Source organism: Taurulus bubalis (assembly GCF_910589615.1).
Source record: "Taurulus bubalis genome assembly, chromosome: 15".
Taxonomy (NCBI): domain Eukaryota; kingdom Metazoa; phylum Chordata; class Actinopteri; order Perciformes; family Cottidae; genus Taurulus; species Taurulus bubalis.
Window position 1 is genome coordinate 23,393,147 of NC_136603.1, and position 144,179 is coordinate 23,537,325.

General features: G+C 43.6%; 2 protein-coding genes across 2 annotated transcripts; one reads left to right on the top strand and one right to left on the bottom strand.

The window, feature by feature from the left end:
- Positions 1-9,902: 9,902 nt before the first annotated feature.
- Positions 9,903-14,480, top strand: LOC306747886 (sterile alpha motif domain-containing protein 9-like; the record flags this gene model as incomplete). The annotated part of the gene is made up of 2 exons (XM_079230986.1): positions 9,903-9,926; positions 10,026-14,480. 2 exons carry the CDS (start codon positions 9,903-9,905, stop codon positions 14,478-14,480), a joined length of 4,479 nt encoding a protein of 1,492 aa, XP_079087112.1.
- Positions 14,481-32,616: 18,136 nt separating this feature from the next.
- Positions 32,617-94,481, bottom strand: gli2a (GLI family zinc finger 2a; the record flags this gene model as incomplete). The annotated part of the gene is made up of 13 exons (XM_079231293.1): positions 32,617-34,889; positions 35,479-35,845; positions 36,950-37,231; positions 37,455-37,619; positions 39,335-39,484; positions 41,469-41,609; positions 42,094-42,204; positions 44,409-44,604; positions 45,305-45,506; positions 52,984-53,178; positions 57,166-57,365; positions 65,827-65,932; positions 94,367-94,481. The coding sequence occupies 13 exons, from the start codon at positions 94,479-94,481 to the stop codon at positions 32,617-32,619; spliced, it is 4,503 nt and encodes a 1,500-aa protein (XP_079087419.1).
- Between the last annotated feature and the right edge of the window lie 49,698 nt (positions 94,482-144,179).

Consider the following 144,179-nt stretch of genomic DNA (forward strand, 5'->3'; position numbering starts at 1 on the left):
GAACGGAAGTGTTTATTTTGTGTATATGTAACCCACTAGACTATAGACATACATTTAACAGAGTACATGTTTGTATATTATTAGAGTCCTATGTATTGTTCTTAATTATAACGGCTACTGCAAGACATACAGTTGACAGAACGAAGACGTGAACTGTCTTCTCGTTCAGGGTTCCCACAAGACTTAAATAGTTTGAATTTTGTCAACTCAAAGGGCAAAAGGAAATATGTTGTAAAATGATTTATCAGGAGTTTTTAATATGCCCACTATGTGAGGTCATGGGATCTTTACATGTGTTGTGAGTGTAGGAGCCCTGGTTTAAAGGCACTGATGGTGCTGCATCTCACAGGTATCACATGTAGCTCAGTGTCTCGTTGTCTTCAGCGATATATGTATGTATACTTGTCTTGGTACATCAAAATTCTCAACTCAGTAAGAGCCAGACATCTTATTATTAGTTGATAAAACTAAAACCATGGAAGTCATCCAATAGTTGTTGAGATATTTCAGTCCGGACCAAAGCCGTGAACCGACCACAGACCACCGTTGCTGTTCATGAACCTGTCCAATAGCTTCCTTTGAGTCCTGTTACTACTGCTGCATGTCCTTCCTCCTAACGGTTCAGTCTCTGCTCACCTCCAGGTGTATACAGCCCCGCCTCACCGTCTATGTGTGTCAGCAGCACACCAGTCACCAACCTGCCATCAAGCCATGTGCTGGAGATAGTAGGTGTACATACTTTATGATTCTTATATTCTCTCATGTCTACTTTATTCGACTTCTCCTTAAAGGATGTTATTACATATTTGAGGGATATATGTTTTGGACTGGGAAAGCAGAGATAAAACTCGCAACTTAAAAAAAAAAAGAATAATGGGATCTAATGTTGTCATGGAATTGTTTGTGCCTCGTTTGTCTTCCCTGCAGTCTATCAAGCTCTGTACCTGGAGGAGCTGACACTGTTGGACCTCTCGGAAAAGATCTCTATGCTGTACAGCATCACTCCGCAGCAAATTACACACATCTACCGACAAAAACCCAGCGGGATCCACGTCTTAGTCTCTGACAAGGTATCCGTACGTCTCCTCCATCAACCACTAACTCCTCACACCTTGAACTGTTAAGGGCCCAGGCCGGGTGAGCACAGCTAAGCTCTTACAGATGTTGTTCAGGCAGGATTGTGATTCATACATGATGATGGAGATTTTCTCGTGTTTGATATGCAGCACTTCAATGATCTGTGTTAACATCGGCCGATCTGTTTGTTTCAGATGGTGCAGAACTTCAAGGAGGAAACCAGCTTCATCCTCAGCATTATTAGAGGTAACTATTTACTATACTGTTAACATCCAGTATTCCTCCTGTGCAGCTTGATTATTGGTATTTCTTAATGTTATTTTACTGGATTGTTTTCTGTTCCCCAGATGAAAACATTGATGGCTACCACGTTGTGCTGAAATGACCAGTTGGTACTCAGGATGGATTCAACGTTTCCTCCCAGAATCAGTGGAATTGTACAGCTTGTATATACGTCCTTCTAGCCTACGATATGTAACATTTACTAAGATTTACAGTACTTGAAAATGCTGAGAAACTTTCAGTTTGCTGTTGATTTTGGGCTTTTGTTGAATTTTCATTCATTTTTTTCTGTTTAATTTTGTTGTTAAGTGACTGATTTATGCTGCATATGCCTTATAATTAGTGGTAAACACTGCTGTATTACTGCGTCTCATGTGCGTTAATTTTTTGACTTAAACACCTATAAATGCAAGTAAATTACTTTCATGGTTATAAAGTAGAATAAATGTCACATCATCAAGCCGATAATAATAATAAGCCGTTTAATGTGGTTGACATTACTGGTTTTAATCTATAATATATTAAACATTTTGAATTCCAATTCCAAATATTCACATTTTGAATATGCATATTTGGAGAATGCAAGAGCTGCAGCTTGCTGCTGGAGGTATAAAATGTCTTCCATTCAAATCCTAATATTATGCTCTGATCGTGCTGTGATACAAGCCTTCAAATCATAAGCAAGAGGCTGAGGAAGTGAATCACATGAAGGATCTCAAAGGCTAGAATACACGGTGCTAAAGAAACAACTATTTATCCTGGTCTACGGATTTAAGCAACAATCAACAATGTATATAAATGTATAATAATATAATACATTCCCTTGTATAATATTTGAAGATGTATGAGGGAGGAGGGTGTTGCTAATAGTGGGAGGGGGTGATTAACACTGTATATATACATGTATACCCTTATGTATTTGTATGTTATGTGTATCTTTATGTGCATGTATTGTGCACATCTTTTCTTTATATACATATCTAGAAAATCAATAAAAATGTGATCACAAAAAAAAGGATCTCAAAGGACATGCAGCAAGGATTGATTTATACCACAGTAAAAACATAAATTACGTGTAAATGAAAGATAATAATACGGAACTCAATCCATGTCATTCCTTGACATGACGACTGTCATGATGTTGGTTTGTTTGGTGTCCTGTCTTACTGTGAAGTCCTTGTCTTGTGTGTCCTCTGTGTTCCTGCACTTCCTCCCTTGTGATCGGCCGTGATTGTCTGTCTGCCCTGTTCCCTGATTGTGTATTCCTTTCACCTGTGCTGCTCTCGTTTGTTTCCACCTGTTCCTCGTTACCTTCCTCTTGTATTTAAACCCTGTCTGTCTCCTGGCCCCTTGTCGGATTGTACTGGTTTTCCCCTGTCTGCCGTCCAGTGAGAAGTTTTGTGTCGTCCCTGTTTTTTGGCGTCTAGTTTTGTTTGTGCCTTGACCTGTTTTTGAAGCCTGATTTAAGTTTTGTTTTGTGAATTAAATTTTCTTTTCAACTGTTGCAACAGCATTTGGGTCCTCTCCTTCCCCCACACCTGACAACAACTTGGCACTAACATATGCACATGTTCCTAGTGGCCCATATGAAAGAGGAATACTGCAAATAGTGGAAGAAAGCATGACAGAAGAGAAGAAGGGAGTAAGGAAAGGAGACATCATTTGCACTTGTTAGTCGGGTGCTTCTGAATTCTGAGGTGTAATTGCAAAATACGTTTTCAATTATTAATGTGATGTAGAGGTGGATGGCCCAAATATAGATACTAAAATATATATATATATATATATATATATATATATATATATATATATATATATATACTCTATAATGTATAATCCATTTCTCAGAATGTCCTCAAACTAAATGTGTTAACAGTAACTTTGTTTTGGTCAGACTTTTATCTGTTTAACCTGTTAGTGATCACATAGATGATGATGATTCACACAGGACTGTCAGTGACGTACATGACAATATGTAGGGCTCTATGCATGCGTCTCATCCCATCTCCTCCTCATCGGGGAGTTCACTGGTAACAAGGGCTTGAAGGGTTAATCGAGGACACGCCTGCATAAAGTCATAAAGATATCTTTGTCATAAAGGCATACACTTTGCATGACTGCGTGTCCTGGCCCGAATGTTGGCTCGTGTATCGTTTCTTTGGTTTCTTTGGTTTCGTTTCAGCAGAAGTGCCTCCCTCGTAGAGGTTGCCTGTGTTCCGCATCAGTCGGCTCTGATCTCTTATTCCTCTCTGCGAACCAGCTCAGAAAGATGTCTTTTACTTCGCAATAAAGTCTGTCACACAAACTGCGTTTGAAGAAAGGACGCGATCTTTAATTCAACAGCGAGGACAGCCGGCCAGCGGGGATCCACTGGGACGGTGAGTGTTTTACACGCGTGGAAACAAACACTTTAAAATGTTTAAAGCAATGTTTCATCAGTTGTGATGCAGTCTATCGGTAGCTACTTCCTGTATCCCAGTAGCAGGTTCTAGGTTTGTGTGGTTTAGAATCTTTTGAGAATATATCTTTTTGTTTTCCACTGTTACGTCCCCTTTCCCGTCTAGGGGATAAGGGGGGAACGAACACAGGTCAGTCCAAAGAATAAAGGAAACAAAGTCAGAAAATAGGAGTAACGAAGAAACAATATGTATTCGACACGGGCGGTTCACAACACACAAAGAAAAGGTTCTGTCACGTGGGAGAGATTGGGGACAACTTGTGGTTGTGCCAAACAAACAGATCAAGAAAACAAACAAAAAAAGTTTGCTCACATGTTGCAGGACCAATCTCATCAATGCAGTCATCCATTAGGGGTAACGGATGTGCATCTGGGACAGTTACAGCATTTACCTTGCGGAAGTCAGTACAAAACCTGGGGCTCCCATCAGACTGTGGGGGAAAACAAGAGGGGAGGGGAGAACACAACACTAACATGTAACATCCACTTTTACATCCTATCAAACCCAATAATATCATTGTCACATAATCTATTGAAAAAATATATTAGGATAATTCGTTTGATTAAAGTACAGTGGTATTGTGTGACAGTTTCAAAGTTACAGTGTCTTCCTGGTGTTATGCTTGAACCATATTTGACAACATCAATGACAAAATCATGAAATCATGATTAATATACATATAGGATTGTTTCATTCCTTAGAGCAGGCACGGCTTTACAGATATGATGAGGACCAGGCCAACACCAATGTGAGGCCCTTTATTTAGCTGGAAGTCATCGTAACTATCTTCATCACATTTTTTCTTTATTCCACACCATGTATTATATAAGAATGACTCAGTGGATACCCTAAAATGTAAAACATTGATGAAATATTCCCTTCCATTATCCAAACTGCTGGTGAAGGCCAGGTTCACTCTGGACAGGTCCCCAGTTTATCTCAGGGCACGTATAGAGACACCATTCACGCTCACATTCACACCACAATATGGGTTATAGTCTTCACTTAACCTGAGCTGCATGTCTTTGGACTGTGGGGGGAAGCCGGAGAACCCGAAAGGGAACCCACGCTGTCATGGGGAGAACGTGCAAACTCCACACAGAGGGGGAACGCTATATATATATATATATATATATATATATATATATATATATATATATATTCATTCATTCATTCACATTCTATTGATGTAATGGAATTTTTATTATGATTTTATTATGATGAAATGACAGTGAGGCTGAGGCACAGCTACATTTCCCTCAAAAGACATGGCCTGTAGCTTTGACAAGATGGCCTGTTTTAGTGTGTGTTTGCTCTGCGTCTCAGAGATAGCTCTGACTTCCTTCCCAACCCTTTAAGCACAAAGGGCAAGCAGTGCCCCCGCGCCTATTATCGGACAACAAAATAATAATCGTTTTGTTTTATTAGTTATCTCCAGAACCACATGGTTGTTTAACTTCATTTAAATTGCTACAATACCGCAACCCTAGTGATAAGATATTATTTGTGTAAAACATAATTATAGCAACTGTTACGTTTAAGTACGTCGACTCTACGCGTACTTAGAGTTCGTCAGCTTGCCGCGGCTGTAAGGTTTCACCAAATCCTTGATAAGTACCCTTACAACAGGGGAGTCAAACTCATTTTCACCCTGGGCCACATCAGCATTATGGTCGCCCTCAAAGGGACGGTTGTAACACTGTATAAACTACTGACTAACATATTGTTAAATAACTGTCTTTGCATTTGATTATTGTTTATTCAAGTGTAAAAATATTGGACATGCATATTTCTAAAAGTAAAAATAAAAGTAAGCAAATGTCTCTGTTATTACAACATAACTCCATTTAATGTAGTGTTAAGAAACCCACATTACTCTATCAAAGATCAAAATGAAAAATAAAGACAAACATCAAACGCACGTTATTACATTAACTTTTAATGTAATATATAATTGGTCAAACAACTTATTGTGAGCAGTAAGAACATGTGGGCAGGTGTGGTCTGGGGCTTACCTGCTCACATACCTGCATGGGGCTTACTTGCTAACATACCTGCATGGGGCTTACCTGCTCACATACCTGCATGTGGCATGGGCCACACCTTGGACAACTGTGTTTTTCAACATGCATTGTGGCAGATGTAGTCTATGGTGACTATACACTGTAAAGCAGCATATACTTTCATTTTAAGACTATCATATGCCTTTCAAGCCATCGTGCCTCTCCTGCAGCAAAAGTAGTCGACAGCTTCTTGTTGTTCCCTGACTCTCCTCCACTGCTTCCTCAACAACCTGGCTTGAGTAGACAATGACATAGGAATAGAAATTACGATTAATTGGAGGGGTTATTATGCACAATTTTTAATTCAGATCCAGAAATGTTGGAATTCCCTGACAAAGACAATTTAATCTATACCATACTGGTAATGATCAAATATTTAGTGCCTGGAGCTGTTCCATCGTATTTCATTGGATACTAACAAACTCTTCCGTTCATACAGATTTCAAGTATCACGGACAGACAGGCGGACATACTACATAGTGGTACCTCACAGTACTACAAAGTAATACCTCACAGTATTAGTGACTCCACCTGTGCTTTTATAAACAATAGAATAAAGAGCATTGCAATCCCTTTCAAGTAAACCAGATCACTCCATCAGACAAAAAAAAGAAAAGTGCTATCACTATGTTAGACAAATGAAAATAAAGTTAAATAAAAAAATAACTAATATTGAGTTACTAGTAATTATCTTATTGTGGAATACAATTAGCTATTTTGTAACTTTTAAGCACAAGGCGCGGAGTCACAGCTCATCAATAGGTTCGTTGGAGATGAGCCAGTTCTGATCAGAATCGGTCGGCGGTGATCGGCGCGCAATGCATGCTGGTTATTTGTGTCCGACTTGGTCCCAACTTGCTCTGATGTCATGCACACGTGGTCAACGATACTCTCACGAGATCAAGGCGGCCGTCGATTTTAGAGCCAGGCGCCACAGTAGCCCTCCACCGACTGCCTGGCCCAGTGCATGATGGGAAACGCCTGGCTGTCGCCACATCAGAGCTGATTGGCTCTTGGATCTGACAGCAAACACCACGTGTTGTAGAAAATCCTTATTTTATGTGTAGTTGTAATATTTAACGCTGGATTGTTGACTATTCGTCTCATGTTTAATCTTAAAACATATCTTGTGTGGTTGTTAATACAAAATCTTATTTATACAACACACATCAACACCAGTAGTAATGTATTTCGCAGGCAGATATAAAAGCTAACGAACGAGCCGTGTCACTGCGGTTGCGCACGCAGCCCCGCTCCAGAGGCGCCCCGGGCTGTTTTGCCAAGGCGTTTTTGAAGCGGCTGCACTTTTAAAAGTCGCGTCTGGTGTGATCGCGCTGATAGCTTGAACTAGTGATAGCTTAAACTAGTGATAGCTTAAAGCAGCAAATCCCATTGTGAAAAGCACGCAACATACTCTCTCTCTCTCTCTCACCTGTCGCGCAGCGCATCGGGGCAGAACTCCGCCGTGCGCGACACAGAGCAGAGAAGTAGACGCGACCATGTAGAGACATAAATGACAAGCTGTCGTGTAGATACGATCAATAACATACGGCCGTTTAGTAACAGAACAAGGTGTAGACCTGTTCTATAGGAAAGAGAATCTTAAATAACTTCTGTTATCTGGCCGTATAGAAAAAATTACAGGGGGGCGGCGGGTTTTTTCAGCACATTTCATGAATATGACAGAAATTATTCATATAATGAGTAGTAGGCATGGACCATGATCCAGATGACCACGATCCATGAAGCAGAAGGAGGTAGAGAGGAGGGGGGGGGGGCATCAGCAGGGCCATGGCAGCAGGCCTGACTGTTTCCAGGCCGGTTCCATCAGCAGGGCCATGGCAGCAGGCAGGACCGATTTCAGGCAGCCATGAATCCAGTAGAGTTAGTAGTGTGCATTGAAGATGCAATAATTTATCCAGAAGGAGAGAAAGATGAGGAGAAGATGAGTGAAAGAGGAAGAGAGGACGAGAAGAAGAGAAGAGGTGCTCAGTGTATCTTAAGATGCCCCCAGCAGTCTCGGCCTATAGCAGCATATCTAGTTAAGGCTTTGTAGGTAAGGAGAAGGATTTTAAATATGATTCTCGATCTTACAGGAAGCCAGTGGATCCAGTCTTGAAGTAACAAATGCGTGGATCAACGTTTCTGCATCGCTTTGAGACAGGATGTGCCGGATCTTTGAGATGTTCCGTAGGTGAAAAAAGGCAGTCCTTGAGATCTGTTTCACGTGGGAGTCAAAGGACAGGTCCTGGTCAAACATAACTCCGAGATTCCTTACGGTGGTGGTAGATGCCAGAGCGATGCCATCCAGAGAAACCATATCATCAGATACTTGATTTCTGAGGTGTTCTGGTCAGAGTAACATAACTTCAGTCTTGTCCGAGTTCAGCAGCAGGAAGTTGCAGGTCATCCAGGTTTTGATGTCTTTAAGACACGCTTGAAGTTTGGCGACCTGGTGGTTTTCATCTGGCTTGATCGACAGATATAGTTGAGTATCATCGGCATAACAGTGAAAGTTTATGGAGTGTTTTCTGATAATATTGCCTAAAGGAAGCATATATAAAGGTGAATAAAATTGGTCCAAGCACAGAACCCTGTGGAACTCCATGGCGAACGGCAGTGGTAACCGAGGCCTCATCGTTTACAAATACAAACTGAGATCGATCTGATAAATATGACTTAAACCAGCTTAGTGCTGTACCTTTAATACCAATCAACTGGTCTAGTCTCTGTAATAAGATGTCATGGTCAATGGTGTCAAATGCTGCACTAAGGTCTAACAAGACCAGTACAGAGACAAGTCCCCTATCTGATGCAACTAGAAGGTCATTAGTAATTGTCACTAGTGTCTCTGTGCTATGATGCTTTCTAAATCCTGACTGAAACTCCTCAAATAAGCTATTGTTATGTAAAAAGTCACACAACTGGTTTGCGACTACCTTCTCCAGTATCTTAGAGAGGAAGGGAAGGTTAGAGATAGGTCTGTAGTTAGCCAACACCTCTGGATCCAGAGTGGGCTTCTTAAGAAGAGGTTTAATTACAGCTAATTTAAAAGACTGTGGTACATGACCCGCTAGTAAAGACCCATTGATAATATCTAGTAGAGAGGCACTAACTAAAGGTAAAACTTCCTTAAACAGCTTCGTCGGAACAGGGTCCAGGAGACAGGTAGACGATTTAGAAGTAGAAACCATTGAAAACAATTGGTTGAGGTTGATGGTCAGAAATCTATCCAGACACACAACAGGGCCCACAGCCTCCTCCATGGCCATCCCACCTGAGGATGGACCGGCAGTAGTCGAGGGCAGGAGATGACCGATCCTGTCTCCAATAGCCAGAATCTTACCATTGAAGAAGTTCATAAAGTCATTACTACTGTGGTCTATAGGAATACACAAATCCACCGAGCTATGACTCTCAGCCAGCCTGGCCAGCCTGCCAAACATGCAGACATTTCACCATTATTTAGTATGTAAAGCAGGGAAAGGGATCAATATCATAGTACAGTGCAAGCTATGTGTATTTAAGCTGTGAAAATAGTTTCATTATCCAAGTACTGGAATCATGGTCAGCCCTATCTTTCTACATTGAGTTTGCAAATGTTACATTTCATAATTTATAGGCTATTTATTTGGAGATGGTAAAAATGGTTAAAAAGTATGTGCCCAACTGTCACTAATAGTTACATTAAAAGTGCATGTAAATATGACTATCACCAGATAATGTAATTACTGATGTTAGTAACATTTGTGACTATGTCCTAAATATGCTCAGACATCTGTTTTTACATCAATATATTCATATTTATACTTTTTTTGCAGCGTTATTGGTCAAGATTTTTGGCAAAGTGAGCTAGCTATCTTGGATGATCAGGAGAAATAAAGGTAAAGCTGAAATCTATGACATTTTGTGTTTTATGTGCTACCACTACATTGCCTAGTCCTCCAGTGTGAATTTCTCTTTTCAAATTGTTTCTTTAGCATCAGTGATCTATGTTTGAGAAGGAGGAACGAACACTGTCATGGCAGAGCGAGGTGAAAGGAAGGTAAATAACAGTTAAAACAACACTAAATAATGGTCAATTAATAGATGTGCAGTATATTGAGTTGAAAATGAGGAAAAATAACGACACTTTGTATTTTAGAGTCAGGAGGAGGATCTGCCGCCTGACATCAAGGATTGGAGTAAACATCAAGTGAGAGAATGGACTCTCAAGTTGGATGATGTAGATGACAGTGTTGCAGAGATACTGTTACAGCAGGATGTTAATGGGCCTAGTCTTTTGCTTTTAGATACAGATGACTTTAAAAAAATCGGTGTCACTTTTGGGCCAGCAAAACTTATCATTCATGGCAGAGATGAGGTCGTGAAATTGAAGAAAGAGCTTGTTGGCTCAAAACATCTGCCAAGAGGACCATGTAAGCCCTATCCCTTCTGTAAGTACAACGATACGTACAGATACATGGAAAGTGACATTCTTGATATTACGGAATCAGGCGCCTCAGACTTAATTGAACCCTGCCACGAGTATAAAGCATTTAACAATACAACAGATGAATCTACAATGACCAGGTTAACTGAAGAGGTTATCCGCTTTGCAGCTGCCTGCATGAACAGCCGCACCAATGGCACCATTCATTTTGGAATAGGAGACGAACCACACGGTCAAGTGTTAGGAGTTGTTGTTCAGGACAGAGAGGCTTATGCAAAGAAAATATACTCTGCCATTGATTACTTTGAGCATAAACACGCTGCTCGTAGTTGCATCAAACCTCCCAGATTTGTTGGGGTTCTCAATCGGAATGACACATTATCTGACAAATGTGTGATAGAAGTGGACATAGTCCCTGACTCTACGATGTGTGAAGAAAACATCTACCACACCAACATGTACACCAAAAAAGCCAATAAAAAAGCAAAAGGTAAAGAAACAAAACAATTCTTTGTCCGAGACGGTGGTAGCAGCAGGAATCTCCTCGCACCAACCACATTTGCCAAACCGCTGGTAGAGTACAACCAGTTTGTTGCCGGTGATGCACAGCGAGCACAACTCCGAAAACAAGCTGAAGAGAAGCACCTCAATGTGATAAAAAGCAGTACTCAGGGCTCCAGATTGAGTCAGATGATAACTGGTGGATCCTTCTCTTTAGATAAGTCACACTTTGAGCGGTATGTGATAGTAACTAACAAATCACATCCAATCCACTTGGACTCATTTGGATTTCTTGTGGAGCTCAACCCAATAGCTGTTTTGGACTTTGATCCAGAATCAGCTAAAAATGGGTTACAATGTCACTTTGAACAACAGAGCCCAGTCAATTGCCATTTACCAGCACAGTATAAAATCACAGAAGGAGTTGAGGACATTGCAAAGAAGTTGAAATTAACTCGAACCACCAGCTGGGTATTCTGCAATGGAGGGATTGAGAATGAGGCACCCTCAGATATAGACGAGTGGTTGATGGACAAGGGGTCCTCCATTCGAGATGTGGTTTCTTTTTTGTGTCGGAAAGATGTCCTTCCAAACAAGAGATTCCTCGTCATTTTCTTACTTTGGTCAACAGTGAGTGAGGTGATGGACCCTCTTGTTGAGACTTTCAGTACGTTCTATCAGGAGCTCAGAGGCCCAGAGCAGATCCTTTGTATATGCGACAATAACAAAGCATTTACCTCCTGGACGAACCTAGTTGATGCTCGGTGTAGAATCAACATTGCTCATAGATGCATATATGAGCTCAGTTTTACTGAAGTCAACGGCACTATCCTTAGTCTTTTGTCAAAAAAACGTCGATCCAGCCATTTCCTACCATGTGGCGGGGGAAGTAATGTGCTTCTTGAGAAGAAAGTGGAGCGTTCCCTGAATACCTTGAAGGTACTATGTGTGAACCAATGTGAAGGCGGAAACCAAGACCAAATTGTCATCGAGGAGAACTTCTACAGAGGAGGACAAGTGTCATGGTGGAATTTCTACTTTTCTGAACAGCCTGGATCTTCACCATTTATCAAACGAGACAAGTTTGACTTCATCATAAACACAGTCATACCAGATTTGGGATCCCTGGGGAAAGCCTGCGTGTTGTTCAACCTTATGCATTTACCCGGGTGTGGTGGGACAACTTTGGCCATGCATACTTTATGGGCTCTCCGGGACAAATTCCGCTGTGCTGTCCTCAGAGACATCAACGCTGACCTTGCTGAAGTCGCTAATCAAGTCATCAAACTTTTAATGTATGGCTATGAGGAGCAATTACCACACGTCCCTGTTTTGCTGATGATAGATGACCTTCCTGATAAGGATGAAGTGTTTGACTTGCAGCGGACCATTGATGAAGAATGTACGAAGAAAAACATTCAGTCCAAGTCTGCACAGGTAATTCTACTGAACTGTATGAGGTCAGAGTCCTCTGAAAAGACTGAACAAACTGAGGAGACAGTATTCATTGGAAACACTCTCTCTGAGATGGAACAGAAACAGTTTGAGGAAAAACTTGTTGAAATAGAGAAAACACACAAGAATGCAGACACGTTCTATGGATTCATGATCATGAAAAAGAACTTTAAGCCAGAGTATGTTGAGGGTGTGGCCCGCAACACTCTGAAGAGCTTCAACATAGATCTGAAACATGCACAACTCCTGGCTGCTTTAGTTCTGTTGAATGTATACTGCAAGGGCGCCTCTCTCTCCGTCTCTCTGTGTGAAGAATTTCTTGATCTTCAACCAAAACCAGTCTGTGGAACCATCAAAGTCGAAGAAAGATTTGGGAAATTTTCCACTTTGATTGCCACCTGCTCAGTTGAGGGTAAAGTAGTTTTCAAAGCTGTGAAAATGATCCATTCAAGTATTGCAATTCACTGTTTGCAGGAACTTACCACAACACACAATGTGAGCAAAGCTGACATTACTGACCTTCTGCTGATCACAGACAAGTTTTATGAGAGCACACAAGGCAAAGACCAACTCCTGCAAGACGTGCACTACATTTTGGTGAAGAGACAATATTCTGAGGATGAATGTCAGTTTTCTCCACTAATTCAACACATCGCAAGTGAAACCCCAGGACTGGAAGAGATCGTGCTACAAAATGCATCAAAAAGATTTGAGAAAGATGCAGTTGTCTTTCAGTTACTAGCCAGGTACTATTACCTAAAAAAGAAGGATTTCTCAGAAGCAGAACATTGGGCATTGAAAGCAAGAGCTCTTTCCAAAGACAGCTCATATTTCGCCGACACCTCAGCACAAGTTGTCAAGCATGAGCTCAAGAATGCCATTGCAAACGACAAGGAAGAACCTGTAAGTCCTGAAAAATTGGACATGTTTCTCAAAATGGCTCAGTCAGCGATAGATGCATTCCAGGAAACACAGAGCCTTGCAAAGAAGGAGTCAAGTCAGCGAGTACGCCCTTTTAATACAGCAGGGTGCCTAGGAGAAATTCAGGTTGGAGTACTTGTCATTGAAGTGCTGGCCAGAACCCCCGTATTTTCTTCTGAAAATGTCCGCCATGACATAATGAGTGAGGTTCTCTCTGGAGATATGAAACTTCAGGTTGTAGAGACAAATGATAAACGGCGCAACAAACACACACGATACTACAAAATCCTCAAACAGTTTGAGGATGTACTCTGCAACCTCAGATGTAGGATGAAGATGAACTTTGACTTCCTTGACAATTTTTACGTGAACTTGGGCTCCAGATCTGGAATGAAAGACAGTCGTGAGGAAATAATGCAAAATCAGCTTTTCAGATGCTTCATGGAGTATGCAAAGCTTTTCTGCAAGACCGATTCTGCAGCTCTCTTGAGGAATAAAACCATGAACCACATGCTGGAACTACACGAGGCAAGACAGTTCCTGGAGATGAAAAAAGCTGATACCTATTTTGGTATTCTGAATTGTCTCTCAAATCGCACCTCACCTGAAATAATGAATAAGATCGCCAGACTCTCTGCTTTTGTTTGTGCACCTGGACATAAGCCGACTGTGAAGGAGAGAATCAACTTCATCTATGTCAATGTTGTGTTAAGCTGTATCAAACTGGCATCAAAACACATTGAGCCCTACCCAAAACTAATTCATCTCCTTTACCAAGTTCTGCGTGAGCAAATCCCATTAAATGAGAACTTGCCACTGCACTTCATTGCAGTTGTGCTGTTGTGGCCACAGCAGCACACGGATGGGCTTCCATCTGATTGTCTGCGGATTCACATCTCACAGATGAGGACCTCTTATGACATGGTGATGAAGGAAGTGTACAATGGCAAAAGGCCCATTGTCCATTTCATCCTGGGGAAGAAGCAGGGCTATGAGCGACTGGTACACTTAGGGGAAATCAAAAGGTGCATCATGACTGGGCAGGAAGACTTCACCTTAATGTGGGAAAATGGAAAAATATGGAAGGAGAAGAAGGTGGGCGAGCGCCTTTTTAGGGTCACTGGCCGGGTGATGAACAAGTTCATTCTGGCAGATACATGTGTCCAAGGTCTGAAGTTGGAAATCACCCCAATGTTTCAAAGTCAGCTTAGTGGGCATGCCCAGGAGTCTAAAGTGTCATTCTTTATCGGTTTCTCGATCAAAGGCCCTGTTGCACTCGACATTCAGTGAACTTTGAAAGCAGCCTGTTCCAACATACTGTAGCTTTTAGCTACGCATTGTGGCTCCATCGGTGTGATACACACTTGTGTACTTTAAAAAGCGATGAAGTTGTGTAAATAGTTAATGTAACGCAATGTTATGTTTCTGTGTGGATCCCTGCATGATATTATTGATACTGTGTGCATGTGAGTGTGCCTCACTGGCTAGCTAGCTCATGCTCTCTGCACTGCTCTTATACTGCATGGACATCCTAAAACAACATGGAATACTTTGTCAAGGCCATCCTTAACACAGAGGCTCTGGCCGCATGTTCATCTACAACTTCACGGCCCAAAACTTCATCCCATCCCTCTGGTCCTGTCGCAACCGCACTTCCTCGTTACGTCATCACAACAAACAACACGTGAATCTGTCCAATCTCCGTCCCCTTCCTCAGTCCTCACAGCCTATCACAACGCAACATCACCTGGAACCGGCCTGCTCAACACCCGCTCACTCAACTATAAAAGCCTCATTCTGAATGAATTCATAACGGACAGTAACCTTGATTTCCTCTGCCTAACTGAAACATGGCATAAACCCCTGGACTATTTTTCACTTACCAGAGCACTCCCACAGGATTCACATACATAGATAAACCCTGTCCTGAGGGCCGGGGAGGTGGTGTTGCTATCTACAGGGAGGACATTAAAACAACCACCATTCCCATTCCTGCCATTCATTCTTTTGAACATCTTGCCTTCAAACTCTCTGGTCCCACTCCTCTTGCTGTTATCTACCGCCACCCCCCAAGCCAAACCCCAACTTCCACACTCACAGCCGAGGTCATATCCTGGATTTGGTCTGCTCCACTGGTCTCACAATACCTCAGCTCTCCAGCCTCAACCTCAATATCTCCGACCATCTAGCTATCACCATGAACATTGACATCCCTATCTCAATCCCCTTCCCCGCTGTTTGATAATCCCTCCGATCTTGTAAACCACTACAACAACAAACTCTCCTCCTGTCTTGATCAGCTGGCTCCCATTAAAACCAAAACAGTCTCATTTACACACTCAGCTCCCTGGTATACTCCTGAACTCCACCACATGAAATCCCGCAAGCGGCAGCTTGAAAGACTCTGCAAGAAAACAGGTTTAACAGTCCATCTCCAAGCCCACTCTGACTACCTTCAACAGTACAATGACGCTCTCATCTCAGCCCGTTCCACCTACTACTTACACCTCATACACTCTGGCTCCTCTAACCTGAAGGCTCTCTTCTCTATAATAAACAAGCTTATCAAACCTAGGGACAACACCTCCAAATCCTTGAGCAATTTCCGGCCCATCTCAAATCTTCCCTTTCTGTCAAAAATACTGGAACGCGTCGTCGCTGCACAAATCAAGGCCCACCTCATTTCCAACGATCTGTTCGAGCCTTTTCAATCCGGTTTCTGCTCACAGCACAGCACTGAAACAGCCCTTCTGAAAGTCACCAATGACTTCCTCCTCTCCTCAGACTGTGGCCACCTCAACATTCTCATTCTCCTCGATCTCACTGCAGCCTTCAACACCATCAACCACAGCATCCTTCTCTCCCGCCTCGAATCATCCCTCAACATCACTGGAACTGCCCTCTCCTGGCTCACATCATATCTAACAAACGGACAACAATTCATCAGCATCAACAGCTGCACATCCTCCTCCGCTCCTCTGCCTCAAGTCGTCTCCCAGGGTTCGGTGCTTGGTCCCCTTCTGTTCATCCTCTACCTGCTCCCTCTTGGTAACATTATACGCCAACATGGTCTCCTCTTCCACTGTTACGCCGATGATGTCTAGCTCTACATCTCCACAAAGGTCATCACCACTGCTACTCACTCCACTCTGACCGACTGCCTCACTGACATTAAATCATGGATGCAAACCAATTTTCTTAAACTCAACTGTGATAAATATGATATGATCATCATCGGTCCCAAATCTCTCACCAAAACCAGTCATAACTTCTCCCTCACCATCGACAACTCCACTCTGTCTCCCTCCCCACACATCCACAACCTCGGAGTCAGGTTTGACAGCAACCTCTCCTTCGAATGCAGTGCCGGCCCAGCTGTTAAACAGCTGATCTAGACTATGACTCACTGAAGGCGCAGGTAGAAAATCCACGGCGCTTTTCATAATACTCAAAGTCACTTTACACAAGTGACTTTGAGTATTATGAAAAACGCTATATAAATTAAATGCATTATTATGATTATTATTACGGCGCAGACAGCTCGTAACACCCGCCCTCCCTCAGTTAAGCAGTTAGCTCTGTCAGCACTCTCTCCGGTGTTTACATTGCTATTCAGTTTATTTTATATAGCCCAACATCACAAATACAAGTTTGCCTCGGAGGGCTTTACAATCTGTACACATGACATCCCTGTCCGGGATGCGACAGAAATCTTGTTAATCTCTTATATAGAACCAAATACAAATTTAGATTCTACTAAAATATATGAACTACTTTTACTTTTTGTCATGTCCTCTGCATCATACATTTTAACATTTACTTTTGAATAAAAATGGTGTGCTTCAACAACTATGCAAGAATGTACTTTAAATAACCTTTGAAACAATGTTTTGCTTACACAAAAATGCTTCTCTTGTATTTAAGTCATCTTTTTTAAATGAATATTGAATATTGAAATGTATTTTTTTTATTGTGTTTGTCCTAAACTGATGTTTGACATAGAATAGTTTATACCCTTTATCATTATGTGTTATGATGTGATGATCATGTGTTGTTCAAACAGCTTTTTTTTGCATACCATGAAAAACGATGATGAACATTGATTTTTGCAATACCTTTTTAATAAAGATGAACTGTAACATGACCACGTAAGAAGTTATTTAAATTACACTGCACCATGTGCTTAGTTATAAAAATACCACAAACAAATGAATATACAGTATAATACAGTACTTAATTGTGTCAAGTTTATTGTCCTGTTAAGGAGGTATATACCTGCATCACACACAAGAGGGCGCCCCAACCTCAGAGATGATAAAACCATTGTGTTTTAGAGAGTGCCCATCATACAATTTAAGCAAAACAATAGTTGCTTCAGACCAACAGACAAGATGAGGATACCTTGGGGAAAAAATCCATTTCAATCTAGCCTAAATTAATTTAGTATTTTGTTTCCCTATTGCTTAAAAGGTATCCCTGCATTAAGGGAACAAAATAGGAAAACACTATTCTTATGCAACTTATTTACATGTATGGCATATGAAGACCAACATGTATGTTCAGACCAAAGCGGAGATGCAAAAAACAGTTCACAGTTTAAGGTCATAGCAACAATAGACAGATGGTCAGAGGTGAACTCGAGGGTGGAGGAAGAGGATGGAGTGTCCCTGTGGCAGGCGATGGAGTCGCGGGGTCTTCAAACAGGAGATCTCGCACCTCCCTGGCTGATGGACAGTCTGACTTGCTGGGTCATCTGAGGTTTGAATGGTATTAAAGGGGCATTTTTTGTTTCTCACTCATTTCTATGGACAGGCTAGCCTGCACGAGCTCTTGCAGGGTTGCTGCAGATGCCGTGTTGCCATGTGGGTCGTGGTGATTAGCAAGGTGTGGAGCCTGTTACTGAATATGTATGTTGCTTTCTGGCCTTTGTGAGCGCAGGTTCTCCGCCTCAGGAGACGGGCCTATCTGTGTCACATTGATGTCAGAGCAGCAGATGGCTCAACAAGTGACACACATGTGCACGAGATCGTATGCCTACATCCGAGGAGAGAAAGCATCTGTTCAGTTGTAATATCTTTTGTCACATCGAATTCCATGATATACGGCATGTTAGGATAATGGAGATACGATTACACCTGAAAGCAGTATTATTGCCCAGGAACCTCCATGCTGTTTCATTTGTGAAGCCGTAGCTTAGCAGGTTTACAAAATGGCAATAAAACAAGCTAATTTGGTCATTAGTATGCAGTGTTTCTGTCTCTCCTGTGTCAGTCAAGATGAGCTGAGTCAGAGTATATATGTGGCACTGCAACACATGGCTGAAAGCAATCTTCTGAGGGTCATTTTCTGGGGGTCAAAGGTCATTCCGGTGTTAAGTGTGTCCTTCCTATAGCATATTGCAGTGAAAGGGAGCTGTGGATACCAAACAGGTGTCAGGAGAAGACAGGGATGCCATTTGATGAAGGCCGAACACCTGAGCAGCTTATGAATGTACCGGATCGGACATTCCGTCACACATTCTGTGATTGGCTTTGGTCAGTGAACAGTGTCACTGCGACTTGCTGCCACCCACACAACCTGAAACCTGCACCTCTGCCATACAGGGTCAACAAGGTCCAAGTGGCCGAGTGAAACTTGATGCACCTGCTTATCCCTGTCAGAGAGCGCAGGAATACTACAACTTCATTATGTACGGGTTGGTAAAGTGAAGCGAGCATGTTATCCTGCTGTGTGTCTGCGGAGGCTACATTCTCTTTGGAGAACGTGTTAGAGAAGAAAGTGAACGTTAAGAAATAAGTGAAAGTTTTGGGAATATAAAATCCAGTCACTGCAAAGTAGAAGTACAGTAAAATGAAAAGAGTTCTGCTTTGTTATTTGGCCTGCAGAGAGCGCATCAGAGCCGTGTACCAGCGATCTCAGTCAGGCTGACTAAGCCCTTTGTTGCGGGAAGAAATAAAAATGATCTTCACTCTCTCTCTCTCTCTCTCTCTCTCTCACTTTCGACGAACTGAAAAAGCACGTGTGTTCCTTCAATGCTCAGTGGGGATGAACATGATCCTGATCATCTTGCGTCATCCTGCCATGAAGTGCAGCTGTTCAACCAACATTCACACATCTGTGAAAAGCTGAGCCGGCTGAAAATTGGAAGAAAAAGTTACAGTCAGCTATGCCGTCAGAGGTTTTGACACAAACATAGTTCCCACTGCGATAATGCATCCCATTCATGGTACATTTCTGCTGGGATCGTGGGCTCAACTTAGCAGAGTGGAATAAACATGTCTGTAATAAGTTCAATGTTATACTTGATTTTATGAAATCAAGTATGAATATATATGTGCTTTTTCAGCGTGGTCGTAGTAATCAAAACGTTTAATAAATGGATCTGTCGGACAGTTTCCCACAACCCCCTGGGCAGTGGTTCTCATAAAGCCTAAAATACATGACCCTGTTGACCTTCCTCCCAAAAGTCGACTACCACCCAACCCAACCTCCCGACTCTGTCTGCTAGCTTTGAATTATAACCTTTGCACACTGGCGGGAGCACAATGTGACGATTGTGATTGTATTTTAATTCTGATGGTGGAGTGAAAAAAGATAGCTTCCTCTGAGAATGGACTAGATTTATGGGCCTGTCCTGGCCGCCGGCCCCACATCCTCTCTGATCTGCTTTTACTCCGACGACCCCTCGACCCTCGGGGGTCATTAGAGAGGCCCCGAATGGTCCGGCTGGCCACCAGCCCACCTCACGCTGCTTGTTTTCCAATCAAATCACTATATTTACCGGGGACACGAGCCCAGGGCCAAGTCCAAACAGACATCTGTTTGAAATTGTTCCTCGCAATTATTTCACACAGAAGTTCCTCCTCCGCACCCCTTCCGCTCCACTCGCCCCCACTTTGCTCTTTTGTTTGTTGTTGTTTTTGTTTTTTCAGCAAAACCTCCCCCTCTGGATTGCTAATGGACAGAAATGAGCGGGTGAGAGGGGCTTCGGAGTTGAAAAGTGTGTTGGTGGCAAGGGTCTGGCTGGATCCGCTGTCACGGAGATGCGCAGCCAGGAGGAGAATAGGAAAACCAGCGGAGAGCTTTTTGGTTCAACACAAAGCTGAACGCGGACCAGCTTTTACACCCAGGGGCCGCGTGCTGCTGCCAGCTCAGGATGCCTGCATCCAGACCCTCTGCCATGTCTTTCACACCATAGATTCATCAACAAGGCTTAAGCGAAAGGGGGACATTCACCTATTATTGTGATTATTGGTTAAGTTTGTTTCACTTTTTTGGAAAGGATAAGACACATAAGAGGACTGTTAGTTGATCCTGGTCTTCTAGGAAGTCCTTACAAAGATATTGTGTTTTGTATGACTGAAAAACATGCATTGCATTCTTATGCATTTAAAGGACTATCATCCTTATTATCCTGGATTACTGGTTTAGGACCAAAAGGCCTCGCTCCTCTGAGACTTTGTTCAAACAGTGGACTTAGAGGAAAAGGCCGTCGTCCACTCATTAGGCTGCTTTGTGGCTGTAGAACCAGTTGAGGCCACAATAAGTGTTTTAAAAGGTCAGAGAATCTACAGCTAGTAAAGCTTTACCAAGCTAACTTTTTAGCACTCTATCATGCTCACGATGACAACACTGATGTCATCCTGGATCTCATAGTGAAAAGGTAACAAGTCCCAGGCGAAAAAAATACATATTTAATCTTAGTATATAATCTTGAAGCCCTACTAATCATAAGTATACTTAAAGTGTGCAATTTTGGAACAACTTATTTTGTACTTAATATATTTAAGTTGTATTTAAATACTATTTACTTGAAGTATATTAAGTATATTTGTTTGTGCTAAATTGGAACAACTTAAAGTATACTTAGTGCAATTTAAGTATATTACTGTGTATGTGCTAATATACATGCCGAAAGCTCACTTAAATGATTTTTTGTGTTTTAAGTATATTTGAAAGGTTCGTTAAAGTACCTCCTGAAGTAACTGCTCCAAGTTTCGTTCAAAATCGTTTTTTAGAAAAGTAAAAGCTTCTTTCTGGCTGGCGAGAAGTAACAAACACGCATGAACAGCTTGAGATGGTGGCCAGAGTGGGAAAATGTTTTTGTGAAAATCAATCGTTCACTCGTGTTTTTTTTCATTACAGTTCTGTCAGGTCTGCTTGATACAGAGTTTGTTGGTATTGTGAAGTACTTTAAGTACAATAGTGAAACAGAAGTGGTCAGTTGGTCAATACACATATAGTACAATATATAACAGTAAACTTTGTTCCACACAACTTGCACTTTAAGAAGTAACGTTTTTTGTCAGAATGATTACAAGCTGATGACTGTGACCTCTAAACATGAGACCCTCTAATCCAAAATATAATGTCTGGTTTCAAGGCGGGATACATGGAACAACGTTATGTAATTAGGAAACAAATAAGGTAACTGTATTCTGTTATAGTTACATAAAGAAAAATGTACTGATACATTTAATCCAAATTATTTGCAGGATTACAACCTTAAAATACATTTTTAAATAAAGAGCAATATTACCCATAGACGTATTACTGACCTGGCCAATGTTACCCAAAGAGACACAAACCATCTCCCAACCAAGAGACTCACAAATAAACATATAACAAAAACGACTCAAAAAGATGCAACATAGCTGCAAAGAGACTCACAACGACTATAAAAAGGGCAAAACAACCACAGAGAGACACAAATCACCTGAAGCTAACAGTTAGCTAGCCAAGCTAACCTGTCAACACCACTAATACAGAACAATAATGTTAGACTGTTGGTGGTTATGCAGGGGACCAATATGCTGTACTAAGTATTGAGGTAACTAAATGTTACGTTAATATTATGATGCTTAGATGAAGTTACTTTTTAAATGTTGTTTAGCAGATAGGCCTGATTAGTGTTTGTATTAAAACACATTCATGAAGTAGGTCTCACCCTTCCAACCCTGCTGGTTTCCTGGATATATAATGATTATATAACAGAATGATCATGATGGGTTTTCCATAAGTAGACAGCTAAATGTTTCTGCAGTATTGTTTCATACTTAAATCATGGTTCATCTCTACATCTGTTGTGATTATAGCTACCCAGCTGTGTGGGCATGTCGGCAAATATATGAGCTTAGAGCAGAGTGCTGTCAGTCAAGTGGATGCTCTTAGTCACCACCACCCATGCAGCCGCAGATTAGATGTGTGATAATGCATTGTCACCTAAAATGGGACGTTTTGACACTTTGGGGTGCTAAAAGCAGGAATATCAGCGAGGACTTTAGCACTGTAACTGAGTCGCACTAAAAGCCAAGTAGTGAGTGGTTTCCCTTCAGTCATCTGTAAGGATGCTGCACAGAACAGGATACATGTACGCTACTCATCCAGGGAGGATAACACCATTTATACATTAGTGTTTTATCATTGGATTCAATGAGTATATTTTGTGGCACAAAGATGCCAAAAAGCTCTTGTGCTACAATTATGTCTTAACTGTATGCACATGGATATCAAATGTGCATCAGAAAGGCATCTAATTATTATCTTCATCTTATTATTATCACATTTATTTTTAACCCAATTACAGCAACAGATTATGGAGGTTCCACATTTTATTGAGTTGACCACACAATCCAGTTACATCATATTATATTAAATAAATTGTTGCTCTATATATACTCCTCATAAAAACAAGCAAAAATAAATAATTTTTGATTATTATTGTTATTAATATTATTAATAATACTGCAGCTCCAGGCATTACTTCCATTAATTTCTGTCAAAATCAATGATCAGATTCTTGAAACTCTTGACTTGTCCATCCATCCTCGTGACGGTCATGTACCCGTTCATATCTCAGTGTTGCATTAATGTGCCTTCAGTGCAGTTGTGTTTGAAACCTTTACCTCACAGTCTTATCACACCCATCACTGTTTTGTCTATTGTATTTTCTGTTGTGAAGCATCTCTTCACAGACAACACAGCGGTCATCGGCCTCATCAGAGCCGGCGATGAGTCTGCGTACAGACGGGAGGTGGAACAGCTGACCCTCTGGTGTGGTCAGAACCACCTACAGCTGAACAAGCTCAAGACTGTGGAAACGACAGTGGAGCCATCCTTTAGTGTGTGAGAGGCCTTTACTATGCTATCATCATAACTTAGCTATCAGGCAATAGTTAAGACCTTTGAGTAGACAGTAATGAGCAACTTTCTATGCATTTTCAGATGTAGTTTGACCAGAATCCAGGGGTTCAAATTGATATAAGGAGATGACAGAGAATAAAAGAGGGAAGCAGTAGTTCCTCACGTGCTGGCATTGTCCAGAATGTATGCAGCTCTCATTCCTTCCTTCTAGCAGCGCCACAGTGGTTTCACATTCTACATAGACCTGCTGTGTTTGCTAAAAAGAGGTACTTTATTTGGCAAGTGGACCATTGTGCATTGTATGGAAGGAAACAATCTGTGTTTTGTCTGGGCTGATGCTTTTTGTTGCATCAGACCACCTTTCCTGCCTCCAGCCCTTGGGGGGAAGAAGGGTGAATATATGATACATGTGAGATGGTCGGGCCTCACGTTAAACCAGCTGGAACTCTAGCTGCCGTTACAAGTAACTGACCCCAGAGCCCAACGTGCTGTGGTTAGTTTCTTTAAAATGCTGTATGGCACCAGCATCCTCCTTGTTCCATTGATTGATGGTGGTATGAGGATTATTTCAGTGCTGAATGCTTCTCTAGGATTGCAGGCCTGTATGATTAAGGAAAACAAACACACTCAAATATCTGTTTGCAATCTCTCTCTCTCTTTTTTTAAAGCCTGGTCATTCCACCGTCTCTCAGATGTACTCAGCTACTCAAACTGTAGTTCAGTTGGCATTTCTACGACATAATTACAGTGTTATGGATGTGAAAACACGAGTTCATCCACAGCAGCTTTTATGTAGCAGCATCGGCCTCAGCCCAGGTCTCCCAACCCTGTTCCAGGTCAAGGGTTCGGGTTTAGGGTGGGAAACCTCCTTTGGCCTATTAGAGGCTGTGCTCCCGAAGCAGAAATGCTACGGTGAGTGTTTTCACAGTGTTGGGGAGGTGCTTGGGTCAATGTGGCTCGGAGAAATATGTGAGCCAAACCAAAGGAACATTAGCAAAAACGAAACTGCCCATACTGCCTGTGGTCTAAAGCCAGTGCATTTTTCTTTGCCACTGTATCAGTTCTATCTTTATTTTTTTAATGCATCTCGGAATATCAACACTTTTTTTAATGTTTTATTCCAATAGTATTGTATTCAGCAGACAAAAAGTAAATTACGCGTCAACAGAAATGGCTTTGGGAGCACGGTTACACCATTCGTGTCAAAGGGAAAGAGCAGCGGTTGAGGGAGATGAGTGGGTGGACATTCTGCCAGTTACAACAGGAAAAGGAAAAGTCTCAAAAGCATTAAATAGAAGCTCAAAACGTTGCTGACAAAGAGCAAAGAGGAGGTCATCCCCTCACAACACTCACTCTCACTCACATAAGCCTTTAATCAGAAGATCCCTCTGACTTCAATCAAATGATGGCATTCCTCAACGGCCTACTCATGACGGAGCTCTCAGAGCATCTGACCTCCAGCCTGGCTGGCACTGGAGGATAACCTAGGAGAGGTCATCATCCGGGTTAGGGACTGACCCTGGACTCTCACTCCCCCGAGGAAGGCCACAATGCTGGCCTTCATCACAAACATCCCTGAGGCTCTGTGCGGGTTGGTCATAATTCTTGCACTTCCAAATTTTAGCGGGGCACGCTCTGCCCCTGGGCCAGCAGCAGGATGGGCAAACACTCTGTTGGAGCAGTAGGTAACCCCGACTCAGACACGGGTCACGGCCCTCAGATCTCGGTAGGCACAGAGCTCGATGCAGGAAGCCTTTGATGAGAAACTGAGCCGAGCCTGGGGAGAAAGGCACAACAGACCCAGCCAGTGAATAGCTTTATTATGATGACCCGACCTCAAAGGTCAAAGAGCAAAATGCGACACACTCCGATTCTTCTTCAGATACCCTCCGATACATTGAGGATACATTTCAAACTGAATTTTGGCCCATTTTAATACAGTAAAAAAAAGGTATGGTTCATTTCCACAACGGAAAAGATTTGAGAAGTGCCAATAGCAGCTGGTCTAATCAAACAATGAACTACTGTTCACACACCGCTGGCAACTGGTGAGCTGCTAGGAAACTAAAGTCTCTCTTCAGTGGTGAGGAATACTTTGGGGACCTGGTGGATCTGAGTGATTAAAGAAATTTATGAACAAATGTTACATATAAACGAGAAAGAAAACCGCTGAGGCTGATGGGGATGTCATTTGTCAGTTATGTTAGCATTTTTATTCTTACACTAAAGTTTTGGACAAGTTGAAGGTTTGACCCGATGATGGCACATGATGAAAAGTAAGTGGATCACCAAAGCTATTACAATTCATCTTTTGGCAAACATGAATGTCTGAAAAGACAGGCCCCCACCAAAGTTGTTATAATGCATCATCTGGGAACCATGAATGTCTGAACAGGATTATGTACCAAATCCATCCAGTGGATGTCCAGATATCTCACAGGATCAGATACAAATGCAAATGATACTAAAGAGTCAGAGGATCGCCAAAGTAATTAGAATTCATTCTTGAGGGATCTCGAAATTCCATGCAAAACTTCTTGGAAATCCATCCAATGTGGGAATAACGCTCCAACAGAAACGTCTGGAGCTGAAATATGAAGAATGTGGAAGTGAGGACAACTGCAGCTCATCGAATAGCCGAAGGGATCCAAAAGAAATCCCAATAGAAACATGTCAAAATGCCCAACTTTACAACAGAAATGTCTGGTACAGAAAGGTTTTTGTTCTCTATGGCTAATATTTTTTTAAATAATTATTTTAAGTCTTATTAAAATGATGCATAATAAAGGGCATGGCCACTTCGAGTGACCGATTGGTGCCTTAGCTGTTTGCTACGGTCACCTCGGTTATTTCAAGTCATTGAGCTTGACCTCTCGTCATGTATTTGTGGGTTTGCTGCCTTTTAGAGAACTGTTCATGCAATATCGGACATAATGTGGCTTGCTGTTCGATTAGTTGTACGCAGGGCATCTTGCTGGCCAATGTGCGGGTGTTGAATGATGGTCTGCATGATCTTCATGTCCGCATCAGTTTCCAACAGGCTATCATGAACTGCACCATCCTTATTTCACTGAAACTAAAAATCCGTGAATAACTTTACAGTGCCATTCGACTCTATTCCAACTTATTGTATATCGATCTGAAATAACTCTGGATTGCATTTCACTGGAGTTGTGCCTTCTACAATTTCTTATGACAAATACATGATTGATTAATTCAACACGTCTGTGCTCCAGTTGTTTAGCCGAGGGAAATTCTAGTATTATTTAATTTATACAACGTTACGGCACTAAAAAGTATTGTGCTCACCATACCTGGCTTCGTAGCTGAGCTCTAAAAGATATTAAGGAGTCGGCTGTCCATTTTTTTCTGGAAGGTCCATTACAAAAAAGCTGTTAGCTGATGACTTTAGTGTTCGTTATGCTAATGAGACCCGCCTCCACAGAGCCTTGCTCTTTCCCAGCTCCACCCTCTTGTCTAAATATGGTCACTTCTGGTTTACAGAAAACAATGTGCCGACAGCCAGAGCCAACTACTTTAGCTTCACCTTGGGTTCACCTACAGGCGAAGTCACTGTGACTACGTCCATATTGTATACGGTCAATGGATCCAGCCAACATTGCACCCCACCCCCCAGCGTGTCCCTTGAGGTGAGGAAGGAACTGATGAGGATCAAGGTGAGGAAGGCCACAGGTCCAGACGACATCAGCTTAAGGCTCCTCAAGTCCTGCGCAGACCAGCTGTGCGGGATAGTGAAGCACATGTTCAACTTGAGCTTGAGGCTGGGGGAAGTACCACAGCTATGGAAGACATCCTGCGTGGTACAAGTACCAAAGACGCCGCAGCCCAATGGCCTCAACAGCTTCAGGCCGGTGGCGATGACATCCCACCTGATGAAGACCCTGGATAGGTTGGTCCTTCGTCCCACCTGATGAAGACCCTGGAGAGGTTGGTTCTTCATCCCACCTGATGAAGACCCTGGAGAGGTTGGTCCTTGTCCATCTCCGCCCTCTAGTGAGTTCATCCCTGGACCCGCTTCAGTTTGCCTACTAGTCATACCTACCTATCTACCTGGCATCAGGGTGGATGACTCCGTCATCTTCCTGCTGCAGAGATCCTCTCTCATCTGGAAAAGGCTGAAGCACTGTGAGAGTCATGTTTTTTTCGACTTCATCTCCGCCGATAATGACAGGGAATACAGAGAACTGAACCAGGACTTTTTAGGATGGTGCCAGCGGAACCGCCTCCACATCAACTCCAGTAAGACCAAGGAGCTGGTGGTGGACTTCCGCCGGGGTAAACGCTCTTCTCCGGTACCAGTGAGCATCCAGGGACTGGACATTGAGATTGTGAAGTCTTACAAGTACCTGGGTGTTCACTTGAACAACAAACTGGACTGGTCTGACCACACACACACTTTATAAAAAGGGACAGAGCAGACTCTTTCTGCTGAGGTCTTTTGGGGTGCAGGAAGCACTCCTGAAGACCTTCTTTGACTGGCATCAGCCATCTTTTATGGAGTGGTCTTCTGGAGCAGCAGCATCACGGCAGCTGACAGGAAGAGACTGAACAAACTGGTAAAGAAGGCCAGCAGCGTGCTGGACGTCCTCTGGATACTGTTGAGGTGGTGGGGGACAGGAGGATGATGACGAAGCTCTCGTCCATGATGAACCACACCTCCCACCCCATGCAGGACGCTCTGGCAGCGCTGCACAGCTCCTTCAGTCACCGGCTGATTCACCCCCGGTGTGTGAAGGAGAGAAACCGCAAATCCTTCCTTCCTGCTGAAGTCAGACTGCACAACCAAAATCACTTCAATCACGTTTTGGTCACTTTAACCACTGGTGCAGTAAATACATTTTTTAAATACTTGTTTATTCTGTCTGTACATATAATAGGGCTATTGTGGATTATGTTTACTGTTTACTTATATTTTTTAGTTGTTTCTTATTTTACTACTATCTCTTGCTTCTGTAATCCTCTAATTTCCCCACTGAGGGACTAATAAAGGATTATCTTATCTTATCTAGAGTCATGCAGCTAGTGTAAAGAGAGACAAATAAGATGATCAAAGCAGAGATCCATCACATACAACAGTAGTGAGGAGGCATTTTTAATCATACTTTAATACAAAGTTATTTTAGATATTACTTCATTGCAGGATTGTAAACTAGCAATTTTCTTCCAGAAAAGTCATTGCTGCTCATCAATAACCTTTTTGAGACTGCAGATTGTCTGGCCCATGGATCCTACTCCTTTCACTCTCAAGCTATGAGCGCATTACTGTTTATGAAAATCTATTTTAAAGCTTTGTAGCTTGCATTTGCTCCATTGTGGGTCAGTTGAGGATGGCAGTCTTTCAGCATGTTGTTTTGTCTGGTGCAGGGTGCGAATATCCCTAACAACAGCTGACAGAATGCCTGCTACTTACCGGACAGCAGCCCTGCAGTGAGATGTTTGCCAACAGCTGATCCAATAGAAAAGGATTCCTCAGATAGAGATTGGATGTTTCCCTTCATCCCGCCTCTCAACATTTTCTTTATTTGTTCTGACCGTAACCAAGTTGTGTTGCCTAAACCTAGGCCATCCACAACGTTAACCTTGTGTCATTGTGCTTTTCTTTAAGCGTGATACGAGGCTGATATAAAACCTCTTATGAAACACATTTTTGGGACATAAACCTAGACTTTCATTGCATCCCATGGTTTACAGTCAACATGGTGGCTTGGTGGAGCTTTTAGCAGCTAAAGAGACAGAGATTTTTCTCGGAAGTTGATGGACAACAAAAACCTGCGAATATTGGGTTTCGATTCATCAAGTTGCTAAAAACACACTTCCAAATATTCTGCTAGACGCATGAACGGCAATTATTTACTTACTTGTTAACAATACCATGTATTACGGCCATAGCATGTTGCTTGTAGCAAAACATAATAATTGCTTGAGCACACAGAGAGGAGCCACCTCATTACCTACATTACTGCACACAATCTGTACTTGTTTGCTGCCATAAACATGGTCTATGTCCCGTGTGTAGAACTTTTAAAGTCCACATTGTGTGTTCAGCATTGTGATTGCATATACACTGCACCGTATGCCTGTTCCCTGTTTACAGTATGAAGCCGTGCGCCTCAGAGCCCACCATCTCTCCTCATCTGTGTGCTTTGTCTAATCATCCATTTCTGCCTCACTAACCTCTTGTTCTCTCCTCTGGAGAGACTCCTTACCCTGGGGCTATTTTTCTCCCATCCTCTCTCTAAGAGAATAAGGAATTCCAGTGGCAAAAGCAATCAGTGGGCTCCACTTCCAACCGGTCCCCAGCTGCATTTGCTGTCAAATTAAAAGGGATTTGTTCTCTTTCTTTTAGCGCTCTAGCATCTTTTCTGTTACCCATATCCTCTTCCCTTATCTCTAGTCTCTCTGCCGCTACTCGCTTTGCTCTGTTCAACTTGACAGTAGCTTTCTCTTTCTCAGATATTTTCTCTCCTTTCCCTTTTTCTCGCGCCACCTCTTCTCCTCTCTCTTCTTTCCTGTTTTATGTTGCTCTCAGACCTATTTCTTCAGGGTCCACTGTTCATTTTGGACAACATGCCATCTAACTTTAGAAACTGCTCTGTATGCATTTTGTGTCTTAGGAGTGTCCTTTTCACCTGGGTTGTTGTTTCTTTTTGCCCTCGTATGCAGAATGAAGAATCAAGTGAAAAGCACAGCTCGTACGTTATCTTTTCAATAGCAGAGCATCAAGAAAGATACGCAGATGTCTGCGGAGGCGAGACAGGGCTCAAAGCATATGACTGTTTGCCAGATAACATGTCTAACATGTCCTTAAAAGCCTGCTTATTTTAGTAATACTAATAATAATGTATTACATTACATTAACTGCCGCTTGTAACTTACAGAACTGTGACGGTTGTTAAAGGGGTCGCTCCTCAGAACCATTAGCTGGCATTAGCCTCCACAGAGCCTCTCATCATCAGAGACCTGCTGGTGAACACCTGGAGCGTCTACAGCTAACGGAGGATTACCCTTTGGTAGAGACCAGAGCAAAGAGAGGCTTTTACTTTTATCAGCTGGCTAGAACACGACTCAAAGGAATAATAATGTTGCCCCATTGCTGGTAATAATAACAAGTTTGCCATTTAAATTGAGTTATATGTCAATGTTGTGTGCGCAGCTATTGACGATTTAAAGATGTTTAATGACAACGCCAAACCAATAAGTGCAAGTTATTGATGACACATAAGCCACAATTACTAGTCACCAAAGTGCTAGAATATGAACAATAATAATAATACTTCTTCCGTATGGATTGGTTTGTGCAGCCAAGAATCAGAAGCTCAGAATGCTCTTCATGTGTTCATACATATGGCTGAGTGAGTACATGGGAGTTTTCCCTCACAGCTGTACTCACACTGGTCCCAATGCCATTCCCCATGTAGCACACTATACTGCCATGCCTTATCAAAGAAGACACAACACAGGGATTTAAACAGAAAAAAAGGAGATAGTTTATTTGAAATGTACAAAAGCTATATACACACACACACTCACACAAACCACACACACAGAGCATAGTAAAAGTGAATGGTAGCATACGCACCAACATTTTAAAGGCTACTTAGAAATTCAGCAAACATAATAAAACAGGGATTTGCAGGGCGGGTTTGCCAATCCAGTCCGGAACAGGATTTCTTTATCAAAGTCTGCGTCCCTTCCTGGACTCTGTGCAGTTCACTCAGAGCCCAGGGGATGTATGCGGTGCTATGAATGTGTTAATTAGGATTGGATCACTACTGAGAACACACAGAGGTACTTGTATATTCTTTTAGAGAATACTCTTCAGACACAGGGGTTCATAGGCCCTGATAGACTCACACACAGACACATCCTTGTCCTGTTCAATCATTTACCCTTGTGAGATGGGACCATAGGGAGTCGATGCCTCTGATCCAGAGGGCAAAGAAGAAATCTGATGTTACAGTGCCATCCCCAAGAGCTCAGAGCATGATCAAGAAGCACTTAATATGTGTGGATCATAATGTTGTACAACCATGTGTTCAAACTAAGGCTGTCAAATGCTTATTTTTGTGACTCACAATTAGTCCTTACTTCCTAGTTGAAGGGTATAAATTACGTATTGAATTTCATGAAATGTCATTTAAAATGTTTAATGAAAGCAAAATTTGCTCAGAATCGCACACAACCTTTATTTCAAACTCTATGTGTAATGTAGACTCAGCAATACAAAGACAGGTCACTGCTATGGCGCTGCTTTGCTGATTTGTTCTTCTGCAAGATTGAATTAAGTGCATACATACATGTATGTATCAACTTCTACATGCATATGTTCTTTACGGGTGCTGACTGCTCATAACCTCAGTGCTTTAAGGACCCGCATGTATGCTGGTGAAGTGAAAAGCTTAATAAACTGTCAGTCCGGGATCATTTACCTGCATACAAATCACATGAATTGTAATGTTTGTCCTCCTGAGCCATGTGATAGTTATAAACCTTGTCACACAAAAGATTCAGCTTTCTCATTCATTTTCACAACACTTTGTGTTTTTTACAGGTTACTGCAAACTCTTCACTTTTCTCACATATCGTGACAAACTATAGTTCAATCTTGTGAGAATACTGTTTTTGCAATCCACGTGGTTAGCACAAATTAAAAAAACTGATGTCATAAAAAAGAAAAATCTAGTTACAAATTCATTAATTTTTCATTGTGAATATATAGTAGGAGTCCATATGTTACTTTACCTTTGACAGCCCTAGTTTAAACATCATAAGTATAAAGCATAACTTAAAGCAAGTACCATACAGTATAATCTATACACAAGTCTTCATGAGAAAATATGATCTGTTATCTACATGTCCATTGTGTAACAGATGTAACTCTGTTGTCATGTCGTACTCAGATGTTGATGTGAACTGCTTCCAGTGCACCGCTTTGTAAAGGGCTATTACACCAGCAAATACTGAATGGCAATGGTTTGTAAATGCATTTATATACCTATATATTTGTAGGTAAAATGTATGGCTTGTAACACATAATGATAGAAATTGTCCTAAAGCCTAGCTATACTTACTATTATTTTGTCAAAGTAACATATTATATTCTGGAGCAAATATTACAAGACAAGCATATTACTATGGACAATGAAGAAACAATTAATGAAATAGCCAGTATTGCATTATTCAATCAGTGCTTTGTGTAGTCCGTATATTCCTGATGTCGAAAGAGTTAAGACTGGATGGATGATGAGGTGTTTGATTGCTCTCAGCTGATCATGTTGAGGAACTTGCTTTCTTCAGCCAAGGCTGTGAGCATAGAGTTCATGTCACCGATGGCCATGTTGCCAATCCCTGTCGGTACGGACGCGAGGGTGACGGAGTTGCGGGGCGTGGTGAGACGGGAGGAGCTCTGAGAGAGGAGGCCGGGGCTCAGGGTGCCCGACATCAGGCTGGAGTGGTCCCCGTCATCCAGCATGGTGTCAAAGTCAATCTGGGCATGCTCCGTGCCACCAGATCCGCTAGTGGAAGAATCCACAGTACTGCTGGAAACGTGGTTGACTCCTGGCGAGGCCATGTTGGCTGCAGCAGTGCTGTTGCTGGCAGGAGCCTGACTAGCACTGGGGGGCATGGGGGCATCAAAGCTGGCGGAAGTTGTCTCAAACATGTGAATCTGACCCGTGTAGAGCGCAGCAGAGTTGGGATTTGCAGCTGCTGAGCCACTGGGCCTCTTTGGGCTCGCCTCGGATGTGTCAGTTCCACAACTGGGGTTAAAATCAGATGGCTTGGGTATTCGGCTTGGTTGCATCATGCTAGACCCAGTCTGTTGTCTGGCAAAAGACTTGGGTTCTATGGGAGGCCTGGGTTGTAACATCCCTCGGCCTCCATTATGGATATTGTGCTGCTGAGAGGCAACACTGTAGTTTTGCTGCTGATCCACTTGGTTCACATGGGAATACCCATCAGCCTGTGTCCTTGCTCTGCAACTTTGCAGTTCTGGAACTGGCATACTGTTCCGGGTAGGCCTCACGCTAGTGCTCCCAGATATAGAATTTGGGATTGCCTCTTGGCCAAACCCTTGCTGAGGACTCATTTGCTCACTAAAGTTTGCAGTGTTACATTGCCTCTGTTGCTGATGCTGCTGGTGGGAGATGTTCATCGGCCTCTGGCTGTTGTGGTTCGCATACCCCTGCATGGACATATTCTGACTCATAGGCACTACCTGCTGATTGCTGCCCAGGCCCTGACCTTGTCCCTGGAGGGAACCAAAATTATGCCTCTGCTGAACAGCTAGGTTCCCTCTCAGAGGATGCTGTTGCTGTTTGGAGAGCTTGTTTGTGGTATCCACAGTGCCTGAGCTCACTTCGTTCCATTGCACCGGCATGTTATTCTTGTTCATATTGCTGGGTGGTGCTGAGAAGGACTGATGGGGGCCACCGGGTCCCATCTGGCAGGATTGCATGTCCTGGCCAGACGGAGTCATGGTGGCATCCACCATGGCCATCCTCCTCTGAGCATAAAAGGATGCTGGTGGAGGCATGCTCGTCTGATAGCCCTTAGTCTGATTGTTGGAATGGTAGTCAACTTGCCCCAAATTGTGACCTGAAGGGCCAGAATTCTGGGACCGAAGGTACTGCACCACATCATCCGGCAGCACCATGTCCTCCTCTCCACCCTGCTCCCCCCCGATCATCATGCCATCCACTACCATGTTTTCCATGGCTACATTCTCAGAAATGCTGGGTGGTCTGGGGGCAAATGGGTAGCGTTGCAGGCTGCCGTCTGAGCGAGTGTAGCCCTGCATAGCCAGAGCTTGGTGGCGTTCAGCTGATGGAACATTCACGGGGTTCATGCTGTTCGTGCTGTTGTAGCGCTGAACCCTTGGAAAGGACAGAGGGTCCAGAGTGGGGCGACGCACTGGATCACTGGCACGCCGTGGAAGGCTGCTGGGTACCTCGTGGGGCATCATGCTCCGTGTGCCGTATCCCACATCGCTGCATCGCCGAGGCACGGTTCCAGGGTGCGGCTGATGGAATGGGAGCGACATGCCTTCCTGGGAGTCACTGTAGAGCGCCATGCGTGTCCTCAGGCTCATTCGATCCATATTGGGGAGAGGAGTAGGTGGAGCTCCACCAATGGCAGCGGCATACTTTGCCTTAAGTCGATAATGCTGAGCCGGTGTCAGACTAAGGACGCTGGGGAGACCTCCTCCACTGACTCCTCCACAGTGGCTGGCCTCGCTGGAGCGGCGAGACAGGTCAGTGGAGATTGGGTCATAGGAGTCAGCCGAACTGATATTGTTGTGACGGCTACCACCAAACTGGGACGCCTCACTGGAGCGGCGGCTGGAGTAGCACGGTGAAATACCGGAGGAGCGGCGACTCATGGTGTAAGCTGAGCTCATGGTGCTGGTGGTGCTGTCGCGGCGCTCATTCAGCTGGTTCAGCAGAGTTATTTCACACGAGGACAGGTCGCCCATGCGTTGGCCAGGGTACGGACCGCTCAAGTTGCTGATCACATTGGAGTTCTCCAGCAGGGAACCTGGCAGATACAAAGGGCAACAATACATTGACCATTGTTCAACATTACAACATTTTATAGACTGAGCATTACGGTGTATGGTTATTAGACTCACTCTACATCTTGCACCCTCACAGGGTTCATACACATTCTGACCAATGCATTTCCATGACTTTAAACCAAATTTCCATGAGCAAACATTTAGTGAAATCTGGGTGTAAACAGTAAAAAGTGAGTAAACGTAGTATTTAAACTAACAATGAGAATACAAAGCATACAGTAAATCTTAAATGACTCAAATGAATGAGACAATAGTTTGATTAAAAGAATAAACATTTATATAGATGCCTGTATGTATGCCTGCTTATATTTTGAGCGTCTTTCTTTTAAAAGCATATTCATTATTTCAAACTCAGTGTAAATGAACGTCATGAACACATGAATATACTTTTTCAAAACTTTAGGATTTTATTTTTTCCAAGGACTTTTCCAGGCCTGGAAATAGCAATTTTAAGATTCGATGACTTTTCCAGGTTTTCCATGACCGTAACAACCCTGCCCTCATCACACTGTCAAGGACTTGAAATACGAACATATTTCCCACACTCACCGACTGCAGGTATGGGAGGCAGCTTCATGCTGTTGCGTTGGCCCTGCGGTGGCTGCGGTGCAGAGTTGCCCCAGGGGCAGGAGTCCCTCACTGTCTTCAGCCTTTCCTTTTTGATGTTCTCCAGCTTGATGGTGACCCCGCCACCGTGACCCACAGCTTTCCTCAGCTGTAGCCCCACCCCGGCCTGCTGCCCCCCAGCGGTGACAGTGGAGTCCACCATGGGGCCGTCGTCCTGCGCGCTGAGGTCCCCGAAGCTGCCCCCGCTGTGCAGGGCCATCTCTACTCCACTGTCGTTGTTGTTGGTGCTGCTGAGAGGCGACGGCTCGCTGCTACATGACGAGTGGCCACCAGGACTGGACTGATATGTCTGATGGAGGATACCAGGGAGGAATTAGATGTAAGTGGAACAAATCAAACTATAGGAGCTGCAGTATATTGTAAATTACATAGCTACATTGTTAAATGTTTAACTAGTGAATAAGTCATGTTCTGACAAACTTTTGGTAACACTGATAATGATTTAAATTTAAAAATAGAAAGTGAAATAATTAATTATATTGTGACATGCCAAGTTCAGAGAACTCCATTATGTATTCTTCAATATTAAATAATCACCACATTTAAGAAATTCTGATTGTAATGGTTTCAATAACTAATATTGGTCTATCATTCCATAACTCATTAATCATATATGCATTTTATTTATTTACAACATGAAAACAAGTGGATAAAATATGAGTTCTGAGAGCAACAAACCAGCAGTGACAGAAATTCAAACTGGACTAAAATGAAGTAGTCTTGATCACAGCTTGATGCTGGCACTATTTGTTCAACACACATGCTGAAACAGTCCCAGCCTCTGCATATTAATGTGACAATGGCTTTTATCATTGGCCGACCACAGAGGCTACTGCCAGAAATCTTGTGGGCAGAAAAATATAGTTTTATGGTAATGTGTGTGTCTCCAGACATGCATATGTGGGCATCCCATATACAAAGGGGCATGTTTTACATTTGTGGAACATGGATAATCATGCAAAAAGAACATTTTAAATCATGTAAGGATGCATCGATGTAGCACGAAACATTCACACATCTTCCCATGCTGAGGTGCGACCAGTCAGAGACAGTTTGAGTGCTCACCTCAGTGAAGTCTGTCCATTAGAAAGGTTAACTTGAGAGCAGCAAGTTCAAGCAACAACCAGAGAGGTGAGTTAGGAAGGATGCAGGCAGTACCGAGCGGTAAACATTGAACCTCAGAGCAATGTTAGTGGGTTAGGTTAATGGAAGTGGAAAACAGGAAAATAATTGTGTCCAACAGGTGACACTGATCATTTGGTGAGCACAAAGTGGAACACTTGCTTCACAAGTCTGAATAAAAACAATCAATGTCCCGCATACAAATATATTCATGAATTAATAGAGGGATTTGTATGGGATGGATTTCGTAATTCATGTGATCAGGACCCACCATAGAGTTCTCGGTCTTGATAGATTTGACTTGTAGGCAGTCTTCCACTCCTCGAGAGGTGCTGTTGGCCTCAATCCTGCCGTCCGCGCCTCTCGCACCGATCTTGGAATTCGCCTCGTTCTCGCCGTTGCCTTTGGGCAGCTGCGGCCTCGGCGGCACGTCGTTCCGTTGTTTCTTGGTGACGTGGGCGTCGGGCCCGTGAACGGTCTTAACGTGCTTCCTGAGAGAGCTGGGGTCCGTGTAGCGCTTGGTACAGCCCGGGATCTTACACACGTATGGTTTCTGCCAAAAAAAAAGGGCTTAAATAAATGATATTTTCACTTGGTCTGTTACAGCACACACATACCTTTGTCCTCCTTTGAGAAATAAATACAAAAGCATAACAAAATGTGGGTTTCATGATGGCACCCCATAGTTTTGCATAATTTCCACTAGACTAAGCACTAAGCAGACTGTATGCATGACACTCCACTGAGTAAGTCAGCTGATGTGTGCGTGAACATACCTCGTTGGAGTGTGTGCGGTTCTGATGTTTGGCCCGGTCCGAGGCGTTGGAGAAGGCCTTGTTGCAGCTCTCGTGTTCACACACATACGGCTTCTCCCCGGTGTGAGACCTGAGGTGGGTCTTGAGGTTCTCCAGGCGGGAGTAAGCCTTCGCGCAGCCCTCAAACTGCAAAGAGACGGTGATAGAGGGCAGACAGTGAGACGGGACGCCTGAGTGCTGTGCTGTTTTGTCAGCAGCTGGCTGGAGGAATAAACCCCCAAAAAGCTCTGTGTGTTTCAGTTTTTAAATGTAATCTACTCTTGGACTGGCGCCCGCCTACTGTGGCATGCCACACAAAAGCAAAGCAGTGCTACAGTGCGGTCGAGCTCTTTGGCTGGTGTGCTTTGTTGAGACAAAGAGAAGTCTGTGTTTGTGTTCACTTGTGCTGTACATGCTATCATTTGGTATTCATTCTGAGCAGTCATTGTGAACATAATTGGCTTTGAAATTAAAAGAGAATCAAACAAGACTAGCTCAGAAATGCGATATGAAAGTCAGAAGCTTCTCCGTTAAAAGACTAAAGCAGAGTTAGAGTGTTGTGAGAAGATGCACAGCCTAGTCTTATGAATAAGAACCACGGCCCCCTGCTTGTCTGCAGATTTTAATTACACGCCCACGCTGTCAATCAGCTTTCTTCACTCTCTCCTTCACAAGTCATCTGTTTTAATGCATTCACAAGAGCAAGCTTTGAAGCCCAGCAAACATGCCCTCAATTTGATCTTCACACAGCAAATGAAGGCTTCAAAAAACCGCTCATGATTTGGAAAATATTACTGATTCTAAAGCACAAAGAAAATCACATGAACATGTTCTTTGGGCAAAGCCCAAGTGAGCAAAACCCAAGTTCTAGTCCCAGTTAACCAGACGGTTAACCGTCATGCATGGGTGTTTTTTCAAACAATCCTGCATACCTCAGGTCTCTAATGACCCGGCATTCACAGGGTTCACACACATTCTGACCAACGAATCTCCATGATTGTTCCATGACTTTAAACCAAATTTCCATGACCAAACATTTAGTGAAATCTGGGTGTAAACAGTAAAAAGTGAGTAAATGTAGTATTTAAACTAACAATGAGAATACAAAGCATACAGTAAACCTTAAATGACACAAATGAATGAGACAATAGTTTGATTAAAAGAATAAACATTTATATAGATGCCTGTATGTATGCCTGCTTATATTTTGAGTCTTTCTTTTAAAAGCATACTAATTATTTCAAACTCAGCGTAAATGAACGACATGAACACATTTACATGACTTTTACTAAACCTTTGGGATTTAATTTTTTTCAAGGACTTTTCCAGGCCTGGAAATAACTATTTTATAATTCCATGACTTTTCCAGGTTTTCCGTGACCATAAGAATCCTGATTTATATATATATATTTTTTAAAGTACTTCTAAAAAGCCATATTTTTGTCAGAGACTTTTGCACTCAGTCAATAAAGACAGTTGTATAATGTATATTGTTGCACTGGAGGAGCTTTATCAAGTCTGGACAAAATAACCCTCATGATGTCATTGTGATGTCATCAGCTTGGGCTGCATTATAAAGGGAGGGTGTGGGATTTGAACGACAGGGAAGTTTTGGGAGGGAGGTTGTATCTCAAGATGCAATTGTTGCATTCTGGGAAATGCAGGATGCAGTGCTTTTGAATAAAAGTTAGGATATTTCAGCCTCAGCTGCTTTGATTTTGACAATTCTTTTATAGAATTGTCAAAGAAAAGTTCATATTAAATGCTAGAGAACCTTAAATGCAGCAGCCAATCAGTGAGTCAGGTTGCCAGCTACATTAAACCTTTCACCACGGTGTTTTGCAGCAGTGTGAGGTTCTTACGGTGCATTTGTGTGGCTTCTCCCCCGTGTGCCGCCTCATGTGGACCACCAGCATGTACTGAGCCTTGAAGGGCTTCTGCTCCCGGGAACACTCCTCCCAGCGGCACACAAACTCCTTCTTCTCGCCGTGGATGTGGTCGTTGTTGATGTGCTGAGGAGGCAATTTAAATTCAAGTAAATCATCACAGTGATACAGACGTCGACATAAGTTGTCAAAATGGTGACAGGACACCAAGTGTGTGTCTGTGCGTGTTAATTTAAACGAGTCAGCAAATTCTTGTCTTTTTCCCACCAGAAGAGTCTCGCTCTTTCACTTGTCCAATGCGCTTCTGTATCCGCAGGCGCACACACACACACACACACACACACACACACACACACACACACACACACTCACACTCACACTCACACTCACACACACACTCACACTCACAGTGGGTGAAGATGCCATCCATTATGGCTGACAGTTATTATGCATCTGTCAACAGGAAACAAAAACTATAAAAGCTTGTTTTGTTTTTTCAGGCTCTGTTTGTCTCTCTGTGTGTGTGTGTGTGCGTGTGTGTGTGTGTGTGTGTGTGTGTGTGTGGAACTTCCTCAGATCCCAGTAAAAGTGATCAGGAAGAGGATAACTGACTTGTTTTTATCTTCCATCCTCCTTACTTTTAATGGATCAGGAAGTCAGTGAGGGAGTTTCCTGTGCGATGCTTCAACTTAAAACCTTCGGACCAGCTAGTGAAGTAGTTTCAGATGCAAACCTTGCAGAATTGTGAAATCTCAGGGAATTCTCTTTTAAATGTTTCATCTACACTGCAAAATTACACACCTTTCTTTTGGTGTTTTTAAAATATATAATCTGCACTGCTGGAGAAGAAGTTACTGCAATGTGGTGACATACTCGAGAAAAACACAAGTACCTTCACAATTATCTTCCTAATTATGCCCTCAGACACAACAGGGTTTTATCAAACTCAAAAGACTCACATTGCAGATGAGCCACTGTTACACTGCACTACACACACGGTTCTGAACCACACGCAAATATCCACACACCCAGAGGAACCACTTCATTTCCTGAGGACATCCAGGCCCACAACGCTCCACTTATGTGGCCACTTCTCCAGCAGCGCAGAGGCTCAGTGGCTGTCCATTCTGCTGAGATCTATTTTGGGTGAAGGAGGAGGAATGGAGGCCTCTATTTTCAGGTTACACACTGCTGTGAATCCATCATTTGTGGCTCCTGACAGGATTGCTTTGGTTAAGCAGAAGCCAGAACAACCCGCAGGTGTATGTGTGGTTTTTGTTTCTGATATTAACCTTGTGTGAAACCCTGGGTGCGCTTAGGGTGATGCTGTGAGGAGATTTCAGTTTTTTTTGTTTTTTTTAAGTTGATAGAAAGCAGAGGCCTTTAAAAAAAAAACATTGTCCTGCGAGGATTAAAAACTGTGTTGGCCTCACATTGTCCAAGGTCAAACCGGGGATCCTCTGCTAGCCTCCTCACTAGTCCTGGCATGCGCTCACACAGCTTTGGCTCAGGAGCCGGAGTCGGGGCAAAAGTTCTGAAAGGTAACTCTGGTCCTGACTTGCAGTCGCCCATGACAACACTGTGGACCTGACACATGGCCGCTCTGACGGGACTGGAGAAGAGGGTCCATAACTCCAGAGCTTCTGGCGTGACGATGGATTTACGGCCGGCCCTCTGGACTTCGGGGGTGGAGGTGTGTGGGGTGCGGCTCGGATGGAGCGGTCAGGGGTCAGGGATCGTGGGGCTGAGGGTTTGGCGGGTGGGACGTGGGGGCACAGCTGCAGGGGTGGGGCTTAAATGTGGCGAGAGCCGGCAGCCTCATTAACGTTGCGCGTGTCAACACAACAGGAAAGGATCAGTTACCGGACAGAGGCTCGATCGCCATGGATTTAATGAGCAGCAGCAGAGTGTTTGAACTCTCCACTCTTTACACACACAAAACGCGACGTTTCTGATGGCACAGTTTACTTTCACTACGGAAACTCAGAACGCCGATGACGGCACCAAGAACAGCGCGATGAAACATGTCTGTGAAAGACTCGGCATTGGACCGTTTTCACAGTCGACCTCTCGCTGTTCAGTTCAAAACAGTGTCGTTCAAAGCACTCACATGAACAAGTTGGTCCTGGGTGTCGTACTCCTTGGTACAGCCCTCCCAGTGGCAGTTGGTCTCGTATATGGCCTCGGGCTCCTGTTTGCACTCGTCTTTATCCAGATCCTCACTCAAGTCCAAGATCCCCCCGCAGTGGTCCTGGAGAGAGAGGACAGCGCTTTGTCAGTGTGTGCATCCAGTATGAATGACTACACATAAAAAGATACAGACGCCGTCTGCAACTTTCACCTGAAACTGTGTTCGATATGTCACAGAAGCATTCGACACTGCTTTGCATCTCTCTTATCTTATCTGGTACTTGATCCTAATGAGTTGGTGCCTGATCTCGATGCGTGACACCGTTAGTCATTGATTAAAGCTGCATTCTTATTCGCTACCCATAATCAATAAGAGCCAAATTGCAGTTAAGGAGGTGACTATTTGTGTCACTGTAAATGGCTGAAGCTGTGATAGAGATAGCTGAGGTACTAAAAAAAATAATCTATGCATATCAAGGTCATGAAGTAAATTCTCAAGGAAAAGGAAGTCATGGTTTGGAATGTGCAACCTGGAAAAGTTATACTTAAGATGCAATCGATTTTAGTTTTCACATTTCTTTCCCACTATTGTTTGATTGTCATACCTGAGAGGACGGCGAGATGGGCAGCGGACCCTCTGCCTCGGTCTTGACCTTTGACCTCTTGGTGGTCAATGGGTTGACTGTGCTGCTCACTGCTGGGTCTCCACTGGCATTCTGAAGGAGCGACAAGAAGAGAGACAGGGTTTACTTTTGTTTTTTACTGTTTTTTGAAGCCGGAGAGGAGGCAGAATAACATTGTTTTCCTTTTGTCATTCTGGAAATAAATGGAAGGAAACCAACAACAACCAATCACAGACGCAACAACTCACTCATTCATAGTCTCTCAGTGAATTATTCCATTAATCGTAACCCATTCCAACCTTCTTTCAATGCATCCATTAGCCCGCCCACTCATTCTCCTATTCATTTGATCACTGCATTAAATCAACTATCTCCACACAGTCACCAGCGGCAGATGAGAATCAGATAACAGAATCAACAAGATACCACGCAATTGTTTTTTTTTGGCTCGCTAGCCCGCCACAATGAGATGTGTGGAGTCCTTGTTGCACGAGACACAGCGGTTCATAAGTCAGACTGGGACCCGCCGCCGAGACTAAACAGTTTAGACTGCTTTATGATCGCCAAAGCCACAAGGAAATATGAAAGAAGAGGAGTTATTGCCCTCGGTACAGAGGGGGAAGGCGGCAGGGTCGGGGATTGTGGGGTGAGGGCTTTGATCTACCAACAGATTCTCAGACAACAACACACACAGCCCGTTAAAGCTCTAATGGACACGAAAAGAAAGGAAAGTTATCAAATGTAAAGCAGCTGATAAATGATTCTGCGTGTGTGTATGTATTAAGGTTCATTGGAGGGGGTCCAATACAAACGGGGGTCTCCTAATCCCACCCAGACGCTGCAGTGCAGTTCGGCATTTCTGGGGGTCTCCATGATTCATTCAGTTGGCTGAAAACCAAGAGGGAAATATGGTTCTGATCATTGCTGAAACAGAGCTGAATGTGTGTGTGCATGTGTGTGTGTGCGTGTGTGTATGTGTGCGTGTGTGTGAGAGTACGCAACGAGGTGCAAACATACACTCTCCGATAGTCTTGTGTGTGTCAGTAGACAGCGTGCTGATAGCAGTGTGAGGCGGAGTGATTCACTGAGTGGGAAGTTTACATTACGTTACGCTGTGGTGTAAACAGAGGGCTGATGAAGAGACCGGGAGACAGTAGGAAGTAAGACAGATGGCACTGGGTGGGAGCCGCATACATATTTCTGACTTGAGACAATTTCCAAAGAATACTTCATTCATGACTACTTGTACATGTAGGCTGCATATAATACAGTGCTGGCCTTCGTCCTCACTTCTAAATGAGTGTGAGGACAATTGGTCGATTTGTTGATTGACATCAAATTAACCGTCAAAACCTTTGACCGCCATTTGATTACCAAGTCATAAGCCCAACACGCCCGATAGAAGTCAGTTCAATATATAGTTTTCAGGCCTATTTGTTGGAGGAAAGTATTTATTCAAAGATGTCACCCGTTGGCTCTGTGAGCTTGTGATGGCCATTTTCTAAAGAACAAAATATACTATTTTTCCCCATTGTTGTTCAACAAGGAGAGGTCATGGTCTCATTATTTTCCATTGCAAACTTAGCCAAGCTTGTCAAATCCTCCTCTGTTGCTCTCCCTCAGGTTTCTTCGCCTTTTTTCCCTGTGAAAAGGTTTTTATTATCTTTATTGGGGGAGTTTTTTCCTGATCCCATGTGAGGTCCCGGGATAGGGATGTCATGTGTACAGATTGTAAAGCCCTCCGAGGCAAACTTGTATTTGTGATGTTGGGCTATATAAAATAAACTAAATTTAATTGAATTGTATAATACTAGCATTTTAGCCTCCGATACTAGAATGCTGGATCAAGTATTGACGAGTACTTGAGTCTGTGCTACCTGCTACCTGCTAGCTGCCCCGATTGCTATTGCACATGAGACGTTCTCACCAAAGATGAGAAAGAAGCAAGATACCTCACTCCTTAGCTACTTTCATCATCGATTTTGACCGCAACAATCATTTTTGTTCAGCTAACAATAGAGCTATCTTGCTTCTTCCCCATATCTGTTGAGGGATGCACACGTGGTACTCGGTATCGGCCCAATGCAAGTTCAGGTGTCGGAAAGCGTATAAGGAACATACCCATTCCTAACACTGATCAGAAATTTGATCTGTTCAATGAAAGCCTCAATCTAACGTTGACATTACTCATCCATATAAATGGACTCCAATGTGAGAAAGATTGAAAGTAGATGCCCTTGAATCTGTGCACATTCTACAAGTGTAACAGCCAAAGATTCAAACGCTCCCATTCCTACCTGGTTTGCTTCAGAGTTGGAGCTGTTGTGGGAGGTGGTCATTGGCGAAGCAGTGAGGGGATGTTGGCGGGCAGAGAAAGAGGACGGCGGTTGAATGAGAGGAGGCGTGTGGCCGAAGGCGTTGAGACTCCTCTGCTGGGACAACAGTTGCTGGTATGCAAGAGGGTTGATGGGATGAGGGAAGCTGAACGAGGGACTGAGCAAGAGAAAGAGAAGAAGTTATCCTGTGGTAAATATGATGGATCATTTTGTCTTGTGGCTAATAGGCTAAGATCAGATTTGAAATAATTCCAACATGTGCAAGGCTACCAGCATGCTGATTGGCTGCCAATAGGATGCTTGTAGCTTGTAGTATCACCTAGCAGTGTAAGCTGCTAGCATACTCATTTTTATACTGTTATTTAACAAATGCCACTAAAAGACCAACAAGTTCTGTCTTCTCAGTACTTTCGGATTCTCCTACTCCGGACTCGTAGTTTATTCGGCCATTGTTAAAAAACAAGCCAACAAAACTTCCAGAGAAGAAGATAATTATTCTGCCTCCACTTACTCTCCACCCACAAAAATACATCATCATGTCGACTAACAACTGAGCCTGTCCCCTTAAGGGTTTCCCTTTACTGGATACAGTAAAATACACATAGGGTAGTACTTCACAAAGTACAACTTGTTAAAGAACTACTAATTATTGTCAGTGGTAAGTCTGCATCTTTGGATTCCAGTAAACACAGTTATAAAAGCTAGATATCGAGTATATTTGCTGAATTGAATACTATGAACCAATAATAAAAAGCATTTTTTTTACCGATATCTATGATGGAAATGGTACATCCCTGTAACTGTGCGTATATGCATGTTGGAGAATGATCTAGATGCATGCACATGCGTCTGAATACCTGATCCCTCCGACTGAAAGATGCCCATACGAGCTGCTGGCGGCCGAGCTGGAGCGGGAGTTGTTGATGTAGGCCACCAGAGAGTTGGGCGAGGTGCGGATCATGGTCTGCAGGTCAATGCTGGCGTCCGACAGCGGGGAGATGGACAGAGCCCTCTTCCTGCTCAGCCGGGGCGTCAGCCGGGGGCTGGAGAACCGGGAAACTGGACACAGACGCAAGGAGACACAACAGAGACAAGGTCAGCCATCTTGGCATCGCTACCTCGATGGACGACTTCATGATGTGGACCACATGCTGTCTACCATGCAGACAGGGCTCACAGTCACCTGGCTGGAGAGCGTGTACATTCCTCGTACTTGCACTAAACCTCTGTCTGGCCTCAATAGAGACCAGCGGTTACCCTGGACCATGTTAGAAGGAACATTCTCAAGCTTTCTAGTAGAGGTCACAGACATGCTAAGCCACACTCCATCTCCTGCATCTCTCTCACACACACACACACACACACACACACACACACACACACACACACACACACACACACACACACACACACACACACACACACACACACACACACACACACGGCTCCCCTATTTAACATTCGCGTCCTCTTTTGCATAATGAATCGCCCCCAATCATTCTCAGTAATTGCCGCGATAGCGATCTCTTTCAAACCGCTGTACTTGGGCAAGTTAAATGGAGGCAATTTAAACAAATTGATCTCGGAATACCATTAAAGAATAAAACAACAAGGCTGACTCACATAGGTAGCGTTCACGGCCTTCCGCTGGACCTGGCGGCTGAACTATTTTCTCATTCTCATAGAGAAAGGGCACAAGAAACTACTTTCCCATGAACTTGAAGAGAAGGCTATTTGTTTTTCCATTCATACTGATCGTCCATAATTCATGTGTATTTATTTCTTTTGCATTTCTGGGGAATACGTCTCCCACTCCCATGGACACAGAGACAGATCTCTTGCTTGGGACCAACAGGTGCTGTTTGAAAGCAGGCATGTGGTTCTTTGTGTGCACGTTTAATTAGGTCCTACAGCGGACATAATCAGAGGCGCGAGAGGCAGGAAACTCATAATGGGCCCATCACAATTCACCTACCACACATTTGCTGCACGTCGGCGTCGCCGCTGTCAATGTGTAGCCCACACCCGGCTCTGCGCTGGTGGAGCTCACAGACCCTCGAGCAAAATGAGTCCAGGCAGCGCCATAATCACCGCGCCAGACCTACAGCCATAAACCAAGATCTTACTTCCAAAACTATTATGTTTGGAGGTGGCGAGTCGTAAAGCAGAGGCATATGCACTTAGTTAAAAAGGCCCCCGGGACGACAGACGGCGGACGACAGTAGTTTGGGGCCTGAAAAAAGAAGGAAAAAAGGCCTGGTGGAGATGATAGGGACGCGTATGAAAGAGTTGGCAGAAACAACAAACGCTCCTCAGGAATGTGCCTCTTTAGGGCTAGTAAATAAATGAGCCATCTTTGTTTAGCTACGTAGAGGAGTAAAGATGGAGTAAAGGAGGGAAACGGGAGGGGAGGAACAGAGGCGGGCGATCCTCCACTCGGCCCGTCTGATGAGCTGTGCATTGCATACGTGCAGCAGCAAGGAGTTGCCTCTTTTTTTTTTACAGTGAGGCACGCTTGCCGTCTTGCCAACAGATTTAATGGGAGATACGTGTATTAATATTCCCCCTTTATTAAGCAGGAAACAGGCCTCTCCGCCTGGTGGCCTGGCAGCCTGGCGCCTGCCTCACGCTTCTGGGCACCGGGCCCAAAACGCCGCCCTCGGCCTCCGTCGTCAAAACCACCCCCTCCATCTATAAATTCACCTCAGCTCGGAAGAATTCCCGACGCCTATATGCCCATAATGTCCGTTCTTCTAGACCTCAGGTGCGAACAAGCTAGCTTTGTTTTTGCTCAGCGCTGTTGTCACTGGTCTAACCTACTTTTACCTGGAGGACATTTTGACACAAATGTGCGCACACAACTCTCACCACTTGGTAAAGGAGTGTTTTATAGGTGGCACGTATAATTGAAAGGGTAAGCAGGTTCCGGCAGGGAGTGAGAAAACAGATGTTACACAGGCCAGTATGTGGTAACATGGCGTGTGTGTGTGTGTGTAATATGGGAGTGTGTGTCTATGTGTGTGACTGCATTGTGGGCTGGTTGTAATTGTGGGATATGGATTTATATAGAGTCATAATTACAGGCGCTCCACTGCACATCGATACAGTCAAGTCAAAATATATATATATCAAAAAGGATGGGAGTGAAGAGAGTATGTGTGTGATTATTTAAAGCATTTGCCCTTTGCTGTTTCAACGGAAATGGCTTTGTGGGAAATGAAAACACTTTAATTGGAGGGTGAGCTCTCGGTGTCGTCCCGGCACACGGAGCCGGCGATGCAATGCTTCCCTGATCCGCTGTGTGGAGCGGTATCTCATGGCAGAGCGCACAGATGCTAATGACAGCGAGGTACACAGGTATAAATGAACCGTCTTGTTATTTATCGTACACCCGTAATTTGGTTAAAAAAATCTTCAAAATGAACAGTTATTACAATTCAAGAGTAAATATTTTAAATGCAGCAAATTCCAGTGTATAATGTATATAAACATATCATTGAATTGGGTAGAGGGTCCCCCGTGTTAGTGATCCTGATACCTGATACCAGTAAGGGTGCATCCTGTGATCGGTGCATTGCTGGGGTTTTTGAGGTGTGCAAGCACAGGTTTGTGTGCACACAGTTCAGCAAACCAAGACACCACTGAACCACTGGGGGAACCTTCAGAGGTCAAGTTAAAGTGTGTGTGAGTTGTTTTACAGCTGATTGTGTGACATCAACTTGGAATATGTGTTACTTCTATTGTAGTATAAATTATAATAATAATAACTTTTATAGCGCACACAAAGACGCTTTACATTGGGGACAAGAGACCGAGATGAACAGAACAAAACAAAAATGGAAAGACAAAGCAAACAAAAACAAACAAACATTTTTTGTAACAATTATTATTACTATAGCGGAGTTCATGCCTTTTATGATCAAATTTCTTCCCGAATTTTTTTTATATCAAGATATATAAAATTATTACACGAGCAGAAACAGCAGTTGGCTTTTGACTTTCTACCTGGGACATGTCTGCAGGTGAAGCAGCTTTAGCAAAGCCCCCCCCTCCAGCATGAATGGGAGACCCCCCCCCCCCCCCGCCTCACTGCTGCTTGAGCCTGTGCCAGCAGGGCCCCCGGCCTCCACATCTTGAGCCAGCCCAGCCACCCCACAGGCCGGTCTGAGTGGGAGAAATGTTTATTTTCCCTGCTAAATCTCACTAATACTAACACTGTGAATTTTATTAGCGAGGCGGCTCGCGCTGAATCCTCTATGAGCCCCCAGTGTCCAGCCCAAAGCCGCGTTGTGTTTGCCAGTGTGTTTAAGCACACACTTCCAGCCATGTGCTCATGAACCAACATATAGTTAAGTGCTTGTGTGTGCAGTCTGAGGGGACCGCCCCTCCCCCCACCTCCGGACCCCCTCACTCCTCACCACCACATCAGTACACAGATCTGTGTCCCTCACTCCCTGCGCTGCATCAACACTAAAGCCTTTTTCCTCGGGATGGCACACATTGACTTTGGCCGCTGCTTTTGTCGTGGGAGCTTCAGCGTTTTCCCGCCAGACGCTCTGACATTTCTCTGCCCACCCACCCCTTCCATGCTCATGGACAAACAGTCTTCTGAATGCCTCCCAATGTGAAGACCACATTGGGACTTTATTGATACTTATTGGTGGTGTACCAATGCTAATGCTAACTATGTTCCACTTTAAATGTCTTTTCATTCATATTGGAATAGTGTTACTTCTATTGAGGTTCAGAAACTGGAATATTAATCTGCATTAATTGAAGGTGGAAAGACGTCTCTGACTAAAACTAATGGCATCTATAAAAGTCATCTCTTCTCCTATTTAGTCTTAAATTGGAACTACGCCCATTTTCAAAATTCATACTAGTTATTCCTATGGTCAAACAGTATTAGAAAACATGAACAGCTTTCTCCAAAACCTCCAAACTAGAGTGCTAATGATGCTGCAAGTCTCGTGCAACTAGGCATCGCCTACGAGCGCAAATCAACTGATGGAAATGACAACTTTCACTTTGCCCCAGCACTTTTCACAACACAAACCCTAAATAAAACATTACGAAAAGGTAATTATGCTAACAGTTCACTGCCATGTTGCTGTGACTTCAAGTGTATCAAAGTCGGCTAACTCTGACTAGATGGTTCTTCCATGTCGGAGGTCGTTTTGGTTCCAAGTATTGATAACAATGGATTGCGCTATTGAACTCAAATGAGTGATGTCATCAGGTATAAAGTGTGGAAATGCTCCATACTCGATGAATAGTGAAAAGAGAAAAGATGTTCCAAAAATGAACATGTTGTGTTTCACGTCTGAAGGAAATCAGCTTGTTATAGTTATGCCATTTGAAACAGGCTCACGCATGTGTGATTCAAGAAGATCTCAACCAACATTTTCTTTTTTTCATCAAGACGACACGACTTGATTTAGTGACTTTTGTCTTTGTAACTAAATGTATTTTTGTTGCTTTAGTCCAGTTTGCTCCATGTCCCTCTGATCAGATAAGAACCGGAGATGATTAAGGTGTGAAAAACACACCGCAGACTCCAAGAGGCAGCTAAGCGTTTCAGCGAGGCCGTTCCAGACGCCGGTAACGCCATGTTTGCCTAGCAGTCCTGTCCATCACACTGCGGCAATTCTGTGGGAGCAAAAAGATCTGTGGATCTTGAAACACTAAGACTGCAATCAAACAACCATTCTGCTGCGTAGGTTTGTGTTTTAACTGGGAACATGAAAAGAATTCCCCCAAAGTCTGTGGCAGTCTGTAGTTGTGGCACTTCAAACAACATCTTCCTCATATAAGAGGAGAGACATTCCTGTGTTTAAGTGTCTGACTTAAGGCAAACCCAACAGTAAATCCTAAAAATTCATAAGTGGGACCTGTAGCTCTGACAACTCCCCCCCTGACACATGTGTCCACAACATTTCCACCAGCACACAGCAGCATTCAGTGTTTCATGGCTCACCCATAAGCCTCGCAGTTCACCTCTACAGAGGTAGAGGCGGGAGGCGGGTGGAACCATACTCTGGGTTCACTGAGGGCTCCCAGTTTTTGCGGTGGGTCTGCTGAATATTAGTGCATAAATTGATTTTTAATATGGGTTTTATCTGCGCTGCCTTCCAAAACTAACGCTGAGGGATGAAGCACATATTTGCCACCTCTGCCACTGCTCCTCCTCCCATGCTCTGGCAGTAAATGAGGCCTTTGATTCAGTCCAAGGCTGCCCGCGGTGACCATTAGCTGGCCGCCCTGGTCAATACGGGCCTTGTGTCTCGAGGCCGCAGTGGAAGAGCCTCCAGGCTGGCAGAGTGGCCTAAACCTGACCACATCACTCCTAACACGGTCCAACACTAAATAAAAGCAGCCGGGACGGTGGCAGCAAGTGTGGACGCTGCGTAGAGCGGAGGGGGCTGCGGCTATTTGAGCAAACAGCCTCGCCAAACAAGTGCGGGCGAGTCAGGACAGCGGCGGTCACTGAGGTGGCTGGAGCTCCAGAAGCAAAAGGTGGAGGAGGACGGAGAGGTGGTCTACGGTTTCTGCAAGGCCCGTGAATTAATTGCAAAAGCGCTCCCGCATCAGAATCACTTCTTTCCTCTTCGTTGTGTTACCTACCCGTGTGTGAGGATGCCAGGCATTGTGACCGTGTGTCACTGTAGCAGTGACTTTCTTTTCTTCTTTCTTTGGGTGGGTGGTTGGACGGGACGAAAGAAAGAGCGACGCGGCTCCTGGAGCCGGGCGGGCGTTGGTGCCAAGTGAAGTATTTGATTATCAAGCATCGAAAAGGCTGACGTTCACAGACAGATTTCCACTCTGTTTGCTTTCTGTTCCCCATTCATGAGGCCTGAAGGTTTCTTGGATGCGTTTCGCTGCTGAGATCAAACGCCTGTTCTGGTGCCGGACCGTCATCCTGATAGAGGGCTGGGGTTCTAACAGGCATGAGGAACAGACTGGCCTCTGTGAGCCTGTGTGCAAACCCGTGTGAGCATTTGCCTGGCTGTTAAAAACGTTGTGCACCACTGTGTGTGTGTCTAAGATGCCTCATCCCCGTCGGTCAGTGGACAGCCATGCAGCCCACGAGGTTAATCTCTGCCTTAACTGCCCAAAAAAAGAGAGAGAGAGAGCAGACGCAAAGGTCTCCTCCGTCTCAAACGGCCAAATTCTCCTCATGCTGCTCTTTTTTTTTGCAGTTACCCTGGATTTGTTTTGTAGGATGTTACTCAGTGGAAGCACACCTAAAGCACCATCAGAACGAGAGACTCTTAGTGAACACTTGTATTTACGAGCTCCTGGCCTTTGGGCTTTTAGTGTTTATGCACCTCAACCCTCGACTAGCCGCGGCCCCCATGCTACGTGTAAGTCTAAAGAGCTGCACCAGCTTTGATGTGGTGAACTCTTCCATGAAAAAGCCTCAGGAGGAAGAACAAGAGGATGGTATCAACATGCCTGGTGCTGAGAACAAAAGGGCTGTTAAGTCTGGCTGTAGCAGGTATGAAAGGCTTTATGGTGTTACTGGGATGGCAGTTATTAGAGATAAGTAATACTTTTTGACATGGAAATATCATGTTGGTGATTCTGTAGGCTTTCCAGTACAGGTTGGCTTTAGTGCCGTCCTTCCTCTGATGGGAGATGTGCACGTCATCAGGTGTAGTTATTTAACATTGATACAAAAGATAGCTTGAGTGCAGTTCAGCCAAAATTATCTAAAAGCCATTTCCTGTTTTCCAAAGATCATTAAGTAGAAGAAGAAGCACCACTGGACACTTGTGAGTGTGCTGTGGGTTTTTGCCCTTCAACAGGTCTCAGGCCCCTCGGCGTCTGACCTGGAGGCACACGGCTCATTAGCCGCACTGCAGTGGTATTAATGCAGAAGAAGTCCAATAAGGAGGACGGGTCAAACCAACACTGACTCAGACAGGGGACGGCATTTCTACATTTGTTGCTTAAACCAAACCACATCATTAAGCACATGTTCCAATGATAACTGTGACTTTTCACAAAGTTAATCATGTATTACAATGTTCACTGTTTCACAAAGTTAACCTTGTGTTAAAGCGTTAACCGCCACCACTACACAACATTAACCGCGTGCAAACCCTCTGCTTCAAGATAATACACAAAACGCTGCCCAAGCAGCAACGTGTGACGGGTAGGGAGATCACATTGAATGTTAAGTTTCATTCAATTTCAGAAGTGGGAATCTCCCAGTGAAACCCAAATATGCTGCGTTTCACGGGGATCAAAATGTGGGTTTTATAATGCAGGATTTGAACAGATTTGAAAGGATTATAATTAGATAGATGTGTTACTGGATAAATATTTGATAAAATGCCATTAAAATCCAACAGTTTTATAATCTGATGGGCAATTGATGTACATTGTGTAATTATCATTTCATGAATAACAAATTGTAACTGTAGCCGTGCTGCTTGACTTGACTAACTATTCATGAATTGGTTTGGTGCAGAAAAACATCTCAAGTTGTATTTCTGTCAAAAGGCAACACAAGCTGTCAGTTTATCCTTACCATCCACGGGGCTGATGTATTCTGGGAGATGAGCTACCGCTGCAGCCGCCGCCGCACTGCTCTGCATCAGCAGGTCCCCGTAGGGCGTCCGCTGGCCGGCGCTAGCCATCAGGTGGTAGTACTCCGTTGGGTTGGCCCCCGGCGGTGGAGGAGGGAAACCAAAAAGGGCGCGTTCTTTCAGGTGTTCGTGGGTCACTGCAGATGTAGGAGGAACAAATAGAAGATGTACAGGTTTTTATATTTGTCTTCATGGACAGATGGGGAATTTCCCATCCCTCTGTGTTGCCCAATTGTCATTTTGGTATGTTTAAACATTCATCATCTTGTGAAAAATAAAATAAAAACGCAGAATGGGATTGTATTAGATAGAATATTGCAGAATGAACTAATCAGGAGGTTTGTTCAGGCAAGCCTTTCTGTTCCACAGCTCAGTGGTCTTAACCCATCAAGTGATCCTAAACACATTCTGACAAGTCAAAGGGGCTGAAAAAAACATTTAGATTTTGTCATTTGACAAACCCCTTGACAGAATGACAAAACAGAGACAAGAACAGAAAAAGACTCAACAGAGGAGACGAGGGGTCTGCTCCTCAGAGTGGAGGCTTCGTGCTTGCGTGCCGCGGGACATGAGCCTTTTGATAAAAGATGTCTGATGTCTTTGAGGCTCGCTGGGCTAAGGGAACATATCTCGAGGGAGTAAAGGAAGCAGAGGGAGAGCTGGGGCAGAGGGGGGGGGGGCGATACCACATTCCTGCACTTCTCTGCTGTTGTGTATGCACTACGCTGGACAGGCTGAAGTCATACACTGCAGGTGCAAACAGACGCACGGTCATAATGCCCAGGAAGCCTCAAATGCTGCATGAGTAAAGGTAATATTGACGTAAAATGTGTTAACACCTGCTCCTAGTAAAGCCGCAGAAGTGTCAGGAACTATAAGAGTGAGATGGATTGGTTTTCCTTTTTCCTCCATGTGCCTGTGTCCCATTTCCTGCTCCCCCATAACCTCCCCCAGTGGTGTGTGGAGGGGACCGGGGTGTGGATTAATATGCATGCTGGTGGAAAGAGGGGGATGTGGGGGTTGGGATCACTGGGTAGGTGCCAAGTGGGATATTGAGGGAGCAAAACCACAGCTTCCCCCGCCCTCTGACACATAGGCACGCATATATAGCAAAAAAAATCTGGATCCATCGGAACGTATTAGGCTATGGCTGTGGTAACAGAGCACAGGCGGTGTGCACGTCTAGTCTGTGCTCCAGCAGCAGCGACCCGGCCGGATACCTTTGGTTCCTCCATGGCTGCCAGATCACGTTACCAACTCCACTGAGGAGCATTTGGAGACTGAGTGTGTGTGACCTCACTTTTGAACACAGATGATGAGAGATAGCAGCACCACTGGTCCAAATTAAATCGGACAAAAGTAACACAGGTAAAAAAGTTCAAATAGGAAAGGATTCAGATGCAGCTACAGAGACTACAGCCATGCTCGTGGCTCTGTGGGACTGGGCGGAGTCACAGTGATGCTTTGAGCCTATGCTAACATATGTGATAATGCTAACATGCCAGTGTAGCAGGTATAATGTTTACTAGCTTCACAGAGTGGACTGGTTATAGTGGGAGAGAGAGGCTGAGTGGATTGGATATAGTGGGAGAGAGAGAGGCTGAGTGGACTGGTTATAGTGGGAGAGAGAGGCTGAGAGGACTGGATATAGTGGGAGAGAGAGGCTGAGTGGACTGGATATAGTGGGAGAGAGAGAGGCTGAGTGGACTGGTTATAGTGGGAGAGAGAGGCTGAGAGGACTGGATATAGTGGGAGAGAGAGGCTGAGTGGACTGGATATAGTGGGAGAGAGAGAGGCTGAGTGGACTGGTTATAGTGGGAGAGAGAGGCTGAGAGGACTGGATATAGTGGGAGAGAGAGGCTGAGTGGACTGGATATAGTGGGAGAGAGAGGCTGAGTGGACTGGATATAGTGGGAGAGAGAGGCTGAGTGGACTGGATATAGTGGGAGAGAGAGAGGCTGAGTGGACTGGTTATAGTGGGAGAGAGAGGCTGAGAGGACTGGATATAGTGGGAGAGAGAGGCTGAGTGGACTGGATATAGTGGGAGAGAGAGGCTGAGTGGACTGGACATAGTGGGAGAGAGAGGCTGAGTGGACTGGATATAATGGGAGAGAGAGAGGCTGAGAGGACTGGATATAGTGGGAGAGAGAGGCTGAGTGGACTGGATATAGTGGGAGAGAGAGAGGCTGAGTGGACTGGATATAGTGGGAGAGAGAGAGGCTGAGTGGACTGGATATAGTGGGAGAGAGAGGCTGAGTGGACTGGTTATAGTGGGACAGAGAGGCTGAGTGGACTGGTTATAGCGGGAGAGAGAGGCTGAGTGGACTGGATATAGTGGGAGAGAGAGGCTGAGTGGACTGGATATAGTGGGAGAGAGAGAGGCTGAGTGGACTGGTTATAGTGGGAGGGAGAGGCTGAGAGGACTGGTTGAGAGGCTGAGAGGACTGGTTATAGTCGGGGAGAGAGGCTGAGTGGACTGGTTATAGTGGGAGAGAGAGGCTGAGTGGACTGGTTATAGCGGGAGAGAGAGGCTGAGTGGACTGGTTACAGTGGGAGAGAGAGGCTGAGTGGACTGGTTATAGTGGGAGAGAGAGGCTGAGTGGACTAGTTATAGTGGGAGAGAGAGGCTGAGATGACTGGTTATAGTGGGACAAAGAGGCTGAGTGGACTGGTTATAGTGGGACAGAGTGGACTGGTTATAGTGGGACAGAGTGGACCGGTAATACTCTCTCTACTTACCGTAAGCGGTTAGGGTTCACAAAGAACCTTCAACACATGCCTGACCCCCAGGTGTCTCTACAGATGGTTTACACGCGCTCCACTGAGCTCCGTGGTTCCACAGACTTTATTTATGCCCTCCATTTGGTGCTATACTTCCCTGCCACTGTATCAGTGACAGCATCTCTTCCGCATTGCTCCTCTTGAAAAGTGCAGAGGCATTACTTGCCAGCGGCGTGTGCCTGGTGATTTACGGATGCTGGGTGCCTTTGGCTCCTCTCTTCTCCGACCTGTTGTTTGAGCAAGGGTAGCGAGGACAGCTCTGTCATCATGTGAACTCAATAGTTCACGGGTGACGCATGTTTTTCTTCTTCCTGTGCTAATTTACATGGTTTCTCCTGCCCAAACATATATACAGACATGCAGCGAAGCTGCACATACCACAAAGCATATCTCTGATATACCCGCAAATCACCAGCATGCACACACTTGCAAAAACACCATAACAAGCGTGATGAAAGGTGTACCTCAGTACCCTATGTAGAGGAGTGTATAAGGTGTGAGACTCATTATCACCGCTGGTTAAAAAATCAACTGTATAAACTGAAGCGTGGATGCCGTGAGCCGCAGCCCAGCAGACACAGTCGGTTTACAGGGAACAGGATATATAAATTCTGAACCTGCTCAACTCTAATCCCACCTAATTAATGCTAACTGGCCAAAGCAGCTGCAGAATAACCAAATGTGAAAGATTTTCCACATCAATTGCAGTTTATTCATACTGTGTACATTGCATACATCACACGAACACTGAGGCGGAGTGTTTCCACTTTGCAAATGCATGATGGTGATTGCAACCTAACCGGTATGAGAGTGTTTATGGATGGAACACGTGTGCCTGGTCACGGCAACTCGTTCACACATTAGCCATCTATACGGGCGCATGTGAATGACTGTGTGTGAGTATGTCCTCCTCACACTCTGTTCCAGCGCTTTCCCATCGGTACGTCATTTGACCTAGTACACAAGTGTGTGTGTCTGTGTGTGTGTGTGTGTCTGTGTGTGTGTGTACTTTAATTTGTACAATCTGCAGAAGAAAATGTGAGTAAAGTGAATCTGAGGAAGTGATTCTCCAAATGTACCAGACAAAAAAAGTAGAATACACTTTAACAAATGCAAACCACCAGTAAGACAATAAAAAGAGGAATTTCAGGAAGTGTCAAAACCCAACAATGAGAAGTCAAACTTATCTCAAGACCTGTGACACTTTGTGTTCCTCATGTGTGATGCTGCTTTTCATTTGTTTTGTGGCATAGTGGTTGAGGTTGTTATACAGTATTGTGATGAGCAACCCATACTTGTAGTTTTAAGATCAATATCTTGATGGTACATGGGGTGAATCTTACCTTCAGCAGGGCTCAGTCCTCGGGCCGCTGAGATCATGGAGAGGGTGGGGCTGCCGTGCACTGAGCGGAGGTAGTGCTCCATGTGGGGGCTGACGTACGGGTGTGGAGGGCTGAACGGTGACTCACCGGGCATCGCATGAGGAGACAGACGGATCAGGGAAATGTCGGAAATGACTGGACTGCCCGTGAGTCCAGGAGGTCTGCAAAGAGGAATTATAAATTAGACCAATCTAAATGAATGACACAGAGAAAGAAGGTCTGGAGGTAGGAAGGAATGGAGGAGACTGGTCATAGATATATAGAAAGACAGAAAGCAGATAGTGGGAAATGTAGGGAGGAAATACCTCCTGTACTGATGTGATTACTTGTATTGTTCTCCGTTATCAGTGAGAGTGATCTTCATTGGTATGTTCAGAGACAAGCCGTAACTTCTGTTGTTCCACCAAAGTGTCTGCTGTCTCAATCCACTTCCACCCTTTCCAGTCCCACAGCTAATACATAATAATCCCCTCTTGTTCACCTTCTCCGATTAAGCCCTAGAGCTACAGACAAGTCGAGACCCAGGGCTTTCCAGTGCGAGGTCCCAGGAAGCGTCTCTATCTGTTTGGGTGGGCGTCTCTCCCATCAGCTATTACATGTTGTATGATAAGAGTGGCTGCTCAGAGCCTTAAGTAGCTGCCGACAGCCACCTTTGGCAAGAGAAGTCAGAAGTTGTCCAACAGCCTGTCGGTCACATCAGGCTCTACAGTAAATGTGTCATCTCTGACATGTAATTGGGAGCTCTGCTAGCAGAAACACAGACAATTGGGTGTTGTACTTCTCAACAGCGCCGAGGGGCTGAACCGTAGATAAAAATGTCTGCTGGCCGCTGGCAGTGGCACAACCCTTTGAAGGGGCATTGGTACTTCTGTGCTTCAGCTCTGATAAGAGGCGCCTCACTCCATCAGTGTGTGGTGAGGACACCTGGTAGAAATTCAGCCCTCGAGAATGACTATTAAGCTTGGCGGAGGATGACTAACAGACGAAACGGCTGAATGACTGGTTACATTGATGGTTTAACCGTAACCTATAAATTGTCAATCAACGCTGATGCAGGGGTTAACATTTGAGTGGACTTTGAGGTGGAAACTGCGCTCTGGTTGAACAGACCAGTAGCTGACAGTGCAGTACCCGGCTTACAAGTTAACTCCTTCCAGGAGAAAGAAAGAAAACCCAGAAGACAACACATACTGACCCACTATACAGTAGTTAGTTACCCCTAACATCAGCCAAAAGGAGGAAGACCAGGCAATGTTACGGGTAATGAACCTGAAGGGGAGCAGACTCATGACTCACTGTAACTATATCATGGTTTAGAGGAGGGCGTCACCGTGAGCCTGGTGATGAGTAACAGATGAGTAACACTGTAGGCATTGTAGCCTTCAGGTCGGAGGTCACTTTAGTCAGTTCAACCTTTTTATTAAAAATGTTTATATTTTTGTTGGTCATTTTGTTTATCCCAGCCTCATGTTTTGAACTGAGAAAAGTGAGGGATTTCATGCCGGCCCTGTTGTCAAGTGTCAAAGATCACACACCACTTGCTCCACTTCAGTCTGTCTCATAACCGGTCATGAAGTACTGATGCATGGTCAGTGGCCCGCGGTGTCTGATACCGACTCACTAGAGCACCCTTCAACTAACTCCAATGTTTACATTGGAGTTATTATTAGACGTTCAGAGAAAATGACGGAGTAGGAAAAAAGTGGGAGAAAGTCAGAGTATCGTGGTAGGGAGGGAAGGTTACATGAGTCAAACAAACACAAGCGTTCACTTCCTGTACTTTCTAACGCCAGTTACGTAACAAACGTAAGTATTTGAACCCAAACCACTGTCCTTTAATACGCCTAACCGAGTAGTTTATTGCAAAAGTGAACCTAAAAACTCTGTAAACCTAAACACCAAGTAACCCTACATTTAAAGTTTATTTTAGAAAGAGACAAGTAGAATCTGTATGTTTCCTTTAAACACGGAAGATTATTTTGAAAAGACACTGCATGCAGCGATGGAAACGGACACGCCATCCCTGACACGTCAAAAACTAGAGGGGAACTTCTAGTCTAGAACTTCAGTTTGGGCCACTGACCAAGAGGAGCAGCAGCGATTCATTGGTATAAAATGTGACCACATTGACATACAACAATACAGCGTAATGAAAACAACAGAATAGCTGACTTTATGAGGGCCTGGGAACAAGCGCTGTTTAATCTGACAGTTAGGCAGCCTGTTGGCTGCGGTGAACACATGAGTGTTTATATGTGTGGTTTTCATTCTTGGCAGCAACAACTGGATGCTTAAGAGTGGGGTGTAAGGAATGGTTCATCTAAAGGTTTGCCCGCATCCCTCTCACTGGTAACATGGTTCATTAATGTTATTCAATTAAATACGGAGATTAGACTTGGACCTTCTGAGGTTACATCTATGTGGTGTATCCCTCTGTGGACTGATATGCCTTTAGGCCAGTAAATAGTAATGTTGGTCATCATTCTGGAGAAGCTTGAATATTTCATTATACATCTGAAAAAACATCGGTCAGGGGTGTTGAATCCCTTGACTCAGATGAAATGAGTGTGACAGGTCCAGGTTGCAGTTATATGGCTGTTGCTATGAAAGGTGGGCCTCACACCAGCATGGGTCTGAGGCTCCCCCTCCCTGCTCAGTCTCTCATTCACTGTCTCTGTGCAGATGCCAGCCTGCGCCCCGGGCCCAGCCCGGCCCCAACTCAGGCCCGCGCCAACCAACCCAGAGCTCGGCCCTCGCTCCATTTCCAGTAAGCGCCTGCAGACTGCTGGCCTTGTCCGAGGGCCAACTTTCTGCCGTCGAGCCCAGTCTTCCCCTACAAACGACCATAAAGAGCCCTCTGTTCTGGACGGGAGGGGAGAAGTGAGAAGAAACAGACGCTCCATACACAAAAACACGCTTCCCTCGGTCCGCCTCGATGCAGCACACACAGAGCTTGGCAGTGCCGCCTCAGATTAGTGCCCGGGTGCTTCACTGAAGGACTACCTGGGCAAGCTGGCACTGCTGCTGGCTCTTTCTTATCAGACCGGGTGACTCAAGGGTCATCAAAGCAATCATACACTGGGATTCCCAGCATTTAGCTAACGCTGAAAGCTATAATGCAATATCGTCTAATATGTTTCTAGAATGGACCTAAAATCAGAAAAGGCTCCTTATGTAATACAGGAACCTGTTTAACACACTTCATCAATTCCCTCCATCTCTGATTGATCACCATCGGAAGCAAACAAACGTTGGGCCTCATGCAGCAATAAAACATATCAAACACATGTATAGATCTGCTCTTGTTTTTGTTTGTGTCCACAAATGTTCTTATTTGTTAGTACGCATTGATATCTGGGATCCATCAAGTTCTTCTCTGAAGAAAGAGAACATTTCATGGTGGAGAGCTCTAACCAAGATAAGAAAAACACATTCTTGTTTTCACAGTGCATAGTTGTTTGTCCTACGCATGTTTTAAATGTAGAATTGTATGAATATGGGATAATAACATTTGTATTATATGTTTTAGAGTAATTATAATAATTGGATTGTTAAATAAATACTATTCTTCTATAAAAACTCTTGGTGGACGTTGAATGCATTTTGCTTCTGAATGGCTTACATACTGCTCTTCAATGACTTTTGATTTTCCTGGAACACCAATACTGCCGCTATGAAAATACACATTTACTTTGTTTAATTTAATTTAACCAAACCTCAATTTCCCGGCTGCTGAAAATCGCCTTCTTCTTACGTTTGTTACGTTCTTACGTCTTTTTGGGGGGCATCTTTAGTTCTTTAATAACTAGTCACAAACGTAGAGTTTAATTTCTTATTCAATCCACTTTTAGTGCTCATGAGGGATTTAATGTATGTGGCCCATTGACGTGTGTTAAACAATGATGAACACAAAACAATGATGATATGAAATATGAAAATCTTCAGCGTGTTTAAGGAAAAATCTGAAATGCAAGTGTGAACTCGCTTTGAAAAATAAATCCATTATAATCAACACACCCCCTCTCCATGTTCCTCCTACCAAAACCATTTTGCAACATTTGACTTTAAACCTGCATCCGCCAACAATAGTTATTTGTTTTAGCCGATAGCAAACCAGCGTGTCCACACACATCACGCTATCTGCAGTAAATCTTCCAAACGACCAAGAGTGTGTATGAGGGCTTGATAATAAGGTGAAATTTACTGCTGCTGCCTGTCAGGAGGTTGCAAATAATAGTCCCGTCTGGCAGGTACCATTATTGAAGCCTTGTCGATCCACCCTTTCCCTGACAAGATGTTACTTGAAGGCTGTGTGTTTTCCAGAGGCGTCAGTCACAGAGGTTGAATGGGAAGCTCTTTGCGGCCTCAGAGCACGGGGCGAGCCCTGTCTCTTAATTAGTGGCTGCCATTTAAAGTGACTTCCATCATACCTGAACACGATGGGTGGCTGGCCTGCTGGAAACACACTTACATCTAAATTCTTCATGGCTGCCAAACAAAAGTGGCAGGAATCTGTTCTCATGAGGATGATACTTGAGGAGGACCAGGAAAGGAGGGAGAGGAGGCCAATGTGAGTCAGCAGATGACATGCTTTGGACTAGGTAATTGCTATTTGTCCCTGTGTTCTGTCCTGTGTTGTTCCATTGTTACAACTCTGCTGTGAGGAAAAGTGATTTGGACATGGTGCAGCTTGCAGAGCACACGAGTAACCCTGCAAGTAAGTACATACCAGAGTGCACGTACAGTGAAGTAGAGGGAGAAACACTCACCTGCGGAGAGGTCGACTAACTTCATACCAACTGGTTCGCCTCATGAAGGACGACTCAAGATCTTTTTGCAAAGGCAAATTCAACCCATGTGGTTTCAGGATAGCGTGAACGGTTGAATGGGTCTTTTTGTTACTTAACCAACGAGTTTGAACCAGTTTAAAACTGACCCTTAAAACCGAAGAAAAATACGTTTCCCTCAAAACATCCGAATGCAATTTTTTGTCGGAGACAGGGTTGTTCTGTAAGTGATGCTTTTGAAAAGCATCCATCTTCACTGCCACACGATGCTGCCAATGCAACCTGTTTCCAAGGTGAGGTGTTAGAGCCACACTCTCACCTTCAAGCTCCCTTTCTGTCTGTCCGCCTGCCTCCATGCCATCCCGGCTGACCAACAAGTTAGAATTTGCCTCTCTGGCATTTTCCCTACTGGCTCGGGGTGGGATGAATTATGATGTGACACACTCCCTTCTGTACTTCTGGGCAGCCGAGGCGATCAAGATAAATCACCACGCCGGCCCACAGGGGACTTGCTAAGATCCTGCCTTAGTTGTTTTTGGGGCCCTGATCAGGATGCAGAGGATTTGGACACAACTTGATACTGTACTCCCTAAGAAGAGAGGACTGTGTACAAAGGAGGGGCCCAGTAGAACTATGTCAGTCGATGGGATAATACACTTAATTGAGAAGGGATTTTACCGAGGGGCAATTATCCATTATTCGGCTCTGTTGCTGTCACATACCATTTAGTCTTTAGTGAGTGCGAGAAAATTATGCTGAGAGCGTGTGATAAGCCGTGGAAATGTCAGGCTACTGATTTGCAACTTCCCAGCCTTTTGATTGACGGGCCCCTTGTCTTTCCAGCAGCACATTCCTGGCTGTAACTCAGGGGAGAATCCAAATTCAAACATTAGCCGTGACGATGAGCTGGAGCCAACAAGCAACACATAACATAGCGATACGTCTGTCGCAACCACTGACAGCCAGGCTCCAAGATCTGTCTCCCTGCTCATCTCCCCACCCTCCCCCTTTTCCATGTTAACCACACCAAAACAAAGAAGGGAAAAAACAACACGGGCCCGAATGGCTGATCTGTAAACTGTATTTAATCAACACATTCCAGGCTGTGGGCCTTGAGCAGACTGATTGCCTGCTGAGCTGGACCACATCTGTTTGTGTACAGGGGCGGTGTAGGCCGCAGCCCTGCCACACAAAAACCTTGGGCATATTTCAACTTTTCAGTGCTGCAATTTGTCCCACGACTGCTTCCCAAAAAGCATAAATATGGGCTGTGGAATGAGCGGGGGATCTGTTTTTCTCATCCGTTGCGTTGCCGTTGAGGTTCCGGGAACGGAAGGCTGGATTTCAGATCGCTAATTACCCGATCAAACGTACTGGCACGATGGCTTTCCTGGCTTGTGGGTTCGCACAGAAGATGCCGGACTACAAAATATGCAGTAAAGAGCTCACAATAGCGGTCTCTACTGTAAGCTGATGTTCTACTGTCACCCCATGAGACAGTTTGCATGTTTCTTCTCTCTGACGGCTGCTCAGTCCGTGAAAGTGAAAGCGCTCCAAGGTTGCTGCGTTTAAATCCTGTACCAAGTACTTGTGAAATGTGAAAGAAAGATGGCACATGAAGGTGTTTTATACACGGACACTGTGACCTTCAGTAATGCAAATACATTTGTCCAATGTGTGTCGAATCCTTTTGAATAGAGAAGGATTCTAAAAAGGCCTTTAGACAATCCAACAAACACCTCAATGCAAACAAACCAAGAGGAGTATTGCATGATATAAAAAAGACATGATTTCTGGTTCCGCTGCATTTTGATCTTTTTCTTTAAACTGTCCAACGTCCCTCGGACAATGTTACAGCAGTGCACCTCTACATTGGTGGATTGCTCTTTAAACACAACTAATGCCAAACAAATCCAACTTTTATCTTCTGTTGATGAGAAACATAAAAGATCAGGAAATGACTGCTGTCCACATGGGGATGAGCATTGGCCCTCTGAGTGACATGGATGCAGTCTTTTCCTTTGCAGGGATCCTAGTGGGTACCAAAGCAGTGAGCACTGCAGCATCTGCCCCATGACAACTGTGACACTGTGACCCGCAGCCCTCATTCTGTAACATGCAAACAGTGATGAAGGGCGCTCTGTATGGAGTTAGACAGGAAGTACAACCCTGACACACAGCAACCAGCCTCCGACAAAACTCTACCACCAAGCGCCCGGCGCCAACACCCTGCTCCATTTCGCCGGGACAACAGTAATTAGGTGAGTTTGGCGCATGCTGGGGAAAAGACAGCTAGATCAAGGTGTTGATGAATTAGTGGGAGCACTCTGTCAGAGTCCCATCACATTAATCAAAACAAAACCGGGTGCGCAGCCACACTGTTCCCTCCTCCCTTCCCCTCGCTTTGCAGGTGATGAATAGCTCTGCCTACACTGTGTATCACCTGATCTCGCTGAATTTAAATGTAACAGCGCAGTTCTCACAAAACCTCTATTGATCTTACTCCTTACTTCCCTTCCTGGATTCGAATATCTCAGATAAGCAAAAGGAGGCCTCGCAATGTTAGGAAGGCCAGACTTTTATGGTAATAAAGTCAGAAAATAAGTTAGTGTTTCTTTGTAGGTCAGGTTAGGATACAAGTTTCAAACCAAGCACACAACTGGATTATTTAAACTCTGACGCCAAAATCAAGGGACAGAGAAATCATCGTAGTAGCTTTAAGTACATGTACTTCTTCCAACATTGTCTTTCACTGGATGTTATCTCAGCACAGCTTTTCTGCTGAAGACCGCGAGAAGTCCCACAACAAGATATTTAAGGACAGGAGACAGAGGAGGACATGTCTGTTGTATTGTGCTAATGGGCCTTGTGTCTTTTATCTCAGTCTCTCTCTTGCTCTGTGTATGGGGTCTGGCCTTGGTGTATTTGAACTTGAACGTCAATGAAGCTGAGAAAGAAGGGCAGTTTTTATTCCAGCTCGGCTGCTGACAAATAGGAAGGAATAGTAGCGCAATTTTCAGAGAAAAAAGCAGTGAATAGTAAAAACTGTTTTTCAGACATTATCTACCTCTGTAAAACATTTTAAGTGGATGTATATAAACAAATATGTTTAATCACAGAGCATCCCTGCTACTGACAAGAGGACCATATGACTGTTGTTGGTCAGTAGGAATGAAAACAATTTACTGACAAATTATCTTCTGATTTTAGTATTGATGTTCATACCTTTTCAACAGTGCTGATTGCTATGAAATGAATTAGCTTTGAATGACCGCAATTGAAAGGGTGTTATGGCCTCATAGAAGATACCTGCTCACCTAGTAGGTTCAGAAGGTTTTCTCATCTTTTCACCTGGTTGATCACCGATGCGAATAACGTTGCGTAACTTTTCATTAGTAACGTACCGCAACATAATGTAACGTAATGTAATGTAACGTAACGTATTGTAACGTAGCGTGATGTAGCGTAATGTAACACAACATAATGTAACATAACGTAATGTAACATAACGTAATGTAACATAACGTAATGTAACACAACGTAATGTAACACAACGTAATGTAACGTTACATAACTTTATGTGGTGTAACTTCACATGGAGAACCTTTGCGTGTCACGTTACGAACATAATTACTGTTAGTGCTGAGAGGTGCAGTTTGCCCCGTCTGAAGCGATTCTATGGTAAAGACTGATAACGGACATTCAATCAGCTGATATGTGGAATGGGGTCAGCGACCGACCGACCGGTGGGTCACTGTTTGTTATGAAAGACATACGGTGGATGTCACCTTGATTATTAATTTCACAATGTCCGGCGACATCTAAGGATACTTACCCATGCATGGCGTGGAGTGGGTGTGGCTCGTAATGGTATCGCCCTTCGTGGTGTCTCATGTCGATGGGGATGGGCGTGTGAAACGTGGGGAAGAGGTGGTGTGGACCTGAGTGACAGAAAGAGAGAAAACGGTCACACATCAAAGATAATAATGATAATAGTAAGACAGTGAAACAAATGCAGCGAGTGATTACACATTACTTAAAGTACTGATGAAATATTATGCTGGTGTACAGGTCCTGACTAATGCCTGCAGCGCAGCGTGAGATGCAACTGTACCCTTTTATAGTTCCTGTAATCCAGCAGTAATTGAAACCTTCTACACTGTCTGAGGCTTTTGCCCCGAGAACTGTGTGTTCATTAATGGCCCTCTCTATCCACTGAGACCAAAGCAGGGTTTACACAACAATGAATGTGTGTTTTATGTGTCAGACAAAGAATGCACACATCCACCATTTCCTGCCATAAAGGGTCCGATGGCTCGAGGGAAGTCTCATTAGGATAACACAGCCGATCTTCATTAATTACTGTGATTACAACTGCTGAGTAGGAAACATTACTGTCTCGATTGAAGGAGGAGGAGGAGAGCTCTAATCATAGAAAAAAGTCGCCTAATTCTCTCCAGTAACATATGTGGAAGTTCCACATGTTTGATGCAGAAAACAACTAAACAGACATCACATTCATGTGTGTGTGTGTGTGTGTGTGTGTGTGTGTGTGTGTGTGTGTGTGTGAGACAGAGAGAACATAGTGAAATGCAGCTCCCTTGAGATGATCTCTAGTTGCTATTAGGATTCTTTGGCTGTACGGTCCAGTAAACCTGGGATGACCTGGGAGCAGAGACCACCGGGGGTTAAAGGTCAGAGCTCAGTGAGAGCAGATCATTATCTCTACCGGAGAGGACCACTGGGACTGGCCGACGAGGGGGGAAATGGGTGCGTCTTTTCACACCAATGCGATGCCAATTTGCCGTTGAGGACGCTATTGAGGATGTTGCTGCCAGAATTAAAAAGACAAAAAGCAAAATGCACATTTTCCTTCCTGCTTATTTTTCACGTTAAAAGTCTGCCAGGAAAGAAATTAATTGCACACATTTAGCCACCAGATGGCTTTTGATGTGAAACAGGAAGTGTGCAGGAAGTGTTTCATTAATGGTATTTCAAATTATCATGAACAAGTTGAAAAGTGGAAGCAAATGAAAACAATTAGTAACTAGAAACAGCAATACTGTAAAGAATGACGAGGTGAGTATGAGTATGTGCAGAGACCTTGACCTTATCAAGACACCAGCTAAATGTGGAGGACGTTTTGAGTATATACTATTGGAAAAGAGGTGACATTTGATCCAAAGACTCCTCTTGCTTATATAAGCTTAGCATTATATTAGCTATATAAGCTTGCAAGCAATCAAGCTAATATAAGCTCGATTCAAGTAAATACACAGTTCTCTGACATTGATTTTTGTCTTCATCTGCTTGCTGTTTTACTGCATGAAACTTCATGTTTTTGTCTCATGGATTTTTGCATCTGAAGCCCAGTGTTTTCAAGTCCAGCAATTATACCATCCTGTGTATTTTCTTGTCAAGATCTGCATATTCTAAACACCTCCCGGTTGAGCTGCGCCTCAGGGGTCCGAACGCGCTGCAGCCAGCGCGGCCAAGACAAGGTGGAACAGGAACCTGTGCCTCCAGGCTACCACCATGCTTAATGTTGTTTTTAGCTGATGCCAATTACAAAGACAGACATTACTGCTACTTAAACCCTGATTGAGCCTTTTGTTACTGTGAATGAGGGAGTCATCATGACGTTGTACCATCTTGTTCTTTGGTAATTCTGATGGGATTACACGCGACTGGGAGAGGAGTTTCCCTGAGGGAGCCCTGAACCGGGACAGGTGTGGAAGCGTTACCCAACAATTATAGTTTTCTCCTTTGGAAACACTGCCATTATGACATTGCTGAAGATGCATTTGACGAAGATATGATTTTAGTACAACCGGTTAATTCCTGTTTTAGCGAAAACAAAACATGAAAGTTTTGCCAAAATAGTCAAAACTGTCCGAAAAATCCAAGTCCAGTTTACAGAACCTGATTAGTAATCCCAAAGGACGTATGTCTTTGAAACATGAAGGTTCATTCCTACTTCAGAGATTACAAACAGACAGGTATGTACAGCAGCACTGGATGCACGCAGGGAAGATACGTTTCAAACTCAAAGTGTTCCGCTGCACTCCCACAGAATGTGTACAAATGGCCCGTGAAGGCAAAGTGAGTTGTAAAATTTGTCTGGTGCCCTGCGTTCCTTGTCTCCTCTCCTCTTGGAGCGCAGAAGGCCAAGGGCTCTGTGTTTCTATCAAGATCCACGCCGCTGGACCTCAGCCAGCGACCCTCCCTTTGCCTTTGTGCACAGGACGGGCGGACAATTCCGAGTCAACTTGTGTGTTACAAAGCCAAAAGAGGCACCCGGTAAATGAGCGAGAGGGAGTGGGAGCTGGGAAAAGGAGTTTCACAAGTGGAGCCAGAAGTTCGGGCTTTGTCTGAGAGATGCCCCCTGCTTGTGCTGCCTGGCACATCTCTGGTGGAGAGGAGGACGAGGAGACTAGGCGAAGACAAAGACAGCACGGCTGGTAGCTCCTTTTACACGTATTGGAAAGCTGATCAATTAAACTGTCGACCTGCAGGACCCTATTCTTTTTTTCCTTTAATTTATTACTTTGCATTGGACTTTTGATGTATTTTCCTTTGATAACGTTTTGGTTTCAACAGCTTCTTAACCCTTTTATTCATGTAAGTCTTCCCTGACACCTGTCTAGCGTCAGATATTTAGAATATCACAATTTTGAAGTGCTGTCATCAGTGAAAACTGTTGATGGATAAGGGCCACATGATTTTTGTTTCTAGTTCCCAGTAAGAAATGATGTCCATTATTGAACCACAGCACAAACACACAGAAATAACCAAGCAGAATCCCCAGAGGCTGCTGTCCTCCGCAGCGTGGGGCTGCTGACTGTGGGGGCGATAAGGGCTGAACAGGCCCTTCCATCACCCAGACAGCTGCATTGTTTTCCGGACTGCAGGGACAGCGACCGACAGGTACGCGGCCTGGACGGCGCGCACGGCTCCGCTCCTTGATTTACCGCCCGTCCGCCCCCCTTGGGTGTGCTGGCATGCAGGGTTACTCCACCCTGGGCCTCATGCGCTCAACCCAAACAGTGGAGAGGACTGTTCAGACCGACGTGAGCACAATGTGACATTTGAGACGGAGGATGAAATGGTCCCAGTGATAGCTGTCAAGAGTGTAGACCCCTGTGCAGTGTTTTGGCATCAGATGCGTCCATGAAATCCTGGATCTACTGCTCAAACCGGACTTCCTGAAACATATTTCACCGTCTCACCGGTACCTGAAACCGCACTCCTTCATCGATGGAGCCCTTCTCAAGGCAGCGCTATTTCGGAGCTGAAAAACTGCTTAGCATAAGCTTGATATTATAACCGTGATGCCTCCATTTTGGGCAATTAACTCAGACGGGTAAAACTATTACTTAAGGTTCACTGGTATTTTGTCCTTTTTGGATATAGGGCTGTGTTTTGCTGTATGGGGTCAATTTGATAAAATATGGAAAAGGCTCAAAATGCAAAATCGCGTGTTAAAGCTTAGGTCCGTAACATTGGAGAAACCAGCAAGAGCAAGCTGGATTTTAAAGGTTTTTAAACATAATTTTGATGTAGAATTTCAACAAATATAACAACAAATGTTTTTTAAAACACATTACAAACCATTAAGCGCACACTTGTGTTGACGTAAACTTAAATCATAAATCAATCCAGGCCACAGGGACTTTTAACTTGCGCTCGGTTTCCACCACTGTATATCTGCTCCGATTTCCCATAACTTGTTTTAAGACATGTCTGTGCCCCTCCCCCAACCCAAACATCCTGCCACATCTTCTCCTCCTTTTCAGCTTCTCATCTCAAAGACCCGGTTTGATCTCTCACTAAAGACAATGCCAGGTGTTCGATGTTAACAAAGGCCCCGTCGAGTCTCATGACTCAGAGACAGGAGAAGGAAAAGCACTCTCTCATTATGTCCAAATGAAGCCCCACATCAGGACCGGGCTGAAGTGGAGAGTGGAGTGGGCTCATGTCTTGGAGGAAGTACTCAACGAAAATAATAATGCCCTGAGAGGCCAGGCCAGGAATAATTTTGGGAGAAGAAAAAAAAGCCTTTGTCGTGCAGAGAGAGAGAGAGAGAGAGAGAGCGAGAGAGAGAGAGAGAGAGCGAGAGAGAGAGAGAGAGAGAGAGAGAGAGAGAGAGAGAGAGAGAGCAGTGAAGAGCAGAGGACTAGGAGAGGTGGGGGTGCTCAATTCAGACAGGAAATTCCAGCAGAAAAAGTTGGCCTGGGTCCTAACTACACAGCGCTGTGCCAACGGCTATACACAAACGCTCATGTGCATGCGCACACACTCACACACACACTCACTCACTCCCAATTACACACACAGATACTGATTTGTTCTGCAGTTCGCTCTCAGTAAGCAACCATCAAGAGTGACGGAGACAAACACAAATGTGTTACTTTGAGGTTCAACAGACATGCCTTTCTGAAACACACACACACACAAACACACAAAACACACATGCACACAAAACACACTGCAGCAAGTGTTATGCCCAAGGTTAATAAAAAAGTGTATGTTTAGCCTAATCCGGGAATCCTGCACTGCACACACAACATGAAACCTGAAGGTTTAGTTCGCAAGACGTGGCTTCCTCTCGGGCAGTGCATGGGCGAGTGATGGCGACAGAGGGATTAGAGGCTTACAGGAGAGCACGGAACCACCGCCGTCTATGAAAGGAAGTCTTACCAGAGTGGCTCTTTACTTTTAACAGCCCTCGGGGAGGGTAAAATGATACCTTTTTTATTGATAGGGGGATTTTGGGCAGAAGGTAAGTGGATTAGGCCAGCGGTCCCTGTAATGACATGAGATGGTTTGAGCGGAAATTCATTAGTGCCTATGAACCCGGGCAAAGTCTGTATATGTTGTGATGTACACATCAAACACGCTCCCTGGGAAGACTAGCGCTGTTGTTTTCCAGAGGTTTGACTCAGCGCTGTGAAGAGAGCACGGTGCCCGGAGCTTGTAACTGTTTTATAGCCCGTCATGACATCAGATGTTTATATTTCAAATATAACACATGTCCATTAGTCAGTAGTTGTGGCTCGGACTGGGTATTGAACCTCAACACTCATGGAGCGGACTGAAATGTGTCCATATTATATGGTATTCAAAACTGACATTGAATTTTGGCTCAGATTAGCAACTCGAACGCAGACTGGCTCATCACAGTGCAGCACCATGGTCCGACAAATATCCGACTTTGCTGCTCAGACTCTCATGTAATCGTTTCAGATGTTCTTCATCTTCAGGCAGTGGATTTAAGGCTTCTCACAGTGAAATGTAATAGTGACACTTATTACCTAGAGAGGTTGGAAGGAGATATATGTTTCTAAAATGTTGCGATTCTACGTAAAAACCTGTGTAGCTAATATTAGCTAGCTTTCACTAGCGTTAGCTATGCTAGCTACTGAATGTATAAACATGCTGCTTTTGCTTTTGAATGATTAAAACAGTGAATAAAGACAGGAATACTGTTGTTGCTTCACCTCATTGTCTTCATTGTGTTCTATCACAGCTGATCTGTAGCTTCCATCTTTATCTTTTATCTTATATTCCTGATTTCACTGCTGAATCAGGAATATATCCTTGAAACACACGTTGTCAACCCTTCTGTTGGTTTGTCTCTGTTACTTTGTTGTTTAAAAATAAATAAATTAGGTATTATTATATTATTAGTATTATTATACGGAGTGCAGTTCGTGACAGTGTGGGCTCCAAGGTAGTTCTGAAAGCTAGTGAGTATCAGCGGGGGTCGGGCTTGTGACTGGTTTGTTCCACTATGTTCACATTATCAATGAGTGTTTTCTAGTGAGCAAGCTAGAGATTAAACTCTGAGTGAGATACTATGTTGGCCTTGTGCACGTGTTTATATTGCGTTGCCATGACGCCCTCATCCTCCCCTAGATGTGTTGTATCACCTCATAGGGCTGTTGTGTTTACAGATCCCACTCAGACCCAGCTGGCCTCTCTCCTCTGCGATCCGTCTCTGTCACATCTGCACGCCGGCCTCAGCCAATCACTGGTCTCAGCGTCAACCCCACAAACCCACCGCCAGTATGATCCATCACCTGGGCTACGAGGTGCTGCACCGCCTCTCCTAATTGTTCTAAAGACTGAGTGCTACCAAGACCATCTCTCACCTGGGTCGCTTCAACTGGTGGTACTGAAGTCCATTCAGTGTGAAAGACACAAAGAGATGCTTGCACCGCTTTCTCTTCCTTTACATCATTTTTGTTTTATAAAAAGGCTACCACATTTGTATGATCTCATCCCCACACCCATTAGTCGACAAAAAAAAAACTGAGTTTCAAAGATTTCATCTTGGAAGTGGGAGTGTCCAGCTTGGGAATCATTGCCTTATGACGGCTTTGCATCACCCTGCCAGAGTGGTAGGCATTTAGCAGGGCTGGGTGTACCCTTCGTGTATGTGTATGAGTGTGTGTATGTGATGCTAGCGTACGGGTAGCCTGGCCTACCAAGCCTCTCCTTGTGGCGGGCAGCGGGCCTCTCTGTGAAGACTGATGAGGTGTCAGGATAATCAGCTTCCCGTGCAGACTTCTGATTTATCGCCTGGCCCCTTTAGAGCACAGGTGTAGGGCTGATCAAGTAATTAATGCATTGGGTTTGTTACTGTTGCGACGCTGGTAATTTCAATTCAGGAGGATGCAAGTTAAAACAAGATAACACCTTGGTGATGCACAGAGTGGAGTGATACTTGGAATACAGAGGCACTATCATATGCTATTCCTATTCATCAAAACAACACATGCAAAATCAGTTTATGTGTGACTTCATCAATCCGTTCCTCATTCGCTTAGTTTCTGGCAAGTGTAAACGCACCAATCAAGCCAAGTCACTTCAAACGGCGGGAACTCAGAGCCATCCTCTGTCCTCCGTGAGCCCTTTGACCTCTGAGACACAGCTGACGGAGAAGCTGCCAGTTCACACAAAGAGCGTCCTCAGCGCCCTGTGACGGCATCGTCAGCACTAGCTTAGCATTCCCAATCCAAGACTTGTGAACGGGGTTTTTTTCTTGAGGGGAAAGGCAGAGGAAATACCCTCAAACAGCACACAATGTGAGGGAGAGGGAGGCAGAGCACATCAATCTCAAAGCCGTCTCAGCTGGGGGTCACGGCGAGGTGAGGCCCCCACACCCCCGGGAGACTGCTCTCCAAGCCCAAGCAGGGGGCCGGGGAGTATCCTGGATGCACCGGGCCTGGTCTGCATCAAACTGTCTGTAATGTCTATGCTCTTTCTTACAGAATGATGCACAACATTTCCCCCTTTTGAACAGCAAAGACACCACATGTGTATTTAAGACACAGATGGATTCAGGCTTGAAAAGGCCAGAGGTAAATTCTTCTTGAGGGAGAAATCATTCATGTTTAAAATGATTCATGCCCCTAAGAATGTTTTCACCCGTCAGCACGGGGGGTTTTATTAAATAAACAACTGATATCCATTAGTTCAGCGATGACATTAATAGCAGCCGAGTTTACTCTAAAAACATGTGGCCCATTTCAGACTTAACGTTAGGACACCCCTCCACTTTCTCTTCACGTCTGTTTGCATTACAAAGCTGACCAATTCTAAGGATTTTAAACGTCCGGCGACAGGTGAGAATAAACTGTCAAAAACATTTGGTCCCATCCGTTTGTGCCGTCTGAGATGAGACTTACTTACACTTGTTTATGTTCGGCAACAGTTGAATTAAAAGGCCGACTGTAAACATCCTCTGAGTGTTACTGAAGCTCAGTTAAGGGTTTATACTCTTTAAACTGGAAATAGATTTTGAGGAGATGAAGACCAGCTCAGCTGACTGTTGGTGGCGTTCAGAACACAGGGCAGACCCCGGGGCTCTCAGGTCATCTATCCCGATAAGATAAAACGTACACACACACACACACACACACACACACGCACGCACACACACACACACACACACACACACACACACACACACACACACACACACACACACACACACACACACACACACACACACACACACAGCAGCAGGGTCTTATGAACCCCCTTCTTGTCTGGCCTCTTTCTGCAGGGCAGGATTGAGCGAGGAAACCATCTCGCTCTGGGAATTTGTTTTAAAGCACTAACAAGAAACAGCTGTGAAGCAGGTCAGAGGGCCTCCGACCAACTGGATTGACTGTCAGGTGATCCCCTCCCGGTCTGACAGCGCTTCCCTGCTCGGCCTGCATTTTAGAGTCCATGTTTTGCGAGGAAAAGATTAAGTTGACAGTAGTTGTTATATGGAATATTGTATATTGTCAAAAGCTTAAATTGGTGGTTAAAGCAGACAAAGTGGAAGCCGACCCGATGCTCCTGCTGTCCTGAGCAGTAAACTATGGCATGCTTGCTGACTTGTTTTCCATCTGTTGTTGTTTTAGCTAGCTGGACTCTGTTGCCAGAGCGACCTGAAAAAGGACAACTCTTAACCTATCACAGTGACGACAGAGCACTGATTTATGAGCCGACTCATGGGACGTTACTGCACAGCCTACGTCGCTGGCTTCAAACCACTGATGAAGAACTGTGGAGAGACATTTCCCTTTCAGCACCCCATCTCCTCTAGCTCTTTGACACAAGGCTCTTTTTCAAAGCACCCGTGTTGTTTTATACATAATCAGTGAAAGAAAGTAGTCCCATGCTGAGCGAGTGCAGAGCTGGAGGACAGGCGAGCTGCATTTTGTGAATGTTCCATGGAGTCAGAGCCGCTCGTTGACATGCTACTGATTGTTGGTCAAGTTAAACGGCATCGGGTTTCCTACCAACAAGACTGCCTTGCTTCAGACAAGAGCTGAAAGAAGAAGTGAGCAGTCATTGATAAGCAAAGAGGAAAGAAAGTAAGAAGAAAAAGAGGGCATGTGAACAATGGCATGAGTTATTAGAGAAGCCACAACCTCAGGGATCTGCCAGGTCACAAAACATGTGAATTGATGTTTTCTCCGCCATGGGATACCAGGATTACAAAAATATATATACAATGTCCGTCTTCCTGACTTGATTTCGTGTGACGATATATCTTGACTCAAAGGCGTATTATTCTGGAATAAGAAACTGCACACACGCTTTACCCTCAGTGCTGAATGGCATTGATCAGCAGGTGAGACGTCACCCTCCTCCCTGCAGCTACCTCTGGCGCTGTGAGAGGGATGGGAACAGTTGCATCTCTCTGCCTGCAGCCTGCAGGGCAGTTGATGTGTATACCGGCCTTAATGCAAGTATGGAAGTCAAATAAACAAGAGGCCCTGCGAGTAACACATGTTGCTTTCATCAGTCCCTCTCTGGCAATAGGGTCGAACCGTTTATAAAGGAGAGGGACTTGGGACATTGACAGAAAGAAGGGGGTGTGCTCCGTGTTAGTCGACATGTCTGTCTTCAATACGTTATGTGCCATCGAGCTGAGTGAGGAAGTCAGAGAGCAAACGGCAAACAGACAACAGTTATCCTGCATAACCCGCTAAACACCACAGCTTGGTCAGTGGCCTCTAAGCGTCAAACTAGGTCAGATTTGGACGGGTCAGGGACGACGGGTCATTTTCGGATGGTCACGTGCATTTGGTTTTTAAGTTTACTTACGCATCAAAACTACTTGGTTAGCTTGAGGAAAATATTGTTTTTTTTGTTTAAAATAACTGTACGTTTGTGACGTAACTTCCGCCATGTGACAAAACGGTCAAATAAGTCGCTAAAGTATCCATACAACGCTTTTCTAGTCTTCTGACCACTCAAAGTGCTTTAACACTTCATGACATCATTCACCCACTGATGGGAGGAGCTACCATGCAAGGTGCCACATCAGATGATCAACCATTCACACACCGTAGGCGCAGCTATGGGAGCAATTTAGGGTTAAGTGTCTTGCTCAAGGACACATCAATATGGGCTAGCGGAGCCGGGGACCGAACCGGCGATCCTCTGATTGAAGGACGACCCTGCTAACCACTGAGCCACAGTCACCTCAGTGTGCTGGTTATCAGGTGACGAAGGCCTCTGCCCAGCATCGCTGTGTAAGGCGTGGGGAGTGAGGACGGGTTGGCCCACGCGAGGAAACCACACTTGAGTTTGTGTTCAAAGAAACTTTTGCTTTCCCGCAGAGCTGCAATTTAAATCGTGTGCGTCTTCGATGGCGTGTGCTCAGGTGAGCACACGTGCACCACGACTGTAACGCGAGTGTGGCCCCTGACAGCTGACAGCGGGGCAGCTGAAGCCCCTGAAGGCTCCAGAGACAGCAGCGAGCGGCCGGGACATTACTCAGCAACAACAAACAACAGCCCTCAAGATAAGGAATCATTCGTCAGCGGAGCCGCGCTGACAAACAGCGAGCATTGTGTGATAAAATTAGCCAACGTGCCGCTTCCCTCGTGTGACACTGAGAGAGTCGGGTCACCTCGGGGTGAGCCTGTGGGGGAATCTCCTTTATCTGACAAACACTCTGGTGGATATGGAGGGGAAGGGCTCTCAATCATCAGGAAGTTGCTCTGCAGTTTGGTAATGCAACTTTTATTCATGAGGACTTGGTCCGAGCTGGTAAATAATGATCCTGCTTTATAATTACATTATGACGGAATAAAGGAATAATGTTTGACAAAATGTAACAAACAAGAGGAGAAATAAAACAATACAAATGTATTGGTTAAATTGAATTAGTTTAGTTTTTCCATCAAATTAGCACTATACATGTTAGTTTAACATCTGTCTACTAAAGAGGATTCAATATATCAGTTTAGTCTCGTTTGTACATCCTGCTCTTCACACGTCCCTCACTTCTCTGTTCAGTGACACACAGTTTATAGACTGATGACGACTGATGCTGATGACCACCACACATCTCCACGGCAACATCTGGGCTTTAGTAGCTGTTGAGTAAAGAGTCTCCCAAAAGACATTCAAACTAGCAACCTTTAAAAGACTTCGTAAAACATATCAAACATATCAATTATGGCAGCGCTTTCAACTTAAATTCTTGTGATAAAAATAAAAACAGGGAAACGGGCAGCAGCATCCAAAGTCAAGCTGATATTGCTAATAGAATTGTAAATGCTCGCCATCTTTGGAGTAAAGCCCAGGACACTTCTACTGCTACATGTTCTTCACACAAACCCTGGAGCAGTCTCACTGTCAGAGGACGAGGGAGAGCAGACTGACATCCATGTCTGTCTTCCCTAAAAATAAACCTCCATGGTGGCAAGGGATAGTATTGGTTTTAGACCGGCTGGGCAGTCTAACCTTACATGGGTCCAAGTTTATCCCCATAAACACTACCTCATCTCTTTCTTTTCCCTTTTCCCTTTGCAATCCATTTAGTTTTTTCAAATACTTAATGGGCAGTGGCTTTAAGTAAAGTGCCTCAACTTAAGTACTACTTAAAGTTACTGACTGCAGTAGAATGAGAGGTTTTCTAAAAGGACACTACCGTTTTTGTCCACAGGAACCGCCAAAATCTCAATCCGAAACTCTAAGTCCTGCTACTTAATACCATGTCAGATTTCTGTGCCACAATAAAAACCAAATTAGCTTTGTTATAAAAGTCCTAATAATGATTAACAGCTCAGGACATTGTGATGTAGACCATGTTTGCGGAATCAAGTTTTGGAAGAAGATCATAGAAAGAATATGGAGTGCCGATACGATATTTATATTACTCCGCCAGGCCATTAGTGATCACAACATATGTATTTGTCAAAAATATTGAAATTACTCCTCTGAATTATGTCAATGGGGACTTGAACTTAAAAGTTACAAACGTCTTCAAAGCTTCCCGTGTTCACATGGAACCAGTACAAAGGGACTGGTTCTTATATTAAACCATCGGATTCCCTTTGACTTATTCTCTGCATCTGGAATGCATTTTGTGTTAATTTGCTCTAAACTACTCAGATATACCCTCACAATGTTTCACCATGTCAAAACATGGAAATCTCAAAATACAAGAATCCAATTCCACATCGAGGCATCTGATCAAAACGTCTTAAGGCCGCTTCGGGGAGGCTCGAGCAAATGAAAAAGAGAATGGAAATGGCGATGACAGCGATACAATCAAGTAGTTGAAAACGTAGCTAAAGCATGCAGGTTCTGATTAAAGCCTGAACTCCCTGTATCCCTGGTCCTCATGCAACCTGAGACTAAGAGAGAAGTAGGCGACTGAGCTGTAATTACAGAGACCAGGGACTCATTGTACAAGAGTTGAAAGCACAATTTTTGTGCTACTTCTTGGAAGACTGAACTCAATCTCAGAGTCAGTGAGTGACGGATGTGTAACTTCCAGTATAAAGGCACACCGGGGAGTGTCATGAAGAAATGACACAACATACCAAATATAGCCTGCCAATAAAGGCTTTTATTGAGAATGGTAGGGTTGAAAAGTTTGCAGCACTACAAATTACCTGTGTTGTTCGTATATAATCCTTTTAAAGCGGCAAAATTCCAGTTATTCCGCACACCGTGATTGGCTGTTGCCTTTGTTTGTGGAACAAAAGCGCCGTTTCGCTTTTCCGCGTCGTAATATTTGCGATCTGCATTTCTCAGTTTCCCAGAGATTTGGGGGCATAAAGTTCCAAAGGTGTGCTATCTACCAAAAATGTTTTATTCCATTTCATTACAGGAACCAAGAATACATTTTTTGCCGCTCAGCCCATATGAGAAATTAAAGGTTAGAATAACTTGGCCTCTCCTGTGTGATTGACTTTTCCCTTTTCTTTGTTTAATTTTCCTCTGATGAGTACTGGACCTTTAATCAATGTAAACACTTGGTGGATGCCTTAAAGCCTGTTGTCACAAACTGCATCAGTATTTGAGAGATGATGAATACCACAGACAATCAAAACTAAACATTTCACATTCTAACTATACAATCTGTCCTGTATTATAATAACATACCCATGTTTGGTGACCCATACTTAAGAATTCTGACTAAAGACCATCTTACTCTGTCATTGAGTCCATTCCTAGACTGAATTACTTCCAGAGAGTTTCTATCAACATACAAAGTGAGTGAAGAAGTTCTTTCTTGGACCACAACGGCGATGATAACAGTGGGATTTCTTCAAACCTTGGGGTTTTGGAGGGCTGAAATAAGAAAAATGAAAATGGGAGTTCCATATGATATCTGAGTCTTAGTGACGGCGCAATTGAGCGGTGACATGGTGAAGCAATTACAGTGTGGAGTCGAGCCAAACTCCAGGCTCCAGAGCAAATCCTGGGTAAAGACATGTACGCATATCTTGATTTGATTCAATGAGGAAAAAACAAAACAAAAAAACATGGTCAATTCTCTTTACGGTCTCTTTCCAGCGCAACGTTTAATTCACTAAACCTAGAAAATGTTGTTGTTTTATACATCTTAAAGAATCCCCAAAGGGACATTTTGCTCAGCCTTCATGTACTAAACAGACAAACGACTAAAGCCTGACTTATCATATAATTCATTTGGTTTTCCCTCCAATAGAAACAAACAAACAGAAACCATCTGGCTCCTCAGGTTGGAGATGGTCGTCTTACAGTTGAGGCATTGTGGCTTTTGTTTTTGTAAGGCCTTGATTAGAAAGCATTTTTTCCTTTGCCCTGCTTCAAAGCCCCAGTCTAAGAGCACATTGAAGTTTTAACTGTTGCTGCCTGGCTCTTGATAATGATCCACATGTGGCACAGTCGTGACCTTCATCAACCAACTCTTGTTCTTTCCGTGGGGAAAGGATGCCACATGCTGCCACTGAATTATTCTTAATCTTCACTTTAAATGAACCACATTAAGCAGTTACAGCACACACCACGTGAAGTCACACATTGCTGTGGTTTAGGATGGGATCACGGCTCCAACAATGTCGTTAACATCTGTTGGGATTTTGGGCGGTTTCAGCTGAGAAAATTCACCAACACTTGCATGTCTCAGGTAGCCGGTGAGATCTTTTCCATCATCTGCTCAAAGTGTGTAGGAGCAAAAAGTCTGTGATCCTTAAAGTGAAACACAGCAGCTGTGTCAGGCAGAGCCTACTTTTGGTAGATACTGCTGTTTTCAATGTAGTCATTGCATGTCAAGAAACGCCACTGTCCTACTTTCCTGCCATTAATACCAGTTGACACTCCAGAAAAACTGTGATTCTTTCACATTCCCCCACGGGCATGTCTTCTTGTGTGGTGTTGTAAGTGTCACAGTGGGCGACGAGGAACATTTATCTTCTTTGAGTTCTGCGGACGTTGACGAGCCACAGTCCCAGCAACATAAAGATAAAGGTTATTCCCAAAGCTGCTCTTGAGGTGAAGAACTGTAAGGAGTAGTGGGGAGGACTTTAGGAGTCTTAAGAGCTTCTGAAGCGTAGGACAAAATGGTGGAAAGACAAGGAGGTAGGAGAAATATGGACTGTGAATTTGATAATGGACTGCTACAGATTAGATTGTACAGAAATAATCTCAATACAGATGGACTGGACTGTATTTACTGTATGTATGGACTGTATTTACTGTATTTACTGTATGGACTGTAGGGCTGCAACAACGAATCGATAAAATCGATAAAAATCGATTATCAAAAGTGTTGGCAACAAATTTCATTATCGATTCGTTGTGTCGCGCGATTACTACGCCGGCCAATAAGTCGCGGAGAAGAAAAAAAAGAGCGGAGCAGAGCAACTGTCCGGCCAGCGTTTCTGAGATTGGAGTGAGACACGAGAAAAGCTGAGGTTGTGATGTTCTCAAAAATAGAACATCTTTGACAAGTCGAGTCTTGGCCAGTCAGCGTCTTCATGTTCCTCAAACTTGTTTTTAATGGAAGCTAGTCAGCTTGCTATCACGTTAGCTAACGTGTTTGGGTTGTGTATTGTCGTTAAAGTTACGTTACAGTTCAGTCTTGCTTGTGAAAAAACGTAACGTGATGAAACATGCCGTCACCCCCCCGGTCTGGTTCAGTTCACGCTGTCACTCGTTAACGTTAAACCGGCTCACCGGAGGATCTGGCTGCAGGTTTTTTTTTTTTTTTTACTCAAAGTAGAATGAAGCAAATCACGTAGTTGGGCATAGCCAACAACGTGACGTCGTGGTCATAAGAGACCCAGAATGAAAGAGTTTAAGGAAGAGGACGCTCTATATGTAGCAGTACAGCTTCCCTCTGTCCCAGTATTTCATACATATTGATAAAGCAGGGTATGTAAATGCAGCCTCTGGAGGGATCAATTACAGTAAAAAGGGCTCACATTTGGCAGATGTAAAGTATAGATGTGTATGTTTTTAGTGTTAGTCCATTTTGTTGTTTTAATTAACAGCTCAGGGATGTTCAAGGAGCAAACTGTTTGTGGATTTTCTGAAGATGTTTTGCACTGTCACTTCTGTTTTTGAATAAAGGGTTGGAAATGAACGCTTTTTTGATAAAAACATTTTTTTATCCGATTCATCGATTAATCGGAAAAAAAATCAACCGATTAATCGATTATTAAAATAATCGTTAGTTGCAGCCCTAATGGACTGTATTTACTGTATGGACTGTATTTACTGTATGTATGTGCTGTATGTATGGACTGTATTTACTGTATTTACTGTATGTATGGACTGTATTTACTGTATGTATGTGCTGTATGTATGGACTGTATTTACTGTATTTACTGTATGTATGTGCTGTATGTATGGACTGTATTTACTGTATGGACTGTATTTACTGTATGGACTGTATTTACTGTATTAACTGTATGTATGGACTGTCGATTAAACTGTAAACTGTTGGATTTAAAGATACAGTCTATGGTTGAAACAGACAGTTATGCAAAGTTCTATCCGCTAAAGAAAGAGGGCGGGTTTTGTGAGCAAAACTACAGGCTCTAGATTTTTTTTTGCTTCACTTTTGTATATGACGACTGTAATTAAGTGTAGGATTACTAGCTGTCAGCCTATCTTTTAGGTGCATTGTATTTTGGGACGTTACAGTGGAGCAGGGTGAAATAAAAGGGCAGGTCTGTTGAACGTATGAATTCCAACAAGCCAGGGTGGCTCTAGAATGAGGCCAAGACCAAGGCAGACGGGGAGCCATGAGGGAGTGTTTCTTCTGTACAAAGACTCTATTTGAAGCAAACCATGTTAACATAGGGCCTATAGACACAGTGCCCCGTTACTATAGCGATAGGCCAGTCCTAGCCATCTGATCTCCCGCCTGTCAGACCGCCACATGTCCGCTCCTATTAGGCCCAGCGGTTGCCGCCGCTTACATGTGGTACCCATCACCCCAGACCATGAGGTAGCAATCCTGTTGGGCTGCCGCAGCGCCTCGCCCCCGGGGACGCTCAGTCCTGGGATCACCTCAGGTTATATGTGCCGTGTTATGACAGCCTAATGGTGCTAGTAACTGTGTGGCAGTGGAGTGAGAGAAGGGAGGAGGGAGAGAGAGTGGAAGAAAAAGTAAGTGTACAGATGCTTGTCTTTCACAAAGATCAGAGGTGCAACAACGCCAGTATTAGGCATGGATGGAGGTTGGATAGTGTTGCATTCGTAGCTATTAAAGAAACAAAGATGTATTAGCATTAAATGCTTTGGAAAGGTTTTATACAATATTTATTAGACGATCTTGTGCAGACTCATGTGTGGCAAGGGAAACACAAACTACCAGAGTGTAAAAAGTATTGTGCTACCACTGTGTTACAAAGGCAAGAGTTGAGCCTTAATCTACATATACTCCTTGAAACTCTTTACCATCAGACAAATATCGCAAAGAAATATGAAAACATATTCATAACTAGGGTAGTTTTGTTAGCTGTCCTGGTTGTGAGGTCACACTGAATGAATAGCTTGTATTATTGTGGCCAAGTCCTGGGGCATGAACCCTCTACAGATTTGACAAGCTGCCGAAGCCAACCAGTGAGGATAACACATACACACACACATACACACGTTGTACACACACTGTACACACACACATACACGCGTACACACACTGTACACACACAAACATACACACGTGTGATATATGCACAAGGCTCATTTCACCAAATCACAAGTTGTCCAGTATTAACTTTACTTAATGTACACCTGTAAAAACAGCTCTTATTGCAGCTTCCTTTGCATTGCTAATGCTGATGCTTAGTTTCTGTGTTCTACTCTGTTGTCTTTAATGTCTTTTTTATATTTATTTTAGATAATATGTATGACGAGCACAACATGTAACCGGAGTCAAATTCCATGTATGTGTACATGTGTAAAGCTGATTCTGATTCTGATCAGTTAGTCAGTTTATTCCAAAAATGCAATCAGACGCCTTACGAGATGCTCAATAAAGCTTTCACAAAAACCTTCTCCTCACCTTGTGGTGTGCCATCAAGAACATTGTCCTTGATGGCTTCATGTTCTGAATGACTTGAGTCAATAAATTGGCAGGTCCCTTGGGATGGTCCCATTTGTAGCTAACGATTATCTTCATCAGTCTGCAGAATAATTTCTGGGTTCACTGTGCAGTCCAAAGATTATTCATAATGGCACTATGAGGAGGCAGAGGAACCTTCATGTTTCACACAGTGAGTGTTTCAGCAAATATGGCAAAGAGTTATTTTATTAAAGTAACCAGCTTAAACGGAGATTTCCTAAATCATGTGAAAACGACTTGAGAAAAATGAACTACCATTACGTTTTTGGCACTCGTCAGAAGTTAAACTGCATTTAAAAGACATGAAATCCCAAACCCCATTTCTTCAAACTGAATACACAACTTAATAAGATGTTGATGGATAGTTTTGCAGTAACCATATATTTGACCCTGTATACCTTGAAGCTTTATAGCTTTGGTCAATATTTGCTCATGTCTGTCATGATGACTTACTGTGCAAGAGGCCCAGTCTGGATGGGATATTACCGAAGGTTTTACCCCCCCATCCCAGACGCCTAGAAGTCTCCACCAGTAGAGCTGCTCTGGCCTCACAGAAGGAAATATGACTTGGAGCAGAGTACTAATTGGCGAGCGCCCAGACACCCCACAAGTGCTAATGAACAGGCAAAATGGCCACAGCAAAGAGGGAGTGAGAAATTCAGATTGAGGCTGGAGAGGTGGGGGTCCAAAACTCACTGAGGCTCTCTGTTCGCCCTCGCCCTCTGTCCGGGGCTTAGGGCCACTTCCTCCTCTATAATTAAGGCGTTATCCCCCCGCACAATGGAGAAATTAAACTGTAAAACCTCGCTAGGTAAATTACTGCTTTTCCTGGGAGTTAGAGGAAGCGTCTTGATATGTAAACAATACCCCCTCTTCAGCTGAATACCCTCTCCCTTTCTTCCTCTCCGTCACCCCCCTCCTCCCCCCACTTGTTCCGTGGGAATTTCAGATGAGCCAGATTCTCTGTGAGACTACAACTCTGCGGAATAAAGAGGATTTACAGTACCTTTATCGCTTAAGCATCTCAAACCTGTTTTGCCAAAGCTAACACTCGGAGAATGTGCGCTCATGGATGAAGCATACCCAGAAGCACACACACACTGCCAGTACACATGTTTATACAATTTGTCTTTTCACTTGTTCACATGCTAAAACACCTGGCATTTATTATGAAGTCAAGATGGTGACAAATAAATATGATTTGCAAAATGCACAAATGTTCTATCAATGGGTCCACTAAGTATGGAAGCTTTTGAAAAAAAAGAGCCCTGAGGAGGTGTGCATTGAGTGAAACGATACGCTGTGCATCTAGCGTGATGGCTGAAAAAGCACCTTGCCACAACATGTCAGACAGTGCAATCTTTTAGCAGGACAGTTTACTTTATAATCTCTGATAAGATTACAATCTGGAGACAGGCTGCTTTAAGCCATCGGGGTCCAAAGGTGGCTGTGAGACAAAATATCCACACTAAGCCGGGTGAAAGCAAAAAAATGCCTTCCATGCCAAATAAAAGTGGTTGTTTTCATTAAGCTTCTTGTCCTGACTGAAAGGCCTGGACAATATGAAGACAAGGAAATGTATTTTTCTGTCTTCGGTCAGCAAACAACAAAACTTTTGCAGTTAACCCGTTTACCGCGACTTTGTGATACAGTAGCAGTAAACATTGTAACACCTGGGACATTATGGAAGAGTCACAGTAAACATTGTAACACCTGGGACATTATGGAAGAGTCACAGTAAACATTGTAACACCTGGGACGTTATGGAAGAGTAAACATTGTAACTCATATTCAAAAAGAGCCAGTAGTTTATCTACCTATGGCAAACAAAGCAAAGTGAAAACCTGGCCAAGTTACTGTGTGGAGTACAATTAAAGCGCAATACGGCTGAATGACATCCATTCAGTCCTGCGGCGGTGCTATTAACTCAACAAATTATAAATCAACCCCTACGCATTGGTGTCTGAGGCAGCACCGCAGTTAACTCCTTGCGTAGTGTCTCTTGGAGAGGATATTATCTTACACAATATGAATGTGTGTGAATGTAAGTATAGGGCTGACACTAATGATAGTTTTCTTTATAGGAGTGATCTGTTCTGAAAACTGCCCATTTAAAGGTCTAATCTGAAAATTATCAACACAGAGCCAAGGTGTCCTCATATTGCCTCTTTTGTCTAAAACCAAAAAGTATTCCATTTACACCAAAAAAAGAAGTGTTTCTGTCACTTGACTAATTGTTTCCCCACTGTGTGCAAATATAGATTGAGTGTGCAATAATGGATGGTTTCCATTTCTACTGAAGTGTGAGTCTCTTTCTGAAGCTAGCTCTACAAATCCTTAGACAAACTTCAACATGCAGGATGCTGGTGGTCAAGCTGACAGACAGTCTGCCTGCAGTGCTGTGCATGTCAGCTCCACGTCTGCCGTGAACATGTCTGTATTCGCCGCTGCCAGGGAATGACCCCGCTGCTCTTTGAAGCCAGCGCCAAAAATTCTCAGGCTTAGCTAACACCGTCGGGGAAATCACCTGGCAAACAAAACACAACAGGCTTACACGCTATACTAACACACAGGCGCTCATTCAACGAGCGCTTTTCACTCGCAGACTGTTTGCGAGACAGCCGCCTCCTTACTCTTACGTAACGGCGCTGAAGCAGAGCGATGAACCTCGTCGCAATAAGTGCAAAATGAGTGTAATTATATCTCCACAGAACAAAACTTGAAATTAGCATTTACGGAAGGTTAGTTGACAGAAAAGAGTTTGATTGTATTTTCATTGTTGGTATTTTATGAATGGATGACTTTGAACGCCATTGGCTTGACAGTGGACCGTTTTTTTTCATCTGTAGACCAAAACATCACATGATGCCATGTGAAGAGACTTCTCCCTCTGGCTTTTTATCGCACACTTCACATTTTCTCTGAGTAACATTTAATGCTATGTATGATTTCATGAGTTTCTATTTCTATTTCTTTAAATCCTGACATATACTTACTGGTTTCCAGTCTAATCCAAAAAAAACTAAAGAGAATCACAAAGAAACTGCATTAATTAAAGCTTGAAAATATATTTAAAAAACTAACATTTCAACATTTCTTTGGTCCTATGATATATGTTATGATCCAAATAAGATTGTGTATATTACAAAGTTAAATGAAGATTGTTAATATAACTCCATTGCAGTTTGAGAAGGCTGGATTCATGGAGACTTTTTTTCAAGCAATTTTGTGTTGTAGTACATTTGTAATCATAAACACAATGGTTGTATAGATATGAATGGTGATGACACTATATCTAGAGCAGTCCTAGTTAATATTCCACAAAATCTACTTTGCTGCACCACAACTATAGAATTGGACTGAGGCCATTAAACAAAAAAAGCACACTGGGCAGGAGTATCGTGCAAAGGGCACATGTAATGTTTGGGTAAGAAGTTCAGATTTAAATCTCAGACATCCTGTTTCTGGAAAAGAAGCTACAATGCCAACCTCAGTCCGGTTAGCCCTCAATCATCTGTTGCTACCCAGCTGTTACAGAACCACTGTCTTTATTCCTGTTTCCTGCAGCCGTATGATGAATGGCATACAAATCAGCTTTCCATATTCGCAGCAATTTGTTTCCTTTTTTTTCTTTCAAAGGACCATGACAACCATACAATGGCCTTATGACAGGCTTGGCTGTGATTACAGAGCAGTGCAACTAATAGCAGCTCAGTCCAGAATCACTTTCTCACAAAGAATATGACACTGTAGCTTTTGGCGGGCTGAAAGACATTTTTTTTAACCTGCAGAAAAGAATGGCAGGAAAACCAGCCTCCATTTGGAATTCCTTCTCTATTCTATTCCGATAAAATAACTTCTATTCAATGTCTACTTACTAGCTCATAGAGATGCAACCACATCTCAGTCCTCACTAGGTGTCATAAATGTGTCAGCAGTCATGTAATACAATTAGGGCTTTGCATTACGATTTAATTTATTGCGATATATTGTGATAAAAAAAAATCTAACATTTGTGAAACTGCCATAGTATAAAGAGCACACCAGCATATCCATAATGTGAGTATTTGTCTTTACTTTTGTATGCAATCAGAACGCTCCAGCGTCATAAAGTAGCACTACTCTCTGTGCGACCTGAGCCACTGTGTGCCCCAAATCCTTGCATGTAAATTATTGATGAAAAATCTATAACGATTTTGAGAATCGATACAGCAAGCTGTGCTTCAATATCTAATCGGTAAATCCATAACAAATAGCAGGAAGCAAAAAAACAAAGCCAAATTTGATAACTGACATTTTTTAAAGAAACCTCTCAGTTTTTCCCCTCCGATCCAGTTTTCGGGACGAGGTTCCCAGAGCCAATGAATTGTGGGAAGGGACAGCAGTCCGCTGTATTTACTGAGGCAACCTCATTTGCTTATTTTGCTGGTTGCCCAGTTTACTGTGACTCGTCTGCGTCCTCTCCTCAGAGTGAGTCCATTGGGGATGACCGGCTTCAGCCGCACTCCATCTGGAGATCCCGGGGCTGTAGCCACGGACATACATTGTAAACGTTTATTTTTTCATAAATGTTTATGGAACTCCTCCGCCTCTGCTGCAAACGTAGCTGCTGACTGGGCAGGATGGTTTGCTATTGTACAGTTGGCTAATTGCTAAATGCTAGCAGAGGCTGGAGCGCAGCAGTGGTGAAACCTTAGATCTGTAATTACAAGAAGCAGCGCTTCCCTCAGGAGGAATTTCACTGATGGCAAAAATCAATTTCCTCCTCTTGCTTTCTTGGGAAGCTACAGGACAATTACAGCAGATATTAATTGTAAAGACACCTATTTTCCACTGTCTGGAAGTCTGGAACATCAACATAATAAAACGTTCTCCCTGGAGAGACGTGCGTTGATGCAAACCTTTAAGGTGTTTATTGTTTTATATATTCTCGGCTGATGCCTCAGCAACTGCAGACATGCACTTCTCATCATGGGTGAGTGGGCTTTTCTTTGCTCCGTGTAGCGCTGTGATTGATTCTTTTACTCCAGTAGCGTTCCAGCGAGGGCGGACCACAGCTGTGTCCGCAGGCGAGGCGAGGAGGGGGGGGTACGCGCCGGAAGAGCCGACCACAAACTGTCTGCCTCGAGACCTACTCAGCCGTAGGAACCAGGCCTGTTTACACAAGCGCCTCCCGTCCGTGTTTACAGCTAGCACACATTTTTGTTTTACCACGTCTAAACTCCTCGGACGTTTATTTTGCTTCACTTGAACTGTGAGTGTTGGGGCTACATTAGTGGATGAAAGTAGCCGAGGCTGGCAGGCTGGTGGCTGAAGTCTGACGGACACAGAGGGTCACACCGGGTCGGGGACTTGGTAGAAATGCGTGGGCATGGACCTTGAACCAACAACTTCTTTGATAACCCGTGTAAAGAAAGCGGTTGCCTGAGGCGACACCTCAGAGAAGAGGAGAGAGCTCGACCTTATTGGGCTGATTCCCTTCAGCCTGACAAACAAAACAGGCAGGAAGTGTCTTAGTGGCAGGGGCATGGATTACACTCCGCATGCTGGGAAAGAGCTTTCTGTTAAGAGCGGATGAAGAACAAAAAGAAGAAGGGATGTATGAAGGAGGGAGAAGGAAGAGACTCGAGGGATGGGGAGAGAAAGCTGGCGGACGGGCGTTGGTTAATCCCCTAAAGCATCCATATAATGCCTCCACCTCCTCTCCCACTGCTTGTAAACGGTGAGGAATGTAACATGTTGTCTTTGGGCCCTGTCTGTGTGTGTGTGTGTGTGTGTGTGTGTGTGTGTGTGTGTGTGTGTGTGTGTGTGTGTGTGTGTGTGTGTGTGTGCGTGTGTGTGTAGATGCCTCTGGTACAGAGAGATTTATATTCTCAGACACTGCCCAGAGCGTACCACGTTGCTTTTTTAACTCCGGCTGCTTTGAAGCGGAGGCAGAGTGCTCCAAAGAAACAACCAATATCCGAAATGTCCTCTCATTTGAGCCTGATTTATGTTTCATAACCACATTATAGAGCTTCCAAAGGCTGTCAGTGTTCCATTCAGATAACCTACGAAAGGCATTTGCTCAGAAAATAGGCTTCCTAATATTTGCCTTCATGACTGTCTTGTAAGCATTCACTAAAATACACATTTGTCTTGAGATATTCATTTTCAAAACTAGGAAACTGAGTCTTGATAGTGCTTAAAAGTTGTGAAGATTTCCTCTGAACCTCAAGGTTTTTCTTCATCTTGTGGTTTCTTTGCCTTCTTAGTTCAACATAACACAAGTATACATAAAAAAGAATCTCTGAAACATGTATAATTTAGCTTTATATTAAATAAAACATGAAGTAATAATAATAATTGTATGTACGTATATAAGGCTTCAAACTTCAAACGAACAATTGCTAACAATCCCTGGATGGGTTCACCATCATAAGCAGTTCCTTCTCCTCGTATGTCGGCCAGAAACTCTGTGATGGGTGATGATAAAAGCCGCAACTAAAACAGGCTCAAAGAGAAGTCAGGTTGCATAGAAGTCTATATAAATGAATGACTTCTCTCTTGATTTATTCCCTCAGTAAACATTGTAAACATGAGTTTATGGTCTCAATCTCTAGTTTCAAGTCTTTTTCAATACAGTTCATTTAGTAAATTATGGTCCATTTAGAGTCAAACAGACCATAAAGCAGGGGATGCTTTAGGGCGGGGCTACAAGATGATTGACAGGTTGCTGCCACGGCGTTCCATGTTTTTGTCTAAGAACTTTAACCCTTTCACAGTGTGTTCAGTTCATGAATGGCCAAAATGCTGAATTTAAGGATTAAAAACCGTCGTCCACAAACCAATGGGTGACGTCAGAGTGCGTACAAAAAAACATATCTTAACATATCTAATCTTAAAATCCAGTCTTGGCCGGCCAGTGAACAAAATGAAACTCAAGGCAAGGCAGAGAAAGACAGAAAGGTGAGGATGGAAGTTAACGTTTTACAAGAGCCACATTAAGTAATCTGTTACCTCAATTGCCAGTCAGCTATTCAAGTCTTTCAGCAGGTGTGTTTCCCCATGCAGACCTGTGTGCAGTCCCAATAAGGGCACACACAGGACATATCAGGCACATAGTGTAAACTGACTCTGCAGATGATGAAGGCCATAAATTGAAAGTCATTCCGGGACAGAAACAATATCGGTCTCTCTTAAAGTCATTCTTGGAGGACAGCGGTGAGTTCCTGATAGTGTGTGGCTATAGACCCTGACAGGAAAATAAACAACACTGGGACTTGGTCAATAGGCCTTCCTGTAAGCTTGTTGCTTGCAGGTCATCTCAGATATCAGGAGAGGCATTATTGATGCCGTTACAAAATGTTACTGTAGATGACACCTGATAGAGCTGATGCCTCTCAACACTGAGGATGCAAATATGGACTTTGGCTGTTAAAAATGAAATCCATGACATCTTTGGAGGCCTTCAGGGCCAGGGAAGTGTTTCATGTATGTACAGCCTCGTAACTCGATCTGCAATATTTCCTTAAATAGCAAAGATTAGGGAGTGTTGAGAGAACATATACTTTGATGCCAAGTCGATGCCCCGATTCTGAAACCGCAGGTATCAGGGGTCCGGGCTCGAGCAGCGGTCCATCGACCCGGGACGATAGAGCAGTATCCTGACATTCATGACAACACATCTGTGTTACAATCAAATGGAGGAGAGCTAGCTAATGTTAGCTGTTAGCAGTCGTTGGGCCAGAACATTTCTGCTTTGCTAAATGGAAAAACAGCAAACAGAGTTACATTATGGTGTATTAATAATACATTTACAAAATATGTATGCAATCAATAATAATTGAGTGTATGTTGAAGTACATAATATGCATATTTGTGTAGTATAGTGTAGTGTGTTTGCTCTTTTATGATGGTTTTATGGTTACTGGTGTCAAATTGAGTATCAAGTACCGTAAGACCTTCCCTGGTCGTGGTGCCAACTTCTACATTTTTAGTATTGACATTCCCAGAAAAGATACATAAAGGTGCGTTGCACTGAACACTTACCCCACAGGTTTGTTCCTTGGTCAAAAAATAATAATGAACTGGTCTGGATGTTGGAGCGTCATGACCATTGTGAACAACTGCATTTTTCTTCTTCTTTTTTGCTAAGTAGAATACTTCAGGCATCAGGAGATGGATCCTCTGATTCTTTCAACTAAGGCGGAGGGCCAAGGAGTTAAACCAGAGGGGGCAAGGGGTCTGGCTTGAATGCGGTCATCCCTGCATAACCCTGGTCACTGAATCTGAATCCCCTGCCAACCCCCTCGCCTCCACCTCTCACCCGGTCTGTGGAACCACAGCAGCGTAAGAGCCTCATTTAGGAGCACAGAAAGAAAGGCAGAAATCTCTTTCTCAGGAAGATTAGTGGCTGTCCCTTTGGAGTGGGCCTGTGGACGGGGAGGGAGGGAGCTGGGGGAAGAGGGGGTCTATTTTGCTCTGGGACATTTTTCTCTGACGGCGGGATGGGGAGGAGGGGGTGACCCGTTCCAGAGCACCCTCAGGAGAAAGCCCTTGTGGCCAGTGCGGAGACCCTTCAGGCTCCATCCAAGACCCCCCTGTGATAGCCATGATTAACACACGGCTCCTTATCGCACAGCCAGTGCTCTACTCCCTGCAAGACTAATTACACCAGACTTCTCTTCCGCATCCATCTGCGCTCCAGTGACCACTCTGAGTCAGACTCCATTTTCATGCAGAGAAACTGAAGGTCGGGTGATTTAATGCCGTATTCTTGTTTGAGTACAAGTAATACGGCGAGTGTAGACAAAGGTGAGGACATTTCTTTTGTTCATGCCTCCTCTCATTGGCATCCTCCTTACATACATCAAAGCTGTGAATAATTATCTGTGGACAATGTGTTTCTCATGCTGAAGAACATCCATCTCTGTCGGGCGTTCGCAAGCTACGGCTGAACTCCAAGAAAGATGAATATAACACACTGCTTAGGCAGAAATAATCAGTGTTAGCGAGCTTGTCTGCTCCACTGGCCTCGTACAGTCAACACTGGAGTGAGGGATGATGGAAAAATTCTGTTCGGCAAACTTTCTCGGGATATAACAAGGGCCGTAAAACAACCAGTTGGCAGCCTTGCAAACGGTCGGTCATCCTCGGCACACAGTGCATCCGGGCGTCCATATGCCAGGCTCAAAGGTATTCCTTTGAAACCATGAGATGTTTTACAGTCCTGGTACTACCTAATCTGGACACATGTTACTCTGACATGGTGGACCACAAGCCGACACAGACTCGTAAATCCCGGAGGCCTGGGAGTCCGGTTGCAAGTGTTGTTGCCTGTGGAAGCACGCCCTGTAGCCGAGAGGCGGATGAAGGCTGTCACACCAAATGTGGGTGCCCATTTAAAACCATTAACAAGGCCCAGAGAAAGAAGCCTGACTCGTATCATGAGGCCCGTACCCGACCTGCAGTCTAGTGCCGGCATCCCTGGCCTCTCATTGTCACACTCACAGACGTGTCCAACAGGGCGAGGCACGTCTCTGTGAAACACGAGCAAAGTGAGCTCTCATCAAACTAGTTATGAGATTCATTGCCGGCTGACACAGCGGATCAGGGTGAACAAGATGTTCTCAGGATGTTTCTGCTTAAGTTACACGACTGTATTGTGCGGTTTCATTTTCCAGTTTACGGAGACCTATAATGTAGTCCGCATGGTTTGGAGTACTTTGCAATTCCGTTCAAACACGAGTAAGCTGCCTGAAAGAGGACCTTTTAAGAAAGCCAGTTTGTGACATCTTACAAAAAATGTTTCCAAGCTACTTGATTCATTCACATTCGCCCCACATTTTGGTTTCCACATGCATGCTAGTTTCAGAACCAATGCAAATACAAAAAGAAAAGAATAATCCAATTGGAAACAAAAGCCTTAAAACTATCTAATGACACACTGACGTCCTACTTTCACTCCCCCGTGTGACGTGGTGAGCTTTGTGATGGCAGGCCACCAGGCCCTTCATTAACCAGTAAAGCAACTAGAGTGATGTGTTCCTGCAGTGGCCCCTCAGATGATGCCAGTGAGTCTTCCTGAGGGGGTTCAGTGTCCACCGGCCGGCTCCACCAGCAGGCGTTAGTAATTTATAACGCCGGCACCTCTGAGGCCCGAACTAGGTCCTCAGACCTCGTTAGGAGGAGTTTTCATCACACATCCACTAATGAAAACATGAGCTCTCATCTTTTAATTATGACCCCTTTATAGTGGGAATCTTGCACACCCTGCAACCTCCTGGTACCACACAAGCACAAATAAGCCCGGCTGGGTGCAGCAGACTCCTTTATTTTATTTTCCACTGGTGCAAGGTTATGAAAATTCAACCACTGCAGTCTACATAATACACAATGATCATAACAGTGTAATTGACTAAATAATTCATATCATGGCAAGCGCACTACTTTTTTCTTCTTTGCTGGTATGAAAAACTTGTGTCCTCTTTGTGGAGGTGCCAGGGAGGGCAACGCTGAAACGTCCTAGTTTCTCACCCCACATCCCTAAACAATTAATGGCTCCTCTCGTGGCAGGCCACCAAGCCATCATTAAGCAAAAATACCGCTAACGCCACAATGTCATCCGATGTCTCCTTAGCATTTCAAAGGTGTTCCCTCCGCCCGGCCTTTATCCGAGGACTCTGGTACACTGTGTCGTCCACTATTTTGCCAGCCTTCTTTAGTAATTCATGAAATTTACACTTGGGAGGTGAGAACAAGGTCTTTCGACCTCATTATAACACTTTTTCATCACCCATTCTCTGACATCTCTGAAACATGCGTGCCCCATCTCTTGGTCTTCCTCTTTTCATGTGCAACCAGCTACTTATGTGACTGGCCGTCATGTTTCACTGCACTGTATGAGTACATTATGCTACAGCAAACAAACGGATACTAGAGTGCAATATTAGAATAGCTGAGGTATTATTGGTTTATCACCAAATTATCTAGTATAAAGGGTAGAGGATGTATTAAAAAGCTGTACCTCTGGTCAGAGTGGTGGGCAAGGGCTTCTTTGGGATCTCCGAGAAGCTGCTCCCGTCCAGACCTGAACCCTTACACTCCTTCTTCTCGGTGGCTGTTGGAGCTGAAGTCTCCATGCTGCCCTTTGATGTCCGTCACTTCCTGGAAAGGCAAGAGGTACAAGTGTGAGGTTAAACATTTGCTCTTGGCTGTGAACGTGCAACAGGAAGTAGGTAATGCATTGAAGAAAAAGAAAAGGTTTACGGGAGCTGTAGTTCTGTTTTTAATTTTAATTTGAAGGTTTTCAGCCATGCATAACATACTCATTCACCCTGGAACATGGAGCGTGAACCCCGAAAACAAGTTTCATTTTTTTCTCAAAGAGGGATGACCGAAACCGTGTTAAATAATCGCATTGATCGTTTCTAGTTGAGCTTTATTGTTTAAAAAGAAGGGAAATTTGTATTTAGTACAGTGCTACAGTCTGTTGCTTTACATAAAAAACATCACAACAAGATAAGACAAATGTTGAAAAATTGTCTATTGCACCTTTAAGCTAAATATAGTACAACATATTCTCAATTGTTTCACTTTTTTTCAAATACCAGACCGTCAAGGAATCAAGTATTTTTTCTCCAATGTAGTAGCACAAGCTGAGGTGTATTACAATGTGTACACTGCGCTTCATGTATTTATTCTGTCAGTGTAACTTATGTCAGGTCAGGCCCTAAACACACAGATGGATTTCTCAGTCAGATGTAATGACTCCACAGTCCTCTTCTGTTCCAATTGTAGATGCGAGTGGCCCTTTAGCGCTGAGGTTTCTAGCCGCTCGCACTGTGTCAATACCTCCTCATGTCAGTGTGAAAGGCCCGACGACTTGGCAACGAGCCACTTGTTTGACTTGGTGGGACCTACAAGATCATCCTCTGCCGAGAACAAACAAGACTGCAGCTCCCGCCGGGGAGGCAGAGGTCATCCCACACCCTCCGGCTCATTCGTGGTCATCGCTTTTTCCACCTGCTCTCGAGACGCTTGTGAGAATATGCCGGCGCTTTGACAGAGCGCTGAGACAACATTACGAGCAGCGAGGACGTGATGAGACGGGGTGACTTCATGTTTCACAGGTGCAAAGGAGAAGCACTTCTCTCCATGTTTGGAAGAGTGAACAACATGTTTAGCATCTGAATGCTCCAGGGCATCCGAGCGGTGCGTCTTTAGTTCAGCTCCTCACACCTGTTGGCCGCTACGGGAAGCCAGCTGATTACATTTCTTTTTTTTTTTACACAAAATCATTTTGCAGTCTCCAGTCTTGTAAAACAAAAGTGTTTACGACTTGACTTGTGTCCAAAAGACACAAACAACACCCTGAAACAGCAATTCATTTTCACTCAACTCAGGAAAACAAATTTTTGGCTAAGAGAAAGACCATAAAAAAAACTCAAGGGAAGGGATGAAAAGACATTAAGAGCAGAGTCGGTGTAACACTAGAGGGTATGAGAACATGGAAACACATATACGGTGCAGAGAGTGATGCTGTCATTTGAAAGGAAAAGAGTCATTGTTCAGTGATCTGGTTACCCCAGCCGAACGTGTGCTGCTGTCGGTTTCATGTGGATATCCAACATGTCATCCTTCATTGTGACGTGTGTGTATTAGCAGCCGTGTCTGTGACCCTTCGGAGGTGCCAGTCGCCTGTCACCAGGCCAGTGTAAGCCGATTAGAGGTGGGTGACTAACAGGTTTAGGCTGCATCTGTTTCTTTTTTTTCTTGGTGCCAAAACGTCCTCAAGTCTCGTCTTAGGAGAGAACTCCGTCACTCTGACATCACCTTTGTGCTAGAATTTAATGTGCTCTTTCATGGGCTTTTATCGAATTCACAGTTGGCCAGAAAGCCGGCTCCTTTTCGGCGGCGGACCCTCTTGGCAGAGATAAGACGTTCCCGTGAACACAGCAGAGCTCGCAGCAACAGAGTTTGCCTTTCAAGCAGCCTGCCCCTTAAACACAACTGAGAATCCTCCCCTTAACATCTCCATCTGATGAACATCTGGCACCGCATTAATAGCTCTTTATGCGCTTTTACAGCATGCCAACTATTTGCTTTCCAATTGCCTTTTGAACCTCAAGCCAATATTTTGACGAGGAGAGGTTTGGGGTACAAGCACCTGTAAAGGTAATTTAATTAGAAATAAAAAAAGATCTAAAACTCCTAGATTTTGGCTAACATTCACTACTCCAAACAATTAGGGATATTCCCGATTCGGGGCTGGTCCGTGTGAGAGGTTTACGGATACAATCTTAAAGGTGCTGTATACCAGGTTTGGAGCAGTTCTAATGCCTCCCAATTTTCAACATGGCGATGACTGAGCCTGCGGCAGTAAAAGCATGCAAGCTCGATAACAAGACACAGAGAGGGAATATTAAATTTAGCACCAACTGGATCAGAATCTGCGCGATTCGAAATCCTGTTTTCTAAAAGTGATGAAATATTGAGCAGGAGCCACAGCCAATGAGAGAGAGAGATGACCAGGAAGTGTCCCCAACAGGATGTTGGGTACTTGTTTAGAACAGAAACATGGCCGCCAACGGCACGAATAGAACTTGTGTTTCCCGTCGGAAAAAAGGACAAGCAAGTGGAAAAATGCCATGACTTCATCCGTTTTTGTTTTTGATGCAAAACACAACACACTGTGACGGAGACAGTCAGCCTCCATGTCTGTGTGCTCACGCACGTTTCTGTGAGTCTATGGATTCTCCACACGGAAATGGGTTCATATAAACGGCGTGTGTGTGCTCCTGTGTCTTCACTGTGTCGTCTTGTGTGTGTTCCCACGATTAAAATAAGAACAATTAGTTTAGTCTGTCCATGTCCTCCCACGTTTAAAAAAAATCTTGTGGTGTGAACCAGTCTTAAATTAAACTGCTAGATTTGAGTTCATTTCTCAAAAAGTAGCCCCAACTTCACCCCGATCCCCCCACCTCCTTCCCTAAATCTGTAGAGCTGTTACATTACCACCCCCCACCCTGGGGTCTCCCTACAGGCCGGACAGGGACCCCCAGCTCTGACAGGCTGGTACAGGTGTCAGGAACCAAGCGGACAGATGGCAGGGGCCAAAGGCGAACAAACAACAAGGGTGCACTTCTTTTCTCATCTTCTGGTTGGCTGGGCAGCCCCCCACCCCCAACACACACACACACACACACCTTCAGATAGCAGGGCAGGATAACCTCCTCACGACACTCAGCGCCCCGACGTCTTCACTTTTCATATAAACGCTACAGTCTTCCATGTTATGTCCTGTCTGATTTACACATCACCGCTTTACATCATGCAAACTTCTGCATGCGGTGTCTAGAGGAGCTGTCATAGGAAGTGATGTTTTCAAATTGAGGAGAAGGATGCCCCAAGGATCGACTGTCTGGTGAATGCAGCACACATCCATAGCAGTGTCTGTCTAGCAGCCAAGTCCCAAAACAGGAATGTACAGATTACAGCTCCAAGTGATTTATTTCATTCATTTCAAAGCAGCTTCTTTTATTTTGTTCAAGGCTAGACTAACCATATCCGAAACCTTAACCCTCAGTTTTACCAGTGAGGCTGCTTTGTTCTTGTTCCTTCCTGCCGCACGGAGCCACAGAAGGTTTTTTTCCATGGAGAAATGTCTTACAAGCATTCAAAGTAAGGTCTGATTATGAATCTGTCTGTTCTTTTGTTTGTGTTTTTTTATTTATCCAAGCACTTGACAAGGTTTATCTGTTGTAATTGATCACAGATGCCAAGAAATAATGTCTTATATTTATTAAATTCAACAAAATATGAAAGTCCACCCTCACCAGGAAGGTTATGAATATGTATTTTATGAATTATAAATACAATGGGTAACAGAAAACGTCTGGCAAATGGCAAATATTAAAAGTAGTTTATAGCAGATGCTTTACGTCCAGCAGCCATCGCTCTGATGCTCCATGCAGACATGACACTTAACCAGCAGAGGAAAGACGGAGGAACTGGGAAAGTCATGTTGTGTTCGGCCAAGGGGTTCAGATCCACTGGTTTCCAGTGCAGAATCACTGGTTTGTGTATCTTAAAAAAAAAAGAGAATGTCGATATCTTATAGCAAGAAAGTCAGAATAATCACTTCAATCAGGTCCATTTGTACAAAATACACATTTAGGTGTTTACTTTACTACTTTGTCTATTCTAAATTCACCAAAATGTGCCATTAGATTACACTTCATTTGCATATTTAAATAACATTTAAGAAAATGTGTAATACAAAAATAAGTCTTAATGTAAGTAATACACTGAGGAAGTGTCATGGTGATATATTAGTTATATTCACCTGTAGTGCCTTTAGTCTGTAAGGAATTTTACAAAACATATTTTTGAAGGACATTAATTGGTTCTCAGACTCTGATCCAGAACCCTCCACTTCAGTAGAAGCTTTCCAGTTTCCTTCCTCTCTATATTCTGAAGGTTTTAAAAAAGGGTTTGTTCATATATCATTCATAGCCGGATTTATACAACAAGATATTGTCCCATAAAACATGGAGAAAATTATTTATTTTGGCAGTATTTTCTGATTTATTGAGTAATACAAAGAGTATGCAAATTAGCACATATTTAATAAGGTAACGCCTCATTTGTACATTTTTATGTAACATTTCAGAAAACTTGTAATACAACAAATAATTGTCTTAATGTAAATAATCAACTGGAGAAGTTTCATGATGATATTTTCTTAGTTCATTTTGTTACCCTATCCTCCTGTCGGCTCTGAAAGACAACAGTATCTACGCCTCTCTCTCTCTCTCTCTCTCTCTCTCTCTTCCTTTACCTTCACCCCCTCTCCCAGGACTTTTGTTATGAGTCTGGTGTGTGTTTTTCTTAGTGCCTCGGTCAGTTTCAAGTGTTCCTCTCCTCCACTACCGTTCAACAGCTCCCCTTTCACCAACACTGAAAGGAATGCAAACACACATCAAAAGAGGCCCTCTCGTTTTGAAGGTTTCCAGGCTTTGCTCTTCTTACTTTCTTCCTTCCTATCTTACAGTCATTGTTATCCGTATGCTGGTAGGATCTCTTTTCCTGGCAGCACACACACACACACACACACACACACACACACACACACACACACACACACACACACACACACACATTTACATGGGTGCACTCAGTGAATTTGCGCATACACACTAACGGGCTCACCAACTGCTGTCCCCACTCTGCTCACTTGGCAGACGCCCTATAGGTGAGGTCTGCTGCCTCTCCGCCACCTGCAGACCTCTCTCCTCAGGTTTCTGATGCAGGAGCGCATGCAGCGAAACACAACAACCATCAAAAGCCCAATTTTGATTTGGTTTCACACGCTTCGGGATGTTGACGTGGTATTTTTTGAGAACTGAATCTGAATTTTTCGGGGTGCATTTAGTATTATGAGTATTGGCTGGGATTGTCTCTGTGAATACTTAAAGGGGGACGGAATGATTCCAATGACTTATCACACTTTAAGGCCAACTTGAGGAACTCCAAAAGACTTGTGACCTATAGGAGCGAGGGGAGGTGGTGGTGAGTCCACACAGGCTTCTTGTTTCTTTGTGCTATACCTTCACTATGTCCGGATACCAGAGAGCTCCTTCCATAATTCATACAAAATACAGCTGTTTTCCCTCTAGCCGGACTCTCTTTCATGAGAAACCTTCAGTGTAACTCACCAACTGTTCTCTCCATGAGAGCTTACCAAAGACTCTTTTTCTTTGTTAACACAAGACAGTCCAATGGAACTCATTTCACTTTTCACCGTTTACTGTAGAAACTTTCTTCAAAGTCTCAAACTGTTCAGCTCATGGAGGACCTTCTTTTTTCTAAGTTCCAAAATATTTAATATAAAGTTAAGCCAGCAATGCTGTTCAGCTTCCAGTGATTCCAGCAACCAGCAACTTTAGTTCATAAACCACACTCTAAAAATTTTACTTTTGGTCTACCACATTTTAAACTGTATTCCTGCCAACTCGATTTGTTTCAACTGCTTGATTTCTGCTTTTTTTTGGGCCAGTACAAAAAATATTAACACGCCCTTTGGGTCAAAGTGAGGTGAACTTGAATACAGCTTATAGAGTAAGCGCAAATTGGCCTTTACATTATAATTTATATTACAGCGCTCATACATTAGTTTACCAAAGTGTTTGGTAGAACCTTTGGATTTTCTTGCCAAAATACAGTTTTTGAAGAAATAATAAACCTTTAAATATAATAAATATTTCATGATAGCAAAATGAATTAAATTAAATGAAACTCACCAAGAATTATCACTCAACTTTGCAGTTCCCCTAAGATCTATGTAGCGTTTAAGCATCTTTCTGCTGGTGTTGGGGGTTTTACAGCCCACAAGGCAGCTGTTGTCACAGAAAAGCCACGTGACCCACACTGCACTACCTGCCAGCACCAAGTGGCACACAGAGTTAGCACGTGAACATAGTGGTACATTTAGCAGCTTCACAGCCACATATGTTACTTAGAAGTTAGTCGAGACCAAAACAAACCTAAAAGGAGAATAAGTCGACTTAAATTTCCAGATGGAACGAAACTAATGATGCTACGCATACATTGGGTTTGTAAATAGAATAAAATGTTACGTTTCTACGCGTTAGCACTTCTATACGGTATACTGAATGTCTACACATGCTGCTTTTGCTTTGTAATTGTTGTAACAGTGAATGAAAGCCCAGCTTTACACTGCTGTTGCAATCCAACACTGAGTGCAGTTAGTGGCAGTATGGGCTCTGTGGTAACTGACAGCTTGAGAAGTGCTTTAGCAAAGGTTGAGTTGAATGCTTCAAAGTTCAAAGGTAAGTCATTGTATTTACAGCTTGTTCCCGCCACCCCCAAGTGGCCAAGTAGGGATTTCGGGTTTAAAAACGAAATATTAATTAAATATTTGAGGAAAAATAATAACCTAAAATTATACTATTCTACTGCTATATTTGACGTTCTTCCAAAGAACACACAATTTCACCAGAAGAATTTTTTACTTTTGTAATTTCAAAAACATTTAAAATTACATTACATTTCATTTCATTTAGCTGACGCTTTTACCCAAAGCAACTTACAATAAGTGCATTCAACCATGAGTACAAACTCAGAACAACAAGAATCAAGAAAGTACAATTTCTTCAATAAAGTTAAACCAGTTAAAAAGTTAAAATTAAAAGAATCCTGCATCATTTTCATGACACATGATCGCAGTTCTTATCAGACTGAGATCTTTATGTTGACAGACGATACACCGCATTGGACGGCGAGTTTTCAGAGACTTGTGGGGGAAGACAAGTTAAGACTGGGACAGAGCACATTCTCCACGAGTGAATCACTCTTTAGAGAAGCGTCTCCCTGTGAGGATTTGAAGCTCAGGTCTTAAAGGTCATGAAGTAGATGTGAGAGGTCTGACAGCAACACATTAGCCATTAGTCTGATTCAGAGGTTGAAACAACATCCCTACAGGCTGCTGCACACGTATTTATTCAGGTCACTCAAGCGGGAAGGAAAGTATTGCCACAATATGCTTTTCTCAAACCAGGTTTTCTATAGGCAGGCTGTTTAAGTGCTTTACATGGCTCAGTAACTGAGGACTTTAGAAAGGAAGGGACATTTAAACTCTCATGATTTAAATTCAAAATCAAAATGGTTTATCGTATTGAGTTCTTACCCCAGTGAGTTCTTACCACAATGAGTTCCTACCCCAATGAGTTCTCACCCCAATGAGTTCTTACCCCAATGAGTTCTTACCCCAATGAGTTCTTACCACAATGAGTTCCTACCCCAATGAGTTCTTACCCCAATGAGTTCTCACCCCAATGAGTTCTTACACCAATAAGTTCTTACCCCAATGAGTTCTTACCTCAATGAGTTCTTACCCCAATGAGTTCTTACCTCAATGAGTTCTCACCCCAATGAGTTCTCACCCCACCCCCTGAACCTGACCTTTCCTGCTCGTAAAGGCAATATCCTGTGGTTGATCTCTTCGTCTCCCTCAACCAACAGAAAACAGATGTGGAGCTCAGGGCCTACACACAGGGAGGAATCTATATGGATGACATTTATTTTGCAAAAAAATTGAAAACATAAAAATGTTAAAAAGAAAATAAAATTAAAAAAAATAAATAAAAGAAATGTCATTTAAAAATGTCAGCTCGGGCTCTGGAAAATTGCAAAGTGCTTTTTTTACTTTGTCTTCGAACATTTTATATTCTGAACTATTTAACAAAGTTTAAAACTGAGATGTTTTTATTGCTGACATGTCACAGCTGAATGGACACTAAACAGACAGACACATGAAATGAAGGTGTGTGTGTGTGTGTGTAAAAGTCACAGCTGTCACTGGTGCCACATTGCACACTGCGAGTCCAGCCGGCTTCCTCTCTGAAGCATTTGGGCTGTTCACCCTAAACGTGTTGTGTTATCACTCACTCTCTGACTGCTTCAGCTGTCAATAACCTGGCAACTACTTACGCAAAACGGCCTTTGTTTCTGTGTGCGTGTGTGTGTGTGTATGTGTGCGTGCGTGCGTGTGTGTGTGTTCCACCACAGAACCACAGTGGATATACCTATAAGTCAGTGAGTAAAGATTTGGCCAAATCAAAGCTGCCGTTTGTTGCTCTCAGGTTTTGTGCGGTGCGACCTCCACATTGTTGCGGTGGATTCAGCGCTCCAGGAGAAGTGATAGTTGACAGTCTGTGGTTGTGCATTGCTGAGCCCATACAAGCCAGCTGCTGCTACGTCCAAGTCAGATCTCAGGCCTTTGGTGCCGGGACGGGGACTCCCCTTGAAGTTGGGGGTTGTCAGTGTGTGTGTGTGTATGTGTGTGTGTTGGACCAGTAGCAGCTGTCAGAGCACGTCACCAGGTGAGATCCTGTGCTAATTACTAACTGTGTATCTTGTTCTAACCATTTCAGCCCGTTGCTCACACTTAAGCCTAGTTTATGGTTCTCCGTCAGGTCGACGGCGTACCTACGCCGTAGCTACGCCGTCGACGCAGACCCCTCCGCCGTAGCCTGACGCGCACCTCCAAAAAATCCTAACTACGCGTCGCGTTGACGCGGACCGTAAGCGCTGTGATTGGTCCGCTCAGAACGTAATTTCCGGCAGTTGCTTTTTCCCAGCCTCGACCTGTTTAGTGGTCGTACAGACCACCTCCGCAAACGTCTTCTCTGGCGCCTGCGCTTCAACATTTGCAATATAAGCATTTGCTCCTCAATATTGATGAGCTCCAACTTTAATGCAGCCGCTCCAACTTGGTCGCCATTGTTTACTGTGACCGGAATTCGGCTATAACCCCTGAAACCACACAGCCACACAGGCACACCCCCCTGGCGGCATGGCGGTAATTGCAGGCAACGCGTTCCCTCGACGCAGAACTTCGAATGCCGTGACGGAGAACCATAAACTAGGCTTAAACTAGGCTTAAGCCTGCTGTAATGTTAAATGAGTACTTCATGGTCCTGTTGTGAATGAGAGCAACTACATCCAGAGTTTGGCTGTGTTCACGTTCGATCGTGATCAAGGAAAGCAAACGGGGACAGCGGTGAGGTTTTATCCAGCTGAGCTTCAACTAAGTATGGCAAAATTATGAACACGTGGCATTTCTCGAAGGTCTCTCTTGCATTGCACTTACATAATTCAAGCTCAAACTCTGTATTGGGCGAAGATGAATTTAAACGTTATCATGATATGTTCAAATGTTGCCTTGTGAGATGTAGTTTTGGTGGATTAACTTGAGGCAGATCATCAAGCCTTGAGTTCCACATTTTGGCCGTCGCCATCCTTTTTTTCGTGCCACTAGACGACACGAGAGGGTGGAGCTAATAAATCAACAGAGAAGTAGAGTCATTTATATAGACTTCTACAACCAGACTTCTTTTTGCAACTGGAGGACAGAATGAAGAAAGTAAGTTTAAGGCACTTTTGTGGCTTCACTTTTTAGAACTAGAGGCTGGTAAAATCATCAGAGTACCCCCTAAATTGCAGGTTTTGATTGATCTAGATTAGCGAGTCAGTATTCAACCACATGCACATCATTTTAACATTGTTGCCTAAACGCGCAACTTTCAAACTTCCCTTCTGTTTCACCAGTAATGTGAGCTTTACTGCTATGCGTGCAGCTTCCAAACTGAATGATATGTATAATGTTGATTTTCTGCTGTCCTCATCACCTTTCCTTTTCCTGGAATGCCTTGCTAAGCTACGACCACCTGTTGACGACGGAGTTCAGACTCAGAGCAGCCTCACATTACCGGGTCTCGCGTGTGAAACAGCCCAGCGCAAAGAGACGGCCCAGCGCGGAACCAGTGCGGTTTTCATCCCACTTTCCCTCTAATGAGCTGATTACAAAACATGAGCAAACCTCCTTTTGGCCCGGAGCCTGAGAAAGAGGCAGAGAGAGAGAGAGAGAGAGAGAGAGAGAGAGAGAGAGAGAAAGAGAGAGAGAGAGAGGAGATGATGATGATGATGGCAGCAACAGACGTGTTGTGGGGGTTACGGGGCTCGTTGGTAAAGACAACCACATGTCTCTATATCCAAGCTCAACTCCGTCTCTCCGTCTCTTGTCTCCGGCTTCTATCTGAGAGGAGACTGTGGCCTGGCACTGAGTCAGCACGATTTTGGAATCTAATATCTCCCATCATGTGGAAACGTAAGAAAGGAAGCCCAGCCGCCTTTGCCCTTGAGGCTGCGTTGACTTTGTAGCTGTGGGAGGGCCTAGTGTAAATCATAACTCCTTACCCTCTCCCCTCCCAACACAAACCCCAGAGTTAGGAGCACAAACAGATCCCGCCTCCCTCCTCCTGTTTCTCTGTGCTGGCTGCATGTTGTTGTCGGCGGCATCTGCACAGACCCGGCCTCTGCCTCTGCATCAGATTAAGGCCCGCGGCAAACATTGCAGACAATACGCCATTGTCTGCAGGTCTGTGTTACTCTATCTCCAGAGCTCACAGTCGCATAGCAGAGCCTGTTGGGGTGTTTCATGAGGAAGGGTTAATGATACAGTGAGGGGGGGACTCCTGATCCTCCTCTTTACAGTCTGCTAACAGCTGATCACCTTTTTACAACTTTTTACAACCGCCAGCCAGGCAGCTTTAGTCACTTTCATTCATTTTGATAAAGAGCGTGACACATTCAAACTCACAGGATGCTCAGTAACCGTAGCTACATGTTCATGTACGCCAGCTGTAAAGTAAAAGAAAAACACAAAACATGCAAACCTGAAGGAGTCACAATACAAACAATGATGGCTTCATATGACAGGAGCACACCCTGTTTTCTGGTTTTTGTTGCTTCACACCTGACTGGAAATAGTTTTTCCCTACTTGAAAGTCATTTAAAAGAGTCAGACCGAAGTTTGATTGAGTTACGTCTAAAAGACTGAAATGTTCAGGTTCTGGGAGATTGGCCCTCCAGTAATGATCCTGTGTATGCTGATCCTGGACCATCCAACGGTTAAAATCAGTAACAAAAGTAAGCCGTAAACAAATTACAGATTCCAAACTACTATTTAAAAAAGGAAAGAAAATCAATCATATCATAACATTTGAGACAAATGTTGGCTCTGTTTACTTGATTGAGCTTTCTATCATAGTAAAGAGGTGCAAAATAGAGCCTGATTTTAATTTAGGACAGAACAGACTCAGAATGTTTCTTTGTTATTTATTAATATTATTAAGATAAATGATTTATTTATGCAGGTGGATCTTATGATTTATAATTACCTTCCATAAGATTGTTTTTATTGATATGTGTCCTATCAAATAAATAATAATGATAATTGTGACATAAAACTTTCGTAAAGCAAAATAGTAAATTGAGCAGGGCTGCAACCCGCTCTTGTCTCCAATATCAATAAATCTGTCAAGTATTTTATTGACGAATCAATTATTAGTTTGGTCTATAAATAAAAGAAAATGGTGAAAAGTTGACTATCATGACGATGAAATATCAGCAAAGATTGTTAAAACAGTTCAACATGAATCTATAATCATTGAAGCTCTACCGCTGTGAGAAGTCATGTGTAAAAAGACCAGTTAGGGTAAAAACAACAACCTGTCCCTTTCCATTGTGTGTGGAGTTTATCTTGTGTTGAGATAATGAAATTAGCTTCACTCGCCCCTCCCCCCCTTTTACAAATGAAGTGACCTCGCGTGACCTGGGCAGGGTTCCCCCTGAAGACCTCAGAGCCACCGCCGCCATTGTTCCTTTTGTAAGCCCGCAGACAATGATGAGGTTCCTGCTGAAATGCTTTTGGGAAACCGGGTTTCCGATGAGTCGGTATGAGTCGAGGAGTGTGTGAAGAGTTCGGCCAGGATGCGATGGGAAGGTCTTTGTGTGGCGTGCTGGTGATGACAAGTCATGCATCATACGGAGGACACTGTATACAAGACGCAATCTGCTTAAGCTCGCCTCCCTTTTGGAGATATCGGAGCCGGCTGAGGTCCTTGTGCTTCCTCTTCTTCTACAGTTTGAGAACTAGAGGCTCCGGCCTGAGAGCAGGGTTGTTACGACTCGGCAATACAGTGTTCCTGAGACAACCTGTTTCCGCTGCAATGCCGCAGTGATTGATGAGGTCAATCGGCCTGTAATGAGCTTGTCAGTTATTTTACCGTACAGCCATTAAAATAGCTTGTTAAATGCACATCGGGCTCTGCGCCCGTCACGTGTGTTTTTAGGGGCCCTGCGGCACAAACGTGTTCTTTTGACGGCGGCGGTACGATTCAGCGTGAACTCGCTTTCTGTTCTGGGATTTGGAGTGCCCACTCATCGCTGCTGTAGTGTAAAGGGGGGGCAAGTAGGGGGGGTTGGAAAAGTGCAACCCCAACCCAGATATGATGTGAGCCTATTTAACCTCACACACTTGAGGGAGAATGAACAGGATGCCTCGAGGAGAGTGAAACAACTGCCGCTAAAACAAGCGGGGATTGTCCGGCGCCGTCCCCCGTGCCAAAGGATTCAGTGAAGGGCTCTACAGATGAGTGTGAGCGGCCATCTCTCTCTCTCTCTCTCTCCAGCTCTTCCACTCCTCCCTCCGTCTGAAGTGGAGGCTGACTGTGAGAGATGGCTGTGGCATCGCCCGACACACAGCTGCCTTTTACAGCCCCCTAAATGGCCATTAAAGTCTCATCAATTGATCCCTGCACATGGGTAAGTTTCACTCCACGACACGGCCCTCCTCTGTGTGAAGGAGACCGCAAAGTCCCGCTCTAATCACGGATTCTAAAATGATATTCAGATCCATGGCTTAGCATTTGTTAAATTAAATTATTCAGTACGAAACATCAAACATTTGCTGCTCACCGATTCTCAGTTGGAATACTGATATGTCCTTGATAGAACTGAAGCAGTTTTATTCATCCATATTTCATAGATCCGAATCAAAGAGCAACATTTCACACCTGCATGTGTTCGCCGCATGGCATCGCTCCGTTCTGAAGGGTCGGGGCGGCAAGTTTAATGTCTTTAAACAACTTAAGTCGTTTTTAGGTTTACTTTTCCAACAAAACTAGGTGGTTTGGGTTCAAATAAGCGCGCTTGTTGTGTAAAATAACTGCTCATTTGAGACTTAACTGGCGTTACAGTTACGTCACAAAATGACGGTAAAGGAAGTCAGCGTTGACTTGGTTTCACACAGGACACCAGCGGCCTCCTGGGTAAAAGGTCCTGTGTTGGTTTGACCCGTCCGTCCTCGTGACGAAGACGGGTTGAAGCGAAAGAGTGAGTGGGTTTCAGACACTGAGGGTTAATTCATTATTAAACAGGCACAAATTATCTTATTTCATCCTCAGTAGACCAGAATGCATTGCAAACACAAGGCATGTTGCAGCTTTTTGCTTTTGTTTTGTTATTTCAGATTTAGAAAAACATATAACTATACTACTCAACCACCTAGGGATCTGTCGGATGTGTATAAAGTCTCTCCATTATTAACATAAGAAATCAGCTAACTAAAACGAAGGAGACAAAATGAGAAGAAGGGTGATGCACTAACACGACCGACTCACCAAATATCCCCAGAAACACATGACAGAACACGCTGATGAAAAGATTTCCCTATTAGATTAATAATAAATAACTGCAGTACAGGTTTACACAGTGGTACCAAGGGAAAGGTACCAAGGGAAAGGGAAAGGCCACAGCTCCTCTTCGTCTACAGCCACTAAACTACAGCGCAAACATTGTTCAGCCAAACCACAGAGGCAACCACACACACACACACCCCACCTGCCCATCCCCACACGGGCCGAGTGTTCAGCACACGGCGGCTCAGGTCAGGGAACCGAGGGGCGGAGTGGGTCGGGGGCGAAGGCGTTCTCTCTTTCTTTTTTCTCCAACTTTTCTGGGTTCACTCAGCAGGAGAGGAGGAGGAGGAAGAGGAGGGTGTGCTCCTCCCCCTCCTCAGAGTCACTCAGACTTCACCCTCTTCACCCACTCCTCCAACCCTCCTCTCTGTCCCTGTACGCTAGACTTCATCGGTATTTGCTTTCAAAAAAGAGCTGTACCCCCCAACCCCCCTCAACTCCTCCTCCTTGGCCTATACCCCTCCAACACACACACACACACACACGGTCACTCCTTTTCCAGTATTTGGTTCATTAAATTTTCTGCGGAATTCCAGAAAAGGAGCAGAAAAAGGGAGGCAGATCAATAAAGTGGGGCCTGTGCACGGAGGCGGTGTGAAGCCAACCCAGCGGACACACAACAGCCCAGGGGCCGGGCCCTGGAGATGAAAGTGACATGGCCACTATGGGTCTCCCCCTGAACTGAGGCTGAATGAGCTGAATAGGCTCATCCATTCTTCGCTCCTTTCACTCTCCATCGGCCCTAACTGTTGGAACTCTTCATTCCTCACAATGGCCAAACGCACTAAAACTTTTTCTTTTTTTTTCTCATGCAAATCCTCTCGGCCCCGACCGGGGTTGTCATCATGTGAAGCGGAAAACACACATGCAGCGTATTCTGGGGGGATTTAAATATATATAAATATATATACATATATACATATATATATATATATATATATATATATATATATATATATTTTTATATATATATATTTTTTTTTATATATATAAATATATATATATATATATGTATATATTATTTGAAACTTTTGCACAACCATTCTTTTTTTTTTAATTAACTTGAATTCTATCTGAGCTGATCTTTTTGAAAGCATGCTTTTCTCAGTCTTAAACCCCAAATTCTATTCTAATTTTCTCTCATCAGGAGGAAAAGAAAAAAGTCATCCAAAGAAAGAATTATTTGGGAAAAGCTTTAAGAAAACACTTTATTTTTTCCATTTTATATGTAGGCCAAAAGAACTAACAGAAAAAGTGGGACTCGAGAGTGCACACATGAGTTTGGAGATCATTAGCAGCGCCTGTTGGATGGGAGGAAAAGCCAACAGCAAATATGGCTGCTTAAGGGCCCCACAAAGGCGTCAAGTGTTTGTTGACTGCTCAGGCTGCAGAGCAAACAGCAAACGTTGAAATCTTTCAACAATAAGTACACATCTCCCACAGCCCTGTCACAGGCCGAGCCCACGCTGCTGCTGCATTCCACACGTTACGCCTGATCTGGGTCCCTTTGCTTTGTGGCATTAAGAGATTAAAACTAAAGTGAAGGGCTCCAAACGCGTAATTGTTTTATTAGTTTTCCATTCAAGTCTCACAGAGGTGACGTGGTTTTCGTGATGCTGGAAAACGTTATTATTGTAATTGGATGTTTATCTTTAGTTTGGAGACTTGAGTGGAAAACAATCAGAACAGTCAAGTGTTGGACTGTTAATCGCTGAATGCTGAGGGACCCCGAACACATCTCCTCCCGTGATGGGTCCGGTTGCAGGAAGAAACATTGTTGGGATTCCTGTGTCAGATAAGTTCAAAGTGCAAATAAGATGTGAAGCCGCCACATTAAAGCCCGCTGACACGCAGGGCGACAGAAGAAAAGAAGAAGAAAATAGAGAGAGAGGAAAAGGAGCGGAAGCCCATCGGTAAAACACAGAGAAACACACAGAAAGTGAATATAAGAGGACAGAAACGCGCTGCTGTCAGCATCACCGCAAAAGTGGCCTTACCTTTGTTTTTGCAGCCGTCTCTCTCTCCTGTTCACTTCGAAACCTCCCGAGGCTCTCGCGCTCTCTCTTTTTTTTATATAGATGTATTTTTGTCCGGGGGAAACTTTGCCCTGCAGTCTGCTTCCCGTGGACTAGGACCGGGCTGGCGGCGCCGTGGACAGACGAGCCTCTCCGGACTCCATGAACCGATTTCGGAAAAAAAGAGTAACACAAAAAAAGTTGTGGAGACGCTCAAAGTTCGACCGGCATTCCCACCGCTCTCTGTCCCGGAGAGCGACTTCAGTGCGCGGCGCAAGTCGAGTCCAACTTTTTCTTACAATCCATCTTCTCCCAAAGAGGTGCGCTCTCGCGTGCGTGCTTTTCGCGCTTTTCAGCAAACTAACATGATGCGTTCACGCGTTGTTGTTGGTATCGGGTTTTCTCTCTCTCGCGTAAAAGTTTGGAATTAGAAAGCGGTTTGGCTTCACTCGACAGTTGTTGCAGAGACATGTGGTGGTGTTGAGATCTCCAGGCTGCTGATCTGTTCCAATCCCCCCTTCTCTCTCCTCCCCCTCTCTCTCCCCGTGCTCCCTGGTGAGTTGGGCCATTTGCTGCACCAGATGGGCCGGGCTAACTCTATCCAGCAGTTGCAGACTGGTGGCGGTAAAGCTAAAAGTTAGATAAAGTTTAATTTATTGTTCGATTTTTGTTGTTGTTGTTGGCTCACAATTCACGGGAATGACCCCGCGTTGCTTTTGCATCCGTTGCATCTCCAGACAGGAAACGCTTCTCATGAAGATGTTTGGAGATAATAATAAAAAAGAGCCACGGAGCTCTAGTTGTGTTGTTTTTCTTGAGTGATCGAGTGGGTGGACAGATCATCAAGGCTCTCTGAGACCAACAGAACCAACCAGCACACCAGACCTTTAGTTACAGCCCGCTGGTTTAGAAAAGGAGACAGCAAACAATCTTCATAATTCACGCTTTGTTTATTCCCATGCTTTCTCATCACGTGATGGACAAACAGCATTTATGATGCCATTCACTAGACTTCATCCAAAGCAACCCTGTTCGTGCCGGGCGGTGCATTTAAATGCTCATTTTTTTTGTTTTAAATCCTTTGTTATTTTTTAAGGAAAGTGGAGTAAAGAGAGGACCTAAAATGAACCTCACACACACACACACACACACACACACACACACACACACACACACACACACACACAGTGTGCACAGTTATTATGTGTATACGACTATGCCACAGATAAACTGCATGGTTTTATTATTTAAAATATGAATATGCAACATAAAGCACACACATGATGGTCTTCAAACCCGATGTGAAGTGAAGTGATGAAAACCTGCTGGCTTATCTCACAGCTGCTTTATTCTGTCATTACAACTCCTCATGAAGTTGACAATCAATTTGTTTCTAATAACTTCATATCATTGTTTTCTGTGTTTGTGTATTATTTGATTAAATACTAATGTATTTGGGGTTCTTGGCTCTAGTCAAAAAAACTGTATTGCAGCCTCAGCAGTTTCAATAGATGAAATAGAACAGATAGGGTCCTTAAAGATCACACCTTGTCAGGGGGTCCCTCATTCTGGAGGAGATGTACGTTTCCTCATGTGCTAATATGCTAATCAACTGTAATTTCCCTAAAAATAAGGAATAAATCATTCTTGTTCTTCAGAAGACATTACATCTCAAGTTTTGAGAAGAAATAAGTCAACATTTTGTTTAAAGCTTGTTTTCATTGTATTCAGCCCGGAGGCCCTTGGGGCTCCAGGGTCCTCGGAGTAACATCTAATAATGCTCCGTCATAGGTGAAAGTCTTACTTTGTACTTTTACTAAAAAGTATAGGAAATTTATGAATACATGTATTTATTATTTCTTAATATGTTTTTTTGTTTTTTTGTCACATCTGTGTGATATTGAAATAGTCCATTATGAAACACAATGATAGCAGACTTCTGTCAGTTAATGTTCTGAAGAAAGATGAATCATTGCTGCATAACACACACTAAACATCACCTGTACGGCAAAGCAAAGGCAGGAATACAGCATGTATAAATATATAATACATGTATAATATAATGTGGCAGTAGAAAACTAGCTCTTCCTGACAGGCCACGTCTGACCAGGCAAACTTCTTTTAGTTGATATCTTATAAAGTCATCTTGAGTTCTACTGGATCACCCCATGAATATACTGTCACATGACAATGCAGACGATTTAACCCACATAACTGACAGAGTATATTCATTCTTTTAAAGTTGTTATCGAAAGTATAAAAAAAAAAGTATGAGCAGGGTTAATAACATGTTCCTGTCTTCCTTTAAGGCTTGACTTATACATTGCTCTCCTAACTTTGCAAAACGAAATGTAAATAATAAATAAATAGATTCACATTAAATAAATTGGTATTTTTAATTAAGATTTAAAAATGTACACCAGAAAATTGGAACAGGAATTACTGAAATGTAAACATCTTTATTAATGCAGCAACACAGTGGTCAGAACTTAAACAGGAATGGAAATCCCAGTATATGATGTATAAAGTATATAAACATGTAACTGAATTGAGTTGATCGGCCTGGTTGGCATAGCAACCCAGCTTTGAGTCAGTATCGGCCTGATATCAATATTGATATCGGTATCAGTGTGTTGGTCAGATCATATCTGATAAACTGTATATTTTGTGTGATGAATGTCGTGGAGCAAAAAGTAAAACACTTCCACATGGAGTTTAGTGGAGTGGAAGTTTAACTTAAAAAAAAACGTGAGCAAATGAAAAGTATCTTACAATATGTAGTTATGTTATGAAATGAGGGCCTCAGTCTTTCCCCACGGCCGTCCCTCCTTGTGTTGCTGAGACAAAACCAGGCGGATGGAGAGGATGAAGAAGAGGCCGTGACCCGCAGACGGAGGTTGTGCTGGTTGTGATGGTTGTGATGGTTGTGCTTCTTTAGGCCCCAGCCGCTGCCACCTACTGTCTATCTGTGCTCTTGCGTTACGGTGCCTGGGTTCTCCGCTCTGAATGAGCCTGTGAGCCGTCCTTCCAGGAGAAGCCAGAGCGGCGTCAGGCTGCTGGCCTCCTCTCCCGCACTCCTGCTTCTTACCAGCAGGGACTTTAATGAGCTTTTCTGATTGGAAAAGAAGAATGTGAGTACAAAGTGCTGACATTACAATAAAAGGTCCACAGCGGGAGGAGGAGCGAAGGGGTTTAACATGGAGGAATTTGATAGGGAGGCATGAGCTTTGATCACATTACCTCATGCATTCCTCTGTGATGACATGTGCAGGCTGTGATGGTGCAACTCATTATTTACCCAAATGTTTATGGGGTGCATGATGTTTGAATGAACTCATCACCCGCTTTATTGGATAATCTACAACCAATCTGACATGATCATTATACTGTTGTCATGTTGATATGAATGTATCAGCAGGTTTTTAACCAAGCCAAGTCTCTTTGATCATTTAGTTGTTTAGTATGATTGAGTGTACATATTCATTCATTTAGTCACTGTGTTTCTCATTTTACGGGTGAACTGTTTCAATTTCATGATTTTGACATTGATTTTTTGTATGTAAAATAATGTAATGCTTAATAAAGGTCAATAAATTAAATGTTGCTTTTATAAACTATGTTTTATGTGAACAGAGATATTAACACAATTTTACTGACAAAAAATATATATAAATTTTTTTTTCATAATCTCACAAAAATGCAGGATAAAGTACTGTTACTGTTACTATCTTTAAGGTACTTAAGCTTTATTTTACTGTTAGCTGCAACTCCACTATTACTGAAATACAGTCCACAAAAGTGATGTGTACTGTATCATACATGATTAATAATAAATGGACTGTATATCTCAAAGTGCTGTAACACTATGACATCATTCACACATTCACACACTGATGGGAGGAGCTACCATGCAAGGTGCCACCTGCCATCTGGACTAACTAAACACATCAATTCATACCCAAAACATGTGGTGACTATGTTATGAGAAGTTCTGAGCGACAGGCTTCTCAATGGCTGTGGCTCAGTGGTGAGCAGGGTCGTCCATCAATCGGTGGTTCGATCCCCAGCTCCGCTAGCCCATGTCAATGTGTCCTTGGGCAAGACGCTTAACCCCAAACTGCTCCCGTAGCTGCACCTACGCTGTGTGTGTGTGTGTGTGTGTGTGTGTGTGTGTGTGTGTGTGTGTGTGAGTCCTGATGGGCAGGTGGCACCTTAGCTCCTCCCATCAGTGTGTGAATGGTTGAATGATGTCATGTAGTGTTACAGCGCTTTGAGTGGTCGAGACTAGAAAAGCGCTCTACAAGGACAGGTGCATTTACTCAAACTAAGACAGGTCAGTTTTAGTCATGAAATCCTGCATTCCAGCTTCAACTTTACAGTCTGCAGTAATAAAGGACTCTCCCTCTTTAGACTGGATACATGAGGTTGACTTCACTCACATCCATGGAGTGGATAAGTGAGTCAGTCCTCCGCTGGAGCACAGGAGTGACTTTGTCCTCTTATCGGCTCTTTCCAGTCCATTCAACCAGACTCCCTGTGGCCCGACAGCACAGCTCTGTGTTCTCAGCAGTGCAGCACACTGGCCCACACCACCGTGAGAGTAACACGTATTAGACATGGCTAAAGTATAGCTAAAGCAATTAAGAACATGTGTATATTCTTAATTACTTTCTTCATGGACATCTCTTCAAGTTTACTGGGTCAGTAGTTTACACATGTTAAAATATGGCTCCTCACCATTTTTGACTTGTGACCGCTTAAAATAAATTCATGTCTACGTATCAGAGATAATCACAAGTACCTTTTGTGAATCCAAGTCAAGTCTGAAATCCTTGAGCTAGAGTCCAAGTCAAGTCTCAAGTCTTTGATCTAGAGTCTGAATCAAGTCCAAGTCTCCTCTGTAAATGGACCTGTACTACCCTTTTCTAGTCTTCTGACCACTCAAAGTGCTTGAACACTACTTGTCATCATTCCCTCATTCACACACTAGTGGGAGGGGCTAAGGTTCCACCTGCCCATCAGGAGTAGCTAACATTCACACACTAATGAACCAATGTGGGGTTCAGTGTCTTGCCCAAAGACACTTCGGCATGGGCTAGCGGAGCCAGGGATCGAACCGCCGATTCTCTGATTGAGTTCATAGTGTAATTCCATGATCTGCTGCATAGATCACTGCATAGTTGTATCTGAGGAATCCAAAGCATGTACTTTACCCTCACTTCTTCATCTATTAGTAAACAGTATCAATGGTTAGCTTTTTGGTTTACGATCACTTGAAACCGGTTGTTGCAGCATGAAGAAAAAAAACACAGAATCAAAACTTTCCTTTTAAGTCAATACATTTACTTTGCCCCTTTCGGGGTAGAAGGAAAATGATTAGGCATGCAACAATAGCATAACAGTTAGAGTACAACCGTATTGTATAATTACACAGCGTCTCAAAATAACGTTTATTATTCTCGGTATTCACATCCTTTTAGATCTCAAACAGAAGATACCCACACATTATTTTCTGAAAGTCCAAGTCAGGTCTCAAGTCATTGTGGGTTCAGTCATTAACTCTGCTACTTCTCACAGGTTGTGTCTTTAGTGTGGACATGAGTCATTTTTCCTTCTCAAATAGTTTAATTTAAGGGATTTTTAGAGGCCTAAAGAGGTGAAAGTATTCAGCTGTTAGGGCAAAGTAATCATTATTTTGCGTCACAAAAGTATTACTTTGTCTGCAAATTTCTTTCTTGATCCCCAGGTTAGAAACCACAGTACTAGATTTGACGAAGTAGGACAAATATCTTAGAAAAGGAATACATTTAGCCAGTGTCACAGAGCACGTTAGTCAGATAGATAGGCCGACTGTGGATAAGCGGGAGAGCAGGATTGTCCTTCAATCAGAAGATCAGTGGTTCGATGCCCGGCTCCGCTGGTCCGTGTCGATGTATCCTTGGGCCAGACACATCACCCCGAACTGCTGCCTTGTTCCTGCAGTGTATGAAGGAGTAGTTCCTGTTGAGCAGGTGGCATCTTGCATGGCAGCCTCAGTGTGTTAGTGTTAAGGTATTACTTACCATTTAGATGAATCCTCTGTATGGATTTCTTAGAAAATGCTGCCCTCTAGTGACTACTTAAAATATTACAGCTTGTTTTTCACTTAGGCTCAATCCTAAAAAATAATTACCATATAAATGACACATTTATTCACATTTTAACTATTTAAAGAGTTTTGCTTTTATATAAAGATGATGAACAAAAAAGAAAGTATATTTCTGCCTGATTGCTACTGTGTTTACAAACCTCTTTAATTAATTAGTCAGACCCTACATTTAGAGAGTTTAAAAGGCCCCAAACAGTTTAGTCCGCCCCAAACATAATTACACTCCCTCTCCCGGCTGATGTGACATCAGGGGAGAGGAGTCCAGGCAACAGACATTTGATAAGAAGATAAATGAGAAGAGCTTGTTGTGTTTGATTGACATCTCTCTGACCTTGTCCTCTTCGTTGTATTGCTGTTCTGGAAGGAGAATCCTTGTTTGGGGTTTTTGGGGTTTTGACCTCACGCTGTTCCAGCAGAGCTCCACCCTGACTGTGCAGGACCTGTAATGTCGATAGTAATGAAGACTATAAGTGGGAGTGACATCACCCTTTGGTCAACATTGGAAGTCAGAAAACAATATTTGAGCAACAACCTGTAACACCAAATCATCTCACGGTACATATCATTTATATATGATGTAGTGGATACTTTGTGCAACAACATGGACATAAATCTTTCCTGTCACTGATAAGTCTAAGCAGGTACCAAGCATATACATCCATTCATATAGACACATGCTGTATCAATAAATAAATATACTTCTAATACTAACATGACCAACTGAACTACAGCACGCGTGAATTGTATTAGGTACACCAATACAATCCAATGCAATTCAATACAAGAATGCTCAGTTTTCATTCACGCTTTTTTAGAGGTATTCATATTCGTTTTTTAATGTAGTGCGATACTGCATTACACTGAAAAGTGTTTCTCATATAAATGTGTGTAAATGTGGTGGGCAACATGAGAACAAGCAAAGCTAGAACAACATGTAATGCCGTGTTCACACCGGACGCGGCGCGAAAATTTGCGTCGCGTCCAGCGTGGAAGTTTACTCGCGTGAGTGAAACGAGGGTGTTCACACCAAAGGCGAAAAATCGCGGCACGAAGGGGGCGTGGCTTAGCTCTGTTGCTTGCCTCTGTGAGAGACAAGCGACGACGCTTTCATTTCCGCTATCGACCATGGAATAAATAACCACTAGTTCTGCTTTATATTTGTTGTGGAAGTCCCAAACATGTCGGAATATGAAACGCCCTCGTATTTGGGTTCATAACATCATCCGTAGCCGCACACAGCTCGGTGAATTTCACCGACTCCTCCAGGAACTGCGTCTCACGTATCTCCGTAAAACGATACCGATTATGCCATCCACCATGGAAATAACCACCACGCTTTATACTTTTTGTGTAAATTCCACATATGTTGGAACATCAAACTCCATGGTGTCTGGGTTCATAATATTATCCGTAGTCCCACAACAGCGTCTCAATGAAGCCGCTACCAGCGCTGGTTCAGGCGGAGCATCAGCAGTTTCATTCAGAAACAGGGAGACGGCGGTGGTGACGGGCGGAGCTTCTCAACGCTGATTCTCAACGCTGATTGGCTGCCGCAACTTTGCGTCACGCGATTTCTCCGCCAGAGTTGGGAGAATTCAACTCACGCGAATTCGCGCCGCGTCCTTCGCTTTGTTCGCCCCAGGTTAAACGTTCTGTTCACGCCGCCTCAAACGCGTCTATCTCGCTGCGGCGCGAATAAATCGCCAATTCGCGTCGCAGCGCTTGACTTTACATGTAATCTGGTCGCGCCGCAAATTCGCGTCGCGTCCGGTGTGAACACGGCATAAGACTGAAGTGTAAAGTTAAATACATCTCTCTGAAATGTGATAGCACGAAACAGAAGTATGTACTAAGTATATAAGTACTCATGAAAGTACAAGTACCCAAAAGGTTGTTCTTGAGTAGGGGAATACTCGTTCTTTCCAAAAAGAACTGTGTATGTGAATGAATAATTTCTGTCACATTCATTGAATGTGCTGTAACTCCGTTACGTTATTCATTCTGGCCACATGACATCTATTGCTTCTGTCCATCCGGGGAAAGGGATCCTCCTCTGTTGCTCTCCCTCAGGTTTCTTCCCCTTTTTTCCTTGTGAAAAGGTTTTTACTATCTTTATTGGGGGAGTTTTTCCTGATCCGATGTGAGGTCCCGGGACAGGGATGTCATGTGTACAGATTGTAAAGCCCTCCGAGGCAAACTTGTATTTGTGATGTTGGGCTATATAAAATAAACTGAATTGAATTGAATGTGACAAGTCTGTTTTACAAAGTTAGTGATGGTGTAATTAACATGCTCTCAAATCAATACGTAAATATTAATATATATAGTATGCATATAAAAGAACAAAAACATTACACTTTTCAAATCGATCACATTCTAATTCATGAGAACTAGAATGTGATCGATTTGAAAAGTGTAATGTTTTTAGAATATGTTATTAGAATATCTGCATCCTCCAGTTGGACTTCCATTTGAAGTTGACTTAAATATGAGCAATAGCCATCTAGCTGTCCGCTGTGGTTGGATACCAGGTGAAGAGTGAATCCTGAGCCTGAAGGGAACCTCTTCACCACACAACTGTCTTTGGCCTGTAAGCCTCCGTGAGGCGCCTGGCCAGACATTTGTCCAGGCTCCGCTTTGGGAATCCTCATTTCCAGCATTCTCAAAGTGGCCGTCACAAAAGAGCGTCCGTCCGGAGGCACGGAGGCCACAAAGCAGCCCTATAAACTGAATGGAGCTGTCTTACTGGCCATTTCCTTGCCTCGGGTGGTAAATCACAGCGTTTGTCGCGGGGAAGGTTTATGTTGTTTGTGCACAATCTGCCACCACTTCAAAGCCGTGGGAGGGGACCCAGAGAGAGGAGGGTGTTGTCCCCTTCCAGTGACTCATGCTCAACCTCAAAGGATCCGCTCTATAACATCCGGTCCAGGCACTTTGTTGGCCTAACTGGAAAAAATGGTCAAGAAGTTGTCATTGTTTGAGGTTTTAAGGATCCAGCAGGTGGGAACGAGTCATTTTAAAGTTTTAAGACTTCAGATGTCTAATTTTACTTTCGTCCACAGGAGAAATTACAAGGCTGCTTCTCTCGGATATGACTCTGTTTGGGACTTTCCTTCATCGCCCCTCCGAGGACCACGGGAACCAAGTTCTGGTCACTTGAGGTCCAGCCGTCTGACCGCAGAAGGCTGCAGATCCAGGAGGCTCGCAGGCAGAGAGAGGGCCCCGTCCGCTCTGACTCACGGCCCAGTCTGGCTTTTCTGAGTCACGGTATCTGGGAGAGCAGCAGACATCAACACGCACCGACCACTAATCACACATTAGCATCTCTCTTAGGGAGGAATCGGTGAGAGAGTTCTTTGAGGTCTCCACAGGATCCAGTAAAAAGTTTCCCCCGCTGTTTCGGTAAAAGAGGAGAAACAAAATCACACGTTAGTAAAAACACATTTATTACTTCTATAAAAGAAAACAGTGGCTCCAGCTGTGAACCGCTCTCTGAGTCCAGACTCAGCCAGAGCTGTATGCAAGAGCCAGGTGAAGTACCTGTAGTGACCACTAGGAGGAACAAGTGATCTGTTTTTGCTTTTTTTTACTTTTAAGAATGGAAATTCTTAACTGCTTACAGCTTTGATCATTTAGCGGCCACTATTCATTTGTTCTTTCACCAGTAGAGACAGACCAACTTCACTTTTGCCCAGAGGCAGCATGAAGGACATACTTCTCCCAAATGAGTGCAGACAGAAATCCTTGCATTTTATTGCCATAAGCCAGACATAACCAAAATAATTTGTGAATCTGAGAAAAATAAAATAAACAGAAACTTAAATGTGATTTTAAAATCATCAAATCGATCATTGATTGCTCTCTCCGTGGAAATATCTTTTTCTACAGATGTGATATGTGACCGATTCCCAGCGTATTCTTTCACTTCAAGATCACCATTGAAGGAATGGGTCCACTAATGGAGGCGAGTAGTTATAACGGGCATTCAGCTGCAGATTCAAGCTAGAATTCTGTTCCTTGAAATAGATGAGACTTTAAATTGTGTCTGTGACATCCAAAAGGACACAATTTCAGTCTTTGCTGATGATGGTGTGTAAATTGCCAGGGCCGGATTGGCCGACAAAAAATATAATATAATAATAATACTTCAAATTTATATAGCGCTTTACAAGATACTCAAACATGCTTTACACTGGAGACAAGAGACAGAGACAAACAGAACAAAACAAACAAACAGAATGTTTATGCTAACAAAAAGAAAGGTGGTGAAGCTGTGTGGAGTCATGGTGGAGGGAAGGTGCACTTTCATCCTGTGACTTTGGACCCTTGGACCCCGTTCTGTCTGCTGTCTGTGAGGTGTACAGGTGTCTTATGCACACAGCGGGCTACACGTGGCAGCTTCCCTGTATTCTGCCTACAGCCCCTAGAAACCGACCCGTATGTTGACAATAATACTACTGGATGTATAGTTGATGTATGGTCCTTTGAGATATCATCACCCCTCTCCAAGGGGTCAGGAATCCTGCCTCACAAAATATAAAAACCGCTGTATTCTTATCATACTTATCTGAATATACCAGTATTCCCCCCGAAAAAGCCGAGCCTGCTGTTGTGAGAAAAACTTGGCGCACCTTTGCTGAAGTCAATCCAACAACAAACCACCCCAAATGACTTACAAGAGGAACACAATGGCTGTTTATGATGCAAATCAACCGCAAAAGGATGCAACATTATTGAAAATAGATACAAACAACAAAAACATAGACATGACTACAAACCAACCGCAAAGAGAGCCACAAAGAAATTGAAAACAAATTGATGAAAAACAACTACAAAGAGATGCAAATTGGCATGAAAAGAAAAAACACAAGGAGGAGGAAAATTACTAAAAATAGATATAGAACGACCACAAAGAGACACAAATCAACCACATGGAAACATCTAAAAATAGATGCAAAACAACAAGGATACAAACAAGAACCACGGAAGGATGTACAATGTAACGCAGAACTGCTGCAAAAAGATGGAAAAACAATAAAAATAGTCTGACAATTACAAAGATGCAATTTGACTAATAAAGACGCAGAATGAATACAAAGGGATGAAATATGCATGAACATGAAATAACTCTCTCACAGACAACCTGATGTTGCACACAGACACTAAACCAGCAGACTCCCACAACTAAACCACCCTTTCCTTGAAAGCCTATGTGGAATCATCCACTGTGGGAATACAACTAAGCAACCATCTTTATAAACCACCTCGTTGGTCACATTCAACGAGAAAGACTCTCAAAGTAAAGCAAATCTGATTAAGGGTGGTATTTTTGTCTCGAAAGAGAAAAATTGCCGCAGATCAAACAAACCCAATCGTTATTAATCAGAACTGCAGCATGTGGAGCGTTGGCCTGCCTTGTATGTGAAGAACCTCGCAGCGATCTGCAGCGATCTGAGGCGCTGATAGGAATGAGGAGGAGTTAGACACACATCTTCACCGAAGGCCTTTTTTGTGACATCCGCTCAATTTGCGGTGGGTTTCGTTTGCCAGTTTTCCTGACAGCAATGCAGGAAAGCACCCTGGTTGGTCTGAAGCACAACATACATCCTGTTGTTCTCTGCCCAGAACAGGCTGTTTGAAATTAGACCAACCGCTTTGGCACATTGACATAATTAAGCTATCATCTGACTGGCCCTCGAGGTGTTCTGCAAGAGTTAACAATTTGTAGTTGGTCTTACGGGAGGTCTAACAGACATCTGATGAAATGTCAAGCCTTTCAATGCATCTCTTCAGGTGCCACCAGGTTGCACCCTGTGGTGCATTGTTATTGCGTGGTACTTCATAAAGCACCAAGCCGCTGTTCTGCAGCGGGCCCGCCGCTGCAGAACCGTGAGAGGCGAGGACGGGCGTTTGAGCTACGCTCCCAGCTGCCGATGGCGTGATAAAAGCCAGCGGCCGCGTGCGTCACTTGCTTGTCGTGGTACTTTGAATACTATCAGCTCTCTTTCAAGCTCGCACAAACACAGAGGGGCAGTTTGAGGAACCCCGGGGAGGGATCGCTCCAAGATATGCAGGCCAGATCTAGATACAGGAGAAGAAAAGGACAGCAGATGAGGGGGGAGGAATAAACTCTCCCTCATCTCTCAATCTCGCTCCCACCTTGCCTGCAGTCCACCTTCCCTGTGACTCCTCCGCCAAGACATCTTCATTCTGCCTCATTCTGACTTCAGGCCTTTTTTCAATTCATTAATTCTTTATTTGATCTATATAAAAACAGGAAAAGTTCCAGATGAGCTCAGGGTTCAGGACACAGGCCTTGTTGCCCACTGAGGACCTCGTCTCTCGATGGTGTCGACTTTCTGTCTCCTCCTCAAAGGAAACCTGTCCAAGCTTTGCCATATGTTAAGTTCCCCGGGCCAAGGTGACATCAAACTGATTGTTAAGTTTAACAACCAATCCAAAACCGAAATAATCTCTATTTACAATAATATAAAACAGATCAATGTAGCAAGTGAGTCAAATCCAAGAAATATATCGTATTTTTGCTGGAAAAGTTACAAAAAAACCTGCTGTATTCTCATCATACTTATCTGAGTATACCAGTATTCCCCGCGAAAAAGCCGAGCCTGCTCTTGTGAGAAAAACTTGGCGCACCTTTGCTACAGTCAATCCAACAATTAAACAATTTCACCTTGCGGGATTAATAAAGTATCTATCTATCTAATCCGTAGGCATATTGCAGGTATATTGCAATGAGCCTACATATGACATAGGAAAGGAAGCCAAATCTGACTTTTAAATCACATGTGTTCTGATGTAGGCAGCTCACAGCTTGTGGATCGGTAGATACTCAGAAGGTCACTGAGAGGCGGGCCGAGTCTGGACCCAGATGCCGTTAAATCCGCACATGGATTTATAACCAATAAATAATTGAGTATTATTACATTTTGACGGAGCGCTTCTATTTTAACTGGCTCAACTTTTCCAGCCTTTACGCCACAGGTGCAGCGGTCCAGGAAACACACCGACCAATTACATGCCTTAAATCACATCATGTGACGCTACTCAGCCAACCTACTCAGATGAAGTGTATTCCGATAAGCGTTGCCCTGCGATATTCTCAGACAGAAGAGACGGGGAGAGAGCGCCAACAGTTGAAGAATTACGTGAGAGAAGTTATTTAAAGGCACAGAGAATCAACCCGAGAGCCCAATACGACCAGAGTCCTAAGACCAGTGGAGGCCGGCCAATAGAGGGCCATGGGGCCACACCTTGAGCCACAGAAAAATAATTCAAAAAAAGAATATAATAATAAATCATACAAATTGTCAATATTTGTGTTTTTGAAACATGGAATGCACCAGGCAATATTTGTAAAATATGATATCTGCGCAAAATATATGCTTTTCCTGCTTGTCCTCTCCGCCCGTCTGCTGTCTGACGAGAACGTGCTCATGTGGGCCGAATCGTTTTGTCTTTCAGAGAGGTATGCAACATGATATATATATATGTACATATATATATATATATATATATATATATATATATATATATATATATATATATATATATATATAATAATATAATAATATACTAAATTGTATGAATAAGATGTCCTTATTATGTCAAAGTGTTAAATAATTATGCGTACTGGCCCCTCATACTGGCCCCTACCAAAAACTAATTCCACACTAACTCACTGTGAACAGAGAGGAGAATAGAGATGAAACAAGAGGTTTAATAACCTGCTCACAAAATATTCCTATTATAAGATGAGAATAATTTAATACTGTAGCTTTTTGGGTTGACATAAAACCTGAATTAAATGAAGATAAAGCTGAAAAACAATTCAGTTAAATGAATTGTCCTAAAAGTAGGTACATTATTTTTCTTTCTTTTTTGCAGCTCTTATTTGACTTGAAATGAGATACATGTATTTGTTATTAGAGTCATTATTTTTTACAATTCATTCAGTTCAATTTGAAATCTGACAATATATATTGTTGAGATATTATTCAATGGAACTTTCTTTCATTGATAATCAGTTGTCGACTCCTTACAGACGTTAATACAACTGTTATGCTACTTCAACATATATAAGGCACTAACCCAGAGCACAGGTCAAACCTTATTGTGATGTGTGGACCATTGATGAGGAATCCTCTCTAACTGGACCTCGCTGAACACATTCATTAAATACCTGCTACGGATCCCCAATGCATGTGCACAGAGGAAAGGTGAGTTTTTCCAATATGTCCCCCTTTCAACAATACATCCATAATAATTGTACAATAATTGTACAATAATAATAATGATTACACGTAAGGAAGCATAATGATACATCAATGTTTAGATACTTTGCATTATCTTAAAAATATAACTTAAATGTACAAAACCACAATATACAAAATGTACGTACAGTATGAAAAGTAACGGCTCATTATGTAAAATGGCCCCTGACAGAATGCTATATATGTTTTACATTATTTTATTATTTTTCAATACACAAACATTTTATTTGTAACTGGCTGAGGTGGAAAAAGTTGTTAAATGTAGCGGAAGTTAAGAACAATATTTACCACTGAAATATAAATGTGGAAATAAACTGTCTCTAAATGGTGCTTCAGTAAATATCCAGTGACCTCCCACCACTGTTCCCAGCTCTCGTTTATGTTTATGATTTGCATACAGCAGTAAACCTCGCTGCTTCCTTTCCTCTGTGGATTCTTGCAGCGCTGCGTTCCCTTTAGTGTCTTTACTGCCTGAGCTTCATCTGAGAGCTTTCACACACCTGTCATAATGGTGTTGCCTAAACGCTCTGCAGATGTACCAGATCAAGGCCATTCTTTTCCGACATGCCCTCCTCCCTCTGTTTTTATTATAGTCCGCCTGCGGTATATTACGCAGTAACCTGGATGATTGGCCGGCTCGATGCTTCCTCTCAACTGAAGGACCTGGCGGTTTCTTTCCTCCCACATGACCAAACCGTCTGGGAACCTCGGGCGTCGAGACAGACACGGAAACTGGACTTAGACTCTCTGCCTCCCACTGCTCTCTGAAGATCTGCACGTTGTAGTCTCCAGAGGATCCCCTCAGATATGATCCAGTAACTGACCCGACCTCTGCTGCTCTACAGTTAAACGCTCATGGGGCAGGAGGGGGCTGGGCACAGGAATAAGGGAGTTCATGTTCATGTGTGCCACATCTGAGCGCTTTGATTCCTCACGGGAAGTCTTGTGAGGGAAAGAAAGGTCAGAGGTTGTGTGGAGTTTCCCCACTGTTTCTCGCTTTTGTTGTGTTCCCTGGCTGCAGCTTTGGTGATTAAGTTAAGGTGCTTTGATGTACCATTAGACGAGCTTGCAAGTGACGGGGGAGGGGAAGGGGGGGGTCTCTCATACAGGTGGGTGATGGTGACAGACAGCCATTGTGTTGTCGGCAGTCTCAGACCTACTGTAAAAACACCTTTTAGTATCTGAACATGTCACAATGGGCACTTAAGACACTAAAGCCAGACCCCAGATGACCACGCTCTGTGTCACTCAGTGTCCTCGATGCAGGACACTGACCTTCTATATTCTGAGTTTGTAGGTGTGAAAAACATTATGAGGGTCCGCCGTAATGGACAGCTGAAAGGGATCAGCCTGCAGTGACTGAAGCCGTCCCTACTGGTACCTGATACATATCCACAGAGCAAACACAAGCCTCCTCTCACGTTACCCATAGGAACACATGCGCTGGGCTGTGTGTGACGGCTATTTGAAAGACAAAAGATCTGTTATTTTTTTGCAAAGCATTTGTTTTGAAAGGCAACGACTTGCTGTTCCCCTTAAAGCACAAAGCCATGACCTATGCTCGTGGCATAGGTCATCTCTGAGGTCACGTTGACTGTCTTAAGCCCGGTTAGCTCGTCTCCGCGGCGCTAGAGAGGGAAGCCACGCAGAAGCTGGATTTCCTCTTTTAAGAATCTGAACTCCTTCGATTGGCAGGATTCACGTCATGTGTTGGTGACGTGATGCCGCCTTTTTGGCTCAACATTGAGATTATTTGATTCAAAGAATCCAACAGCATTATGTCTTTTCAAATACCAATTTCTAAAAGTTAGTTGTGTAAAGGGATCAAAAGCAGACAAACACATTTTCAAAGGAAACTGAGTTCATGTCATCTTCTGTGTGATTGCTGCAGGCAAGAAAGTTTCACTGTAATAATTTTTCTTTATTTTTCTTTTTGTGAATATATTCAGACTTATTAGACTTATTGTCTCTAAGGGGTGTGCATATATTCATCAAAATACAAGTAATTGTACCCAGTAAACAGCTGTCCCATGGAGATATGCTCAGGATATTAAAGCATAAAATCATAATTAATCAGAAACAAAGCTGACCATGACTTTGTGCACCCAGTCTTTTCGAAAAATGTTTCAGAAAACTTTAAAATCCTTCAAAGAAGCTCTGTCTTTGCTTTTTCTTTTAAGGCCATGAAGGAATGGAACAACCTGACAGTTTGAATATAAATATATATAAATATGTACTTCCATATCTTTCTCCTTAATGTCAAATTTAGTTTTTGGAGAAACCAGTCTTGTCTATATTAATTTGACACAGAGCACAACAGGGACAGCAGACGGAATTTAGGAGAGAACATGCGTTGACCTCGGCCAAGGCCTTGCCCTATCTCACATCTGTCTTCCCGTTAATGAAAGTGATTTGTGTATCCGCTCCAACATGTATTGGATTCTTCTTGGCCCCGTGCTTCCCCCTCCCACCAGGTTTCATAATAATTGGGTCGCTACGTTTTCCGTAACATAAAGACAATGAAACCGAACCAAAAACACAGAGGTAATGGGCTGGTACAATGCATCTCCTTATATGACATTAATGCTGTTGTATATGGTCCCTGACAAATAAATGTAATAAACTAAACTAGTTTAATTAAACCCGTGGTCTTTCAGTCACATGCTTGCATCGAAAATGTTCCCTTTTTTTTTTTTTATTAGAAGGAGAAAAACAAAATCCTCCCTGCATGTAGTACGAGTCTGAGCCATTGAGGAATTCAAGCTTGCACATCAGTGAATGAAACCTTCTGGCTCCCCAGAGAGCTTCCCCGTATCACAACTACACGTGTAATCACAGTAATCTGGCTGAATCCCATTATAGCACTATCAGAGTCTAGACCGCGTGATCTCTGCAGCGCTCTAAACGCTACCCATACATGACATCAGGGAATGTTATACCATTACATACTGCTACACACACACACACACACACACACACACACACACACACACACACACACCATAACCCCGCATGATATGACAGACAGAGGGACAGAGGATTTGCCATCTTTCTAAAAATACAGCATAAGAGACTAATGAGTGGAATCCGTCGCACTAAGCTGCATTATACATTTGTGTACGCACACACTTATTTACCAACTTTCACCCTCCATCTCCTAGCGGGTAATCAGCATGTCCTCTGGTTCATGAGCAAAGTAGATGCTTAGTAGTCTGCTCCACGAGGGGGGACATGTTCCAGACAAACACGTGGATTACACAGAGCACAGGGACACATTGTAACCGAGCACGAGCACAGGAGATGAAATGTTGTTCTGGATTTCATCTGCTAAGCGAGTTAACTGTCCGCATGAACATGAGACCACGTGTTCTTTTGTTCTTTCCCTCACGGGGAATGATGCCGCTATCCTTAAATGGAGGGCACCGACACCCTGACGGTGAAACAGTGAGAGCAAAAGCACTGACGGTGTCCTCCGGTGCTTGGAGAACTGTTTATGGGGTGGATGTTTTGCCCTGCTGGTGGTGGGAGGGTTGGGACAATATCTCTGCAGCTACTGGTCACATGTGTGTGTTGACAGTCCATAGAGACCATTCTTAATATTTTGGTGTCTCCTTACACACCACCAGGTTAAAATGTCCATATGAAATTATTTGTATGTCCTGTGGTGTCCACCATGGCATCAGGGATGGACACCAATACCTGGCATTAAACAAGCCCCGGGGCTAAATTATTAAAGACAGCAGTATTGACAAGCTCCAATGCTAATGGCTCTTTTATTAACTTCCCAACCTTTCACCAATCTTATTCATCAGCAATACACTTTACAATTCTGCAAAGAAGGCAAAGAGTGCAAGCCAATTTGACACAGAGTAGGGCGGGCCTTCAAGGAATGCGGGTGGGGGGAAAAAATAATCAAACTATTTTAAATAACAGGCAACTGTCGATGTGAAAGAGGTCATTTGACATGTGGATGGGATAGCACTTCAACATTTTCATAAAACTGTCTTGGACACTTTGAAAAAAAATTTATATTTTCACTTTTATACCATATTTTGATCATAACTATGAACATCCAGCATGATATGAGCAAGATTCCCCAAAAACAGCTTATCGAGCGGTCCCCGACTTTTTCAAACTGTATGGTTCAGGGCCCTAACAACAACCCACACTCTAATAAGGCATCTTTTTGGAAAGACTCATAAACGTCCGCCGAAAAAAAAAAAAAAAAAAAAAAACTCTGTCAGTGTTGTGACTTTTCAGGTACTAATAGAGGGTTTAGAAGGATTTTTGCTTTGTTAGACTCCCACGGTTACGGGGATGTGTCTGTTAGTGAAATCTGACGTTGTAAGGGTTTAGGGAAACGTTACGGTCGCCGCGGCAAGTTTACGGAGTTCTCTCCAGTTACAGAGAATCTCTCCAGTTGATCCAGAATGCTGCAGCTCGTGTACTAACAAAAACTAAGAAAAGAGATCACATTACTCCTGTACTAGCTGCTCTGCACTGGCTTCCTGTAAGATCAAGAATCACATGTAAAATCCTTCTCCTCACCTACAAAGCCTTAACTGGTGATTGCACCTCCTTAGTGCCATATTACCCCACGAGAGCATTATGCTCACTGAATGCAGGGTTACTTGTGGTTCCCAGAGTCTTAAACTTTAGGATGGGAGCAGAGCTTTCAGTTATCAAGCTCCTCTTCTGTGGAATCAGCTTCCACTTTCAGTCCGGGGGGCAGACAGTCACCTCATTTAAGAGTAGACTTAAGACTTTCCTCTTCGATAGCGCTTATAGTTAGGGCTGTTTCAGGTTTGATACCTGAAACAGCTAATAAAAAATAAACAATATTAACCTATATACATAGCACAGTGGCTCCGCTCCAGATACGCCCTGGAGTTAGCAAAATGGGCCAAACCAGAGTCTAGATGCACAGCGGGAAGGATCCGGAACGGAGATCCAGACAACAAAGATCCAGACCAGACCCGGTCCAAATCCGCCCATATTCGATTTGGACCCGTTCATAAAGCGGCTCATTTGGCCCGGATCCAAAAGCGGATCCATTACTCAAAACTGACTACAGAAATATCTCAGATCAAGCTGACCAACATCTAGATTGCTCTAGAAAAGTGTGAAAATTAATCTTAATAAAGGTAATTACGGCAAATATCTTATGTATTAATGGAAAAAAGAAATGCAACCATAAATAATATCAAACCGTTTTTTTTTATTAAAGGACATCCATTTAAAAGGATTTTTAGGACCATCACACGTATGACATGTACACTATAACATGTACCGCACATACACATTTAAGTGTGTTCAGGGTGTGGACAGCGGCACGCCTCCTGGATACCCCGGCCTGCTGCCAGGCGCTTCAGAATCATCTGTGGCCGCGCGTGTGACATGATCTGTAATCACACCAGCAGATCATAGAAAATCTCATGAATCCTCAGTGCAACATGTAGCAGACATGCAGTCTAAAAACTAGTGTCTGTCTGACACTTAAAAGGTTTGCCATGCTATATTCAGAGCTATTATATCATATAACTATTATCTATGGAAAGATATAGTCGAGTAACATCTACCTGAGCAGAGAATGAAGTTGCTATTCAAATATTGAATTCAGCACCGTTAAAAAAGATCTGGGAAACATGCTAATTTGTAAGTTTGAACACTACCTAAGACCTCTGGGTGACTTCCCATTTGTTTCATTAAATATTAGTTACTTACGCAGGAGCAAAGTCTTTGATGTCATCTGGCTGAAGGACTTTTTTCCATTAATCTCTTTCCAGTTGATGCTCTTCCCAACATCATCACTGAACATGCGGGCGAGGATGTTCCATGTTACGCGTTTGGTATCATGTCCCAGGGAGGAAATCTAAAATGGATCCAAAAAGTACTATTAATATCTGATACTTTACAGAATATTTAAGTAAGAGTATTATCTAGTGTTAATTAAATACAATAGTTCGAATCAAGATTGATTTAAATCAGATTTGCTTGAGATGCTTAACAAAACTAAAAACTCACCACGCTTTTCTTCAGATGAAAGTTGGAGGAATCTTTAAGCCGTTCCTCAAAAAGGTCCACTTCCTCCACTGAGGTAAATGAACTGGGTCTCCAGTCACTTCGGCTTCTGGCCAGGTGTGAGTTGTTTACTGGCAAGATTTCTATTCATTTGATCTAAACAGACAAACAAACAATAGATTGAAGCCATCGTTTGTAATGCATATATTTTCATGCAAATATACAATATCTCTTTTCTTAATTTTAATTATTTGTACTTACTATGTCTTTGTGCTTATTTAGCATGTCAAGCTCTTTTCATTTCACTATTTTGATTGTATTTAATGGATTAAAATAATTCTTGTCACTATAGCGCTAAGCAGAACCATATCATTAAAACTACTTGTTTTTGAAACTTAAACAGGTTATACAATTCCCTCTCAAATGTGTCTTAAAGTTGCTGTGAAAACATTTCCCTCCAAAAATCTGTGCATTAGCGTTTCTTACCTGAAATGCGGCGGGGAGGTCCATTTCTAGAGATCTTGGATCGACAGCGTTGTTGCGTCCTTTAACGCAAGGTTAAAGGACGGAGGATGACATTGCAAACTGCAATGTAAATTGCCAAATAACCCATGAGAGACCCAACATAAAACTGGAGCTGGAGACTGCTATACAGAAAATATAAATTTGATTGACAATACGTGTTAAAAAACTTGCCTTTAAAATCATCGCCTGGTGTCCTTAGCGAAGCCGCTGTTTGACGGAGGCGGGGCGTAAAGCTGAAAGAGTACGACAGTACGGCGGATCTGCCGACCTGAGGGCGGATCCGGATCCCCGGGGTTGGCTGCTATCTTGGTATGATAAAAAGGCTTATAGTCTTGCAAACTTCAGATTTACTATCAGTATTGCTGACACAGAGTAACTGAAGCATAAATGCATCATAGTGCTTACTCACTGGTCTGGCACTAGCTGTTTGCCCCATACGCCGTGGCGTCCCTGTTTTGGCTCTCAACCTACCCCTGAAGCTGCATGTCGTTTTTTCCGTCATTTCCTTGGCTATACAAAACGCCCGTCATCTGAACAATCGGCCAAATGTCTGTAACCCTTGTGGGAAGAGACCTATGGTTTACAAAAAATGTAAGTAACCGTTCAAGGTTAAGTACTTACGTAAACTCCGGAAATTTACCGCGGCGATCGTAACGTTTCACTAAAACGTAAATACAACTTCGGATTTCAATAAAAGACACATCTCCGTAACCCTACAGGCTTGTGGGAGTCTAAAAAATCCTTAAAACCCCCCTATTAGTACCAGTATAGTCACAAAACTTTTTTCTTCTTTTGCCGGGGAACATTTCTAACTCCTGAAGCCTTCCTGGTCGGTCCACATTCTGATGAACATTTCGGTTCCCAGCATGCCCAAATCGGCCAATGTTGTCCATTTTTGAACCGAACGACAGTGTTTGACTGAAACTCCTTCCTAACATGCCAATGCTCTGTTTTATTGTGATTTTTGTTGCGGCACCGAACAATACTGTTTTAAAAACTACAGACCTCTCGAGGAGTCTTTTACTGGATTGGATCGTCTGGATTGGTTACAAGACCGTTTTTGTTGGAACGTTATCGGTTTATGGATCACTATGAGACTTCATCAGTGAGTTCGTTGTTGTCTGACAGATAAGTTGACTGCTGCTGTTGCAAAATTGTACTAGTTATTACTACTTGTGTAATGCTAACGTAAGTACAATATCAGACCTTCTTTAGCAAGCTAGCAAGAAGTGTTCACCTGCACCACTAAAATCAATGAGATGCTTCTCAGGGCCCTGGCCATCAGGTCCCACTCACAATCTGAAGGTTCACATTGAATGAGCACGCATGCGCATAAGGTTTCTCGGTCCAGACCTGCAAGTGCAGTAAGGCTGTGCTCTTCCATTCGGAACGCTCACACTATAGTTTGTCGCCTCACACTAATTATTTGTCGTCACTGCCCAATGTTTGTTGAACTGAGTTAGGGGTATACTTGCAGCGTGACGAGGTCAGAGCATATACTTCATATACCTGCACTTCTATTTACATAATAATGTGATCCACATGAGTTGGATGACTGAAAGCGAGACAATGGGCTTGAACTTCCCTCCTCACGTGCACATGTTGGCATTGCAGAGCACTAGAGCAGCACTTGATTTGAAGAGCTAAGCAGGTCTGGAGGGCTGCCAAAGGGGAGCTCTGATTGCAGTGTTGACATTGCTCGTTCTCATCCTTCACCTGCTATCTATAAGCTGTGTGCTGGTGATACTGGGGCAGCGCTGCATTGTTTCTTCACCGGAGTCATTTGAGAAGATTGGTGGAAAAATAGCGTGGGGGCCCTCCTGGCATCATCAGTGTTATGGAATAAAAGAGTGTTACATTTTAAATGTATGCCTCCAGATATGACAATAACAATACATACATTCTTCGACTTTGTTCCAATGCTGTGAGAGGCCATGCATGTCTTTGTGGTGAAACAGCGCCCAGCTTACAATCACCTTGAGTGTGATTATTCGCCTCCTTGTTTCTTTGGGTCCCCCTGTAGTATTAATAACGTGTGAATTATCAAGCCATTGTTCTATGTTTTGGTTATGATGCAACACATATTTCAGATCTCAATGTACAGCGACTCCTCAAAAAGAAGTATCATGGATATGCAGGTTTACACACACAGACAATTCATGCATACACACTTGTATTGTATGCACAAATACACACCTACTGTGCATGAGCTCAAACACACATCCAGGATAGGATGAGAGTCTGGTTTAAATGGAAACATTCAACTGGGCACTTGAGAGGTTTTACAGGGCTGCACTCTGGTCAAATTTGTTCTAAATAATAATAAAAAGCTATTTTCAGCAGATCAAATTATTTTTAACTTAATTATTTTATAATTGACTAAGCAGCAGACTTAAAGCCGACCAGCATGCATGCCCACGCCCACAGAACAAGTCCTCAAACTCTTGTAGCGCCTGCAGTTATATTATAAACATAACTATCACGCTCGGCGAAATACAATATATTGATATATTACAATTCTGATACGTTCACACTCAAAGACTATCAAGTAGTGATGTGCGGGTGAGGGCTATTTAAAGTTAGGGTTTGGTAATCTTGAGAAGCCAGCAAGAGTAAACTAGATTTTTAAATGATCCAACAAGAACACAGCTGAAGGAAAGTAGCAAGCAATGCTAGTTATCGAGTTTATCCAAAACTCGATAAATCGAGAGAGAAAGTTACCAAGTTGTCAATACTGAGTACCTTCAAAGCAACTCCTCGATCATCATGAAGGTAAAACAACCAACATGACTATTGTTAACTCACGACTGTCACGCTAGCAGCTCGTTGAAGGTTTTGGGCAGAGAGCATGCAGGTAAGCAGGTAAACAGGTACTATGCTTATTGGGCTTATTAGAGTCCGGCATCGGCCACACATACCTTTGTTCTTTTCTTTTTTGTCAGAGCATTTCATTTATTGATTAATGTCAGATGTAATCAGATGTGTGTGTGCCTGTTATGAGAGCCAATCCGCTCTCTTAACAAAAATGTGCGTTAGCCACTCAAACCGGTGAGAGGCCGGTTTCTGCTTCATGGATCGTGGTTATCTGGATCATGGACCATGCCTACTACTCATTATATGAATAATTTCTGTCATATTCATCTAATGTACTGTAACTCTGTTATGTTGTTAATGATGGTCACATGACATCTGTTGCTTCTGTCCATCCGGGGAGAGGGATCCTCCTCTGTTGCTCTCCCTCAGGTTTCTTCCTGTTTTCCCTGTGAAAGGGTTTTTACTATCTTTATTTGGGGATTTTTTCCTGATCCGATGTGAGGTCCCGGGATAGAGATGTCATGTGTACAGATTGTAAAGCCCTCCGAGGCAAACTTGTATTTGTGATGTTGGGCTATATAAAATAAACTGAATTGAATTGAATAAGGACATAGATGGCAGGCCTCTCCAGGAGCAACTACATTTAGAGATGTTCAGAGTGCTCTCTTTCTCTACCGCCCACAATAGTGGGAAGATGTTGGCTACATAATTCCATTCAATTCAGTTTATTTCATATAGCCCAACATCACAAATACACTTGTGTTTATGTACACAGGCAAAATGTTCCAAAAGGTGTTCTTTATTGTTGAACAGTCACAAAACACGTAACCCTTTATAAAAGACATGACCTCTCTCTCTGTCTGTCTCTCACACACACAACCTAAGAAGTGCTTTTACTTGTGAAAGTAACAGCAGCGATTGTCCGGCCAATGACAATGTGGTCAGAGCAGATCAACGGATCGACCAGAAGGTGTCATCCTGAGCAGATACAGAGCCAACACCACCACAAAGGAGAGAGAGAAATCGCAGGGTGGCTAATGGTTCACCTATACTTACTTGCCTCTTATTGTTTTCATGAGATCTGAAGCATGTGCACAAGCTCTTTCAACAGCGCAATTCATCCTGTGATACTTGCCATTTCCCTCCAAAAATCTAAGGTCAAATAAGTCTAAGCAGCAGTCAGTCTGCAGAGGGGGATTAGCTCATGTGCTGGGCGGCTAAGCCGGAGAACCCGCTACTGCCCGCTTCTTAATACTTATTAAGCGGTCTCTGCCTCTAGTCAGCGCCTCCTCATAACACGCACACACACACACACACACACACACACACACACACACACACACACACACACACACACACACACACACACACACACACAGAGAGAGAGAGAGATAATTATGCATTAGCACAGGTAGCATTTTTGACAAGACCCTTTTTGTCTTGTGTGCACTAAGTCAATGCATTCAAATTGTCTTTTAGTGCGGGATAGAAACAGCTACACACATTGGTTAAAAGTGTCGAGCAAAAGTTATGCAATACTTATAATGTGCATAGAACACAAGTTGTACACAGTATACATCATGCACGTTAAAATGTGTGGGGAAATGTGCTTCCTGAATTGATTTCATTTGTAGGAAAGTGTTTCCTGAGGTCAAGGTGGTTAAAGAATAATCCAGCCTTGCGTGGAGCGAGAGTGCAAGCGCTGCACGCCGTCTGGTCAGCATCCTTGTCCCTGACGGCTCTGCACGGCAGGTCCAGACAGACCTAGAGAGGGGATTTGGTCACGCAGAAGTGGGAAACTGGGGCACACTGGGATCTGTGGTCCTCAGAGTGGAGTCCTGGGCCTATCCCGGCGACAGTCGCCGCCACATCCCATTGGTCCAGCCGCCACCTGCCTTTTGGGCTGGATTGGCTTCTAGCCTGGCTGTGTGCTCAGGTCTTTGGACTGCGTGTATGACTGGGACACTTCACAAGGGCGGTTTTGGACGTGTTTTTCAACTTCCACAGATTAGGAGAGTCTTTGGAGCAGCAGCATGTGCATGTCGAGCTCGTGACTGGGTGAGTGTGCTTCATGTCCAGCCTGAGCAAGTGTTTGCTTAATATACAAAAACTAGTCCAATCTGAAAGCCATTAGGGTGAACGTGAAAGTAGATTGTCTCATATACTTACCTGATGCAACTCTCCAGACTGAGGAGTTGCACTTAATGTGTTGTTTCTACTTGCTGTGGCATTAAATAGAAGTCAATGTGTTGATACCCGGGCTTCAGTGTGTTTGCATGGGTAAGTGCTCACACAGCCTGCAGGGAACACACAGGAATGAGAGGATAAATAATCACATGGGAGATATAAACCGGTTACGCTTCTTTTGTGATTGGAACATACACAGAATGTGAGAGATGCCATCCCTACAGATGCTGCTGTGGATTTAAACACTGAACTGTAAGAAAGAAGATGGAGACATGGAAAAGGCTCTAGGACGATGTGCTTGTTTTTCACCATTGGCACAGCAGGTGCTGCACAGCCCCTTATTACCTAGGCTTGGTTGATTGCTTGTTACGCCTGAGTGCGTTCCGGCTGAAGGCGCACACTGGTGTCCGTGGTGAATGCCCTCATAATGGGGGCAGCAATCAGGCAGCCGTCGCCGCCGATCCAAAGGAAAACACGCTAGAAACATGCAGCATGTCAGAGGCTCATTAAGGAGCGCGGCAGCATTTATAAGAGAAACAGTGAATCACTGTGCTCCCTCAGAGCGCTGAGTGGAGGGAGTCCTGCCCCTTAACACACTCGTCATCAATCTGCACACACCGCTGGCTGTGTGTGAGCAGAGGCAGGCTTTCTATGTTCCTATCTTCAAAGGTCTCCAAAGACGATGACTTACAAACTATTAATGCGTGCCTATAAGTTTGATATACGCGTGTGAGCGCAGTGCAGAGCGGAGGCTGAACGCTCACATGCACGAGAAGAGAGGGAGAGCTTCTTCATTCTCTGCTCAGGTAGAAGTTACTCCTCCACGTCTGTAGATAATAGTTGTATGCTGCTCTGAACTTAAAACATGTAAAACGACTAGTTCTGAGTTATGATGGAGTAAAAACTGCAAAACACAAAGTCTGTAATACAATCCGGAACAGGTGGTGGAGAGGAGGACACTGAAGAAATTAATGTGCATACTGGACAACCCGGACCACCCTCTCCACCACTACTGCAGGGACAGCGGAGCACTTTCTCCAGCAGACTGATTCAGCTCCGCTGTCACAAGGACCGAGACAGGAGAGCATTCCTGCCCACGGCTATAAGACACATCATACATCACCCCTTGCCAGATCCTCCGTAAATTAAATCATCAACATCAACATCCCTAGCACCGCTTTCATTGTAAATACTATATTTATTCACACTTCATATAATTTGCATTTTTGCATTTTTATTATTTAATTTTCTTAGATGTCTTATATATAACTTTGTTTGCTGCTTCCGCAAACACATGTCCCTTTGTGGATGAATAAAGTATCTATCCTATCCTATCCTGAAGACCAACATATCTCTGCCATCTGACTGCTCTATTGAATCCTTCACTTGAAACATTACCAGAGGAAACACATTGTGTGCACAGTCTAGACCCAAAAGCGTGAACGCATCACTTCTTCAGGCATTAGCTCTTGATTAACTCTCTAACTAGATAGCCATCAGCAGGACTGGGCCTGATGCAAACCAAATGGGATAGCAGACACAGCCACAGTGAATTGTGTCATTGTGAGGCTGATAATGGCCGCCTTCTTAAACACATTAAATGCAAGTCAGGGGGGCCCTTGAGGCCCCTGGCGGGCTGTTTAAAAAAAGTAAAATGCCTCCTATTCAATAGGACATGGGCAGCGCCGTTAAACATTTATAGAGGTTGTTTAAACAGGCGTTAACTGAAGATTAAGTAAGATCTATGCTTCTGGTTAGGAAGAATCTGCTGTTCAGATCCCGCACACACACACACACACACACACACACACACACACACACACACACACACACACACACACACACACACACACACACACACACACATGCATGAAACCATAGCATGTACATACACAATGCCACACATAGATGTCTGAAATACAAGCCGCACACACAATGGTCATTGATGCCGCTGCCGTCCTCTCAGGCATTGCTGCTGGGGTTTACATCCTAATGGTTCCCTGATGGATCGTACATGTCTCTATTAGGTGTGAACATATTTAGCATTATGAGGATATTTAAGGCTTAGAGTTACTTTGTTTTGTCTGGTTTTCACCTCATAGACAAACGTATTATCTTGCCTGTTATCCTAATAGGACTTTTATAAATGCCATTCTAGTTTTAGAGAAAGATGAAATGCACTGAAGATTTTTGATTGATGGGCAACCATCAGTAGTTTTCATACTTTCTTAAACTCTTCTACACAAAGGACCCATCATGTTCTACCATATATCTTTCTCTACTAAGTGCTAACCAGAGACTTTTCCCCAGATTGGAGTGAAATGGTAGTTTAAAACAAGGAGTAAGATCTGGCCAGAACCTTTGTTAAAAAAAACTGTACTGTCATTATCAACAGAATGTGAAGGGGGTGGGAGCAGTTTTGACGTTCTGTCAAAGACGCATTGCGTTACTGAAATGAGCATGCTAACCAGCTAAACAGCTAAACAGCTAACCGGCCGCTCTCCTCCTGGAAGGTGCAGGTCCTTTTCTTGTTGCTACCGCTTTTGGATTTTTATCCAATAAACAAACAATCAAAGCTTACATGGACCACACTTCAAACTCACAGATAGCTTCATTACCTATAAGCCAACGCCGCACGTTCTAATGTGACCCAATATTTCTTTGCAGTATTTTGCAGGCTTTACACATGGCATCTTTAAACCATACACTAAATGAACAAGCAAGGGTCTTTAAGGAGGATCGGACTAATGACGAGTATAATTCATGCAGCCCTTCTAGCGGCTCATGTTACCATTCAAAAAGTGTTTTGTGTTGTGCACAGGTTAGAGAAATATTTGTCCGATCAGTGTTTAGTATTACAATGTCAGGGCTCTCAAGTTTTTAAGACAGGTAAGAGTGGCATACCCCCCCCGGCCGCGCCTCCTCTCATGCCGCATGCCCACAGACCAGCCCCCCTCCCTCCCATATTATTATTAGCTTTATTTTCATTGGTTGCTGGATTACATTTCACCCAGATACAACAGATACGTTTTTCTGATTGGCAGGGGATTCGGGGGAGACGTGCTTGATTCCTCCATGGTGAGGGCAGCGACCAGGTCATGTTTGCGCGCTGCGGCACATGAAATAGTCTAGAGTTTTTTTTCAGTGTGAGAAATACGATGTGTGGCGGGAGGGCGTGGCTTAAGACCGAAATGTGTGACAGTCACGCTCAATGCGTGACACTTGAGAGCCCTGCAATGTTATTTATCCACTTAGCTCGCTACCTAGCTCCAGTCACGAACAAAATTATCAGAATAATGGTGACGAGTCGGAAATTGCCGTAGCCGTGCAGGTTGTTTTTGTAAGAGGACTTACAGGGTAAGATCTTTTAAATGAACATTCAGGGATCCAGGTAACATTACTTTTCCTGGGAAACACATTTCCAATTTTTTGGAGTGTTGGATTTGCAACGTGACAAATATAAAATAGTTTGATTTTCAGGTTGGGCTCTTTTGTCAGCAGCCACATTTTGACCACGAGCAGTGCAATGTGTACAATGTACGTATCAACCAGCCGTTAGCTCAACATGTGCCAACCCCTTTACACCAAGCAATCCTCATGTGGAGGGGTTGCAAATTCTCTCACTGTACAGTAAATCAAAAAAGCCATGGAGTAGTTTGTTTGTGATTGTGTATTTATGTCCTTTGTATCGGAGCATGTGTCCTGTTTATCACTTTCCCTTTACCGGCTAATCTGCCCCTGAAACCTCTGTCTGTGGGCGAGACCGGGCGCTCCGTAAAGGATGCGACCAGAACAGATTATCTCTGCCGGTCCTTCCCCGCTGTCTGGTTCTCAACCCAGACAGAAACGTGACGTAAGGTTGACGTCTGGCCTGGAGCTGAGTGTTGCACTGCAGCTAATTTGGAGTTAGCCTCTTTTTTGGCTGCTCTGTAATTAGCAGCAGAGGCCAGTTGGGAGATGAACTGTAAAGGTGAAGAGGAAACACCATGAGGTCATGAGGCCGGCGGCGGGTCACTGTCAGGGTCACAGACTTGTTAACGAGGCTGATGTAGTTGGCCTTGTGGGAGGAACTGGAAGTGGTGGGATTAGGACTCAAGTCACGGGTCAGTGCTTTGACAAGCTAGAGCTCACAAAAAATGTAATTATAAAAAAAAACATCCTTAGATTAATAATAACCTTTCAATATGTTCACACTCTTGAAATAAACCATCTTAAATGTATCGATGAACATAGATTTTGGAAATGTGTTTTTTATATTTACATTCTCCGGCCCAGTGTGTTTAGATATGGCAATAAGCCTGCTCACACAGTTGAGTTGGCAGTGCACACAGTTGGCTGGTTGTTGTTTTGGTGTTTTGTGTGGCTGGGGCCAGGGTGCCTGCCGAGGCGCTGGTGTGGACAGCTGGCCCGTCTGATCCCTCTAGTCTGCTCTTAAATCGGTTTTAGCGGCAGCACTAATAAAGCTGATTATCTGAGTGGCTCAAGGCCCCACTAACCCGGTGACACTCCTGGCAGCTGGTGGGACCGGCGGCTCGGAAGCCGTCCGCACTGCAAAAAAAGAGGCATATTAATTAGTTATTTGGTCATATAACATGTATTTCACATTGCCACTCGAAATAAGCAGGTAATGGAAACAACACTGGCACTCACAGCTGGTATTATACAGTCGATATATAGACACATTGCTCTATTTTTTTTCATCCCAGCCGATTTGTTTTCACAAAAATATATATGAAGGTAATTAAAATCCTCTCTCCTCATCTGCTTTTCACAACTACATCTCTTCTCCTTCCTTCCTCCTGTTCCAGTCTTGAGTTTCCCTCTCTCCATCCTCCCTCCCTCGCTCTTTATTCCTCCACCTCCCTCTCCTTCGGTCCTCACTCTCTGGGCAGCTGCTGCTTAGCCTCCCTTCCTTCCCCCACTGTTCCCACTTTACATTTAATGTACACACTCAGGGGCGTAGATGAAGACACTGCAGGCAGTGAGGCTGCATTGGAGCCTGTGTGGTGGTGGGGGGCCGAAGAGAGGCTCTATTAGGTATGAGGTAGACGGTCAACCTCATTCTATAGTGTTCAAAGAGGCATTCACATTAAATTGACAGATTCTACATTAACATATAAAAGAAAAAGGAAAAAGTCACATTCAGATATTCAATGATGATTGCTGTGTAATATGTATGTTGAAAATTTCCAATATTGTATCACTATTTGATCATGTGATGATGCCATACTAGGGTGTGTGTGTGTGTGTGTGTGTGTGTGTGTGTGTGTGTGTGTGTGTGTGTGTGTGCGCGTGCGTGCGTGCGTGCTCGCTCTCTTTGCATACAGGGGAAAAGTCCAAAGCCCAACTCCTCGTGCCCCATCCTCCTCACAGTCCCTTAGCACATGTTTAGCACATTAAACAATCAGACTGAACTCTCCCTCTTCCGTGTCCCCCACATGTTCAACAAAGGGAAACACATAAGGGAGTACAAACTCTGTGTTGCACAAATTAAAATGCATAGATTAACTGTATTGCACATGACAGCCATACAGCACACAACTTGTGTTTAATTAAGTGTGCAGAGTGGCGTAAGGTTAGAATGGGCCCCAGTGCACGGGTCCTGGCAATTTTCTTTTCACACATCATTCACAAATAACTTGATTACTGTGAAAATTCAGATTATGGATTGTAATAGAAAAGTTATTGAATAAGAATTGAGTTTGACAGAACACCTTAAAGTTGAAAACTTTAGGAGTTGCGTCGTATTACACTTTAAATGTGTTCAACCTGTATAATTGCTTTTCTGTCCAGGACTCATATTGTGTATATCGAGCACAAGAGGCCTAGAGGAACAATGCAGGCCCACATAAGATCAAGAGTTCAACACAAAACATGGACCCTATGAATCTTATAGGCCCAAGGATAGTTTGGATGCAACATGCTCTTCAAGAGCCCCCTCACATTACTTTTGCAGCAGTAAGATTATGTGTCTTCAAGATTTTTTCTACGATTAAAATGGACTTTAAATCCCCATTAAAAAAGAAAAGAAAGTCCACCCGTAGGGGAATGTCTTTCTTTGCTTTTTCACCCCTGATTGGCATCCCTGCTTAGAGACATTAACTGTATGCCATTAACTCCAGTGAACACATCAAATAACACTGAAATCTGAAAAGGACCCTGTTGAACTTTATAGTACCATTAGCTCTGATGTGGAGCAATGTTTCTAGGAAACGCATGACCTCTCTTGCTAACTGTTCCCCAACAGTCCACTGATTGTAAAGGTCTGTGCCAAATGTTTCGGCAATGCATCTAATTGTTCCCCAGTTTCAGATATTTCACTCTGTACCAACATCTGTATCTGTGGCACATTTCATGGGATTCTCTCCCACAGTTTTAAAGATATTTCAATTTGAACCATCAGTGTCAAACTCATGAAAAGTCACAGGTCACCACAGTTTTTAGGATAATATACAATGTCTGTACAAATATCTGTCTATGTAAAGATATAGTGGAGTTATGTATACCTTAGAAGAGTCTAATGTGAAATATAGGTCGATAGGTCAGAGATTGTTTCAACAATTTAGCGCACATGCTTTAATGATTAATACAAAATATAGATTTTATATATATAATAATAATAATACTTTAATTTTATATAGCGCTTTTCTGAATACTCAAAAGACGCTTAAATATAATATTTTATATATATTTATTATTGATATAATAACTCCATGTAGGTGACAACAGAGCGTGTGTGATCCTTGTGTAGCTCTGCTTGTAGCGCACACACCCCTGGGAGAGAGTTTGGCTGGTGAATGGGTGTCTTTGAGTCACTATCCCTGCTCCCGTGAGCATTGCCATTTCTCTGGTTTCACTGGCTGGGAGCAGCTTGCTTGAATTGGTTGGGGGCCCGGGGCTTCCCACAGGCCCTAAACCCAACAAAGCCTTTATGACAGGCAGTTTCAGTCGCTGCACAGAGAGCGTGTTTGTTTCAGTAACAGATCCACTTGAAAGACTCCTTTTCTTTTCCAGTTACTGTGCTGCTCATCGGGAGGGAAACGTGTTGCTGTTTTCTTTTCAAGGCTTTTTCTGACGGCGCTAAAGTTTTCACTGTATGTATAGGCGGCAACCTCCAATTCTGCCGAGTGAAGCCAATGCGGAAGTGTCTTCAAACGTGCATTCTCGCTACTGACCAGCAGGGGGCGACTCCTCCAGTTTCAGAAAAAGGGCAGCCTCGAGTTCTAAAAAGTGAAGCCAATGAAGAAGTGCCTTAAACCCGAATTATTTATAATCGACAGCAGGTGGCAACTCCTGTGGTTGCATAGAAGTCTATGAGAAAATGACTCTACTTCTCTTTTGAGTTATTCCCTCAGTAAACATTGTATACATGAGTTTATGTCTCAATCTCTAGTTTCAAGTCTTCTTCAATACAGCATGATGTTCATTTAGTAAATTATGGTCATTTAGAGTCAAACAGACCATAAAGCAGGGGATGCTTTAGGGCGGGGCTACTGTGATTGACAGGTTGCTGCAGCTACCAGAGACGTCACTCTCTACGTCATTCTCTACGTCACTCTCTACGTCACTATCTACGTCATTCTCTACGTCACTCTCTACGCCAGTATCTACATCATTCTCTACGTCACTCTCTACGTCACTATCTACGTCACTCTCTACGTCACTCTCTACGCCACTATCTACGTCATTCTCTACGTCACTCTCTACGTCATTC